Raw genomic sequence first — 137,832 nt, forward strand, 5'->3', positions numbered from 1 at the left:
CCATGAAGACACCAGCTCCGCACTGTCAATCTCGTCAGCTTCGAAACCCCAACACCTGAATCCCACAAAATTTACCTCAGCGGTCGGACATTCTCTCCTCAGACGCTCGATTTTGCCATCCCCATCCACCTTGTAGAACTTGAGCACAGCCAACTTGGTCTTCTTGCGCTTGTGCTTGATCTTCTTGGGAGTGGTGTACACCTTCTTCTTGCGCTTCTTGGCACCACCACGTAGACGTAGGACGAGATGGAGAGTCGACTCTTTTTGGATGTTGTAGTCGGATAGGGTGCGACCGTCCTCGAGCTGCTTGCCGGCGAAGATCAGGCGCTGTTGGTCAGGAGGGATGCCTTCTTTGTCTTTGGAAAAAATTAGCGAGGATCGAGGTGATACAACACTAGAGATTTGAGCGCACCTTGAATTTTCGCCTTGACATTATCGATGGTGTCGGACGATTCAACCTCGAGGGTGATGGTCTTACCCGTAAGGGTCTTGACGAAAATCTGCATGATGGCCTGTGATATTCGTCAGATGGTATGCGAAGCAATGCGAAGCAGGTACAACGAGAACCCGAGAGATCATGCGCAAGCTCACCTCGACAGAATTGTCGTCCTCAACCTTCAGCAGAGATGCTCGATAAAAGAGAAGATGGTTGAAACCCAGCGAAACTGTGTGGGTTCGCTAGGCGGATAAGGCTGCGCTAGCTTACCTTGAGAGCGCCAAGAAATAAAGACCAGCCTCCTGTCCCTTTTGTAGTTAGCGTTCAATGTCAGATTTGCGCCCTGACAACCGGCTCGGCCTCTTTTTTGTAAACAGTTGCTCGACTTGCAGCAACCTACTCCCAAATTCCTTCTCACTCCACAAGCTGGCTTGCTCTACATCTACAAACCAAAAAACACATCATAATTGATCTCAAAGATACCAAATCTACTATTCGAGAAGAAAACTCCGACAACACACCAGGAGCATCCGTCACAGCACCTGCCAAAGAGCAATTCTTCGGAAAAACCCCCCATCTAATCTCCAACTGCGATAATACATACCGGCATTCGTCTGGGTAAAACTCAAAGCAAACGAGTCTAGCCCGGCCGACCGGCTTGCGCTGCACGAGGTACGCAGTCGAAAACCTGAGTTAGGTGGCATGGCGGTGGCATGGCCAGCGCTGACACAAGATTGACAGTCTCGAACCACGAAGGACAACTATTGCGCTCTTCGACAACAGCCCTTTTCGAACTCATCTTGCATCTTCATGCTGTCTCATCAGACTTCGAATCTTCTCCCAGGACGACACCAACGACAAAATTCGACGCCCACGATATTCAACACTCCAAAGACCCTTCTTCCTGCAACACAACGACAACATGAGCCACATCGACGAGGTCTAAGCATAGATCAGTCAATGTCTAGCACCCAAATACACGACGAACTTTTCCAGCAGGATGAATTATTGACCGAGGATGAATATCATAACCGACAGCAACTAATCCAAGCACTAATGCGAGAAGTGCAGCAGCAGCACTCAACGGCTCGACCGGGCCATGAACAATCGAAAACACTAACGCGATCAATCCATCGACATCAGTCTCTAACGAACATCCAGCAGGCGCCATGTCAGGAACATGGTACTGGATTCTTTATGGATGACCAACCAAATACCCCAATGACAGCTTGGGAGAACAGCAGCGGTCAACCACACTCGCTACAGGACGCATACAACAGTAATACTATGGACATTTTTCAATCTTTCGACTCGACCACCTCCGCTGGATACCTCGACGGCTTCGGAACAGGACACGACGAATATACAGAAAACATCCTACCTAATGAAACAACAAAAACAAAAGCTATGCCACACGGCCTGCCATCCCAAGAAGACTCGCAGAGACCTACCGCTAGAGATGGAACTCAGCGACCGTGCACACCTCTAAGTCAAATGAGAACGGGTCAGTGACAATTCTGACCATGGGTCGCGACAGCGAATGTTAACATTCATGCAGATTACTTTCCAATAACTCCGGCCACAACTCCGTTCTCACAGAATGCGCACACTAACAAGGCTCTGCAGAGTCGTACTGCAGAATCTTCCCCTACTCGAAGAGACCCAAATTTGACCATCAAAGCCTCTCATGCGATGCAACGCGGAACTTCTTGTCAAGACAACTTCGCTGCGATGAGGCAACATGCTATGAGCCCGGATGTTCCATCTCCTCCCAACACGGCACCGCCGCAAGGACGGCAGCGAGGCTCGGTCGACCTGGCAGCTTTCCCTCAGCCGAACTTCATGAACATGTCGAATTTGAAAATGGACATCCCTGGCAGCATTGGTGGGTACAATGCTTCGAACTATTCACCCATGTCCAACGCTGTTTCATCCGCCGTTACATCATTCCAATCTTCACCAGAGATGGCGCACATGACATTGTTCGAAGACCTCAATGTTGGTGTCAATGGCCCACTCGTTGCGACCAAGCTATCAGGGCTGCCTAGTTCACAAAGTGCGGATGACCTTGCGGTCTATCCTTCTCCCATGAAAGAGGATCCATATCCAAGGTCCCATTCGATGTCAGAGAATGACACAGAAGATTGGATTGACACGGGTGTAACCTGTAATGATATCGCCTCGTTCATTGGATTACCAGAGGACGACAACAGATGGAAATGCTTGTACCCGCATTGCGACAAGAAGTTTGGCAGGAAGGAGAACATCAAGTCTCACGTGCAAACCCATCTTGGCGACCGCCAATTTCAATGCAAGGATTGCCTCAAGTGCTTTGTTCGCCAGCACGACCTAAAGCGGCACGCCAACATCCACAGCGGTGTTAAGTCATATTCGTGTCCTTGTGGCAAGGGGTTCGCACGACACGATGCCCTTACTCGACACCGACAACGTGGCATGTGTATCGGTGCATTTGATGGTACGCCGAAGAAAGTCATCAAGCGTGGGAGGCCTAAGAAGCCGAGACCCGATACTGAGGAGAGACTCGAGAAGTCGGCAAAGACTCGTCAGAGAGTGCTTGAAAAGAGATGCCTTGGAGAGTATGCTTCCTCGGCGTCTGGCTCATCAGCCTCCTCATACCCTAGCCCAGAGCAACTCTTCGACGACATGGACTTTACCACATCGAGTCCTTCTCATGGTCATGAGTCTTTGCAACAGATCTCGGGCGACATTTCGGGAGACTTCTGTGGAGACCTCTTTTCATACACTCCACCCACTTCGCCAAGCTACAGCACTGGAAACTGCTTTTCGTCGCAGCATTCCCAGCATTCGCACACCCCAAAGGCCGTCAGCATGAGCCCTTCGCCAAAGCTTGCTGGAACTTCCGAAGAGCAACATGAGTTTCCGAAGAGCAACTCCGGATCCCGGAAGAGTTCCACAAGCTATTTCGGCACTCCTCCGGAGCTGGACCTCTCTTCATCATCACCAGCAGCGTCCAAATTCTTCGACTTTGAAGGCAGCTCTGACGCCAACTCTTCCCAGTCAATACCTGTGCTTTTTGACGACAACCTAGATTTTTTCAAGAAAGACTTCGACTTGTCATCTACATTGAACAAAGCAGAACATACGAAGGAGGCGAACACAGAATTTCACGATTTCTTCAACGCAGAGCTCGAGATGACAGGCTTTGGTGGTGGGTCGGTGCCAGATAGCGGATACGAGGATGCCTGCAACTCCAATGACCCCTTTTCCACCGACTTCTTCGGCAGCTAGAATTTGAGATCAACTACATCATTTCGCCGATGAACAACGTTCCAAACCCGCATGATCTTAGCGTTGGCGTTGGACGGCGAGATACAGTGAGGGACGTGTTGAAATGTAGAATGAGAAGGCGCTTGGGGGGACTGCCTCTGCGGGAGGTCCCTGCAGTGAGGATGACAGTTGATCACTTTCAACTGATTTCTTCCATGTTTGAGATACAGCAGACACTCCTTAGGCCCAATTTTTCGCAATTGTTGCAGGCTTCAAAGTCACAGACAGACAATTCAATGTACCATTAGCGGTAGATAGGAAGCAGATAAGCAGAATGCACATTGCGTTACATGATTTTGCCTACGGTGGTTATGGACCTGGGGTGCAACTCGACCAGGACGTTGTTGTAGATTGGTCTGCCATTATGGTACCTGGTTGTGTATGCACATTGCATGTATCGTACAAGTTGCGAAAAGTAGTGATAGGTGAAATGTCTGCTGTTCGATAGGTCGCGTGATTGCTTACATCTAGGTATCTAAGAAGGAGGGGGTGAAGGGGGTATTTTCGGAAATTCACATGTTGCCAAGAGATGCACAACATAAGGCTGAAGTTGCGCGTTTCATTCATCATTTCGGTGAGGCTCAGATAGACATGACGATCGCTTTCTCGCTCGCTTCGTTCGTGCCACAATAATGCTGATTTTTCGTACAAAGGACGTCACAATAGGGGAGACCGCTTCCAGATACAAGTAGGATGATGAGGGAAGAGATATGCGAAGTCAAGTGTTTGTGTTGAAGGATCGAGGGAATTTGGCGCTGACCGCTGACTAAAGTACTGACTAGATGACATGGATATACTGATTGTGAAGCTTTGAAGCCGACCGTGCCGCTGAAATTACTTTGCAGCTGGCTTTCAATAAAATACCTAATTAATTATTGATTTATTAAATCACGCATCCCCGAAGGATTTCCTCTGACTCTGACTCTGACTCTGACTCTGACTTCTGCTCTTTCTTTTCAAAGTCAAAACACAATCCACATTCTACTTTCTCTTCTTTTACAAGAAAAAGAAAAGAATAAACAAATGAACAAATGAACAACCGGAACATTCCCCGCAAAGTCTTGGCCGTCAAGACGTTTTCGGCTTTTTGCGAACCGAATGTCCGCGATTTAACTTAGTTACTTGTAGATCATCCGACTCCAAAACTCCAAATCTTTTGCTCCTACCAAAAGCACAACTCCATCCCTCCCTTCTGTCCACCCACTCACTCCAATCTCTTCACCTCTTCTCCATCTTCTCACACCCTACATTTCACTGATTAATTCTTCCTCCGCGAAAAAAAGAGAAGAAGAAAAGTTCAGAGGCCGTCGCGCTGTAGCAAAAGGAAGGGGCCCAACCGCCTCTCCGGCTGTGCTTCGGCAGGCCTCCGGAACATGAGGAAGTCCACTTTTCCTTCGCGGAATGACTTCAAAAAGACCTACTCGAAGATCCTGCTACCCTTCTCCTGGGCACCTTCGATACCCACCATAATACCCCATCGCATACGAAGGAAATTGCGGTCAAAAGTGCGAAGCCGACAATCGCCTTCAACATCCCTCGGCAACCTGGAGACCTCTTACTCGCCTGCCGACACTATAGAATCGCTACGCGTACATCGGTGGTCATTTTATGATGGCCAATACCTTATACTCATCGTACTCGGAATATTCTCCCTATGCATCATACCATCGCCCGGTCCATTGATCAAGACTGCGCTTGCGACCCTAATAATCGCTGCCCTCATACTGCCCGTCACTCGCCAATTTCTCCTCCCTTCTCTGGCTATATGGTCATGGCTGGTTTTCTTCTATGCTTGCGGGTAAGAACTTTTCTTCTTGTGTTTGCGCCTTTCCATCTCCACCGACCGGGTGCCTCCCCGCATTGTTGCGGAGCGCAAAGCACGGGCTTATCTTTTGAACCACAGGCTAACTTACACTCCCCAAGGTTCATACCGAGCACTTGGCGGCCTCCAATTTGGGTCCGGGTCCTCCCAGCGCTCGAGAATATATTCTACGGGGCCAACTTGAGCAATATCCTCTCGGCACACACGAGCACCTTCCTCAGCATCATGGCATGGCTACCTTATGGCATAATACATTTTGGAGCGCCAGCTGTATGCTCAATTATCATGTTCGTGTTTGCAGCCCCAGGCACGGTGCCCATGTTTGCAAAAAGCTTTGGCTGGATGAACCTCATTGGGGTGGCGATACAACTAACATTCCCATGCTCTCCGCCGTGGTATGAGAACATGTATGGACTCGCGCCCGCCAACTATTCAATACATGGCTCACCAGCAGGATTGGCGGCTATCGATAAGCTGTTTGGGATCGCACTGTACACTCCTGGCTTTACCGGATCGCCCATGGTCTTTGGCGCTTTCCCTTCTTTACATGCTGGAAGCGCTGTGATGGAAGCACTGTTCATGAGTCATGTTTTCCCCCGACTTACTCCACTCTTCGCGTTGTATACGCTCTGGTTGTGGTGGGCGACCATGTACCTTTCACATCATTACGCAGTAGATCTGGTGGGAGGCAGTCTACGTGAGTTGGCTTGCCCATTGTTTCATACTCTTGCTTACGGACTTTAGTCTCTGGAGTCATCTTCCATGTTGTCAAGTCCAAGTTTCTGCCACGTCAACAGCCAAACAAATTCCTTCGCTGGGATTACGATTTCGTAGAGGTTGGGGACGACCCAGCAGAGAAAGGCTATATAAGTCTTGATTCGGGGACAGAGGACGCTGACGACTGGACCGTTGGTTCATCGTCGTCGGTGTCGTCTGATTCGAGGAGCCCGATCGACGAGAGCGATTCCTGGGAAGGCGCGACTCTGGCTTCTCACTCAGATTCTGAAGCTCAGCGATGAAATTCTTCCGTCATACAACAAGATATCTCTCGGCGCCGTCATACCGCCGAGTTTACGGCTAACGATCACGCATCATTGAACGGGCGAGCGAGCGGATGTATCTTTGTAGACAAACGACAAAGGCTTCCCAACACGTACATACACTGGCCCACTTCTTGGATACGACCGGGCTTCTCTTTATATAATTTTTAATCCGTTGCACTAACTGGGCCGCGCCCATAACGCTGCAACCCAGCCTCGCATAGAACAATCCGTTCGTCAGCTAGACATCCGCCTCCATATTCAGAGAACATTCGCTTCTACATACTTCCTGTTCGCTTCAGTAAATAAGGTTCGGGTCATTTCACATAGAGGCCACCGCATTCGCTTGGCAATTGTGCATACGGGATTACATTGGAGCAGTCGTGATAGAGCTGCTCCGGTCTGGGCATTTCGAGACTCGTGGCGAATATACAGGCGATTTCCGATGCTTTCCAAGCATGATGTCATGAAAGGGTGTAAAGAAAGAGAAGAGGCTTCGAACGTGAAGCTCTGGCATGCAACAGAGATGTCTGATTTGATGTGTACATAGCCTAATAGGTAGTCATAATCAAGGCATCGAACTCCTGACTATTCACCGCTGCGATAAGTCAGACTTTCATAATAAGCAGCAATGTGGCGGTCTTGAGCCCCAGTAGTATATGATTGAACAAGCTCAAGTAGAATGTTTCTGGTCTGCAAACAAGGGTCAAGTTATCTGACGTGCAAACCCCTGTGCTTTTTGCATGAGCCAAGCAGACCAAGTCCTGAGTCTGCCAGTTTCAGCGTAGTAAGCGAACCAACTTTTGTCGCTCAATCAAGGAAATTCACCTTCTTTCAATATAATGTTTATATTTTAGTTTAAGTCCAGATTATTCATGGAGGGGAACGCGGTAACGAATTCACTCCTTGCCTTTTACCAGAAGTGACCGTGCCGATGTCCCAATTCTCCGATAATCAATCTTTGGAAAACACACTGCTTTATGCAGAAAAATTTGTTTTGGTTTTTTAGCTTTATTTTTATTTTTGTTTCTTTGTTGCAATTTACACGGCTCCATTTCAAAGTCGATATGTAGACTTGGACAATAGGTACTCAGTGGTTGACTTTGGAAAAAAGCTCTCGCTTAACATGAAAGAAACGCCACTCCGCTTCTACCTCCCTCTCATTACTTTCTCCTTGTCCTCATCACTAAACCCTTTCGAACCCTGTTTCAGCGCCTGGATCAACACCGGCACAGATTCCTCGCTAAAATCGGGGGCATTCCGCAGTTTGTCGATGTCGTCTGCGAATTCCGCCGTGACCCGTTTGATGTAGTACGATTCGAAATCCTCTTTGGGCGGTGGTGAGGCCTGCGATTCGGTCAGAAATCTTTATTCTCGCTTGACGGAGGGGACTTTCTAGAGGATATACCTCCGCTGTGGGGTCTTCTGCTGGACTAACAGGCTCCTCTGACTCCGTGATTGCCCGTGAGGATGTTGCTGGACTCGGGCTCTTGGGCTCTGGCTTCGGTTTCTTCGATTTTCCCTTGGGGAGTATGGTGAGCTAACATTGCAAATTTCTTAAACACTTGTGTGTCTCTCACCATGGCTGGAATATTTTCTCTACGGGTTTTGGAACTCTGGCACAAGAGTGATAGTACTCTAAAGGCAAGGTGTAAAATTATTTACCAAGCTCTCCATAGGGCTGAACAAGATGCTTTACAACCTGCCTTCAAAAACTCCCGGCATCAATGATGTGTTCGATCGATGATTTCAGGAAGAAGACGTTTCAGCCGTTGTGATGCTGCAAATCATAAAGTACATTGCCATGACTAGATCTCCTGAGCTAGCTATTCCTTCATTCATTCTTCCACTCTTGTTCGTACAGAGGTGTCAGCTTGTCCATGCCAAGGCTACCACCTCAGTGAACCCCAACCCATTTCACCTCATAGGCCGCCAATAGACCCATCTCGATTGCCTCTAGCGGATGACTCCGTCATCGTACGGAAGAGCAGGTCCGTCGACTTCTAGGTTACTGGGGTGAGTGATTCCCGCCTTCAAGCTTGCCACTGGAGCCGTCCCTGCCTCTCCCTTCAATTTATGCTGTCGTCGCTTCTCCCTCTCGACCAAAGTGACTGTCATGCACACAACCTGGTCCAGTACTGTTTGGTTGCTGGCATACTGCTCATCGACCTGGAGCTCCCCTAGCACGGTGCCAAACTTGATAACCTTATCGGAGAAGTTATGATCGTTCGAGTAGACGAAGCGAGCGATGAGCTCGTTCGATGGAGCCACTATTTCTACCAGCAAGTTGTCCACTTGCGATGGCTGCCACCAGCCCCATGGCATCCCATCAATGATTCCGATAGTGCGTTGGGTTTGGTGGTCCTCTAGCCGAAGCTCTTCTACCTTCTTCAAGTCGCGATACTTAATCTTGGAGACGGGATTGTGTTTCTCAAAGTTTCCTTCTGCGACCTTCTGAGAGACGTTGTTGTGCTCGCGGGAGATGGCAAGATCAGGCTTGTGTCCTAGGAAAGAGGTGCTGGTTGTTTCGATACTGTAGGTTGGATGGGCTGGGTGCGGCTGGTCGAAGGTAAGAATTTGGGCTTTTGAGGATATTTGTTTCAGATGGAGGGATTGGTAGGTCTTCATAGGCGGATAAGAAGCCTGAGGCGGGTTGGAGCTCGCTTCAGGAGAGCCTCCGTGGAGAGGGTAATTCACGGATGGGAAACTGCCTTCCATAATGACCACTGGGAGGAGATGTGCTTGAGCTTGTTTGTCTGCTTGGTCTTGCTTGCACGGTCATGTAGCTAGTTATGAAATGTTTTATGTCTTTTGGTAGGAGATGATTATGAGAAGAGAGAAATCAGAACGCTCTTATATATGCCACTCTCCTGGTACCGTCTTGACTCGTACAGAGCTTGCTGAGGCATTTTCCTCGCTGTCGAAGCCAATAATAGCATCCACGCTCGATCTGCTAGCCCCATAGTGCGGACAAAGCACAGTTGGAGGCGGAGTCACTTGGGTTGTAGGCGATCGACCACGAGGTGGGCTCGTTGGACCCTGCATGCGGGGCAGCCCTGCACTTATTATTCTAGAGTACTCGTCGCTATTTTCGTCTCGGTAAGCATCGACACCAATAATGTAATCTTACATTATGTACCTTCTTCCCTATCCAAAATCTCAGAAATTCCTCAGCCATGTATCAAAGGCTTACTCACTTGGCATCTTGCAGCTTTGTTGACCAGCGAGGACTGCTCCGCAACTCTAGATGGCGCAGCATTAGCCCTAATCATGTTCAGGCATCTATATCGTGTCATCGGAGAAAAATCGCAGCTCCTTGACATCTGGAGCTTCTCATCGCTCGCATATGTCTAATCACCCAATGCGATTCGGCGTATACCTCGTCAATCTTCAATGGCCAAACCAATTCAGGCAGGATCGCTAGCATCAGTCATAGAACTTGCAGATAATCCACCAGACCAGCCCCTACACAGCTTGACGGGCGACTTGCAACAGCCGCTTGTGCTCTACATCGCACGAGTGCCTGGATCGCACGGTATTTGCTTCTCGGTACCCGATGCTAGAAACATGGAGCTAATGGAGACGCCAGATGTTTTCCTTACTACCATGAAGCCTCAACAAAAGGTCGTTACCGCCCAAGACGTGCAGAGCTCGCTTTACTACATGCATGTGGACAAGCTAGAAGACTATGAGCTTCTCACCTCCTCTGAGGACTCCGAACATCATTCTGACGAGGAGGATGGTCCTGGAAAGCCTGTAAACCCCACCAGTACAGGTGGTGTCCGGAGGAAACCGCTGCCACCAAGCTCGAGGCTTGGCTTAGGTGATCGTCTTGAACCTCCGCCAGAAGCCAATTCCTATTTCCAAACTTATTCCAATAGCGCAACAGGCAGTCCGCAAGCTGAACAAAAACCTTCGAGCCAGGACAACGTGGCCGAGCATCGACGCTTGGATGTAAGCCCACCGCTGCCAGATCGAAAGCTTCTTGGGCCGCGTCCCATGCATCAACACTTTCTTTCCGTTGACAATCCACCTCTCCAGGATGTTCCCGAGAAGCAAAATATTGATCTGAGGAGGTGGTCAGAGCAGCCTGCCGGGACACCTCCGAAGTTGCCTCCTCGGCCATTCTCTGGAGGCAACAACAGCGTCCCAATGGCTCCTCCTCGACCTCTTGCAGCGAGCTTGAAAGACTCCCTCGTTGCAAACAGTGTTCGCTCTAGATTTTTACACCGCAAACCAATAGCACACTCTGTTTCGCAGGGCTCGAAGAGGGTAACGAAGGATGGGTCAAATGCTAAGGATTTACAGGACGCCACGCTGTCATTGATCAGACGCTATAACAACGAGCAATGGACTGTTGGCAAAATATCGAGCAAGGACACAAAGCCTACAGTCAGTGGATTTGGCGAATCCAGCCATGGAATATCTATTCACATTATGACGCACGGATACTTGAGATTCGTTGATCACATCAATTCATTCGCCAAACACGCACGTCCTGATACGGAGAAGTCAAAGGGGACTCGTGACAATCGCACGACCATCACGGCTGCAGAAGAGCAACTTTGTTTTCAACGCCATCTGCAAGTACCCGGACATGCAATGAGTTGGAACCAAAGGCGCAGACCCGAGTCCATTGACTCCACGTTCTTATATCAGGGAACACGACCAAGCGTCGACCTTCCGAGACACAGCCACCAGAGCTTGGATTCTATAGCATCAGATCGTTCTTTTACAAATGGTTTGCCGGAGTTAAAGTCGGAATCTACAAAGGGTTACATATTAAGAAGCCCTTGGGATGGTATCTGTGAGTTCACGACAGGTGTGGCAGGTCGATCTTTCAAATGCAAGCATTCGTATGCCTCTTCGAGTCCAAGATTTGGACCAGGGATGCGTTCAGCGCAGGTCAGTGAATTGCGCTTCAATCTGCCAAGCTCAAAGACACTCGGATCTCCGGCTTCGAAAAGCCTCGTGCCTGGAACCCGAAGAGAGGCCAAACGCTCGTCCTCTTTGTTCCCGCATCAACATCGACAGCGCTCATCCTCTTCCTTTGAAGCCAAGGATAGGCATGAAGCCGGGTATTTTGCGCCCAAGGTCGAGTTTGAAGAGCGTCTAGATTTGTCGCTTGGGCAAGAGCACGCCGGTGGAGGGTTCGGAGGAAAGCAAGCGAAGTTGGGCAAATTGATAATCGAGAAGGAAGGTTTGCAGATGCTAGATCTAATAGTTGCTGCTAATATGGCTTTGTGGTGGCGAGTGTATGAAAGATTTACATTTACGTGATTGTATCTTGTCATAGAAAGATTACTTACTAAGGTACATATCCTACTCCTTGTTGGTTGCTTCACCCGCTTCACCCTATCACTATTATTTTATGCGTTGTCGGTTGAGCTGTGCGCTCCACCCTTTGACCACTCTGGTGATTGGGCACCAGCGCCGAAGAGGCTTGGCATTCGAGTTCCTATTCAAGAAAGCTGCATCAATAGCATTCAGGAACCTGCATGAACAGTGTGGCAATCCCATGTCTCAAATTCAATAGCATGAATGCGCTCCACGCTTCACTTTCGGCACATGGTTATGCAAGTTCTCATTGGGCTGGCTTTTCCACAAGCCCACACCGCCTCAACGCATCGACTCTCCCATATCTCTGGAGACCATCACCCTCCTTCCTCCCACCTCGCTCCGAGCATGCCCTCCAAGCAAACGCTTTCACCTCAAAACCACCATTGCCCTTGCCAATCCACAATGCTCTCCCTACACTTCAACACGATGATCTTCCTCTTTACCAACACCCTCACCCTCCCTCTCCTCACAACCTCAATACCAGCACCCAACACAAACCAAACGTCAAAAATCCATCCCCCAGCACTAGCCCATCTCCCAACGTCAATCCTCCCGCACGCCCTGGAAGCCGACACATGTCCCACACCACCCACGGAATTCTTACCCTATGCGCCTCCGCCCGGTTACACACCCGCGCCTGGCTGCCCGCTGGCGAGCGAGGGGACGCAGCCGAGTGAGAACGATCCGCCGGCGGGGGTTTACGGGGGAAGTGGGAGTGGGAGTGGGTCTTCTGGGAGCACGGCGTCTGCGGAGACGAGTCAGGCGGGGAGGTTGAAGGCGATGGGTGCGGCGGGGAGGGTTGTACTGGCGGTTCTGGGGTGGAGGGGGTTGAAGTGGTGTGTGGGTTGGGGTGCTCCGTGAGGTGGAAGCTTGGAGCGAGAGAAAACCGTCGTGGAGCAGCTGCCTTGGTTGCTCGTGCTGGAGAGATGGACGTAGAAGGTTAAGGGTTCGTAGATGAGTTGGCGAAATGACAGGTGTCTTGGATCTCAAGCTACTTTTGGTGAGAAAGCAGTTTTGTAGATGCAGTGGTGTAATGGCAGAGTACAAAAAAGCGGATTTGGTGTATAGAGCGAAGGTCGCCACTACAATAAAAGACAAATCGGAACGGCACACATGAGACCAAGTATACAGAGAACCAAATCTGGTCCCAAGTGCTGCATGGGCGACTAAGCACTGCACAATCACGGTCGGGGAATTTCCTACTTTTCTGTCAAGCTATCTATGCAAGCGTCTATCATTACATACATGCATGTCATGCTCGCTCATGAGAAGAAAGGCAATGTTAGAAGGAACGAGGGGAAACATAGTACACTTCGTAGGCTATGGAACCTGTCGTCGACCAAATGACTGGTCGTAGGGCCATAGGAACTGTCATAGGCTCAATCACCTCGAGCTCGTATCGTACAATCCTCCCCCTAACTCAGTAAAGCCTTACCTATTCAGGTATCTAGCTACTCGTGGCGAGAAAAGGATATCCCGTCGACGTAATTATACAGTGGATCGATGCTCCGAGGCAAACGGACGATTGATTCAATAGCGGCTGGGGGTGACCATAAACGAAGACCACCAGTCTCGAGCTGAGAAGGCCATGCAGCTGAAAGTCAAATCTCAATGGTGATACAGTATGTCAAAGCTCGATGGCAGGGCCGACACTGATAGTGGGCGTCTATGTTGAAAAGGGTCTGGCACAGTTTGAAGTCGTTCAAGCCGGAGCAAGTGTAAGCGCAGGCTTCGATGCAAGGACAGCCAGGCTGCTCTCTCTCTGAGCCTTCTCCCTCTCCATTTGCTCTTTGGCCGCTTTGGTAACACGTGGCTTTCGCCCTGGCGCTTTCGCTCCGTCTTTGGGGTTCGCAGCTGCTCTCGTAGCGCCTCTTGCAGCTCCTCCTCGCCCACGTCCAGTACCGCGACCACGTTTTGGTGGGCCATCGGCCCTGCAAAAGGTCAGTACATGGTCCATGGACTGGAAAACGGTGGCACGTACCTCTCAACCTGAGGCTCTTGTCCCGGAGGAACCAAAGGACCACTATACACGAAGAATCCGTCCTTACTAGCAGCAGCTTGCTCCTCCCAAATCATCTCCGTGTCGTCGATGAAGTCATCTTCCTTGTCGTACATGTCTTCCTTCATCGTCCTCTTCCTCGGCTTCTTCACCACACCGCCTTCACCAGTCTCCTCCCCAGATTTCTGGATCCTCTCGCCATCATTCACTCCTCCCATTTCGACATTGCTATTGTCAGCTTCCCCGTCGGAGAGATCGACAGACATTTCGTCGCCCGAGCCGGAGTTACCACCACTCTTATTGGCGTTCTCGAGAGCAGCGCCCGCTGCAGCAACTCGAGCAAGTCGTTCGCGCTGCGCTGCCAGGCGGGGATGCAGCGCGTTGAAGCCGTATCGTTCTTCGGCCAAGCGAGTGAAATTGACGTATTGATTTTCGCCAGTGAGAGGCACATTAAGAACGACTGTTGGCGCAGTCTTCTCTGGTCCGGTACTGTCAATGCCACCGCCGAAGATTGAGCCAGATAGAAGACCGCTGCCTGAGGAGATAGCAACCTGGGTCTCTTTGGGACGAGCCGGTTTGGGTGAATGGGATGAAGATGAGACAGCGGTGTTTGCATTCGGGCTTGGCTTCTTGATGTTGGTGCTGGTCTTGTTGACAGGTGCGCTAGGCTCATCTGTGTCGATGTCCATTACGATGATTGTGTTAGAAGTTGATGTATTCGATATTGCAGGGACAGTATCTCTTGGTGAAGGGCCGGCGGGCTGTTGGGTGGTGACAGGCAAAGGTGGAGATAAGCGCGGTCGCTTTGGCTCAGGCGGCGATGATGCTCTGGTGTCATTTTCGCGTTTTGGTGGCTGAGGGTACGAGTACAAAGGCGGTGTACTTGTTTGCTCGATCATACTATGTATGGAGGGCGAGGCACTCGCGCTGGGAAATTTGTAAGGCCTCTGGGGCGTAGGTGTTGTTACCAATGGAGAGCTTGGGCGAGGCGCTACAGTAGAAGATCTGATTGGATCGTAATTTTGGCCACTCGCTGGTCGTGTAGTGGGCAGGATATTTTGGTGAGAATGAATCTGGGTTGTGGGAATAGCTTCACTATTTCCGTTTTGGTGTGCGGGGTGGATAGCAGGAACACCAATATTTGTTGGCGGGAGCGGGGATCTGGGGGGAAGAGACTCAGTGATTTTGAGTTGGCGGGAGACTTGCAGCGCCTCAGCTTCTCTTGCGCTCTGGTTTTGCTCAAGCTGCTTCTGTTGCCTTCTTTTGAAGTGTTCCGAAGTACCTCTGGCAGCACGAGTTTTTTTGGGTATTTGTTCTTGACCATCAGTGGCAGTGGATGCATTTTCATTGTTGTTGTTGTTGCTGTTGCTGTTGCTGTTGCTGTTGCTGTTATTGTTGTTGCCGCTTGCCGGTTTGCTCTCAGGGTCTCTCTTTTTGCGAGGTTTCCTTAGAGGGGCAACTGCAGTTTTAGCGCCGATGGATTTTGCCGATTTCAATCCTCCTCCATCATTTCCTTCAATCTGAACATTTGGGGGCAACGAGGCAGCATTAATATGAGAGTGTGTTGGTGTTGCCGTTTGCCGTGTTGGCGAATTGGGCGAGGGTGGAGATGACAGACCGGGCGAGGTGCTCTCCCCGCGATTTGCATGAATTTCTCTTGCTGCCGACATCTTGCTCCACAACCACCACAATCACCGAATTTTCTGACGCAAGAAGAGTGAAAAGAAAAGAAAAAGGTCACAGGAGGAAAGTGAGGTGAAGAGTGTAAGCCTGATAATATATCCGAGACGGCTTTGTTATGGTTGGGCCGGTCACGGTGATGACACGTTGTGCACTGTGAACGTCGCAATAGCTTCCAAAAGTGCGATGACAGGCCTTCGGTGGGTTTGAAGGGGAGTGGGCGACGGATCTAAGGCTTGAGTGCAATCTTGAACTCTGTCTACCGAAGCTCTGGATAGATTAGCCGAGCATACACCTCAAAATTGGGGGTTCCGAAGTATGAAGAAGGCGTGTTAAGGGAAGAATCAGGAAGATGGGCGGCGGATGAAGGAGTAAAAAGAAGAGTGAGAAGAGAAAGGATGAGAATGGTAGAAAAATTGGGGGATATGGGGCTTGGTTCAAATTCTTTGGGCGGAAGGAGGCAAGCACTACTAGGTAGGTTTGACACAGCACAGACGACTTAAAAGCATCGGTAGACTGGGGGGAACACATCATCTGAATTTCTGGATTCTGGACTCTGGATTCACCGTGGAGCTAATTAGATGATTTACTGCCCGTGTGGAATTGGCACAGGCTGGCTATCTGCCGGCGGCCTAGGAAGGAAAGGAAGGAAAGGAACAGTGTGTGAAATACGTGAGCACCTCAGTTGGCCGAAGACTAGAAGGGCAAAGCTCTATCCTCATACACCATCAGACCTCTAATAAGACGCAACCTCGTAACCAAGAACCTAGGGACCCAAGGGAGGGGGGGGGGGAGATGGGGGCAAGCCTTTCTTTTGCTGACTCCTTCCAATTTCCAACCAATTACATGGATTTAATCTGTTCGCCAAAGATAGTCCCGGGGTCGTGGAATTTCCTGCAGATCATCATAAGCAGAGCCTCTATCGTCCTTGACGCAAGCATTTCTTGCACCCTTCCAGTTCATCGATCGAGATATCTATCTATATATAGATATCGGTTAATCAATATCAAAGATTCTGATAGTCAAGTCTCTGATTGATGCTGCCTTGGATGAGATATCTTGGGTCGTCGTGAAGTGCTTCCCTTCCCGCCAATATGCAGCGCAGGGATTTACCTTAGAGTACTTAAGTACTTTAAGAGCTTTGTGGTAGCGTGGCGTCGCGTAAAGCGGCTTAATTCTTTAAAAAAAGAAGAATAACGACTTTTAGCTAGCCTTCCCGACAAACTTTATTTTCCGTCTTACAAAACTAAGGTACACCAGTACCTTACTTACTTGTACCTAAGGTACCTTCAGAGTACCTTATTCTTGGAGCTATTCCCTTACCTTTCAATAAGTATATCTACCTTTACTCCTACCAACTCCTGCCACTTCATCAGAAGCTTAGGTTGTGATTATACTACATTAACCAGAAATGCTCATCTCATCCCTCCTTGTATCTAAACCTCCTCATCCATCATAGATCGGCGCACGAGATGACACGACTTTGAATGGGAAGACGCATAAGGTATCCTTATAGTTGCCAACGCAAAAATTTCCTCCAACGGAATCAAGCATAATTAGGAGATGCTCGGGATTGCCTACTACTCCTATTACCATGTCGATAGATAGATACTCTTTCAAATGTCGTAATTGATACTCTGACGATTGTCCTCGGTTTGAATCCTATTGAATGGTTCGCTCCACATCTGTCCGCTGCAGTAGATTGGGATCAAGTCTGGACTGACAAATTTCGCTCCTCTTTGAACGATGAAGCACTCTCTCAATTTTTGTGCAGAGGTCTAACAATCCGTGAAATCATTCTTGCTGCTGCATCACATAGACGCTGAGGCCTCTAAATTCAGAACTTTCCCGCTCATATAAATCACTCTCGTGCCATACGGGTGCGACAGATCGGCGTCATTTGATCATCTGCCTTGCACACAACTGGAGCGTCACTGACAGCTAAATAAAGCTACCTTAGTGAGATTCCCTGTGTGAAGCCAGCACGGCGAGTCACGAAACCTTCACTATATGTTACATGTCAACAATACTTGTATATGTACGCCACCAGGCATCTCCTTCTCCATTCAACTGTCTATAGCATCTGGTACAAACCCGTGGTTGCGCAAACGCATGAGAACAGCCATGTCTCAAACCCCAGAGAGGATGTACGAGGACAACATGCTTTCAGATCGAAGATCCTTAGATAATGCATATCGACCGCATGGCCCAAGATGACGAGCATAGGCAATCATTCTCTTTTGTCCCAAGACGACACATGTGGACAGGAGTCTCTCCAGCTCCAAGTTCGCAAACTATGCACATGGACAGCCGACACTCTTCTCCTGGAGATGGTTACAGCCATGTCATTTAAAGGAGTCGTCGATATGGACAGCTCACCACTCCGGGGGTAGTACGCATGAACAGCCTGCAATGTCGAACACCACCATCTGAGTTCCATTCAGGTCATCATACGGACAACATCTCGCTTCAACTCCCGCTGCCTAAACCTCTGAAGATACTGTTCACGGACAGGCTCAGCTTTCGAAACCGCCGATTGGCTCTATAGAGGTCATCATATGGATGGCACCTCATTTCGACTCCCGCCGTCTGCGCTTCTGGAAGGAACACAGATGGACAGCTTACCTATTCTGTTGACTCATTTTGGTTGTGGGAGAATGACAGAAGTGAACATCTTACCCCTGCGAACATCGCTATTGTCAATTGTTAGCACATTGAAGATGGACAGCTTCGCTCACTGCTAATATTCCAGCGTGCGTTGCTCATAGGAGTGTCTCAATCCGCACAGTAACATCAAGAACCCGAATAGGCTTGGGACCACCGGAATGCCAAAGGAAAAGCGTTTTCGTCAGAATGAGAAGCGGCTCGCTAAAGCCTACGGCAAAAGATTGCAAAATTGCAATCCTCGGAGAGAAGTCAAGCAGCTCAGTATCACCAACGTCATGAGAGACAGAGTTTGCGCTGTTATTAGGTCCGCCCGCCACGAGCATGAGGAGTACCATGAAGCGGAGGCTCGAGCGTACCACCCATCCATCAAGCACCACCCGAAAAAGTATCCTCGTAGAGCCAGTGGCGGCACAACTAGGTATATATGAACTATGCGTCACGCGAGGATGTTAAGCAAGTCGTCAGAGCGGCGGTCGGGCGTGACCGACGAGCAGCATCTACGTCTCTTCAGCGAAACCCCTTGTATCTCAATCCGAGCCACGAGGAGAGGAAGCCAGTCGAGTGCAACCCGCTGATCATATCCAACAATAGACTACGAGAGACGCCTGGGACAAGCACCCAACTAATGGCGATGGTTGTCACTGTGCTGTCATGGATCTCATGAGGAGCCCCTGCATCAAAGGGTGGGACGAGGTGGGATAATCATAGCCCTCATCCAAAGAAGACAAGAAGGAAGGCTGGGTCGACCATTCAGAAGATGAGGAGAGAGGCTCAAGGGGTGAATCGTAATCGGCGGCCGATTCCAAGGTTATGGGCAAGAACCAGACCAAGGTCAAGAAACCCAGGATCAAAAAAACAAAAGAGGATGACTTAGACTCCACACCCAAGAAGGACGTCACCAAGTAGAGGAAAGTCAAATTCATGCCGGGAGGGCGCTTTGCTTTCAAGGATCTCATGATCGACGGTGAGAACAACGAGTCGGACGCCAATGCCAAAGAGGAGGCATTTGGAGACGAAGGGGCTTTTAATGTTCTAGATGACACGGATTGTCGTCATGCTAATGAAGCAAACGGATTTACCGTGATTCAGGCGAAGACAAGATGCGATACCAAAAGCTGACGTGACATACCTGCAGTATTCGATGTTCATACGACACGACTTGCTTACCAGTTTTACGAGGAGATTGCTTTTGACTTTTTGCGGAGACAGAACCTGTCAACGCAGTCTATTTCGTCGTACCTAGCAAATCTGCGGAGGCACCACCTGTTGGCAAGAACTACTCCAACACAACTGGCATTTCTACAGAAACGTGACGTGCAGCTTTGCTACCACTTGGCTTGAAATCTAACGCAACGGAGCAAGGACTTGAAAGACGTTTCTGCGTCCTCGGATATAGTTCTTATTCCAGTAAATAGTATCATTTCAAAAGCATCTATAATTCTCAGCCGACGAGTGCCCTCCTGATGACACCCTACACGATGATGCCTTTCCAACTGGTAATACCCATGACTCTCACTTCGTCATCGACGCATACCTCGTACGTCCCCCCCGACACGTTGCCTCGACGTTGTTGATGACCGCTGAAACTATGGCAGCTGTCCATTCAGACGTTTGCACAAATGTCGTCATTGGTGACAGAAACAGGGGACAGGCCACGAGCCAACGGAGGCGAGCTAGCAAGAGAAGACACCGCAGATAGTCGGGAGGGCGAGTGAGGCCTGAATGCGAGTCCATATGGCTGCGGGGTTTGGGATAGGCTAGAGGCAGAGTATGGCCTGAAGCCAGGTCTACCTGGCTGCAAAGCCTTCGGATGGACGGGCTCTTGATTAGCAAGGTCAGATGACGGAAGCTCGTGGCACGACTGGGGTAGGTCCGAACTTGCGAGTTCGGGGAGCGCGGGGTGGTTTGGAGGAAGCTCTTGCGGTGCCTTGTCCTCTTCGTGATCTTCTTGAGCGCCACTTGTTGCAGAACAGCTCTCCAGTGGTATTTTATTCTCTATGCAAGGAGCGAAATTTGTTGATCGAGGGGCCCGGATTGGCACTCTGGCCTCTTCACGAGGATTGGCTATTGTTGGGAATTCATGGGATGCTTCGTTCTCTTGGCGAGAAGCTTTTGATACCGTCGGGCTTCCAGGTACTAGTACAGTGGCTGTGAGATGTAAATTACCGGAACTAGCCGCAATTGTCAGGCTGTTCAGTAAAATACCTTTGATGCTTCCCTTCCCATTTGTTCCAGTTGAATCTGACCCTTTGTACGCTTGAGACTTTAGGCGGCGATATAAAAGTAGCACTCCGATGAAGATGACCCCCACAGCTAAGACGGCGCCGACGACGTCTCCAACTACTCTTCTTGTCGAATCCTTCTGAATGGGCGATGGATTGGTAATGGCAGAATGAGCGGCTCCTGTAGTCCGGACTGGAGTCGACGATGCAGCCGTCGAAGTAGAAGATGATGTCGTCGAAGAAGCCGCAGCAGGAGCGTGGGGGATTGCTGAATACAGCGGGTTGTCCGTTTGGTTTAGGGAGAAAATCGCATCCGTCAGGTCACTAGGTGGACAGCCACCAAGGCAAGGGTTGGACAAGCAACAGCCTAGGAATGGCGGTGATACATTGGCACAAGACCACCAATCACCCCTCGTACATGCTGCCCTAGTAACGTAGTCGTAGTACACCTTTTCGAAACTTGCTGGTAGGAGATCCTCTTGAGGGCACCCGTTGGTGCAGGTACTGGCAGGGCTGCCATTTTCGCAACAGCCAAGGAATCTCTCCCCGAAATCACACGCATAAAACGTGACATTGAAAGGACATGAAGCGGCGATGCGTGACTTTGCATTCATGATGCAGGGTCGAAGGTTGCAGCTGAACGGTGCAGAAAAGGTAATGACAGCTTGCAGAATCTAAAGTCAATCCCAATGCTGCAGTTGCACTGCGCTATTGACTGTCGGACAGCTGTAAAAGCCAAATGGCGGAAAAAGAAAAAATGGAGTGGTTGACGAGAAGAGACATGCTGTACTCTGCCTGATAAAGTCAGCATGAGACATGGACTATCTGTTCTTTGTGCCTTTTTCCGCGGCTTAGACATTGATCTTGATTTGCAATTATGGACGGGCCTGAGGTTGACCGACAAGAGCTCATCTCCCTGACACCCTCACACAAGCCAGCACTGGAGGGAAGTTGTGCGGATGGCTGCATTGATAGTCGGTTTGTGCAGAAACGCAACTCGATAAGGAAACAACAAGTATGGAGTTCAAGGATAAAGCCCCGAAAAGCCATAGTCTTGAGGATGAGCATCAAATCTGCTGAGCTCGCCGTTGTCGTCATTGGTCTGCGTCACGCTTGTGTGTGTGTCCACAATCACAAGCGGGCAAGCAAGAACAGGATGGAGCAAAAGAGGAGAGAAAACGAGTAAGAGATATCAATGACCGAAGCGCCAATCCGCAGCTTGCGTTCCCTAGCTACTGCATACTCCGCGCTACAATTCGACCTAGCAAGACGGGGATTCGAAGACGCCACCGACAGAGTGATTAGCGATATAGGAGAAAGGTGATGAGGACCAGAAGCTCTTTGTATGTCGGTTCTTTGCTCTATTCTCTTGATCTGGTAAAAGTTAATGGTCCATGATGACTGCTTGCTTGCAAGACCACTGCCCCTAAAGCGAGACTGTTTAGTAATAGCCAGCAAATAACCGAGGGACGGTTTGGTAAGAACAAGGTGAAGCTATATGTCAATTGGTCGTATATGGTGAATAGTACCTTTGATAGCAGATAATTAGGGCATGGCGAAAGGATTAGGAGAGTTTGATTTTAAAGGGCTCAAGGGTAAGGTAAGGTACCTTAGGCCTGCAGCGCTAACGTTACGCTAAGCCGCTTTAGGCCGCCAAGCTAGAATCCTGAACAGCATTGACGTCTGACTTATAACGCACTCGAACATTCGCGATATACAGTACTATCAAGGACGCTGGTGCGGTATAACCACTCTGATCCTCTATACCGAGTCTACCATGGCGGTGCGCGGTCAACGCTTCCATATTACTTTGGACTCAGACGAGGAGTCTGATGGAGTCAACTCCTCCGCACCAGCGCAGGTACCTGGCTTCAATTTTGGCCTTGTAGGAGATATCAAAGAGCGAACGGCCTCGTCAAATGCCAAACCCCCAGCACCACCCAGAAACAAGGGTTCCGAGGCCGGTTTCCCAGCACACAAGATCAGGACTGCTCCCTCGAAGTTCAGGCAGAGGAGAGAGAACCAGGCCAAAGAGGTCAGCCAGCCAAAAAGACATGCCGGCCCCACCATCACATCACCATACCTCGCACAGCTAGGGAGCAGTAATGGGAATGGATCTACAGCGAGTCGGCAACAAATAGATGTGACGGACAGATCGAAGGATCCTTCAATTGACCAAGAGAATAAGCAGCGGCTCGCGCAGATGTCCGACGAGGAGATCGAAGAAACCAGAAAAGAACTCATGGAAGGACTGAGCTCATCACTCATTGAGAGACTGCTCAAAAAGGCGAATACTGACGAGGGACGAAATGATTCAAAGGGTGAAATGAACCCAAATCAGAACGAGGCACCTTTACCGTCGAAAATGTCATCGAAGGAAGTTACATTTGAAGAGACAGAAGTAGAAGATGACCCAATCCCTACAATCCAACCAGCGAGACCATATCCCCCACTGTCCTCAGATCCAGACGCTCCACCCCTGCATCCACCTCCAGACCTACAGCCTGCCTCCCAAACTCATCTACCACCAGCAGCAGCACCAGAAATGCATTTCCCCCAACCACCCAAGCCGCCAGATCTCGACCCTTCAGATCCCAACTTCCTCTCCGCCCTCCACTCAAATTATTTCCCCTCTCTGCCATCCGACCCCTCCACCATGGCCTGGATGACTCCCATCGACCCTAAAGTAGAGAGGGGATCTGTGTACTCTGCAACCCAGGAATCTTTTACACCGTCCTCTCTCCGCTTCGATTTTCGCGGCCACCTGCTCCCACCCCGCCTCTCCGCCCAGATCCCTCCAACAAAAGGTCTCCACCATCACGCCCATGCTCCGTCCTCCGCTGGCTATACAATTCCTGAGCTCGCACATCTTGCGCGCAGTGCTTACCCCGCTCAGCGGTGTATTGCGTACCAGACGCTCGGCCGGGTACTGTATAGACTCGGCAGAGGCGATTTTGGGCGGGAAGGGGAGGATTTGTGTGAGGGGCTTTGGGAGCTGATGGATCAGGGGAGGGTCGTTGAGGGGATGGTGGCGGCGGCTGCAAAGGGCGAGGAGGGAGGAAATAGGAGCGTTTGGGTCACGGCTACGGAGGCCAGTTGGTTGTGGCGGAAGGGGGGTGGAAGGAAGTGGAAGGGCAGGTGACGACGCGAGAGGACCACGAATTACGAAGCAATGATTACGACTTCATGAAAGAGAATAATATCAGAAAGTCTTGTGTGTTAGGGCATCCTAGCGATGGCTTTGTAGAATTACCATGGTGGGTCATCACCCATAGCTTTGCTGATAACCCTGACTTGTCTCCTGCCCGAGTGGCATGATTGTCCGACTTATTGATAATATGAAAAAACAGCCCTGCTTTACCCCATGGGTGGGGAGCATCCGTCCATACACGAGCTCACCAGGGATGGGAACGACGAACTGAGGCTGGGGCTCATCTTCTTGGGCAAAAGTTTTCCGCGACATAGAGATAGAGAGTCAGCCACACCGTACAAGTGCGAAAACTGATGAATCGGCGTCAATTAGCTGCGAATAGTAGTCACAAGATGCCTTCCGCGCCGACGTATATACGACTTCGGAGAGCCTCCTTTGCCCAAGCGAACCAGTGTTAGAGATCATCAAGCTTGCAAAGGACACCGTAGAAAAGCAACGCCGACCGCTTCGGTGCGCCGCCGCCGCAAGAACCTCTCCCTCGACGTAATTATTCAATCTCCGTACGCTCGTGTACAGAAAGAACAATCCGATGCAAATTTTGGGTTCTCAGCGTGCCAGAGCCCTCACGCTGAGCAAATTAGCCCGGGCTGTCTCCCAAGATCCCCCAATACTTCTCCGCTCTGGTCAGAAGTCAGTACGCGAAGCGGCTCATGACATTGCCAAGAACACTGACCCAAAAGTATCCGCCGAATCGGACTTCCATAGATCATTGTACGAATTGTACATGACCAGATTTGAGCCGCCACCAAAAGCCGCTTTCAAGCTGGCAATGGCCGCAGCTTGATTTTCCGGACTCGGTATAGCTTTGTTGTTTGGGTCTCCTTGATGAGGCCACCCTGACTCTGTAACGATGGTCGTCTTCCCTCCTGCAGCTTCTGAAATTTGCTTGACCCAATTTTGTACAAATTGTCCCGCGTCCTCGGGCAAGGTATTGCCGTCGAAGAATGCGTGACAATTGATGGCACAGAAGTCAGAAGCGGTGCAAAGTTCAATGTTGTTTTTCATGGCCACTAGACGATTTCAAGTCAGTATTTCGTCCTCGATATGAAATTCGGACTAGAAAGACTTGATTCTAGACTTTGATAAGAACGTTCTCCTGCGATATCTCGGACGAATCGAAGTGCGGTCCCAAATGAGACGGAGAGCCTCGAAAAGCATGCTTACTCATAGTATCAACTGTAGCAATTGGCCCGTTATAGCCAGCAGCCTTGAGGGCAGCCTTAGCAGTGCCCTGGAATGTGATTTTGGAGTCAGTATTGCTTGTTTGATCGGTGATATCGAGCTTTGAAACATCTTTTGAGAGTAAAACCTCCCAAGACATGTCTCAAGACTCAGGATTTGGTCCAAAAAGAGGACATGGACTCCGAGAACACGTACAAGGGCGGCAACGACTTGCGATGCAGATGCCTGACCCGTGTTCACCAGCTGTGCAGATTTCGGAGTCAGCATTGCTTATACGAGGTAGGGAATGAAAGACAGATCTTGGGAGTAGAAGGTTCTCTTGCTCCCGAAACATGTCTTGCCACTCAACTTCAATACAAAAATAGGAAGAATCGGCTCCGAAATACACGTACCTCGTTGCCAACACTAACGCTGTTCACGAGCGACCAGTCCCCGTTGACGGCCTGTCGGTCATGCCGGAGTCAGCATTTCTCCACAAAACACATATTGAATTACGAGACAGGTCTTGTAAGCAGTATCGAAGACGAAGCACATGTCTTCAACTCGAAGTATGTCCTGCGACTAAGAAAATTATACATATTAGTCCAAAACAATACGGAAATAACCTATACCGAGGATATAATTTGAACTTCGCTTTGTAAGGAATTGATATCGAAGATGCCGAGAAGAAGTTTGACGCTACTGTGCGTAGCAGCGATTACATTGCTAATTTGATTGCAGTCTGTTCCATACAACCGTACTACCTCATAGCCGCTGATTTTTTGAAAGTCAGCCGCCACTTGGGAAGCGCTTTTGCAGGATTGATCGGCGTTGTATGCTTGATGATTCCGGAGTCAGCATCACTCTTTCGGGAGGAATCTGAGTCGCGAGAGATGTCTTAGGAGCGAAGAACTCTTTAGACATGCCTGACAACTCATGAGACAGCATGAATGGGGAAGAATTGCCTCGGAAATTATAACGTACGCGTGTAAGCAACGGCGGAGCTGAACCCTGGACCACTTGAACCAGATTCTTCGGGGCTTGGGTTTTGGCTTGGATTAGGTGAAGGCGCTGGGGCCATTGCTTCCGTGGGTTGAGACACCGGCGATGGGGCTGGAGCTGGAGTCGACGGCTTCGGCTTGGGAGCTACCAAGGGCGAAGAGGGCGATTTCGAAGGAGGTGCTGGAGGGGTCGAAGGCGATTCTGGGGGAGGAGCTGGAGTGTTAGAAGGCGACTCGGCGGGAGGCGCTGGAGGGTTAGAAGGTGTTGGCGCCGGGGTGTGCGGCACAAGTCCCTTGTACACTGTGGTTGTAGACACGGGTTGATTTGCGTCGTTAACGTACACGATTACGTCTTCAGAATCATAGGTGACATATTTTATGTCAGTGACAACGTCGGTGACAACATCTGAACAGACATCCTGTCGTTTTGCGTGGTGATGTTTTAGATGGTCTGATCATGGCAAGTCAGCACCTTGTCCCGGATGCGGAATTGGCCAATTCCATACCATGAAGTTGCGCCGTAGATAGCCGTAGCAATGCTACGCAACCGATTATGAGAAGTCCAGCCCTCATGGTGTTCGAACGCTCCTGCTCGCGGAAAACGTGTATGAGGCCTCAAGTGTCCAGGCTTGGGTGGGATGTGCAGACGTTGTCAGCGTTAGCGATGCAGGGACGCATTGAAATGGTCCGGAGTATTAAGTGAATAGGGACAGCCACCGTCTTTGTTCTGTAGCAGAAAGGAATGGGCTTCGGCTTAAAGAGAGATATGTTTTGATAAAATTAGTTCGACGAAAGATTGAGAGGAAGCGCGTCAACGCGACGGTTTGCTTGCCCAGAGAGGCTTGGGTGCAGGGAGGGGTGGTGGATAGTGAGGAGGCAGTCAATGGCCTCAAGGGGTAGCTGGTGTCGACCGTGCTAATCAAACGAAGGTGGATTGCGTATCGCGCTCACCTCATACGCATGACGAAGTGACGATTCGCAGTTGAATATATCAGACGTGGTAAATAAGTAGGCAAATGATGGAAGGAAATTGAGAAGAGGTGTGAGTAAGGTAAGGTAGGTTACAATAATAGGGTCGCAAACCTCCTTCGTCCTTTGCGACTTGCGACATCGTTGGCGCCGCCCCCTCCCCCAACCCGTCCCTCTTTCGCGCTTGTTCCAAATCACGATATGAATACCTAAGTAATGCGAGCATAATGGCAAAGCTTTCCGTATTTCTATGCCTGACAATTGGAACTATCAGATGTATCCTTCGTGGCCTTGGGGACAGCACTCCGCTCTCCTGCAAACGATTTATCTCAATCAATTCCGTCTCCAACTTCCCGACGCGGTCCTAAACAAGACGTGCCCTTTCGCATATTAGCGATCCTATCCTACTGAATGATTGATCGCATGAAAGCCCCAAAGTAATTTGGCAAGCCTAGGCCTGTTGGATGGTGACGGGCAGGAAGAAAGGGTGCGTACTGGACAGAGTGATGGTAAAATTCTAAAATTGTTAGTCCTGAAAAACGGCGGCACGGCGCGCTTGCGAGCCAAAGATGAGATCCAGGAACCAGGCCATCCTGATAGGCTAATAAAGTAAAGTAGGCTGGCTGACTGGCTCACTCGCCAACATCAAAAGGAAACCACCTTGGCCTTCAAAGGCCAGGGAAAAGGATTACCTACGTTATTACCAGAATTGCTTTGCAAAGGGCCACGAGAACATCGAATCAAATCACACATGATGATGATACAGTATATAAAATATTAGACATATGATCCAATCGTCTCCGAGAATGCATATTAATAACAAGAAGCCACCAGATGATGGCCCCTATTGCCTTTTCTCCCCTTCCTTTCCTTTCCTTCCTTTTATCGCCGCTTATTGACAATTTTAGTGACTGCGTGTCTAATGGTAATCCCAGCCCGCTCAATCTCCTTTTTCGAGAGTCCAGACGTAACGCAGACCTTCAGTGCCGGCTGAAGCTCCCATCCGATGTCCTTGGTCGTTGCATTGATTGCTCGCGGCATACTCTTTAGCCTCGTTATCAGTACCCCGTTTGCCAACGTCTAAGAAGCTGATCAGTAATGCTCTTTGCCCTTTGCGCAATCCTGCATTTGACGTACTTCATCGACAACTTCCTGCAAGAGCTGCTCCTGATCTGCTATCCTCAGTTTCTTGCTGGCAATCAAGTCCGCCTTCAACGTCAGGACTATGATTGGATTCTCAGCAGAGCTTGTACAATGTACCCAATCACTCCTAGGATCCAGCTGCGCCCACATGGTCTTGATGTTCTCCCTGACTGTAGTCAACATCTCCGGGTTCGTCTGCAGCATTGACAAGACTTCGCTTGCAGTGGTAGCAAGCATTGCTGGGAGGGCAGCCGAGAACGTGTACGCAGATGCTGAGATCCGCTGATGCTCCACGATAGCATCTGAGCCTGCGCAGAAGCCGCCACCAGCACATAATGGTCCCGCCAAAGAGCCAACGATCATGTCAACTTCCGCAGCGTCGACGTTTTGGTGCTCGGTGATGCCTCGACCAGTCCTACCCAAAACGCCGAAAGACCAGGTCTCGTCCAGAATGAGTCGGAACTTGTACTGGCGGCCAAGCTCGATCTGCCACGTCCGGATAAGCAGGGAAACAAGAAGCAAGTATATAGGACCCACGTACGATCTTGGGCAAGTCAATCATATCTCCTATATTTTCGAAAAGCCCCTCCGTAATAATGAATCGCCGGGTCAGCGGCTTCTTCGCCTGCTCAGTCACAACATTTTCCAGCACTCGCTGCAGGTCATGCATATCATTGTGTTCATACCACCGAATTGTGCTCCGCGATATCTGAATACCCTTTCGAATGGCATAATTGACGGCTCTGTCCGCGACGATGATATCGCCTCGTTTCGAAAATGCTGATATGACGCTCGAGATTGTGGAGAAGGCCTGGGCGTAGACTATGCATGCTGGTGTGCCCAAATGTGCTGCTATATCTGCTTCGGTCTTGATATGTACATCTTGTGTGCCGTAAAATCCTGGAGGGCTGCAAGGACCAACTCCGTAGGTGCGAAGGACTTGAATGGCTTTCTCTTTCAAGGTCTCATTGCTGATGAGATTGTAAAAGTTGTAGGAAGCAAGATTTGTGACCGTACGGCCATTTGAAAGTTTTGATTTCGGACCTGTGGGTCTTGATACCTGTCAGTTCTACCAAAGATTTCATGACTTGTAGATGTCCAGGTTGCATTTTACCCAACAATCACAGGCCTCTTTTCATTCTCTGCTTCTTCGAATAAGGTAAGAGGTGCTACAAGAGGTTCCGGGGTCCATTCGTCAATTAGCTCGTCAACCTCCTTTAAAGATGTCAGCAATTGGCCGATGTCGGAATGAAGACGACAAGCCTCTTCTGACAGCGTCACGAATGATTTCTTCTGCGTTGAGTAGGCAGGCGCAGCGAGGTATCTGATAGCGAATAGGACAAGGAAGAGCTCGACAGCAGACCTCACGGGGTCGTTCTGGTAACTTGACTTGACATATCGTAGGAATATCGCGGAGCCGGGGACTTTATGAAAATGGATGGACACTTCCATCAAGATATCATTGAGCCAGCTTTGTACGTCTTGCAAGTCCATTGTGCCATGGAGAATGCCAATTGAGGGGGAAGGGGAAGAACGGATGTGGACTTCTATACCTGACTTTACTTGTAGACATCGACCAAGCAATCAAGCTTAGCGCTCAGCCCTACAAGCGTTGGCGTCAGCAAAACAAAGCCTTAAATCTCCCAAGCTAGTGAGGGTCAGAGTACGAGTAGGTACATATCTGACATAGAATCTGTCGATTTGCATGGGCAGATGCGAAAGCATGGGCTCTAGTTGTGCTAAGCGTCTACCCCATTTATCCATTAAATTACACGAATGGATTCCCTGAAATGCATTGCAATGCTAGCCATTCGAGGCAAAGCACGTCCATTACCAACTAGTAAAGCTAATCTTCCGCTGCCGCAACGTGTAGAAATGCAAGGTTGCTGGAAGAGTACAATCATGTGCAGAGAGCACCAAACGAGTGACATCATCTATCCCATGCGCCCAGGTCCCCCAGCCAGGAGACAGACAACACTCCGATTGATATGCTGTCATTAGTCTGCCGGATACGGAGACAAGCCTCAGGCCGAGACAAGTATTTGTACAATTTTTTAATGAATCGTCAATCTTGTTGCTTTCAAGCAATTGCCACGGTCATTACGAGGATGACGAAGATGTTGCCGCTGCACTTGCACTCGCACTCGCCGCGGCACCCAGCCCGTTGAGGGCAGAGCCCGTCACTCGGTTACTGGTGTCATTGTTGTTGAGGCCAGTGGGTTGCATGAGTTGCAGGGGAATACTCAGGTTGCCGAGGTACTTCCCAGCGACGATTGGTCCGACGATCAAAGCCATGAATATGATGAACATGAAGAAGTAGAGCATGGCGAAGCGGATGACTCTACGCTTGCGTAGCTTCGATTGCTTTAGTGAGTAGATTGGAGGTCGGATTTGACGACTGGAGAAATATTAACATTTCGCAGCTCCAAATTCGAACTCTGGAAAGACTTACCTTGGTCGAAGCCAGAAAAGCATGACGGAGTGGATTTTGTCGATGTACGGCAATGCAATGACCGGAAGCATTATGAAGAGGAGTAGGTGCCCAAGGATAAAGTCTGCTGCAAAGAGGCCGAGTTCGGTGATCTTGCAGAGAAATTCTCTCCCAGGCTGAGAGAGCGAGTGCCATCCCATATTGTACCATTTCCCAGTCCACCAAGCAATGTTCGAAGAATCGGACTTGAACTCACGAGTAAGAGCAAGGGCAATTATTAGCTTCAGGATGAATCTCTGGAGCGCAACGACTGCAATCATGCCAAGCAGCGCCTTCGCGAATACAAATCCCTCGAGGAAGAACATGACTTCAAAGAAAGCGAGAAGCACGATGACGGCTATACCATGAGCAATGGCAGCGAGGACTGATCCAAACTTTTTGCAGCACATGCTGAGGAGGGGTCCCATGCAGCAAGCCATTCCAAAAAGACCTGCCAAGACTCCAGCGTTTATTGCGATTGGCGCAAACGCAACAGCGGCGACCCGAATCAGGGAATTGGTGGCCGTAGCGTCTTTAACGCCAGTTTGTGCGTTAATGAAAAGGTAAGGAACCAGCGTTGAGCCCACAAGTAGCAATGGACTGATGATTTCACTGAAGAAAATGTTGGTGAAATGAGCACGTGGTGCGTCGCCAGAGAGCTTCGATGATGGTTCTCCGAGTGCTTTTCGCTTGTAACCAGTGAGACGAGTTCGCGATAGGCGGCAGAAGGCAATCCACGAGGATGCATGAGATCTGGAATTGCCGCGAGACAGCCATCTTAGGAAGTCACGGTAGTCAATGAAGAAGTCGTTCCACGAAAACTGGTGAGGGTTGAAGAGGAAGGGACAGATGCAGAAGGCGAGTAAGGACACCCAGAAGTATATCAGCTCAATTCCCCAGATGGTCAAGGTGGCGAATAGCAACATCATTAAGAGTCGCGAACCTAAGTAGATTGAGGGACCAGCGAATCTCGAGTATAGGACGCCGAAGGGAATGCGAGCGGTTGCAAATCCACGGCCGGTTCCTATGTAGCGCGCACCGCCGTAAGAAAGGTCCTGACTGAGGGAGCTGGCGTAGATCTGGCAAACAAACACTTCGAACAGAGGCGAGAAGGATGAGAAGTGTTTGGATAACCGAGTAGCTGCACGCCAAAATCCTCGTTCTGTAAGCTCCTGTACAATGAGAGGTATGAACGAGATGAAAAACACGATGAAAATGGAGACAACGCAGCGGTACACCCAGTCGAGGATGGGAACAAGGTTGGCGCATCCGGTGGGCTTCAAAGGATCAGTGATAGGCTTATTCCTGTCGTACCTGCAAATGATGGTTTCGTGGCGGAGAGCTCCGATGTTAATCAAACAGATCATGAACATCTGAAGCGATGAGATGATGAACAGATTGTTGATGTGGAAACCAGGATGGGCGTAGTAGAACGAGAGGAATCGGTCCAGCGGAAGCTGAGTGCCAAGGTAATAGTACTCCCTGGAGAGCATTTGCTCGCCCATACCAGTACCGATCTTTGTTGTGAAGTTCAAGATGGATCCAAACCCAAGATCACGACCCTTTCCACATTGGTAATATTCACAGTGCTTTATGCGCCCACCCCGAAGCAGAGCATTCATACCAGCGTAAATATCTTCGTTTAGGTGCAGGCCTTTTTGCGCCTTGGAGACACCACCCCGAGTACTCATAAAGATACCATTGAGGAAATCGGGGTGACCGTAATGCAATTTTCCACCAATCTGGGCCAGAGTTCGCGAGAAAAGAGTACCGAAAGTCTGTTCCTTTCCGGCAGCGACATCTCCTAAGATACCAATGTTCTCGGAAAAGATGTATTCACGAGCACCAAGGATAGCAACAGGGGCGACATCGCTAGCTGGCACACCGGGGGAGTATGGGGAGACGTTGTCAGTGGTCATCTCTTCGAACTCAGCAAGCACACTACGGATCTTCAAACATTCTTCGAGATAGTTGTCTTGGTTAGCGTCGATCAACTGAATGTATTCTCCGCGATAAAATATTAGTGAATGATTTTGGTTGTCCGATTTGCCGTCTCCCAGGATTGGGTTGCCAGACAGCTGTATCCGAAACTTGGGACGACGCATGCCATTGTCCATGAGCTCAGAGTGGCCGTCAATCAAAGCCGAGTAGAGACGCGGCTCTTCACCTTCATTGACAGGAGGTTCCTCGTCAAGATACGCAAGTTGCAGGTCAGGGTAGGCTCTGAGGAGGAACTCCGTGTTCTCGCGCTCTTCCTTGTTGAACTTGGCATATCGCTGCATAGAAACAACGATCTTGAACTTTCGGCGAGCCATGCGCTCCAATTCGCGCTCTAGTTTTTCCGAATTGCCTCCAAACATTTGCACGACCTCGGGATTTTCGACACGGTAAAGTAGTTTGATTGCACGGCTGTAGTTCATGAATCCAGAGATTGTACGGTAAAGCGTTTGAGAGCGCAATGAAGCCCAGATCCGGGTCCGCAGGGTATACTCCGGAGCAGCCGATTTGAAACCGATGCAGTAGAACGGAAGATCGTCAATCTTGCTCTTAGCAGTATCCTTCTCGGATTTCTCATAGTCTCCGTTGAATTGAGATGTCTCATCAGCTAGAATCTTGGTGTCCTTGACGAAACAGTCCCATTCGTGGGGATGCAACTGCTTGAGGTATTCGAGTAGAGTCACTCTTGAGTAGGGCTCGTCTTCGCGGATAATTTCCCGCAGAGAAAGAAGGATCTTCTCACCGTAGTGGGGAATCAGCACGGTGAAAGTTGGCATGTTATCAACGGGCAACGGCTCCGGGATGGGCGTGGACAGTGATTGGGCAAAGAATGAGATGCGGCGTTCGGCCTCGCTCTGTGTTGGAAAGAATTCCGTCTTGAATGAATGGTCCTCTTGAGACACAAAGAATGTCGGTGCACGTAAGGTCCTCTTGCCTTCCTGTTCCGAAGGCACCTGGTGGTAAAGCAGCTTTTGGACATGATCGATGGCCAGGAGGTGCTCTCGATACATGGAGATCACTATGGCGTTCCAGATCTGAGATATCAGCACCTTAGGCTTGTATTTGATTTCCATGTCGGTCGTTGCAAGGATCTTAGAGTAGACTCGTTTTGGCAGGCGAGAAAAGATGTTTCTCCAAGGAGTCCAGATGGAAACACCGAGGTAAAAAGACCGAGCCACGGAGAATACACAATTGAAGACGATGTACCAAAGATATGTGTCGAGGAAGAACAGACAGATGTCAGTGACAAACATAAGACCGAGTGTGATCCTTGGTTGCTGTTTGCACAGAACGTCGCCGATGATTTTATCACCCACGCATCTGCTGATCTTCATCTCGGACAGAATGCGAATAGGGTCACGGAACGACAATGTCAGGAAGAAGTAGGACTCAGAGAGTTTGGCTGTGAACACCAGAACCCAGAGACCATAAGACATCCACATGTCATTGCCCTTTAGGTGAGGAAAGCTTGCCGTGAAGGTCTGACTCGCCACGTATTGCCGGGAGTTTTTCTTCATGTAGCTACCAAACAGGCCACCAAGTGGCATGAAGGCGAAGAAGATGAACGTTGCAAGGGCGACGAAGAACTGAATAACACCGAGGATATGGGCGATCTTAGTTGAGTCGCTGACGCCGAAGATGTAAACACTGGGCGCGATGTTAATGACGAAGATGCCGATGAGGAAAAACAGACGCTTTGTCAGATGCTGCGCGCCAGCCCATCGACGCGGAACGTACATCCATTCAGCGACGGTAGCAAGGATCATGATTAAAGAAGCAAGGGTACCTCCGAGTGCAACAGCGGACCAATTAGCTGCAGGCTTCGGTGGATTGTTTAGTTGCTGTTGGTAGTGCTTGGTATAAAATGTTGGCGAGTTGTGGGATGTGTAGAACCAGAAAGCGGTCAGATGGATGACCCAGATGCGATTGAAATTGACGAGTAAGTGGAACCAAGATCTTGTTTCCTTGTAAGTCTTGAAGAACACCTTCTTCCACGTCACCTGGCTGAGCTTGAGATAGCGCTCCCCGGCTGGGAAATCCACTAGTCTGGTCTTGTCTTCCATAACGATCCTTTCAATGCCTTCAGGATACCAGAAAAGTTGGTTGATGTCATCGTAACCGATGACGCTGCTGTGATCTTTCTCCCGTCGGACATACTTGCCATCCAGAATCTCGTACCCTTGATCTCGGCAGTACTGGTACAATGGGGTGATAACAGTATTAAGGTAGGTGAACTCCTCAATTGGCTCCACTCGATTTTGACATTCGGGAGTCGCAAGATAGTCGAGGGCACACTTGTAGATAAAGCACAGACATTCGGGCATAAAGCGGACCTGATTGGCTTCACCCCAGCAAAGCAGATATAAAGCCACTTGCCGGACACGATCGTGCTGTGACATACGGTTCATGCGTGTCTTCCATCGGTACTCTGCAGCCTCCAGGCTGTTATCGCCCTCGAGGCTCTCGAGCGTCTGGTCCTCATTCTCAGGTTCCTTCGAGGCTGCTTTTTTCGCTGCCTTCCGTGCTTTGCGAGTCCGTCGGTTAGCCTTGCCAAGTTTCATGTTTGCGAATCCAACTGCATCGTCCAGATCTAGATGTGCCGCAAAGTACCAACGCCGGTAATTGGCATTGTCGCCACCAATGTAGTCGGCGTGGAGAGACAGCAAAGCTTGGTTTGGCGTCATACGAGACGCACGAGAATCAAGTAGAGTCATGAAATGATCATACATGTTCCTCATGCTGTCACGCTGGAAACCGAATTTGGCAGTCAAGTCCATGAATATGTCTTCAACTTCCTCCTTTGAGACAGGGATTTGAGCGTCCGAAGTCCAAGCAGGATATGGCTCGCGAGATCTTTGACCGGCAGGCAGCGCATTGCCGTAGTCCATTCCATAAATAGGAGTTGACGCTCCAGACGAGCGGTTGCCTCCATACGAGATCTGTGATGAAGCCGGTCGATACGTACGCCCTCCACCTTGACCCTCATTGTAGCTGTTGTAACGCTCATCGCCACGACCATAGTAGTCCATTTCAGCAGCTCGAGCCATGTCGGACCTCATGGTGAAGTCGCTGAAGGTCTCCGAGTCTTCTTCTGAATCGTGACCACGACGCTTTGGTTTGGCTCTGCAGATTGTAAGTAGAAATCTCAAAGAAGATAGAAGAAGCACAAACCCATAGCCGCCCTGACCATACTGGGGTTGCTGCCCTGCAGCTGGCGTTCCTTGGTCGTAGTATTGATCGTTGTAGTACTCGTCTTGGTAGCCTTGCTGATGACCTTCGTAGTAGCCGCCGTCCTGTTGGTATTGGTTGGTGGCATCGGCATTGTAGTATCCCCTGTCGCTCGTGAGCAAAAAGTGTGCCAATGTTTGAAGTGCAAACTCACGACTCGTCATAGTAGCCACCATTCCCATTCCCATTTCCTTGCTGCTGGTGTCCATAGTCTTGCGGCGGCTCGCCATGCTGCGGATATTCCTGCTGGTCGTAATAGCCTTGATTGTGCTCGTCCTGATAATATGAATCTGTGGCTTGATGTTCATGGCCATAGCCATCGTCGTAGTGGTCTTGAGGATGGCCCGACATGATTGAGGATGACCGAAAACTCTGAGAATGTGCCTGCATACCGTTAGACGACGACTAGAAAGACGGGTGGTAGTGAAGACAATGAGAAGGGATTGGTAAGACAAGGAATGTGGATGCAACCAGAGACCTATGGACGCGGAGAAACTTACCTCAAAAGCTACCCATTGAACACAAGAATGGAATGAGATTATAAAACGGTAGGCTGGTGATGGGTTGATTGAATATGACGATCAATCTGTCGCGTGCAGTTTTGTTTTGCCAACCTGAAACTTGGGTACAAGAAGCGAATGAAAAGTCTGATCCACCCCACAACTATTCTTGATTATTATGGCGACGATGTCAGATTGCTTCTATCGAGTGCTGAAATGATCGAGGATGGATGACGTTGCTGATGGACTGGTGTGGTGTTGATAACGAACGTGGAGGAAGGACCAGGCAAGTTGTTTGACTGCGCAGTTGCTCCGCGCTACCAAATTTTGCGCTGTGCCTTCCAACAGGTCCAGTGAACGATACTGCTGACCTTTTCTGCCAGTAACAACCCCGAGCGAGCGACAGATATCGCCAGCAGCAATGACAGGCAGATCGATTGAGGTGCGGAAGTAAAGAGAGACGGTGTGAGGGTAGGAGAAGAATAGGAGGGGGCTTGGTGAGAAAAGGGAGAAACAAAGCACGGCGATACCCACCAGGATTTTCCGCTAAGCTCAGGTGGATTATCACACCCTACAGAAGCTGTTGTGATTGGCTGACGCTTGTACTGATGTAATTTGTTGACATGTGTACCTTACAATATTACATACCCCAAACCTGCTGCCTGTACGGAGTAACAGCGCCCACCAGAGCACACACAAAGTACGGACTTAGTCGGTTCCCACAATGCCAAGGTCCTTCTACATTATTGACTTACTGTTCATGTCGATTCCGACACACATTAGGGCGACAACTCTTCTCCAACCGAAATACTCAATAACTTTGTCAGGAAGGCGGAATGTAGAGTTTGCGAGGTCCCGATATACATGGTAATTGATCCCGCCAGTTTCGACGGCCACAAGCTATAAGACATCACGGCTTCCTCGATGCACGGATTCTACGACTAGCTAGAAGAAGCCATTATGATGCCCTCCTTCTCTCTTACCAAGTTTTCTAATCGGTATCCCTCTTTCTGTTTTGTGAGCAAATCGAATGAAGAAAATGGTTGGACCGGTTGATAGGGCAGCGAAATCGAAAAGGGGATAAAAATAGTTGTTGGTGGCAAGTCCTTGCTGGGATCATCGCGAAGATCATGGATAAAGGGGCACCCACCCCCAGTCTCACGGCCTATCTGCTGCCATGAATAGATTGGAAATTTACAGCCGCTGCATTACAGTACATGTATGGTATCTCGATAAAATACGGTTTTCAATACTGCTGACTTGCTCAACCCCATGAAGGTTTATAGGGGGCTCAGAAAGCTTATGCTCCGGTTGCCGAGACAGAGAGAGCGATGCTGCCTGCAAGGCCACGTCCGCACCGGCTTGTACGCCATACACGCTGGCTCTTGATATTTATGCCCTAGACTTACCATCCACCGGTCACCGTAGCAGCAGTAACCACTTGGCAACGGTTGCTGGTCCTACCCGTATGAGCTTGTGCACGTGACCTGTGTCTATCTTTGCCCTTTTATTAGCGTGAAGGCTTGCGTGGCTCGCTCAGGAGGAGGCAAATTGGACCAACCTAACTACATAGGTAGGTAGAGTAACTCACCAATGACCTACGGAGTACCTACCTTACCTATTTCGACTTAGCTCAAAGACGAAGTACGTGCCGTGTTTTAGAGGCTTAGACGCCGACTTCTGCGGCAATGGCATAGGTGTTTCGAAGTCAACACTACTTTACTTAGTACTTACCTTACTTTACAGTTTACTATTCAAAATTCCTGTCAAACCCTCTCTTCTCCTCATTACTCACTATCATTCTCTCACCACTTCCCATCTCTCATTCATACCCTCGTTTGTCTACTTGGTCTCAGAGCGACACTTCATTGAGGCATTGGGGCGGGGCCGAGTCTCTCGTTCACCTGCACCTTCCCACTTCATTGTTAAGTGTTTCTTAATTCCCTTTCGGGCGCAGGACAACAGGACACGCTCGACTCTTGCATTGACATCATCAACAACAAATTCATTCAATCATCATCCACATCTCCTTCTTCATCGCTACACCCATCACTAGTAGTCATGAAGGGCCTGGGAATTGCGTCGGCGGGTATCGCTGCCGCCACATGGTTCGCTGCGTCAGCGGTCGCTCAACTTGACCCGATCGTGATCAAAGTATGCTCTTTCCACTGGCTTTCCTCTTCCAGCTTCTCTCTGATAACCTTATGAATCGTTCAGGGCTCCAAGTTTTTCTACAAGACAAACGGCACTGAATTGTAGGCAGCCCCGTGGCAGTACAAAAGGAGCGTGCTCACCACTTTGCCCACAGTTTCATCAGAGGCGTGGCCTACCAACGTAAGCTCGCCGAAACCACCGTCCACGCAAATCAGCTCTGACTTGCATTAGAGGATTTTTCTGGCAACGGGTCTACAACGACGACCACTGGAGGCACTGGATACACAGACCCGTTAGCAAATGCTACGAATTGTGCCCGCGATATTCCTTTGCTACAAGGACTCCAGACGAATACCATCCGTGTCTATGCTGTTGACCCAACACAAGATCACTCCGAGTGTATGCAGATGCTCACAAAGGCTGGGATCTATGTCATATCCGACCTTAGCGAGCCTGCCGTATCTATCAACCGAGATACGCCTGAATGGAACGAAGCAATTTTTGACCGATACGCCAGTGTTATCGATGCTTTTTCGAACTACACCAACACCATTGGCTTCTTCGCCGGCAATGAAGTGTCGAACGCTCCCAACAACACCGCTGCAAGCGCTTTTGTCAAGGCCGCCGTTCGAGACATGAAAGCTTACATTGTTAGTAAAAACTATCGAGCCATGGGCGTTGGATATGCGTCGGACGATGATGATACTCGGATAGAGCTTGCAGATTACTTCAATTGCGGCACTGCCGCGGAAAGCATCGATTTCTGGGGTTACAACATCTACTCCTGGTGCGGGCAATCTTCCTACAGTGCCTCTTCGTATGAGGCTCGGACCCAGGAGTTCTCATCCTACAACGTTCCTGCGTTCTTTGCTGAATACGGTTGCAACAAGGTTGAGCCGCGACCGTTTGATGAAGTGGGCACACTTTTCGGCTCTGATATGACTCCCGTTTGGTCTGGCGGGATTGTTTACATGTACTTCCAGGAAGCTAACGATTATGGTAAGCTCTGTGCTTCGTGCTTTTGTCAACGGTGCTGATTAAAGCAGGGCTCGTGACAATCGGCAGCGACAACAAGGCTACGACGTTGTCCGACTACGACAATCTCTCCACTGCGATGGCCAAAGTGTCACCAAGTGGCGTCAACTCAGCCTCTTACACGCCTTCCAACTCTCCCCAAGCTTGTCCTACAACCAGTACCTGGCAAGCTGCAACCAACTTACCTCCAACTCCCAACGACGCCATTTGCCAATGTATGGTCCAGAATCTTACTTGTGTTGCCAAATCTGGCCTCAGTGAAGATAGTATAACAACTCAGTTCAACTACATCTGTGATCCCGCACAGGGCAACAATTGCGGTGGTATCCTTGCCAACGGCACTACCGGTGTGTACGGCGCATTCTCTGGGTGCAGCGACAGCGAAAGACTCTCTTATGCCTTCAACCAATACTACCTGAACCAGACCGCCACAAACACCCAAAACACAAGCCCTTGCGAGTTCTCTGGGACTGCTCAGAAGGTCACCCCTAAGCTTGCCTCCAGTTGCAAGGCCGTTGTAAGCCAGGCGGGCTCGGCAGGGACTGGCTCTATTACGAGCACGCCTACCGGTGGTAGTAGCACTGGCAGTGGCTCTAGCTCTGGCACCACTTCTACCAGCAAAGCCGCCGCAATTATACTCAGTGTGCCTACCTTCGACTTCGGGATTCTCAAGCTTGCTGCCTATGTCACAAGTGCAATGTTTGTTGGTGCTGGAATGGTCCTACTGTAATTTATCGTACATCAAGATATCTGTTGGGGGGAAACGTGCTTTAGCCGCCTTAGAGCAGGCCGTTGGACCTCCAAACGCTTAGATGAGGATGCGCTCAAGAATCGAAGTGCTTTAACAGTGACTGTGTCACAATGGTTTTCTTTATTCACGTTAGAAACGAAGGTCATTATGGGTGTATGCATGCCTCAAGAGGCAATACAATGATAAACACAAATGATAAACACAGAAAATGTACTGGCATCCTTTGCAAATTAGTAATCGGAACTGCTGAAGCAATTTGGCGGAAGTGTCGCCCCAGGAAACGGAAAGTAAACACAACTTCTCCCTGCCGACTGGAATACCAGTGACTGAATCTGTAGCTGAATTTGAGCAAGGCTACAACATGGCTAGACTTAATGATCCGTTAGACAGTGACGATGAACTTCCGGAGCTTTCTACCATACTGAGGCCTCAGACAGACGCCATCATTAGAATTCTGGCCAAGACTCCGAAGCAAGAGCACCGCAAGATGCCATCCCAAACAAAAGCAACCAAGACCTTAGCAAACGAGGATTTACTAACAGAAAGGCATATAATTGCTCCGAGCACCTTCACTAAAGTCTCTTCGACCGAGCCGCAGTCCAAGAAGCAACGGCCTCTAGGGCATCTAAAGCAAGCTCACGTAAACTCCCTGCTTCTCCCTATTTCCGACGCAATAATCAGTAATGCCAGGAGCGAAGATTGTCGGAGCATAGAGGCAGGGGATACCGTATCAAATCGAGCCAGTCCATGGAGATTAGCCAAGGCTACTGCGGACTATAGCAAGCTTGCTCAAGCGTCGGCCAATACAAGCATACTGAATCATCATCATGACGATTCCTCCACCGATCTTTCTGGTTTCATAGTGCCTGATTCTGCTAGTGATGGGGAATCACTGTTACCAAGGTCGCTGAAGATGAAGAAGAAGAAGAAGAGCCGAACCCCGAAGAAGATTTCTACAGCAAACCCTCAAGAACCCGGCTTTCGAGAATCTAGACGGCCTCAATCAAACACACTGCAGCCCTCTGGAACGACTGCTTTGATCTCACCTGAAGAGAAGAACAGTAGTGGAGTATGCCTGGAGTCTCCACCAAGTAATGGGCCTTTCGGATCCGAGCTGCTTGAGGCAAATCCAAACCAAGATGGCCATCTCACATCGTAGGTTCTTTGTTCAAATTCGCCATTGCAACAGCTAAGTACTGTGAAGCTCCCCTACTGAGTTCAGATCGCCATATGAGTCCGAAGACAAACATCATCCATTCACGCCTCCATCGAGTCCATCGAAATCGAAATTGAAGTCGCCCTCCAAACGGCCTTGCATGCCACCGTCACCATACCGGCCGAGTATAGACGCGTTCTGGAGCCAAGATCTTGTCAACGACTGGACCGAGCAGTACTCGCCTAGGAAAATAGTCGAGTCTCCACATAAGTTTCGACTTCCTTCTATGGATAAAGACGAAGAGTTATCGCCTGCTGAATGTCCCCACAAGGTTCCAATGAAAAGCCCAGCAAAGAAAGATAAGAAAGTTATCGAACAACGGAAGCTGTTCGATGAGAAAAAACATGAGCTTGGCACCGTTTTCCTGGCCGAGCTTGATCAGACAATTACTAATGGACAGATTGCTTCAATGGCACAATCAACCGGAGGTGTTCATATCATTTGGAGTAAGAAGCTTTCATCCACTGCGGGTAGGGCGAGTTGGAGACGGGAGGCCATAGGCTCAAAGAATGATGATGGATATGTATCGAACACCACCCATCGTCATCACGCATCCATCGAGCTCGCCGAGAAAGTCATTGACGATGAAGGTGAAATCAGTCCCAATCACCCCATCATGAAACAAGCTGACAAGATCTAAGACCGTCTCATCAACGTAATAGCACATGAATACTGCCACTTGGCCAACTTCATGATTAGTGGCGTAAAGGATAGTCCACATGGCAAAGACTTCAAAGAATGGTAATTCTCCTCCCTGCCGCTCTCACTTCCCCTTCAAGAAGTGAGTACTGAGACGTCCTCTTCGATTTCTAGGGCACGCAAGTGCACCAACGCTTTCTCCCATCGCGCCATCAACGTCACAACAAAACACAGCTACACCATTGCATACAAGTACATCTGGACTTGCATGTCTCCCACATGCGGATTAGAGTATAAAAGACATAGCAAGTCGATTGACCCGTCGAAACATTCATGCGGCAATTGCAAGGGAAAATTAGTGCAGGTGCAGCCAGCGCCGAGGAAGGGGGTAGGGGCAGGTAAACGAAGTGGGTATCAGGACTTTGTCAAACAAGAAAACGAGCGGGTACGACTCGAGAACCCGAAGGCAGGCTTCGGGGAAGTAATGTCCATCCTAGGTAAGGAATTCAAGGAGCGGAAGAGGAATGAGGCTGAGAGAGCGAGCGGTGTTAGAAAACATAGCGCTTTGGAGAAGACTAGTTCAAGTGAGCTCGATTGTCTGGATTTTGTGGTCAGGAAGTTGGATTTTCTGAATCTAGAAACCTGAGCACGTCTCTGTATAGTGCATTGTGGGCGTTGTACCGTGCATATCGGCACTCTCTAGGCACCATGGTCATTCATACTCCGCTCTCCCTCGCCCTGAATATTTAACAAGGGTGGCAATTACCGTATCGTCCATCTAAGATACTTTCAGCCTTATGTTCTCAACTTACTCGCCGCTGAACAGTCCCCAGTCTTTGATCGCGAAGCTCGTCACAATCTGGTGGTACATATTTCCTACTTCCTGTTCGGTCTCCCCGTGTAGTGTCCCGGTTTCTGTCTCATTTGGTATCTGGCCCTCGGTCTCACTAGCGAGATGGGGTGTGTTCAACGTGATGACTATATCCGTGCTCTGCTCTACCAGCCGGATGAGAGTGAAATAGATGTCGGTATGAGTAGGGGTGAGAGAATTTGCAGCTACGGTCGAAGCAGGAGGTTTGGTGATTGCTGTGAGAGCAAGAACGGGTGTGGGAGGTCTGTGGGGGAACAAGCGGGGTCAGGAAAGTTCCAAGTAAGATGAATGAACAGGAGCATCATCAGGTATATTCTATGTATTCATGATAGAAGAAAATTCCACGCATACCAGAAAGTGGAAGAAGACGAAAGCTTACGGGAAGTTAGGCAGCTCTGCGTTTTCAACAATGGACCTCATGCTCTTAGTATCTTTTTCCGCAACGATATCAGCGAAGTGGTATTCCAGAGCTTCTTTGTCAGTTGAAAGGTGAGAGACTCGTTCAGTGATATCGAAAGTCAGGGATATGAAGCCGTTTTTGTCGAGGTAGGCTTCTTGATTGTCTGGAACTTGGCGAACATTGCTGTCAGAAAAATGAGGGTTAGCTGATGCAAACAGTGAAGAAATTGGCCGAAGCATCAATGGTGGTTCTTGTACTGTGAGATAGGAATTGCAGAAATCTCTACGTAAGTAGCTGCTCATCGGACCGGCAAGAAAGAGACTTGGGAAAGAGATAACCATGAATGGGTTTGACGACCGTGAGATTCTCCAAGGTGAAGGCAGTGAGATGACATAGTGATCTGTCTTACCTGACATCGGCAAAGTTGGAGGGTATATTAGCTGTGATGGCTCCGCCAAAGAGTTCTGTGTGTTCGAAAGCCGTTGTCATGATATACAACTTTGTTGAGAGCGAGGCTCGATGAAAGGCGGGCAGTCGTTGTCCGTTGACTCTACGTAGAGGCTGACGGATATATGAGAGGAAGGGGAGTAATTATGATTGGGAGGGCTGGGACTCATGGGTTCATATATTGCGAGATGGACGAGCCGATTCCACCGGAGTTTCAGGCAGAGTAGGCAGCAAGTCCAACTCAGGCTGCCGTTAGGTAGACTTTCTCGAGTTGTCGATACCATTGTTAGAGTAGTGGACCTCATCCTCATCACCTCAAAAGGTGGCAACTGTATCTTGACAAGTAATTTTCTAGATGATGGCTAACATCGCCTTGACTTTGGCATGTCAATTATGAGAATCACCAGAACGAGACAAAATTCGTGTGCCTCGTGCCATCATGCCTTCCCCGCACGACCTCCAGTCCCTTCTCAAGTCCCTTGCCAACCAATTTCAGTCTTCAAAGCTCCTGCTCTCTTCTACACCACTCAAAGCTATTCATATATCGCTTACAGTCTTCGCCGCTTCTAAAATGGCCCAAGGTCCACGTTGGGTAAGGTAGGTGACAATTAGCCTAGCCTGCCTTTCCTTCGGGACTCCAACGCGCCCAAGAGCTACCCCCCAGTCGTACCGGATTAAAACGTCTTCGTCTTCGTACGTACCTCTTTCATGATCCTTCACAGGTTAATGAGGCCATTGGGCTTGTGAGACACGACGTTTCAAGAAAAACCTTTCCACTTCTTTGGACCACCACAATTCATATCCTGAGAGACGTATGCTAATACTGAGAACGTGATTCAAGGACTATGAAGGACCCTTTCCGGAAGTCTGCTTACAACAGTGATATCCTTCAACCTTCAATGATCCCGATTTTTCACACCCTGAAACCCGCAACTCCCTTTAATTCCACACGGCGGATCAGCATAAGATGTACTGAAAGGCGCTACTCATGGGCGATGATGCAGTCGCAGAGAAGATACTAGTAGGGTCAGGACCTGCTGAGGCGAAGGCGTTGAGTAGGGAGATGAGTAACTTTGATCAGGAGGTGTGGGATGCGAACTGCAACGGAGTTGTGGAGGAAGGGAATCTTTTGAAGTTTCAGCGAAATGAAAACTTGAAGGACGTGCTACTGGCACCACCAGGACTGGGCATGTGTGGAAACGAGTCCGACTAACAAGGTATGGGCAATTGGCTTCAACACAGAGGACGCAGTAAAGTGTGAGAGCGACTGGGGGGGAGAATAAGCTTGGAAAGGCATCGATGAAAGTCAGGGAGCAGTTGGCTGCTCATTGACTGCTCAGAAACCTTCTTATACTAGGTACCATTTCCTTCGACAAGATATTTCAAGTTTTAGCGTATCCAAAATCCATAGACATTCCCCCTCCCCTAAGTTGCCAAGCATTGCCATGGATTTTGAATACGCTAAATCCGGGCGGAGAACGCGGTCCACCTCGCGTGATTCCACTAGCCAGCCGAGCCAGATTGATTCTCTCCTCCTATCGATCCAAGACCTTACACAATGACAATGGATGGCTCGAACTGCGCAACTGCCGCAGAAATTGATACGCTGGCAAAAAGTCTGCGCTTGCAACTGAAAGAATGGGAGCAATCTTTCGCAATGGCGCATCAAGGTCGCAAAGCTGGACGCGAAGACATCAAGCAGCACCCCGATATAGGTCAGAAGCTCTCAATTTGTTATCTTTCGCAACCATCTGCTGATGCAACCAAGCATACAAGTACAAGCAGTATGATAGACTGCGAAGATCTTCTTCAAAACAAGCCACCCCTCACAACACCACTCCCTCGAGAAAGCGGCCTACTACCAACCCATACCCTGTGCCCTCAGCCCGCTCTCCATACAAGCGTCCGAAGCACGCTCACTATACCCACCCCTTAACAAGTCGCTCCAGTGACCCACCGTCTCCTACGCACGTGTCTCCTAGGATCCACCGCACGTCGATCGGGCCTACACCTCAGAAGGATGGCCAAGTCCTCGGGCTCTTCGATCAACTTTCCACATCCTCAAACTTGCAGACACCTTCCAAACGAAAAGCGCTTCGCTCGGTAGGAGGCAACATGCTAGCTACACCCTCCAAGCGTCCCCAACCGAAGGATCGAAAGGACACAGATAGAATGCACCAAAATTCTCCCATAAGCGGCACCAAGAGCGAGCTTCTCAACGATCTTTTTACCCCTTCTACCCGCCGCACAACGGATTGTTCCACTCCAGCTTCGCGGAGTGGAGTATCGAAACTTCGCTCCGACGACACACCTGCCTTTCTAAGGCGAGATAGCCAGCGCGCTGACGTGGAAAAGGAGAATGTCTTAAGAGATGAAACGGGAGTCTCATGGAGTCCAGTAGCCATCCGCAGACTGCCCAAGGCTGCTGGCCGAGGTCTGAGCGCACTCGTGAGAGGATTGCGGCAGATGGAGGATGAAGGGTTGGATGAAGAGTTGGATATGCTAAGAGAGATGGAAAGCGAGATTACTCCCAGAAACCACTTGGATCAGCCCAAGGTCTTTGTCAACGATAGCCAGAGGCCGGATATGCCTCTTGGGCCCGACGGCGGCCTTGAAAGCGATGAAGATGGCGTGGAATATGCGAACGAAGGAAAAGGAAGGAACGGCAAGCCATTGAAGGTGTGGAAGAAGAAGGGGCAAAAGCGGACGACGAGAAGGGTGCTCATGAAGCCGAATACCGCAAAATGGAAGCCCGAACCGGCTTGGAAAGTTGGCCAAGCTAATAGAGATGAAGAAGATGGTATTGCTGAGACACAGACCGTGAGTGCTGATCGGTCGATAGACTGGAAAGAACGTGGCTGCGACAGCGACGAATACAAAGACATAGAAGGTAGTCAAGGAGCAACGAGGGCTGAAAACGGTAAGAGGGATGCGGTTGACAAGTTGGGAAAGAAAGAAGGATTAGCAAAGAAAGTAAAGAAGAAGATCAGCGCAACAGCGCATGCCAACTTCAGAGCGCTTAAGATCAAGAACAAGCAGTCGAAGGGGAAGAAGGGTGGTAAATTCGGTCGGAAACGGTGATTGAAACTCAGAATGCAAAGCGGGTGTCTACCTCAATAAATTGACCCCTCAGTTCATCTCTTCTTTATTGTAGTGCTCGGGCCTGCGCTGGGCGACATCTCACGTTCAAGAAGCTCCACCTCACCTCCTGGCGGCCGTGCTAAGTCGTTGACTGGAAAGCCTCACATGATGGTGCCCGAACGCTCCTTGGGTGTTTGAATTTGGATATTGATCATGCTCAGCCGGGACCGGAGGGGTACTGGCTGCTGTATCTTGGGAGATGACCGCGATACGGGACATAGCGGTCACTGCGTCCGTACGAGGTTCTCCGAGCCGGGGCCTTTGAATGCATTGAGTCGATCCTATGTTGCGGTTGTTCCATGCTCCTTCGGCTCTGACCATGTGGAGATGTCTGGGCTTTGTATTCAGGCCTCGTGATAGGAATATCGTATTGCACGTGGCGATCCCAGTCTTCCAATGACGTGTATGGACTTCGGAGCCACGCTTTGAGCTCATGAAGAAACAAACGAGTATTGTCTCTCCCTAGGAATTCCTGCAGCATGTCTTCCGCCTGACTGCCTTTCACGTCCACAGTTTTCAAGATTGCAACAATGTACTCGAGCAGAAATTCCGCATTGTTTGCTCTTCTGGTGACGCCCTCTTCCCAAATGCCGTCTGGGTTCAAAAATTGAAATACCTGCAATTCCCTTCGTATCCATTTCTTTGCACGCGAGACTAGCTCTTGATGTTGAACAAACAGCTGAGGTGTCAGGTCTCGAAATCTTGATAACCGATTCGAGCCAACATGAAGTGAGTAGAGCCGGAGGCTGTAAATGTCCTTGCGATGCAGTAAAGCGGTGTCTAGGTTCACTGGGACTCGAATCCGGGGTCTTCGCGGTCTCCAGCTGGAAATCCGCCGCTGATCATGGCCGTTATTGAAATGAGAGGGTCTCGAAGGGACAACGCTTGATGATTTCTCTCTTGTGTTCGATGTAACTTTGTAGACTTTGAAGTCCTCTGGCGAATTCCAGTCGTATTCCACTGAGTGCACTTCAGTGTTACCTGCGGCTCCTGTTAGCCAGAGCATCTCTCGCCAGAGGGTTCTCAACACAAACACAAGGGACAGGCAGAGCGTTCTTGAAGCCAGCTCACAAGGCACAGGAAGTCAAAGCTGTAATGGCGACATGGGGAGGCCACAGCTCTCTCAGAGACCGTGTCAAGGCATATAACGCAAGGGTCGATATGAGTGCCTGTTCCCTCTGTAGTCGCCTTGATCTCGTCGAGGGTACCCTCTAGCACCCTTATTTTAGTAACGTTGATACTCTTATCCTCCTCCCCCTCCATCATGCGCAGCTCCTAAATTGTCAAGCAGACGAAACAAATGGCCCTGGGCGCGGGGTTCTTTGATTTGCGCCACAGGCCCCAGCTTGGCGCGCTAAAAGCGGTAACGGCGGAACTTCGGAGGCAAGGATGCAGCGATTCGTTGATATTACATATATGTACCCTTAGAGTTCTTCTATTGGAACAGACACTGGAACAACCTTCAAGCAAGCGTCAGGTCTCGTCTTCTCCATAAAATACATTCTTGACAAGTGGATAGATATGAACGACTAATGGCCCAAGCATGACGTATGTTTATAATAAGGTTGTGCCTTGAGAAGATGACTGCATCCTTTACCAATGGGCCAGGGCCAATGAACCAGCGCAAGGTGGTTTCCCATACTCTCACAGGCCTGAAAAGATGGTCATGCCACAGCCGAGAGCTGCCTCGTAGGCTACATCTCCTGTCTCCCGCTCCTGCTCTGTGTAATTCACTAAATCAGAAACAGCTGTCGACCAAGTGAAAGCTCTCCATGTCTACGACTTTGATAATACCTGTATGAGCTTCCAAACTCTGCCAAATCACCTCCAGAGTAGGACTTACCCATCTCAGTGTTTATGAGTCCGTTGCCAAACCAGAAGCTATGGAACGGACAAACTGTAGGCTTCTTACAGACACAAGAATGCTTCGTCAATGGGGGTTGGTGGCATGACCAGCGTATTCTGGAGGCCACCGGTCAAGGGATTGAGAAGGAGGAGCCAAAGGCGTGGGAGGGCTGGTGGAACGAACAAATTGTACGCTTGAAGGATGATCGGGAACGGCCAATGCTGACGAAGCGAAGGTCGACCTCGTGGGACTCAGTATCAAACAGAACGACACGCTGACAATTCTATTGACGGGACGAAGCGAGCATAACTTCGCTGACCTGATCAAACGCATCGTTGCCAGCAAAGATCTTTCTTTCGATATGATTTGCTTGAAGCCACAGGCTGGTCCGAACAGTGAGCGATTCCGCTCAACTATGATGTACAAACAAGCTATCCTAGAGGATTTGGTACATACCTATAAGGATGCGGACGAGATACGGATCTACGAAGATAGACCAAAACAGTACGCGGTTTTCTAATCGACCTCCTATGCAATACTAAAATCTTGTTAGCACCAAAGGTTTTCGTGACTTCTTTGAGAGCTTCAACGCCAACCTCCTTTCCCCAGCAGCGCAAACTCCTCGGAAACCCATAGTAGCTGAGGTGATTCAAGTCGCAGATCAAGTGAAAACACTCGATCCAGTCGTCGAGACCTCAGAAGTCCAGCGTATGATCAACAGCCACAACTCTCAAAATAAAGCCGGCCGGAATCTCGAGATCAAGCGCACGGTCTTCTACACCGGTTACCTGATAGCACCCATGGACACCGCCAAGCTCCTGACCCTCGTCAAGCCTCATCCCAACATGCCTGAGACCGATGTCAAATTCCTTGCAAATAATATTCTTATCACATTTGGGCCCGCCCAGTCACCTCTTCTCAACAAAGTTGGGGGTATTGGTTTCAAGCAGACTTGGCAAGTCACTGGCTTTGCTTCTCTGGACTCTAAGGTTTGGGCTGCGCGCGTCTCTCCTGTTCCACCTATATCGATATTTCACACAGACAATCATGTACCCTTCGTCCTTTTGGCTCACCACAAAACCGCGCGGCCTGGTGACGCAAATCGAATCCAAAATTGGCAGCCAGTCAGTGCAGATAAGCAATACGTGTTTCAGACCACGGTCGGCGAGAAAGTGCAGCTCCGAGTGGAGCCTGAGACCGAAGGCGAAAGTGAGTATGATAGTCTTTTCGACCGGAGAAATCTCAAGAGACGGCATAGTCCGCCGCCTGGACCTCAGCAAATCCATAGGAACGGCCATGGTAATGACGAGAATCGAAGACTCAATGGCGGGAACGGAAATAGAGGCGGCACCCAGAATCGAGGTCGTGGCGGAGGTGGTGGACGAAGTGGAGGTAATAATAATAATAGAGGTGGCAGAGGGGTGGGTCCTGGTCGAGGCGGAGGTGGTCACAACAGAGGAAGGGGAGGTGGGCAAAGAGGAGCCTATAAATCGCTTGACGACGTGGGCTCCGGTGGTGGTCGCTACAATGCGCAGAGAGGCGAGCCAAATTACGATGATTACGTACCGGGTGGGGACAACTACAATGCGGCGTTTCCTGCCCTGGGCGGCGGAGGCTTACCTTACGGCAAATAAGTCTGTATGACATCTTCTCGCTAAGGTTCCGGTATGCGCTACATTAATATTGAGGACACTGGACGAGAGGAGCATCACAATGGGAGCTCTAACAGGCTACAGGTAGGCTGTTATAATGAGACCCCCCCGGCTTCCACTTGTCCTATTGCTTGTTCATACTCTATACGCATTTGTATATATTCCGTTTTCTTGCATTATGTATAATGATAATGATGCCTGTCTCTACATCCATGGCCCGTTGCCAGGATTGTGGCAAGAGTGGTTTGGAAGAACACATCGCTCTCTGATGTTGGTTGGTATTTGCTCGCTCCAGACCCCTGAAAATGCAACTCTGATCGACCGAGGAGATGATTTAGATGCGCTGTACAGTCGGCATAAAGGTGAGGAAGGGTATATGTGAGCCGTCGGTCTTTTCCACCATGATCAACCCAAGTAATGCTCGCTGAAAAACGTCAAAACAGGTTACTTCTCATCTTCAATTTCCTTGCTTTGCGTCTACTGTTCCAATCGCAATTCGCAATCGCCCGATCGATCATTCGTCTGTCAATTGATCCAAAATCCTGATACTCAAGATCATGACCAACAAACCAATCGTGACGATGATCAATAGCGCAAATCCAAACCATCCCAGAATCATGGCGGCGGTCCCCACTCCACTTTTAACGCTACCATTGCCTAAGTCCTGGGCGATCGTACTTGCTCCCACGGACGCCGTGTGTTGCCATAGGACGGAAACTAGTACAAAGACGGAGGCGACGAAGATGAGGGCGAGGGCGACTTGAGAGACCGGGCGTGAGGGAAATGGTTTAACTTCTCGGTCGGAGCCGTTGTCATCGTGCTCTTCGTGCCAACCGGGAAAAGTGGCGAGGAGGAGGAAGCAGACGAACGCAAGGACAATGGCGACGATTCTGAAAAGGGGCGTCAGCAAACCCTTCGCGGAAAGGACAAATTGGGAGAGACACTCACATTAAGTACGGAAACACAATACTGTCCTTGAAAGTATTTGCCACCCATATAAGATTCAGCGGATCCTGGTCCACGGAAACCTGCGTCGCCAAACTCGACGCATTGTTACTGCACAAAAATGATCCACCGTCGGGGTTGATGCATATACCGAAATAGCCAACACGGACTTCGAGTTGCGCTTGTCCAACGATGTTGGCAATTGCCGTTGTGACACCAGGGTCGACCTGTGAGGGATCGAAGCTCGGCGGGTAGGACTTATAATAGAGGGATATCAAGAATATGCTGGGAATCAGAGGCGAGGAGGAAGAGCAGCCTGCTAGGAGGAGTGCTAGTTCGGAGTCAGTCAAGAGCAGCCTCGGAGGGGATTCCCAGGGAGGCCCACAGAGCAGAATGATCGCTATAGCAATGAGGATCATGAGAACATGGTGATAGCCCAAGAATGGTAAGACCCCTGAAGTGAGATGTTAGTGACGATCGCTCTAAAGGCAAATCTTTGGAAGCAGGACGTACTCCGAAAGCTCATGACGAATCTCATGTTCGCCATCTCGATGGTCCTTGGGCTTCACCGCCGGCCTCACTGAACTGTCTTCCCAATTGCCCTGTGCGCACCTGTCCTTCGAAAAGGACAATACCTTTGTGTCCGCTCAGTCCTTGGACAGCTTGATGTTTTTCCGTGGAATATTTATGGTAGCGCAAATGTGGAATGTGGAGGAGCTAGATCTGTTGAAAGAGAATATGGAAGAAATGGTAGAATTTGGTCTCGTAGGTTCGTCAGAAGGTATCTCTGGATAGTAGTAGTGGTATCGATGTAAAGGTAATGTGTTGATATCGAGGAGAAATGTCTTGATATCCAGCTTAGGTTCCCCAGGGTGCGCAGCGACTAGGATATGCAAGCAGCATGGCGGGCTTCAATAATGTGGCAGGTGTTTACTTTTACTTGCGGGTTGCTATGGGACAAGCGCAGAAATGGGATAAGCGCAGAAATAAGGTTTTTGGTAGTCAAAGCCCAACTCAACTCACTGTACATATGCCATGACTAGGTATTCACCGAGTACAGCTTGATGAGGAACCACCAAACCACGTAGTCATACAATGTCATCTGTCACAACATTGAGATTCGGTTGAGCGTCCCTATTTCTAGAATACTTCACCTCTGTGAAGACTACGAGTACTCCGTAGAGTACTCCGTTACGGCAATGTCAAATTCAACGGTTGCCGCGATTACAGAGTCCCGCTACGCTCCAAGCCCAATCCCTCACAAATGCTGGCATATGGCTCGAGAACTCCATGCGCACACTAGAGGAAGCTTCTTCATCTCAGGCTTTTCTCTTCTTTGGCGCCTTCTATGACATCTGTGGCGTATGTACATAATGAAGCAATGCGCCAACTAAATGCGACAGCGGGTCACTGATCGTCAATGACATGCAGGTATTTCTTCTCTTCTCTCTTTTCCCGCTCTGTAGCTGGTGGGAGATCGTAGAAAGCCGAGCTCCTATACCCTTGCTGATAATTTCGCAGTCGGGTCAGTCTATCACTTCCCATATCTTGGGCACCTCCGGGGAACTGACCAGATAATGAAACGTGAAATTCTTCAGTTCAGCCGGCTCCATGCCCAAGTCCTTGAAGGTCTTAGCCTTCGGGTCGATCTCTTGATCAATGTACTCTCTTTCAACCTCATCCGCAGATGTGGTCTTCCACCACAGGAATCTATTAAGATATTTCGCCGCCGGCTTCAGCAGAGGTTTGGGAAGATTCAAATGCCGACGTTTCTTGTAGATTTCTTTGTCAACCAGTTCTGCTATTTCAGCCATGGAGTAGTTGGTGGGGCCATAGAGCTCAAAGGTCTCGGATGCTGTATTGTCGTCTTCTAACATAAGTGATAGAGCAGTGCCCACATCGATGGCCTGAAGGAGCATCAGAGTTTGCCATAGACGCTTAAGTAGATGAGAGAAGACGCTCACATGTACAGGCCAGAATCTTTCCTGCATGTGGTTCGACGTGAACAGATTCGTTACGCCCGCAAGTTTGTGCAGCAAGCGATCCTCGAAACCAAAGAGAGGGGCCGGTCTGACAATTGTTGTCTCGGGAAAGATATTGCGTACTACTTCCTCTCCACGAGCCTTTCAACTTCTCAGCAGGCTTTACTGTTTTCAGCTCACTTCAAAATACCTTTGTACGGAAAAATTCTGATGGTGAATTCTTATTCGCATTATAGGACGAGACATGAATGAAGCGGTCAACATCGTATTTGGCAACGGCTTCGGCTATCCGTTCTGCGCCTTCGACATGGACGTCTTCAAGATCGAAGTTCCTACGGACTATCAGTACAGGTCTTTCTGATTATTCGAATACGCCATACTTGGTAGGATAGTCCCGTCCAACAAGATTGTAAACGACATCCGAATGTCGAACGCTTTCTTCTAGGGACGCCGTATTTCGAAGGTCGTATTCCCGCAAAGACTATCAGCCTCTAGGGAAAGGAAAAGGCCACCGAAAGACTCACCATGAACACGACTCTGCCCAGATCGCCTGTAACCTTCAAATGCCGTTTTGCCATCTCTTCGCGAAAAGGTATGACAACGGTACATCCTCGTGAGGCTATCCTCCGTCAGCTGATGCCGTAAGAGTCAACTCTCCCCATTTTCATACCTAGCCTGTGAACGATGTAGCGCCCCAAGAAGCCTGTAGCCCCGAAGACTGTTGCGGTATGTCCTGATACTGATCAACGTAGTCCTACGGCGGGCATTGCGAAGGCATACCTCCAAGTGAGGACCTAAGGGTAATTTATGAGTACGTCTCAGGCGATATTAAACTTGCAAAATGGCGCTCGAGCTTACCTGCCACCCTGTATCCTAATGATTGGCTTTCCCGTCCTCGAGATAGCTACATCCCGTAATGTTCTCCGAAAGACAAGGGCCGCGTTGAGTGGTCTTCGGGAATTGATTGCAGAACGCAAGCTATTGGAACCCTGTTGGGCCCAACACTTCTGCATGATTGTGTGCTGGACCATCAGACCATCTTCTACCGGGGAGAAAGAGCGCAGATTGAGTTGTTGCGACGCCGGACGGGGATAAGAAACTCCGCACTAACGCGCTTCTCGCAGCCGCGCGAGCTTGAAGGCTTCATGAAATTTAGGTGGGCAGGATCTTTCCAACAGGCACCTTCGAAATCTGGACCTAGCTAAACCAAGACTGAAGGGTTCCAACTCGAACGAGAGTCAGCTATGGATCCGGAGGTTATCTCCAACTTCCTCTCCGAACAGCGAGAGGCTGCGCCAGAAGACCTACAGCAGAGCTTCTTGACGATCGAGGACTACTGGGACCGAAAGCTGTGGCATCAGCTCACCGATGTACTTGTCGAATATTTCAATACCATTGCCAGCGCCCCGCAAAGACTGGCCCTGTTCCGCAAATTCATTCTGAGTTTCGCTGAGAAGATAAATCAGCTCAAATTTGTGTCGTTGGGATTCCTAGCAGCTTCGCAATGTCAAGGTTCGTATTGTAGTTTGCCCAGGAAGTTAATACATAATCCCTAACTATGGTAAAGATGACAATGAGCGTCTCAGCTTCCTTACAGATCTCACTAAGAAGGTCAACAAACCGTCGTCTCAAGATGCCTACGTCTACGCCTTGGTAGCTGCGGCGGAGGTCAAGTTACAATTGCATGACTTGAGCGGTGCTCGTAAAGACCTCGATACGGCAGATTTAATACTTGATACGTTCGACTCCGTTGAAACCGAGGTCCATGCGACGTTCTACCGCATTAATGCCAGCTACTACCAAGTAAGCCTCATATCTCATCTGAACAACATCCTTTGCTGACCATGACAGGCCAACGAAGACTTCGGCGCCTATTACAAGAATGCTCTCCTCTACCTCGCCTGCATCGACCTCTCTACACTTACTCAGACAGACGCCCAATCCCGCGCTTACGACCTTAGCATAGCGGCTTTAGTCTCTGATGCCATTTACAATTTCGGGGAACTCCTGCTGCATCCCGTTCTTGAGACTCTTGCGTCGACTGCCCACGCTTGGCTCAGAGATCTCCTGTATGCGTTCAACCGCGGCGATCTGGCCGCTTACAGTGTCCTTGAAGCGAATTTGTCCAAGGCCCCGCAGCTTGAGCAACATAAAGAGTTCTTGTACCAGAAGATCTCCCTGTCCGCACTTACGGAAGCAGTATTTCGCCGTCCTCCACACGACCGGGCCATGACATTCCATACGATCTCGAGAGAGACGAACGTGGCGCCGGCGGAGATCGAGATATTGATCATGAAGGCCTTGAGTTTGGGGCTTTTGAGGGGCAGTATCGATCAAGTTGCGGAGATTGCACGGGTTAACTGGGTACAGCCAAAGGTGTTGGATCCTGGGCAAATCGATGGGATGAGGGTACGACTGAGAGAGTGGGATAGCAGTGTCAATCAGTTGGGGAATTGGATCGAGGGGGTAGGGAAAGACGTCTGGGTGAGTTAGCTTTTCAAATCCATGTCTTCCTGATTCGTATTGCGTTTTGAGTTCCGAGGCTTGTCAAAGGAATGAAAGCAATCCTCCAATCTGGTCCCACAAGAGACAGCCTGACTCTAATATCCTATAGGCTGCTTGAATCAGAATGGGAGGACGGCCGAAGAGACCACCAGCATTTCTCGGAGCTTTTAAGCGTTCGTGATTTGAAAGCGTACGGCACAATGCAATAGACCCGAAACAAACTCTGAAATTCTGTGTCCTAAGAAGTTATATGAGCACAAGGAACCAGCATTTGGCTCCAGATTGGCCGGTACTTTCTGCAAATATGGAATCAATCAATGCATACAAGTTCCGCCGTGCAAATTAATAGATGAATGAGTCTCCGTCATATCTTCCAAATTCTTTATCATTGTATAAACTTTTCTATCCTAATTAACGAGAACACCTCCAATCATCCAAGCGGGCCACCAAACACACCAGACAACAACTTGGGTCCACAGCCCATTGACCTTCCAGCCAAACGCTGCCTCTGCCAATGTCTCACCTAAGTCAGCACCCCATATATAGCATACAGCCCATACCACTACTGGTGGGGACAGAAGCTGCAATACGAGGGTCGAGATGTATTTACGAGCATTGGAAGGAAAGACATCCTTGGCATCAACGGAGGATGAAAAAGGGTTCCCCGTGAAAGTCAAAGGCGTCGACAGGAGCCCAATGAACAGTGAAAGCGAGAAGTTCAAGGTGGCAAGCGTGGCAAGAGACATGCCTAGGACAAGTAGTGAGATTGACTGGAGAAGTAAATGATGTTGTGGTGTTAACGGCGTGTGACGGTGGATGGAGGTCGCCAGGACAGTTGGTAGGATAAGATTGAGAAAGGTGAAGAGGAGGAAGCAAGAGGGGAGAGTCTGGGATGAAGATCAGCCTGTGCTGCAAGACAGGAAGGCGATTCAGGACTTACATTGCGAGACGAGTTGATGAATACATAGAGGGGTATCACGCCGAGGAAGTGGAGCGACACTACCAGGGCTACAGGCAAGAATAGTTGGCGTTCGAGTATGGTCAGATTCTCCTTGGGTGTGATTGCTGTCATGCCATCCTTTTGGACTATCTCCATTTCGGTTTTCTCTTTTTCGGGCATAGTACTTGCGACCTTTGGCGCTGGCGGTCGGCCGCTGCGAATCCACAACGCGATCGCCATGATGGTAAAATTGACTGCCACCAACATAGCACTTGGAAGATAAGTTCCAATACTGACGAAGCGGTCTGCCTGCATGAGCAAGTAGAAGAAGAAGCTCTGGTGGAAGTGCTCGAGAAGATTGTTGAGGCTTCGAAATATGCTCTCTACGCATCTGCCCATTGCCATTTCGTCTTGCCAGCCGTCGCCAACGGCCTGCAACGTGATGGCGTCGACATGGTAAGGAATGAAACTGCTGTGTGGCCCAGAGGAGTGGCCCAATCCTTGGCTGACCATGCCTCGTAGCATTGTCTGTAGACGTTCTTGATAGCTGTCATTGTGCTTCCACATGCGCTGGAGGGAAACTCCAATACCCAACTGCCCGCTGGCAATGGAGACTGCAGTGTTGAATAGATCAAGGTTTGGCAACTGACCGTTGATCCCGTCGTAAACAATGTGCAAAGACTCGAAACGATGGTCGAGGGCATTATCGATAACCACGACGCCTTGCAATGCGCCACTTTTCAGCGGTAAAGGGGCAACAAAGAAAGACGTGTGCTCATCGTGATACGCATCAACCCAGGCTTGAGGTCCAGCTCTACTATCGCCAGTGATCAGGATAATTATGTCCTTCGACCAGAGAGACCATCGCTTGAAATATCTTGCCAATGCCAATGCAAGAGCCACTCCGCTCTGGTTCAAGTCCCCATCCATGTTCGTCCAGGCAGCAACGAGCACAATAGCTTCCGTAGCATCTCCCCGTGGTGCATGAAGTATAGCATAGACATTCTCTCCGCTGTAGGTAGTGCCTGCAGCGTGGTATTCGTATTTCTGCCTCGCAGGTCTCAAGTTGGCTGATTCGAAAATGTCACTGAGCTTTTCATAGATCCTGATCGCAGTCGGCTATTAGAAAATATGTACTCTAGCAGAACTCCTGCATACGCACGCTTCCTGATCCTTGCCAACCAGAGCTTGGATCTCGTACTTGTAGGCATTGAAAACATTCTGTTCGCTCCCTCCGAAATACGTGTGCACCTGGCCTGGGAGGAGAGCATTCTCAGAAATGTACGTGTGTCTTGAATATTCGTTAAGAGGGAGCAGGCAGAGCCAGACTACCCCTATGAAGATGCATAGAGCTGAGAGGTACGGGGGAAGCTTCAGGAGGCGCGGGTCTCGTCGCAATGCCAAGATGGTCGGAGCTTCTATGGCCATTAGTACATACAGTATGCGCGGGAGCTACTTATCTCTTTTAAGGACTTACATATAAAAGCCATGGTGGAGCATCACGGTTGACGGTTAAAAGTCCGGTGTCAAGAATCCAAATTTATACGAACATGAAAAGTTGCCGTGCCGAGGAAGGCCCAATTCTTGACAAACATGGTCAAAGTGAAACCCTTGTGAAATCTGTTTTGTATATGATTCCAACGACTGCCACAATTTTGAACAATTTTGATGTCTTCTGGCCTCGCTATCCCACAACGCATCTGGCGGCGTCCCTGTTGCTCCGCATATTTTGCCAGCTACTGCGGTGAGGACTCCACTTTCTCGGACGAACATTCTACTTTTCTATTGGTATATGATGGGGGATCAATTCACGAGGGTATTTGGATGATCAATCGTACATGTTAGAGCACGCATTATTCAGACGACGGAGAGGCTGACAAATAGAATGGCGGGCTGCTGCTCGTCCTGCGATAGCATTAGACCGTGGCAGACAGCAGTGAAATATAACTATTAGACCTTCATCAGCATGCTAAGGACAGACGAGAATCTCTAAAATCCTTCCAATCCATGCCAAAAGTTCGATGCAGCTTTCCCCTCCGAAATCCACTCTTGAGATGTCAGAGCAGGCATTTGAGCTCGTCGAGCTCAGAAACGGTGTATTTCGCAACGATATCCTGACAGGCCATGCACGCTTGGGGCCGGAAGGTGGATTCTTTACAGTAAAGGTGAAGGCAGTCGAATGCAAAAGAGTCCACAAGCGCTTCAAAGACTCAAAGTTTCAAGGCTGCCAAGATACCACGATTGATAAAGAAAAGCGTTGCCTACAAGCCCACCATTAGACCTCGGGTATGTCTCATTGATGTTGGTCAATATGAACGGCAGGAAAGCTTGAAAGTCATGGTTTGGTACATTTAGATAGATTGTACGTCGCAACCTGCTTCACTCAAACTGGACGACAGGTTCCTCGAAATTAATAGCGATGATACTTTCTTATTTCGACAATGCCATTCGATGGCTAGAGTGAGATACTATGGCCCTAGTCTTTCCGTGGATCCGATGTATGAGCCCTCATTTACGCCGTCCACGCTAGGCGCGTTCGTAGTCGGCAGCACGCCATACCTTCCATATGTTTTCTGGTCTATAGAGACATAATGCGGAAGGCGACCGAGGAGGTTTAATTTGCCCTCGATCCAACGAAGAATCTTTTCAGGAGGTGCAAGGATCTTGAGGTAACCTAGGCCATCTGGTGTACGTGGAATTGTCAGTATATTCATGTGAGTGACGTGGCACTTCACACGGAAAGCGATTCAAGAAGGAATTGCACAGAGAGACCACTGACAGATATAGCCGATGCCGACGCTGCAAAGATGGCCAAGAAAGGATGTATTTGGTACGAGTGCGGTGACGAAGACAAGTGCCAGGAGCGGAGTGGTCCACGTCGGTATGCGACTTGTGCCAATACTTGCGTATGCATGTCAGCTGAAGCAAGGGTAGAGAAGGGTGTAAGTGGGCGCACGCAAAGTACGGATTCGCCCTGAATGCTTTGATGCCCTCTGCGCCGAGAAGTACAAAAACCCAGACACTGTGGATGGTGTTAGCATTATCAATAGTCCCTCCAGCTCTTCAAATGGCTTTTTTTTTCGCACCTTGCGCCCATGACCGCTGTATTTCCCCTCAAAAGCCCACGTTCGATCAAAAGATAAGCAGCCGCGGGGAGAGTGGATAATGCTAGCGACAATTGGTTAATTAATGGGGAACTCGTTTGACCTTCGGATGTATACGTACGCCCAACAAACATCGCTGCGGTTAAGAGTGTGCCATGGTCGGCTTCAAATCTTTCTAAGAGTGGAGCAAGCGCCACGGTATTGAGAAGGGCATGAAGGAAGCCTAAATGGATCAAAGGATATGTATTCAGCCGGTACACTAAAGAAGGGTGTCAGGTCAGCTTGATTGTTTACGAATACTTTATATCTTCTAGTCCATCACCATTTGTGGGACGCTTCCTAGGTGCTAGCACTTGTAGACATACTTGTGCCTAAGTTGACTTCCAAAGGCACTAACGCCCCCCATTGTGCAATGTCCCACGCGGTCTGAAACTCTAGGATCCAGAACAGTATGATAAGAAGTAAAATGATGCGTGTAAAGAGTGGAATACGGAAGACATAGGACCGCAGCCTAGCAGGATTGAACTGAGGAAGAGTAGGTGCCATGTTGAGAGGCTCGCGTGGGGATCGCTCAGCCAAATTCCGCTATCTTTGCATCGACAATTTAGCTGGTATTTGCGCTTTTCTGTCGTTCTGGTTGCTTAGAACACAGCCCATCGTAAATTATTCGTATGCTGTAGCTCAATCAAAAATGAAGTGGACTTCTGGCTTCTGCTGCTGGCAGTAGCACGCGAGCCTCGGGCCCTCGGTGAGCCACGCCGACGTCGCCGAGGAGCCACCCTCGATTGCCTTACCCGCAACTCTAAATAGCCGCTGTACTTACTCCAAGAATCCAACCCTTCATTTTCAACAAAGGGCGAAAATCAGGATTTCTCGAAGCTCTGTTAGAGTACTCTGTTCCACGCCGTCTGTTACGGGAAATTGGTCTATTGGGTCCAACAGTTCGAAGTCCTTTCTTCGCGACAATCGGACGAGGAGACTGCGGTGGCCCTTCCTTACCATGAGCGGAACTGAACAAGATGATGACGAGCAATTGTGAGATCCTCTCCAACGTGATAGTGGACAGACGTTTCTAGTGCCAACCTGCCTCCATTCTTTGCAAGGCTTATGACTGATGTAATAGTAAATGAAGTTCGTTTATTAATAGTAGCTAGGGAGCTTCACGGTGATACTCTTGCGGCATTGCACGAGTTCTACTCGGAAAGGGAATTGAAAGAAAAGCGCTTTCAAGACCTGAAAAGCAGTATTGAGCAAAAGAGCTCTCCGGCCCAATTGAGCATGGACATGTTTTCAGAAGATTGGAATGCAAGTCAATTCTGGGTATGCCTCAGATATCTTGAAATCCTTTCTGGAGTCTAACGTGCTCAGTACAGCGACGAAACAGCGAGTGTCCTTGCAAAACAACTTCTCCAGGGTTCCACTGCTGCTACAACCAATATTTGTATCGTACGTACATCTTGGAGCCGATCCTTCCTGTTCGGTATTGAAATTGAGTCACACGACGACTTTCCGGAGCAAAGGGACCTTTCTACTTCCAAAACCTGTCTTGCAACTCCACTTTTCTGCCTCGAAGAAACAATACTGACTCCAAGAGCTGCGTAGATCTCTGCGCCGAGTGTGTTCGTGCAGCTCAAAAACTTGATTGTCAAATAACATTCCGCAGTTCCCATATCTTGTTCATCTCTGGCTAAACGATGTCAGGCTTCAGACAAGTACCAGGTCTCGAGTATCTGCCTTCTCGAATTCGACCATCGATTTGACGTTTTCCGAGAATTCATCCATTATGACTTTGAACATCCATTAGCGCTTCCTGGTCGGTCGACAACCTTGTCCGTTCGTTAGTAGTCGTCAACATCTAACAGCGCTTATCAGGTGACATGAAGGGCAAGTATGACTGCATCCTCTGCGATCCCCCATTCCTGAGTCCTGATTGTCAGACGAAAGGTAAAGCTCGTGACAAAAGCGCAACAGGACAATCGGCTGACTGCTTGTATGACAGCCGCCATGACGATTCGCTGGCTCTCGAAACCTGCCTTACCAGACGCAGATATACCTAGCCCAAGGATCATCGTCTGCACCGGCGAGAGGATGGAGGTACGAATATTCTGAGTCTTAATTGCCTATTTCATCCCAAACCTTGCGCCTTGAGACACGTCTAGGCAGTTGCTCACGACTCGAAAACCCTTCCCGAGTAGAGAATGCTGACTCCGAAATCATCAAAAGGAGCTCGTGCTCAGGCTGTACCCTGGAATCACAACGACCACCTATGCTCCTCAGCATGCTCAGAATCGACTCAGCAATGATTTCAGTTTGTACGCAAATTTTGAAAGCGAGGCATGGTCATGGCGACGAGGAGCATAGACTGTGTCCGAGCTCTCTCTCTTACCGCGTAGTATGTGTGCAGGTGAATTACTTCATCCGGTAAAGCGTGCCGCATCTGGCTAGCCTGCCCCTCGCCGCCCTCCGCTTTCTGCTGCTCTCCCCTCGCTTTTTGGCTGCTATCACAACTCTTGGATGCTCTCTCCCTATCAGTGTGAAGAATACACCTCCATATCCTACTCTCCGCGGTAGTGGCAGTAGACTTAAGGTTTTCATCTAGCGCCCGACGCCGCGCTTACACAATGGTTTGAATTTCGGTGATCTAGGAGTTTCACATTTGCAACTCGTAAATCAGTCGGGCATTTATTTTTAACACGCCTTTTGGCGTCTACTCTTCAATCGAGTATCACCACTTAAATAGACAAGGACCGAATGTCTTTGTACATGCTTTCCTCATACCTACTTTATTATTACGCAGATCCCTAAAGTCGCCTGTTTGACACGAATTTGGCGTTACCTAATGTTGTGGGCGGGCAATGTTGGAATTAGGCTGTTGGGCTGTTGGACAAGAAACCATCAAAAAGCCCCACCTCGCTCGCTCGTATCAATGAATTGGCATCAATAAGCTTCGCCTCGCTCGTAATTCATGGAAATGAGGTTGGTGCCCTCGGTGCTAGAGGCTACAAAGCCATCTCCATCCTCCATCTTTTGACGGTTTTCTTTTAAACAACTCTACATCTCCTCCCTTTTTCGCTTCCTGCTTTTCATTCTTTCACTACCAATCTTTACTTCTTAGATCATACGGCCTGATCTTCAAGATGCAGGCACTCACCTTTCTTTTCCTCCTCTTCGATGCACTGTACTTTGCACATGCTGCGGCGGTGCCTCATTATGTTGATCTGGCGCCTCGTAACATTACTCCCCTTGCTGAGGCGGCTCTCATCAAAGCTACTGCGTCCACAGTGAGAAAAGTTCTCCGGGTACCGCCAATCTCTTATCTAACGAGTTATAGACGAATTTTGCACCCCCTCCTGGTACCGATCTCGAGGTGTATCCCACCAGCTACACCCCTGGGGGCCCTATTCCCACGGGAGGTCTCACTGTCGTCTTTTCAATTACGACCTCAGCGCAGCTCAGGACCGCATACCAAGCACATTGCGAACCCCAAGGACTCGACTACTCGGATTGCAGTAATGCGTTGGCCCAGATTGTCGGAAGCCAGCAATCTATTCAGAAGAGATTTACGCCGTCACCGGCCGGAGTCGTGCTCGGATTAATCGCATTTATCTTTATAGGTGTTGCGAGTTTTCTTTCGTCATCAGCGGCAATAGGCAATCAGGGCGCAAACACGCCAATCACCGTATCTATTCCGCCGAGTGCCCTAAGCACGATCCCGACAGCGAGGTTCGTCGGAACATGATCAGACCTTCGCTCTCTGTCTATAAGCAGCTGATATAAGGCAGCGCACCAACAACCAACCAAGTAGACGTGACCTGCTGGCCGCAAAAGGACTGTTCGGGCTCCGCGCTCTGGTCCTACAACACCACAAACGTCGCGGCTACACCAGGGCAAACCCCAACTTGCTACACTCAAACAAACTGCCAATGTATAACCTATGCCTCGACCGATGTCGCTATCCAGGTCTGGAATGGCCACGAATGTACCGGGAGCAATTCATTCGCGTACGCACCGTCAGCTTGCCATGTGCAGGCGAATGGAAAGGTGGAAACGGCCGGGACGAATTCTTTGCAGTTTATTCCCATTTGTTAAATGGTAGGAGGAAGTTGAAACAGGCTGTGCAGGGTGCTCTGTATATGGAACAACGTGCTGGGATACTTAAATCACTGCAATGAATCTAGCTCCATCTTTCCTCTTCCGTCGCTACCCGACTCGCTTTGATTTCAGTTCTCCAGCTCTGTCTTTGTTCGGTGGATCTCCAGCTATGGGACCTGATCTCCTTCAGCATAGAGCATTATCTTGATAAGTACATTGCCGTGGTAGCTAGAGACTCTCCGAGCCAAGGAAAGATGGTCTAGCCGAGCCAGGGAGTGGATTAAACAATGTGCAGCAGCCCCACCACGGATCAATTTGCGAGTGGAGTACTCGTAAGCGGTAGTAGCAGACTCCCCGCTTGTACCGAGCGTCTTTACTGATCGCACCCATGAGTCAATGATATGCAATATCGAAAGAGTGCTGTAATCATCCATACCAACCCATCCTTTCCCTTCCCTTCCCTTTGGCTAGAGCCTTCAAGGTCATGAGCCATTGTTGGAGATTTTTGCGCCAGAGCGTCATCATACTCGACCATTCACTCCAAAAAAATCAAATCTGCCATTACGTTCGAGAGGAGCCTGGCTCCCTGTATGACTACTTGCGACTCAAGACTCGTGTGAGGGACGTATGAGCTTGGTTTGTCATATTGGGCCTGTGGTAGGTGTGGATAGGGGAAGCAGCATGGAGGAGTGGTATAGATGGGTGGACTGAATAATGCTGGGAAGGGCACGCTGAGTACGGATATAGAGGACTGCGGACCAGAGAGTACGGCGTAAGCATGCTGGTGTAAGTGATCCGTTAAGTAGTAAATCTTCGTGCTTAAGGGCTATACGGCAAAGTTGCTTGATACCATCAGATGCCATTTCATGGTACCGGAGCCGAGGATTAGGAAGAGAGACTTGGCCAAGATTGAGATAATTTCTGCACCAGGGAGATTTTGTCGCCAATTGAAATTTGTAACTGACAAAGTGCTTCGAGCTACACAGTCTTTCTTGTCTATCAAATAACTAAATACCCCGTACAAGAGGACGACTTTTTATCAGCAGAATCAGCATAAATAGCAACATTGTGCTCGATCAAGGCGACGATCAGTACCCTCGCCCACCACAGCCGGCCATCACAGCAGCTATCTAGAAGAATGTCGTGGAAGTTGAATACATCTGTTTAGAAATTCAAAAATCAACAAATTTTGCTCTAGCTGTTTTCGTCACGTTAACCTTGCAATACCACACCATGGCTTTATTGAGCGCCTGTCGAACTTCCTTTGTCGGCATCCACGCTGTTCCCATCATCATCTCCCCCCTGAGAACGAGACGATCGGTTAATCACCTGTACTCTATGAGTCTGCTGGCCCAGGCTTTGAAACAGCCTAATCATTTATACTCATGCTACTGTGCTTATGCTGGTGTTTTGACGTTTCATTGTTTCATTGTGCTAGCACTAACCGGAAACTATGAATAAGGGTAAAATCTCCGTCTTAAACGTTTTGGCATATTGCAGCACTTTTGCCAGCTCATTAAATTGAGGTCAAGGGTTTAGTCGGTCGAGGTCGGTATAGGCTGCCATAGGTACGGCAGGCCGAGGGGGGTTTCTGGCGTATTTAGAAACATTTGGATATTAATACATAGATGACAATAACGAGGCTCAAAGCTGTGAAAATTCTCCATCGCAATATTTGTTTCCGTTTAATAAAAGTAGAAATCAGGTAACAGCTCAGCCGTGCTGAAATTGAGGGACATTTTACAATATAGAAGGTCCCCAGAATTTGGCTATCTACTTGTAAGTACTCCGTAGCCATCAAATCGTTCTGAAAATTACTCATCAATACCGTTACTATAGGTAAATTGCACACAAACTATTACGCGTCTAGCTGCTCCGCCATAAGTTAGCTCATCTGCCCTACAGCGCGAATGATGGACCTACGCTGTGATCTAGTAACCGGAATAACAGGATATTTATCGTTATTTAAGGCTGTGAAGGAGCGTAAATGATTTAGAAGCTTGGCAAAGGAAACGCATAAATCACTGGTGCTGCTGGTGCAAAGAGGGGTTGCCGTGCTTCTGCGGTTCCTTTTGGTCTCCTTCGGCAAGGCATTAATAAAGGCCGGCGGCCGGCGGAGATAAGGTAAGCAGTGAGTCAAGCATCGAGGCTTGCCGCAAGAGTGGCGGATTATGAGAACCTTACCCACAGACCGCTGAAATACATACTTACTTAATCATGACTGCGTTTGCGAAGAAAAGTACGGATCGTTGCGGCGCCGGGCAAGTTGTGAGATGGAAAGCGTAAGAAGGTGGGCAGGGTGTGGAAGCCGAAGATTCCGAGACTTGCAGCTGATACTGCTGTCATGTTGTTGGCGACTAATTACATGTACCATGACTAGCACATATGTCATCTGCCCAAGAAAGATAAGCAATCGGTGAATCAATCAAAAGATGCTCGATGCAACACACGGGCTTCCTTCTCTCACCATACTTATCCTGTGAGACGTCGGACAAGGCGAGACAAAGGGCTTTATGCTCGGATGTACTCAGTGTTAGCCTCTAACATTTAAATAAGTTGACAGCATTCCGTTTTGATTGGAGAGCAGATTCCGAACTTTTCCAGCCTTTTCCAAGACCGACTTCTCTACAACTCGCATCCTTACATCAATTACATCACAAGGTAAACTGAGAAAGAAAGGCTTCCGACCGTGGCCGCCGGGGATGTCGCTGACATATCCGAGTCAGCTGGCAATGTCATCACGTTGGCATTCAGCACTCTTAATAAATTCCTCACTCCTCCTACAGCCTGAATGTAACTTGACCTTAGCTTCACTCAAGCCCCTGTTCATTTATCTGATCTTTTGCACTCTACCTAATCATCCCTTCAACTTCACATTCACACAAGCACTACCGCTCACTCTACAAATAGCAGTGGAACAAGGAAGAAACAATCATATCAAGAAGTTGAGGGAAAAGATTACCTAATGGTACATACATCAAGTCTCAGACTCATTGGCGCGATCTTGCTGCTAGCGACAACATCTGTGGTTCTCGCGCATGGTCATGATGACCATGCTGGCAAAACGGCAAATATAGGGTCTGCGCCAAGTTCCATGTCAGCTGCAAGCATGAACTCGTCGAGCGCTTCGCTGCAGAGCTACTTTACCTACCCAGCTTTAGGCGGCTTGATGTTGGGGCATATCGTCGTCATGACCGCTGCATGGCTCTTCGTCCTGCCCATTGGCAAGCACACGTCTGAATGGCAACATCTTTTCTTCTGCTAATCATTGTGTTCTAGGCGTAATGCTAAGTGTTGCGCGGTCTCGGCTTGCTCTCCCTGCTCAGTTATCTTTCTTAGGGTTGCACTCAGTTGGTCTGTTGCTTGGGACTGCCTACAGCTCCAAAACGCCCGACCTATATCAGAACAACGCTCACACTAAGATTGGGTGGATTGTCACTTGGATCGTCGTAGCGCAGTGCATTATCGGACTTGTCAAGTTGGCTGTCAGTTTCAAGAAACCTCTGGATGTTGATGATGAAGAGCCAGCTGCGTTTTTGCCCATATCCATCGAAGCTCTGGCGCAACACCACCAGGCAATTTACTCCCCAGACGAGTATCGCTATTCGCGTGATAGTGGTCATTTTACAGCATCAGAAGCCTCTCGCAGCCAGTCTATCTCGTCAACACAGGACCACGAAAACGAAGAGCACGAAAAGTTCCTCGAGTATCAGAACCATGATGCAGATACGGAGCCAGAGTACCTAGAGAAGCAGGGCTTTTTGAGTAACACGAAAGCGCAGCGCCTCGCATCCCGCATAGCCGCTATGGTGTCTCAGCGAACAATGAGAGCTCTAAATGTTACCTATAACGCCATCGATTGCGTGAGCCTGGTACTTGGGTTCGCTGCTATCGTATCTGGTGCAGTGGTCTACGGAGGCGTATTCGTAAGTTATGATCAGTACTCTCACCCAAGGCACCGTCAGAGCTGACTTTCACATAGCGCGGCAACAACGTGTTCAATGGTCTTGCGCATACCGTCAAAGGCGGAGTATTCTTTTGGTATGGACTTCTCACCCTGGGACGTTGGATGGGCTGCTTCAGCGAGATGGGCTGGGCATGGAACGTCCGGCCGCCTGTCGGAGTTGTCAGCCGTCGGATGGCTACGATGCCCTCCGCGGAATTTGTCGAGTCTTTCGTTATCTTCCTCTACGGCGCATCCAACGTTTTCCTGGAACATCTTGCTGCATGGGGACATGCATGGAGTGCGCAAGACTTGGAGCATGTATCGATTACGATCATGTTCTTTGGTGGTGGCCTATGCGGTATGATTATCGAGTCGACGCGGGTTCGTGACCTGCTTAACACGGCAATTTTAATTTCCCCGGCCGCGAAAGCTGACAAGAAGCTTTCGAGTGCGCCAAAGACGTACTCATTTTCCATGAATCCATTCCCAGGCCTGATCATTCTTCTTCTAGGTCTAATGATGAGCTCCCATCACCAAGCGTCCATGATATCCACTATGATCCACAAGCAGTGGGGCACCCTGTTTGTCGGATTTGCAATGGCACGTGCGGTCACCTACGTCCTACAATATGTGGCCCCACCATCGTCATGTCTGCCATCACGTCCACCTTCGGAGATCATTAGCTCTTTCTGCCTCATATCGGGCGGTCTGATATTCATGGCCAGCAACAAGGACACCGTTGCGGCTATGGAGCATTACAACCTGCATGCTATGTTTCCTTTCACTGTAACAATGGGATTAACGTCCTTACTCATGGCTTGGGCCATCTTTGTCCTTGCGTTCAAAGGGTGGGCGGTGAGAAGCAGGCAGGCGCTCCCGATGTCCGGCTTCTCTACCGTTGATGCCTAAGAGCATGCGATCAAGACTACAAGGACTTCTTTTCGGATTCCTGAAGCGATTTAGCGGAACGAAATTATGCATTCCTCTCAATTGAATCAGGCGTGTCGGTGCAGCAGGGTTGTTTTATGATACCACGTTGACGCTGTCGACGAAGTTTGAGCGATTCGTGTCTGCCTCAATGGCGGTCAACATGTCTATAGAGCTCTTTAGAAGATAGGCGAGACTACTTGAAAGCTACCAATTAGCTCCTCAATTTTTGCCTCAATCGCGTAATGCCCACTCCAATGAATTTGCCCTACGTTCAGAAGATGATTTAAATTCCGAGGAAAAAATGCATCCATTATACACCAACTATTTAACCCCTATTCAGTCGCCTTGCAAAAGTCTTGCTGCTCGAGAAGTAGAGTAATGAGAGGTCCCTCGCTATGATGCTCTATCGTGCATTGATAAAGACCCACCACATGACGTCCCGCAAAAAGATCACGGCCATCACCAAGGCCGCCAAGAAGTGCAATTGTGCTGTGTATTTAAAGTCTGGAGTGCACCCACCGGGCGTGATGGTTGGGGAGTGCGGTGGAGAGTACGTTATACTTTCGGAGGCAATTCTTTCCCGGTCATGCTGTCTTATGAGTCGTCAGACATGTCTACAGAGTTCTCTGTTCCTAGGACATGTCTCACAACTCTGAATTCCTCCCGAAAGAGTAATGCTGACTCTGAAATCATCAAGACAAGGAGAACTAGACTTAAAGGAGTGGGTGGGGAGTGTCAAGGTAGCAAATTTCCTGCTTCTAATGTTACATCCGCTCCTCTGCTTGATAGAACATACGTCCCTAGATCAGTCAAGAGAATTCGCTGTTGCTGGCATTCCGCTGACGTGAGAATCCTACGGAAATAGCGACTGAGGTATAAAGATTACAAGCTTCTATGCTCGGAAACTGTGGAGCAAGGCCGGTTGCTGGTCAAGAGTGGTGATGTGAAGGAGTTCCACTCGATGAAAGCATTGGCCCATGATTTGGGCGAGTGCGAGATCTTGGATTGGTGGAGCTTTCATATGGGATTTACGAAAGGCGACGGTTAAACAATTTGCCTACTGTCCTACTGTGTTACCTAAGACCTGGCTTCGGACTATGAGAGACGTATATCTGAGGCAGAACACAAACTGTCAACCCTACAAAGGTCAGACCCTTTTTCATGCCTCCATGTCATCTTTACCAAGATGTCTAGACTGGACGTGTGCATTCCAGGTCACTACTCGGAGAAAGTAGTCAACCTATCACGCGGGCCTCTTTACCATGGCAATGAGCCATCTTTGTTTGTGAACGTCCCATGTTCTCCATCCTTCCCTGCCTTTGCCAACCCGCAAGCGTTCAAAGCACCAACGCTAGGATGAGCTACGCACATCTCCGAGTCAGTATTGCTTATTCAAGGCAAGGAACCTCCATTGATGAGATAGGTCTCAAGAGTAGGAGCAGGGTTCTGCTCCCGGACTATGTCTTGTGGCTCGAAATTTGGTGCAAAATAAGGAAGAATAAATTCAAAATGTGCGTACCTCCCATACCTCCACTCGGTCCTGTGGCATTCAGCCCAGGACAGCACACATTGACCTTGAAGCCTTCTCCCTTGAGCTTCACCGCATTCGTAGCCATGATCATGTTCAAAGCTGCCTTCGAAGCCTTGTACTCTGGGGAGTCGAGACCACTTGATGATTTCGGAGTCAGCATTGCTGTTTTGGGTGGATTTCTGAGTCGCGAAACTTGTCTTAAGAGCAGATAATTCTCTGACGACTCATAATGCGGAAGCATTGCCTACTAGTACTGGGAGGCCGGGTTCAGAGTATCGCCTATACTACCTAGCTCCGAGCTCATAAAGATAATGCGTGGCTGCGGGGATTTACAGAGGAGAGGAATGAAAGTCTCGGGGAGACAGGCTGCACTGATAGCGTTGGTGTCCATAATCTGTGCGTAACGTTGGCGGGTCGTCAGGCCTTCGGGTAAAGCTCGTTGTGAAATACCCGCATTGTTTATGAGGACATCCAGATGGCCAAACTTCCCTTCTACGGTGGCGAAGGCTTTGGAGATGGAAGAATCAGAGCTGATGTCAAGCTCAAGTGCTTCGATGGCAAGGTTGGAGAAGGAAGATGCCGCGGCTTCGGCCTTTGGAGAAGGAACGGCATCCCATATGGACATGGTAAGAAGGGTTTCGGTGGCGAGCTTTTCGGAGATCCCACAGCCGATACCTTGATTGGCGCCACTGATAAGCACAATCGTCTTAGAAGAGGCCATAGTCTTGATGGCTGCTTCTGTAGCAGTCGACGAATACTAGAGTAAATGTGGAGATGCAATACTGTAGTAAATTAACCCTATATACGGACAAAATACTTTGTAGGGGACTATGAGATGAGGAGATGGAGTGAGCGGAAAGAATGGGTAATGTCAGATACAAGGGAGAGCGTGGTTGGTCTTCCTGAACGCAGAGTTTGAGATTTCTTAGGGAAGTCAAGTTATGTTAATGGCGGATCTTGCCTCGGCGTCAACGAAAGAGCTTCGGACATAGAGATTGATGTTGTTGGTCGATCAGGTTCAAGCGCATCTACTCTACCGAGGTCAATTTTGATCCGCGGAAGTATCTCCGCCGACTGGGTTAGTCTATGGGCCAAAATGTAAACAAGAGAAGCCGCGTACCTTGCCACGACATAATAAGAATGCCTGTCTCTTGAGCCAACTGACTTCTCATCTGCCCCTCTGATCAAACGCTGCACTTGCAAATATGGACGCCCATCACCGCAAAATCGATCTCCAGTCGCCTTCAGATCTCACTTACCTCTTCAATAACATCAAGGCTGCTGCTCGACAGAAAATGGATCTTGCGATACCTCCGTCAGCTGCGCCCGAAGGTGAAGACGCGTACAGATCTAAAGTAGAGGAGCTCGTACAAGAAGTAATTTTCTCTTATGCTCTTCTCAGTTTGTTGCAAGTTTTCGCCTAAGTACGTCCGTCTGATCATGCATCTGTCCCTAGTATATAGTTCAGACGCTCACTCGTGCCCTTCCATCCCTGACACTCAATGGTCTTGACCCCTCACCTACCCTTCTACGCCCCAATGCTGCCCCTGAAGCCAACACACCAGATGACAACAGCAACTACGAACCCTACGACCCTCGCCTCGCCGAGAGATTGCGTACCCTATATGCGGAATTTGACACTCAATCGACACGTATTGCGGAACTGAGAAGGGATGCGCCTGGGGCAGCAGCGAGAGGATACGTCGAACGATTGGAAGCCGAGCTCAAGAGGGAGAAAGAAATGGAGAAGGAGAGAGAATGGCAGGGTTTACACATGGAGGCGGAAAATCTCGATTTGGGAATAGTGAAGCGAAAAGACGACATGGAGAGGATGTGGGGAAGAGGGACAGAGCGACTGGTGGAGCTAGGAAAGATTCCAGGCGTATTGGCCAAGCTAGAACGAGCGGAGAAGGCAGTAGAGGTCGTGAAGGAAGGATCTTGCAATGTTTAAGTGCAGACACGGCGAATTGGCGTCTAGGTTACATAGTCTAAAAGAAAGACAAGCCTTGGGTGTGCTCTTTTTCGACTAGGTACGAGTCAACGAGGAAAAAGAAATGATTGGGAGCTCTATAATGCATTACAGGTCTAATTAGGGTATGACAACTGCGTGACAGCAATGCCTGCAAGCTGTCCTCGGTCTTGTCCTTCGCTTTCAATTCCAACAAGGTCTTAGTATCAGGCTTGAAAGTCACACGCTGCCTTGACACTTTTTCAATACCTAATGACCCACTGGTGCTTTTTCGGCGCCTTTGATTACCCTGCCAGCTCCCATACACCTTAGGCAGTCTGAGGCTGCACAGCAGATGTAGTGCTGGTTGGTTTACTCGCCTTTGATTCTCCTTCTGTCCGCGCCCCTTTTGGTGCTTTGGTCCACTCGGAGTCTTGCCTGTAATAACGACGCCAGTCAACAACAACCGGACAAAGTTTACTTGAAGATGCACTCACCAAGGACCCTCGTCGCTCAGGGCGCAGCCGCCTTCGCACGCGCAAGTTCCGCCGAAAAGCTTTGGCAAGTTCTGCTTTGGTACTTGTCCAAGCAACTCGGTTTGATAACCACTACCCAGAACGTGGATCTTCTGAACAGTCACAGGGTCAAGAAAGCCTTTTACCACGCTGAAGACAGAGGAGAAGCCCCAAGGGGCATTTATAAGATAGAGCTTCCCCAGCCGCTCAGGATAGTAATTCTGGGAGATTGCCGAAGCCTGTTTGACATAGCCATACACGGAGCTCACTTTGGAGATACCGACCCCTTTGAGATCCATGATGGTGCAACAGGTTTCGAGCAACTGTCCAGACTTGCGTGAACAGGCAGGCAGGCGGGGATCAGCGAGCTTCTCGTACTCGACCACAAGGTTTTGCAACATTCGTTCAGCGGTGGTGATCTTGTACATGGCGGCAAGGTCGATTTTGCCCAATTGCTCGATGTAGACTGGTCGCCCCTCCTTTCAGAACATCAATTCGGTATGCCTCCTATTAGGGTCGCGTTGGAATTACCTTGTCCGTTCTATGATAGTACTGTGGGTAGTACTCGAAGACCTTCGGCTTCTCTATGTAATCAAATGTCCGTACGAGCTCGTCAACACCAAAGTCTTTCCTCCATTTCTCGCAATCTATGAACCTGATATTTTCTCTCAGATCACAGCCATAGATCTGAACGGTAAGTACTTACATTTGCTTTGCATGGTCGACGTTGAACTTTCGTGCGCGTAGGAACCTAAGCTATTGAGTGTCAAAGATGCACTGGGCCGAAACACCACATCCACGATGCTGACCATGCATAAAGTGTCTAATCGCTCCGTGTAGCCTGCTTGCTCTAATTGTGTGCGCAGCTGGAAGACCTGAGCATCTTGCTCTGGCGTTGTATGCCCTGGATGGCCACTCTGAACATTAGGGCTTGTGGTGGGGTATTCATAGTCGTCGTACTTAGGATCGGTCTTCAGCTCAGAGGCCATGATGACGGGGGTAAATAAAGGGATTGCGAAGTGGGTGGTACCGAGTCAATCGTACGTATGGAGAATACTTTATAGATTCCGTTGTTGACAGCAGCGCAAGAATGTCGAATGATTGGCGGGGTCCTGCGCCATTCATTTAAGCGAACAACAGGTTCCAAATGGACTTTACTTAGTTCACCTTTCGACGATAGAGTACTTGGGCATGAAAGTCTCCTAACTTGTTCAATCGAAGGTGTTAAATTGAACGGACTTCATTTTGGGTCCTTTCCCATACACAAGACGCCTTTTGCCGCAACGCCGGGCCTGATAAACTATGATCCTCGCCCACGAGGGCCAGGCCTTGTAAAATTAGGATTACCTCCTCGACTACCTCTCCCAGCACCGAACCCTCCTCTTCCTCCTCCCCTAGCACCCCCTCGTCCTCGATCACCAAAACCTCCTCGACCTCTTGGCGCACCTCTGGAGGCGCCTCGGCCTCCACGTATAGGACCACCTCTTGAAGCACCACCTGTACGCTTTGGTTTCAATGCACCTGGGGGTGGTTTGGGTTTTGGTAGAAATCTTGAAAATAGTCAGCGCATGCTCCTTAAAATCAACTGAAGACGTCCGCACTTCTCCAGTGGTAGAAGTTTATCTCCTCCGATGTAGAATTTATCTCCAGCCTTGAATGATGTTGCAACGATACCCTCTTGCGGCTTAATGGTAAAGAAAACCTGGTTTATTGGGCCCAGAACTTCGTCGACTTTGCCAATTGAGGTCTAAAGAGTCCTTAGTTCCCATGATGTGAGGTGGTGTCCTAAGCACTGACCTTGTTCTCTAGGTAGATTGGGGCGTTAAAGTATGGCAGCTTTGGGTTGACAGATTCGCAGACCATCTCGCCTTCGCATGCATGGACGAAGGATCCCATCTCTAGGTGCGGTCAGTTAGTAGGTGCCACACTTCTCAAGGAGATCAGCGGACCTAACACAACTGCTGGTGGTCCATATGACTGCTGAAAACCGCCGCGACCTGTTCGCACATGGAATCAGCGGTCAAGTCGCATTGCGCAGCTTGGACCGAAGTCTGACATACCGCCTCGCGCTCCGGCTCCACCTCGACTTCCACCGAAGCTACCTCCTCGTCCTCGGGGTGCACCTCGGAAAGACATATTGATATTGACGATGCTTCCGGGCGAAGGATTTGTTGGCTTCCTCTGTGTTCCTGGTAATGCCAAGCCGCTAGTATTTTTCGGCAATACCCTCGCTTGATCGTACTCCACGCCGAATGTGACTCAACGCGCCATGGAGCAGTCAGCAATGGAAACTCGAGCGAACGGAGAAGCTGCTGGATCTTATGAGTCACGCAATGATCTGGCACTCCGTTCAGCAGCGAGTGACCCTGCCGCAGAACCGCGATCCAATCCCCCAAATGCTCGAGGCCCCGCATCTCCACATGCCCAACAGTATTCGAAGAGTGAATTAGAAGCTGCACAACCACTGCCGGAGCCCAATGCTCAGAGTCCCAAATCTAAGCATTCCAGGAAAACCTCCAGGAACGGCCCCAAAGCTGGACATTTACAGCCTCAGGACGCTCCAAATTCCCATATCTCTTCTAAAGAAAACGGATCACCTTCAAGAAGTGCGGCGAATCAAGCCATGGCTTCCTCGCTCCCAGATATTATTCTACGACGCAACGAGTTGTTTGACAAGCTCAAGCGCCGACGTCATGCGGAGATCCTGGAGAAGGAGAAAGCAGAGATCAACGTTGTCCTGGAATTTGGACCAGACAAGCAGGGCAAACCAAGAGCGGCAATGCCCGTCGCCGCAAAGGCATGGGAGTCTACTCCAGGGTCATTTCTTAAGCATGTGGATAAGGATGTTTGTAGCGATGTTGTCATTGCAAAAGTGGACGGGAAGGAGCTCTGGGATCTTGATAGGCCATTGGAGTATGGGTGTCGGGTCAGCTATGTTCCTTTCTCCACTGCCGAAGGTCAAAAGGTCTTCTGGCATTCCAGCGCCCATGTTTTAGGGGAAGCTTGCGAGTGCCAATTCAACTGCCTGCTGTCACATGGTCCGCCCGTCAGACAAGGGTTCTTTTACGATATGGCTATAGCCGAAGGGTAGGCTAGCCACTCGATGACGAGTAAAAAATAACGCGCTGACGAGTCTCAGACAAGTGGTAAAGGAGGCAGACTGGGCACCCCTGGAAAAAAAAGCGACACAATTCTTCAAAGAGAAGCAACCCTTTGAGAGACTGCACGTGTCGATTCCGGACTTGAAAGAAATGTTTGGTTACAGCAAATACAAAATGTACTACATTGAAAATCTACTACCTCCCGAAGGAAGCACTGTATACAAGTGTGGAACCTTGGTGGATCTATGTCTTGGGCCTCACATCCAAAATACCGGAAAAATTAAGGCATTCCAGATCATGAAGGTTGGTGAAAATGATCGTGAATGAGACACACTGCTGACAGATGACTTACTCAGAATTCATCATGCTATTTTCGAGGCGATAAGGACGACGATTCGCTGCAACGGATATACGGCGTTGCTTTCCCGGATAAGAAGCACATGACAGATCACAAAAAGTTCCTCGAAGAGGCATCTAAGCGAGATCACCGTAAGATCGGTGCCGAGCAAGAACTGTTCTTCTTTGATGAAGTCTCTCCCGGCAATGTTTTCCTTCTGCCGCATGGGACTATCATCTTCAACGCTCTCCAGAAATTACTGCGCTCCGAATACCATAAACGTGGATATCAGGAAGTGCAATCTCCTAATATGTATGACGTTGACTTATGGAAAAGGTCTGGCCACTGGCAGCATTATCAAGACGATATGTTCAGCCTCGAAATCGAGAAGAAAAAATGGGCTCTGAAGCCAATGAACTGTCCGGGACACTGTGTCATATTCAGTCATAGGGAACGGAGTTACCGTGAATTACCGTTGAGAATGGCCGACTTCGGTGTTTTGCATAGAAACGAAGCGTCTGGTGCCCTCAATGGCATGACCAGAGTTAGAAAATTCCAGCAAGACGACAGCCATATCTTCTGTACTCAAGACCAGGTAAGCAACTTGGCAATATTTTCTTATACGCACGAAGTGACTTTCTGATAGATAACGCAAGAAATTGAGGGACTGTTCGATTTCCTCAAATGTATCTACGGGCTCTTTGGGTTCCCGTTCAAGCTTGAGCTTTCAACGCGGCCCGAGAAGTACCTCGGAGATCTGGAGACCTGGGATGTTGCAGAGTCTAAGCTTAAAGAAGCTCTAGACGAGTTCACAGCGTCCGGCGGTGGGCAATGGGAGCTCAATGAGGGAGATGGTGCCTTTTATGGACCCAAGATTGATATTGGAATATCCGACGCCTTGATGCGAGATTTTCAGTGCGCTACCATCCAGCTCGACTTCCAGCTTCCACAAAACTTCGAATTAGAATACATGACCGCGGAGACGGGCTCGAAGCCCAAAGCCAACGAGTCAGTGGACGCGCAGCCAGACGGTTCTGCTGGCTCCTCGAGCAAACCAAAAGCGCCTGGCCCTGGACGTGCTCGTCCCGTCATGATCCACCGTGCGATTGTTGGAAGTTTTGAACGGTTCATGGCCGTCATAACCGAGCATTTTGCGGGGAAATGGCCTTTTTGGTTAAGTCCGCGACAGGTCCTGGTCATTCCAGTCATGCCAACAGTCAATGATTATGCCGAGGAGGTGCAGCAGTTACTCAGAGCTCAGAAGATGCACGCGGACATTGACATCAGCGGGAATACGATGAAGAAGAAGATCGTTATTGGGCAATTGGCACAATATAATTTCATCTTTGGTAAGTTCGAAAAGGCTCTTGATAGCAGTGATTCAGCTGATATGAACTAGTGGTGGGAGCCCAAGAAAGGGAATCGCGCTCTGTGAATATTCGCAACCGTGATGACCAGGAAACGCAATCGAAAGGGGAATTGATACCATTGGCCGAAGCCATCCGGAAGTTGAAGGCTCTCAGGAAGGAACGGCGCCTCACCAACTCCATCTAATATGGGATATTGGTTTGAGCACCGGCTGTCTCGGTGAAAAGAGAAAACTGGCAGAATAGACGCTTTGATCCAACGGTCGCAACATTACTGTGAGAAATAAAACAGACAATCTTCCCAAATCCTCAAACCAAGTATTGACATGCAGTGTCTTACCCAATTATTGTAATATTACAATAGTAGAAGCCGGGGTTGTTGGAAGAAGGCATTTGAGGCTGCTACTGTATTAGGGGCTATCAAAGTTACTTCTACTTATGATAAGTAGAAATGCAATAAGCTACTAGTTCTTTGACAGCACCTCATCTATTTCGACTTATAAATAATAAACATTTCTTCAATCTTCCGAACCATGTAACTCGCCACTTGCTGAATTCCTTACGAGGGAACTCTACTGTGTAATTACCTACTTTATCCTATATCACACGTATAGAATAACCCTAATCAAGTAAGATCCGACAGAATTCTAGTAAGCCTTCGTCCCCTTTTAAGACTTCCTCCCTATACCGATAGACATCCACTCCACTCCCTTTCTTACGATTACCTCGTTTCTTAGCAGCTTATTTTAAATACGTCTCGAACTAAGGCTTTGGGCCAGGCTTCTTTCATCCAGTATTATTCTCTTTATTCTCGTTAAAACGTATTTGAGAGGCAAATGCGAGTGCTTGAAGTCCTTGATTTCTATAATTCTCAACAACAAGAGCCTCTTTAGCCATATTCTTCTCATTCTAAATCTCATCCCATAAGAAAATCAATTTCCCTTTGCCGTTGATTTTGCCTTATAACCACTCCCCTTCCTCGTTAATTATACTTTTACTATAAGCGATCTTGCCAGAAATCATATATATAGCTTTATCATCCTCTTGATTAGTTCGTCCTATTAATTTCGAGCTTATTTCCTCTCCCGAGGCACGTTAAATAGCTCGATAATCATACTCGATACGCTTAGCTTTGGCTTCGTCTGTAGATACGACATTATTTACCCAATCCCAATATAAATAAGCCCTTATAAAGGCCATTCGAAGCTCCCGATATTCATCCGTCAATTCAGATTTTCAATAATAGAATTTCTTACCATAATTATAATCATATATAATTTACTTAAAGCGTGACTCCGAGAGAAGCTTTTGATTACCGTCTGTATCGCGCTTAGTGCCGAGAAGATTTAGCTCTTTTATATGCTGTAAAGTATCCTTTTTCCGATTTTCCAGCGTACTAACAATATACTTAAAAATCCTCTCTTGCTCCGCTTCTAATGGATATAATAAACGGCCGAAGCGAAGGCGATCTTGATGACAAATCTCATGAAGAATATTGATGTTCCAATCTTCGGCTATTTTCAAGGCCTTACGATAGTAATAACTAATCGTTGATTTGGGAGTATCGGTGTGATTGTCTTGAATTTCTCGTAGAGAATACTCTGCTTTAACTAGGGCTACATTGCTTATTCTTTAATCAATTCTCCACTCCCATCTATCGATTAATGGCTCCCGAGGTTTTTAGCCCTTATAGTTATACTTCTTACGAGGCATAATTAAACGAATTAGATATTATAATAGTGTGTGTAGCTCACAATAATTGTTTATTTAGATTGTTTGTTTACTGGACTTAAGCCGAGGCAAGTCCGAAATTATGAGGCTACCTAGAATAGGATAAGTGTTCAAAGATTAAAAACCGCCCTGAGTAGTCTCGTAGTAATAATACCGTGTTAACTACATTCGATATAGGGCCTTGACGGATAGAAACGGCCGGAGAACGCCTCCCAGAGTCTCAACAGTGGCCCATGGCCATATAAAACACCTCCCAAAGCCATTGCAACGACAATAATACCTCAGCGCAGTCATCATGACTTCTGTCTGCATCACGGGATCCGTCTCTAAATCAGACGAGCTGGAATCGCTGCTGTTTAAAGCCTTACTTACCTTCTTGATAAGTAGATAGCTGATGCAGACGAAGTAGATAGCTGATGCAGACGTCTATCAGGGCGCGTTTAGGCTTCTTTCTGGCTATAACGCCTGTAGGATTAGGCTTGGCTATGATAGCGTGTTATATGTGTAGAAGGCTACTCTAGAGCGTGTAATAGAATACGAAATAAGTAGCTTATGGAGTGTTGTTGCTCGAGCAACTCAGAAGTCGTTTTTTTCTACTTATCATAGGGCTGATATAGGGCTGAGGGGTAAATAAGTGACTTATTTCATAAGTAGAAGTAACTTTGATAGCCCCTATTGTACAACGTTAAAGTAGGTACCCATGTATTGCGTGTGTTGAGGGATGACGTTCGCCGGAACCTTTTTTGAACCTAGTCAACAAAGGTGGTAGGCTCGTAGGGTACTAGTACTTCACCATGAGGCGTATTTAATGTTATACTCCATTAATAGTAGGGGCTATCAAAGTTACTTCTACTTATGATAAGTAGAAATGCAATAAGCTACTAGTTCTTTGACAGCACCTCATCTATTTCGACTTATGAATAATAACTATTTCTTCTTCTTCTTAAATAGTCTCGTAGTAATGATACCGTGTTAACTACATTCGATATAGGGCCTTGGCGGATAGAAACGGCCGGAGAACACCTCTCAACAGTGGCCCATGGCCACATAAAACACCTCCCAAAGCCATTGCAACGACAATAATACCTCAGCGCAGTCATCATGACTTCTGTCTGCATCACGGGATCCGTCTCTGAGTCAGACGGGCTGGAATCGCTGCTGTTTAAAGCCTTGGTTACCTCCTTGGTAAGTAGATAGCTGATGCAGACGAAGTAGATAGCTGATGCAGACGTCTATCAGGGCGCGTTTAGGCTTCTTTCTGGCTATGACGCCTGTAGGATTAGGCTTGGCCATGATAGCGTGTTATATGTGTAGAAGGCTACTCTAGAGCGTGTAATAGAATACGAAATAAGTAGCTTATGGAGTGTTGTTGCTCCTCCAGAGGAGCAACTCAGAAGTCGTTTTTTTTCTACTTATCATAGGGCTGATATAGGGCTGGAGGGGTAAATAAGTGACTTATTTCATAAGTAGAAGTAACTTTGATAGCCCCTATTGTACAACGTTAAAGTAGGTACCCATGTATTGCGTGTGTTGAGGGATGACGTTCGCCGGAACCTTTTTTCACCTAGTCAACAAAGGTGGGTAGGCTCGGAGGGTACTAGTACTTCACCATGAGGACGATATTACTTAATGTTCTATTCCATTAAAAGTATCACGATTCACTCTTTGCAGCATTTTTCCTAAAACTGCCTTGCTCCTTATTCCTTACTCAGGGAGGGATCCTAGTAGCTGGAGTAGCAACATTCACCAATTCTTCCAGTAAGCCGGGGCATCCGTAAATCTACAATTCGATTCCTATTGTGCCCAATTCAACGAAGTGGCTCTCCGAAGCAGCCACCGCTAAGCCTCGTCCGTCATTAATGAAATCGTACAAGCTGCTTCGACCAGCCTTGCAACAAAGTGCTTGTCCAAAAAGAGCTACTCGATCCTCATATCCTTACGCCCTTCTCATTCTCTCTACTAGCCGTCAGCTACAGCTAGACAATTACCCGGCGCCATAAACAGAGCCTGTTGACTCGCTCTTATCCTTTCGCAATATTTTACCCTTCCACAGTCATCTTTGCGTCTGGTATGTACGTTCTGGAGCAAGAATTTCCTGAATCAAGGCCGCAATCTGGGTCGCATGACATGTTTCGGGAGCAGTGCCGAGGGGTTTTCCCCCCAATCGGTGCCCCCTAGAAAGTCTTATGAGCTGGCATGGACTGACGACGAAACCTTCATAGTGGAATGGCTCAGCGGCAGGTCGGAGCAACAGAATTCGCCCAAGGTGGATCCGATCCCCTTGCACACTCGAACTTGCATAACCAGTCTGTTCACCGTGACGGAAATGCCATGGTCGGTCACCCAGGGTCCTCTACAGCTGGGGACAGCGACACTCACAACATTACTTCCACCATGTCCCAGTCACATACTTTGACGCCCTCGCGCGGGGGCACCCTTAAAAAGCGACAGTCGCTCAGTAGAAAGAATAGCTTGAAGCGAAGCGGAAGCAGGAAGGACAGTCGCCCAGCGAGCGTGAAAAGCTTGACTTTCGCAGACGATGTGGGTGGATACGGATCGGAGATGACGAGCGCCTTCTTCACCCCTGTACCCACGACTGGAAGCCCCACAGAGATCTTAGCGAACAGGTTCCAAGGTAGGTTTCGTTTTGCAGATCGTATGGAGCAGCTCCAAAAAGGACATGTGCTGATACGTCTAATCGTCAGTTTGGCGGAAGGTGCTCAAAGATCTGATCACCTACTTTCGGGACATCCAAAAATCCTACGACGCCCGCTCCAAATCTCTCTATACAATTTCAAATGTCATTACGAACATCCCTACTCCTCCCCACTTCGTATCAGAAGGAGGAATCAGTGACGCTATATATGTTTTAAGAGACTTCCATAAGCAATCGATAACGGAGGGCAATAAGGCCAAGTCCATTGAGGAAGAGGTAATCGTGCAGCTCACAGGCCTTCGGAGTGATCTGGGCCAGAAGATCAAGGAGATAAAAGGCCTTTCTGGTGACTTTAAAAACGGCGTAGACAAGGAGACTGAGGGTACTAGGAGAGCAGTACGGGACTTGCAGGACGCTTTAGGTGCTGCAAATACGGACGCGAAGAACGACCCCTATTTAATCAGACTTGGAGTTGACCGACAATTGGGGAGACAAATCGAAGAAGAGAACTATCTGCATAGGGTATGTTAATGCGAAGCTTTCATGCAGAGCTCATGCTGACTGTTCAGGCGTTCTTGAATCTGGAAAGCTCTGGTCGAGAGCTCGAGTCGATTGTCATGGGAGAGATCCAGAAAGCATACAGCGCGTATGCTGGAATCATCAAAAGAGAAGCAGATGAGGCGTATGAGACCGTTGAAAGACTCCGAAGCGGTCCTTTGGCTATCCCGAAAGACTTCGAATGGAACGCTTTTGTTGACAACAATGAGCATTTCGTAGATCCCAGGCTCCCAGTACGCAGAGTGGAGAACATTACGTATCCGGGTAAAGATGATGCGGCTGCTTCAGAAGTCAAGGCGGGAATGCTTGAGCGTAAGAGTAAGTACTTGAAAAGTTATACGCCTGGATGGTAGGGATCTTCTTGAACTCCTATTTGAAATGCTTTCATTGACCTCGCATAGGTATGTGCTATCTACCACGCATATTCATGAGTTCAAATCTCCAGACCGGATATCTAGCCAAGCGCCAGTCATGTCTCTGCCACTCGCAGACCAGAAACTCGGCTCACATTCGAACGCTGACTCCACCTCCCACAAATTTATGCTCAAAGGACGTCAGAGTGGCGGTATGCATCGAGGACACGCATGGGTATTCAGAGCCGAGTCATTTGATACTATGCTCGCCTGGTTTTCCGACATCAAAAGTCTAACTGAAAAGACTGGCGCGGAACGCAAAGAATTCATTCGAAGGTCCCATGCACGGAGTGTAAGTGCAGGCAGCCACAAAGCAGGCTCTATCAGCAGCGATGGCGGTATGGATGAGGATGAAGCAGACGAAGTCCCATATTCTGCAACCGCTTCTCAAGCCGAAATACCACCCCAAGTGGAAAAGCTCCCACAGCGCCCTAATCCAGGTGGGCGTTTTCCGAGTGCTTTGAAGATCAATCGAGACTCACAAGTGCCCGTTTCCCCTTCTAGTCCGTCGAGCTCCACAGGTGACCGAGAAATAGTTGCTGCTGCCAGCGCACTCCCGGAATCTGGTGTTCCTTTTGGTAGCTCGGGGCAGCAGATGCAGGTTGGTTATGATGAGACGAACCCCGCGAGAGGAGAGCTAGACGGTGCATCTGCAGCGCCACTGGCAATGGATTCATACTCTCCAATGGCAACTAAGCAGGGCCTTAAAGGCCTACCATTGCAGAAGGGATCGAACTGGGCCACAATAGCTGGCGTTAAGGACCATAATTCACCTGAACAAGCTCAGAGTATCGGTTCATCGGATGATCCAGGTTCTGTCACCTATCATCATCAACAGGTTGAACCTACACCACGATCATTGCCCTTCAATGTGGAAAGACATGATAGCAAGTACGGCGACTGGCTGGCCGGAGCAGGGGGTGCAGCAGTTGGTGCTGCTGGGATCGAAGCCTACCGACACGTTGGTAAAGAAATAGAGCCAGCTGCTCACGAAGACCAGCCCGGCCTACAGACTACTCCTGCTGCCACTCAAGTTTCCGCTCCGGTACCTCAGGAGTCAGGACAGCCGCCTGTCCAAGGAGCCATTTTTGCCGCTTTCCCGTTCGCCTCTAGTAGCACGAATGACACTGCCAATCAAAGCATTTCGCCAAATATAGGCGACCCGACCTCACATGCCTCTGATCCAGCGTCACCAATTAAAGACCTGGCAAGTAGACCTTCGCTGGGAAGCCGTGTAGCTACAATTAGCGAGTTGCACGTGCCTGGGGAGTTTCCCAAGGGCAACCTCCCAATGAATTCATCGTGAAGGAAGCGAAAGGCGATGATTCTTTCAGGATTCGTGCGTTCTTGTAGCGTCTGGGGGCGTCTCAAGTTAGCCTGTCGCCGAGCGGTCATATTTCTCCGTCATGAATCAACTGCTGCCGAAGAAAGGGGTCTGTGTACCAGTTTGAAAGAACTGTGGACATCAAGTCTTGACTTAAGCAATCTCAGATTGCACTATCATTTGGGGCAAGTCCGCCAAAGCATGTCCGTTTTCATGGCTACTTTATCTTCAATACTCATACCTTGCACAGCCAACTGTGCGAGCGCTATCACTTCTTTTCGAAATCTGAGCGACTATGACCTAAAGAGTAGATGAAGAACAGAACTCCCTCAAATGCAGGAGCTTTCAGTGGAGTACAATTTGAGCGACTTGTGCAAAGGTAGCATTATATGTAGGGAACGAGAAAGTGAAAGGTGATAATCAGGTCAACGAAGTTTGCATTTTGTTTTTCTGGGTATATAATAAGCCACTTTCTGGGTAATGATGGCATAATGCAGAGCCGTCCCTGTGAATCCCGACTTTCTGTACTCTTTATGTAGTTTGTCTAAGCTGTTGAATTCCACCCTATTTGCTGAATGCAACCTTCTGACATTGCAGGCCTTCCCCCAACAATCTCAAATGCAACCTTCGAAAAGAAACCCTCACGACTTTGATTCCTGACCATGATCATGACCTCTTTGATTGATAACGTCGCTCATGCATATCTCCGGCTGTTGCAGGAGCTTCCGATAGCTTTCTTCCAGCGGGTCTGTAACCCCGTAGCCGTGTGGATCCCTCGTTCTCAGGAAACTTTGTAACCTCTCATCTCTATTTCCGAATCCTTGGGACTCTGTCCTCCGCTGTCGAACTGCTTTGCTGGCATCATCATGAACCTTTTCAACTTGCCTTTGGAACATATTCTCTCCAACTCGGATAGATTGCCCGAAGCCACCGAGAAAGACGGCCGCGAGCACAAGCATCAAGAATCCACCATTAGAGAAATAGACAGGCTCTTGCTTGGCTTTGCCCCTCTGATACCACTTTTCCCAATCCTCCCAAGTTGCATTCCTGAATGGGGAATCATTCGTGTCAAAGCCGGACCATCTTTTATCATTGTTTTCCCCCCAGTGGTACTTCGGGGCTCCATGATCTGGCTGGCCATTCCAACCGGCTCCAAATTTGTCGTAAGCGCTCCGTTTAACAGGATCTGAAAGGATCTCGTGGGCAGTGACTACCAGACGGTAGCGCTCCATCCTTATTGACCCAGGTAGATCACTTGTATCGGAGGACCCGGACTCGTGGTCATTCTTATCCGGATGATAGACTTTGACGAGTTCGTAAAACCTGCGCTTCGAGTATGGCGAGTCTTTCTTCAGTCTGAAGATCTGATACGGAGTCGGCACTGCATTGGGCAAAGGTAGATCAGGCCAAAATGGGTCTTGAGGTGAACCCGTATGGTGAATGTCCGAGCGAACAGTTGCAAAGCATCGGAACGCTAGTTTCCTCGGATGAGAGTACCTTAGTCGTTGCGACTTCGGAGATGATGTTGATGTATGGACGGGAGTTGATTGAGAGCAGTAAAGACAGTGCAAATTGCTGTAATTTGGGAGCAGTAGGCTTGGCTTCTTCAACATGATACCAAGTCAAGTCCAAGAGCTCTGTCACTCGTCATCTCTGACGTGGAAGAAAGGAGGTATGTACAAAGTCTCTGTTGAGAATAAGGAATCGAAGGACCATGACGTTCCGCGGGAAGAGCATAGAGGACGATCTGGGTTTAGTGTAGCATACGGTATACGGTATCTTATCTTAGCGCACTTTATCGAAAATGAACAGTCGCGCGTCTTTTTGGCGAGATTCTGACATGTCCAGCCAGGATGTCCGATACAGTAGGGACTTTCAGACTAGGAGTTTTCAAGTTCTACATACACTGTCTTAACTGTCTTACGCTAAGAAGATACTTTCGGGCCTCTAGATCGCCGTTAGTGTTATTTAGTAATTCAGCTTTTAGCACGCTTAGACAGCTAATTCAGCTTTTAGCACGCTCAGACACACTCGAGGGCTTATATTAGCAATTCAGTCTAGACACACTAAAGTCGGATTACGCTAATAACGAAATCTACGAATATATATAATAACTTTATACATATTTATTGAATTAAAAAATTTTATATATAAAATTTATTCTTTATATAATTCTTTATAACTTTTATATATATATCTTTTTCTAATTATTATTATTTATTTATTTATAAGGGATTGAAAGTTTTGGTGTGTGTGTTAGTGTGTCTTAACAGACTAAGATATATCGTTATTCTGAGGGACACTAAAATCTCGGAAATTACGATCCAAAGACCCGAAAGTAAAATTCTTAGCGTAAGACAGTCAAGACAGTGTATACACAGCTTAAAAACTCCTAGTCTGAAACCCCCTACAGTAATGCACGCGCTTTGCTACTTATTGAGTTGTTCAATGTCTTAGATTTTAACCGCTACTTTGTCTCGAAGCGCGCCTGTCACGTGCTATAGCTTCGCCGCGTGTTTGCTCTGCGGAAACATGGTGTCTTGATCTTCTGCCATCCTTTGGAGGGATTAGTCCCCCGAATTACGATTACGGAAGCATGAAGAAGGGGCTCATGAGAACTGGTGTCTTCATTGCACCCAACAGCTACCATGGCTCAAACCATAGAACCATCAATGGGACCATCAAACATGACGAGTCCGGCCAAGTCTTCACCGAGGTTTCATGTCCAGGAGGACCTATGACCTTAGACTGGGTATGGAAAACTCAGGGTAGCTCCAGGGAAGCGGCATGCTTCAGATCATCAGGTCCTGGATGTTCATCACTCGCCAACATGGCCATTCGAAGCGCCCTTAGTCATTCATTCAATATCACTGCCGAGAGTCTTGAGGGGCTACCTTGGGAGGTTGCAAGTCTGCTTTGGGAAAGACTCGTCGCTTCGTATGCTCAATTTTGACTCCTGACTGGCACAAAACAAGGCTAACAAGAGGACTTGCACAGACAACTAGTCAGCGTGAAGGTCTGGAAGGCTTTTGCTGTTGCGTATCCGAATGAAGGCATCGATGCCCTGAAACGAAAGCATCACGTCATAGCAAGACCCAACATGAAACTCGGCGATTATGTCGCCTCTCTTATCTCACCCTTATATCATTGGGTGACCTTCCTGTCGCTGAGCAACGTCACCTGCGTACGTATTTCCGGAATCCATCTTTCCTATTTCGGATGAACAGTTGGGTCTTGGGACATGCCATGGGATTGTCTACTTTGTAGACATGTTCCAAGGCTCAATGCACCCCTTCAAAGGCACTACTGACTCCAAAGTTGTAAGCCAGTCCCGCACCGATCTTGTCCAGATTTCCCAGCTTACTAACCTCGGAGTCTTGACTATCGGACGGAAATTTACCACTCCAGACATTGGGCTCGACGACAGTACGTCTTCATTTCGGCGCGATCTCTTTGTAATCTCTACCCTAACCTGAGTTCTGATACACGTGTCGAGAGTATCGTACTCATTGGCCTTGTTTTGTGAATCCTTTTCCACAGCAAAGAAGCAGTACTGATTCGCGAAACTTGAAGGCATCATCAGAGGCTGGGGACGAAGTGCTTCATCAACAGATGCCTTTAGATTACTCCGAGTCCTCAATTGCCGTTCGCAAAAGGACATCACTGCCAACGTCTTCGCCCATCTCAACCAATTTCCGGCGCTATCGGTATTCAATGTCGAGGACTGCAATCTTGGTCCCAAACACAGACAAGCGGCACAAAACCATAAATGGAATTACAAAACGGGAAAAGACCTCAGCGAATGGCTCGTAAAAGGCGGTGCGACTAGCGCTGGATGGGATTCGATAGTTCACGCGAGCTTTCAACTTGGCGGAGCATTTAGCAAGACGACATTGACGGCTGAAGGTGTGGAGGCCATTGATGCAATCCCAGTACTGCACATGTCCATAGGAGCCAATCAACCAGACGCGCTGGTCGACGTAACAGGAGATCAAAGCTTGAGGTCATTCTACCGTGAGTGGGTTGACACCTTTAAGTTCCCAAATAAGAGACCGTTGAGTCAGAACATTGCACCAAGCATCAAGATGTCTTACCAAAAGCGAACCTTACGAGCATCAAAGCAGCAAAAACTGGAAGATGTTTTGACAGGGTTTGGGCGCTGAAGCTGCGAGCTATCCCGAAGCCGAGGCTAAAGCGACCTCGAATGAACTAGATTGTAACTTACTTTATTTATGCCATTCTGCGCAGTTGTTTTGCCAACTCTCTTTCGGTGCCCAACCAAATTGATGTCGATGGCGACTCAATTGCCTCAGATACCAGAGGTTCAACGAATCAGCCCTTTGATTATCAGGATCCTAGGAGGCAACGCTGGCCAATTCACTTTGCAGGGTCAGATATTCGCGGGCATCATTTTAGCAAGTGCTGATTTTGCGAAGGAACGAACACCTATCTTGTGGGTAGGGGCCCATCCCGTCTCTTGCTCGACACTGGCGAAGGCAAATCTTCCTGGTCTCACTGCCTCTCCTCGATTCTCATATCGGAATCCACCACGATATCTCAAGCTATCATTACACATTGGCATCCTGACCACGTTGGCGGCGTGAAAGACCTCCTCTCCTTTTGTCCTAACGCAACAATTTATAAGCATGATCCGGCAAGCGGACAGAAACCGATTTATGACTGCCAAATCTTTGAGACAGAAGGAGCTAAGTTGCGAGCATTCCATTGCCCTGGCCACACTGCGGACCATATGGCTTTCGTATTGGAAGAGGAGAACGCAATGTTCACAGGCGACAATGTCCTGGGACATGGAACAGCAGTGTTTGAGGATTTAGCCGTGTATCTTGACAGCCTATCACGCATGCGGGAGCAATTCCACGGCAGAGCCTACCCGGGTCATGTAAGTCCATTTCAGAGTGTTTTGTTGCTCTCTGGGCCCGAATACCGAGTCACAGTAGATGTTTGGGGAGAAGAAAGCTATTCTAGTCTTTAGGCATTTTGCCTTGAAGAGGCAACACGCTGACTCCAACATGTGCGCAGGGTGCAGTAATAGAAGATGGACGGACTCGGATTGAGGAATACATCGCACACAGAAAGCAGAGAGAAGAGGAGATCTTGCAGGCACTCAGGGATATCGGGAAAGAGGCGACGTCAATGGAATTGGTGAAAGCCGTGTATAAAGATGTGCCAAGCAATCTGCATGTGCCAGCCGCTAACGGTGTAGTGCAAGTCTTGCGGAAGCTGGAGGGTGAGGGAAAAGTTGCACAATGTCAACATGAGAGTTGGCAGATAGCTGATAAAGCGACTCTCTGACCGGCAAGCAAGGGAACTCCTCAGTTCTACGGGAAGCTAGTACTGGATCGTGACCCAGGTTTCCAGCGGGTCAGTCCCCTGGCTAAGGCTTGCACGATCCTAAACATGGTCAGGAGTAGCAAATCCCGAACATTCTGGCAAACTAGCGGTGAGCGCCATGACATGTTGCTAAGCCCTGGCGTTCACCCATCGCTCGACGTTAAGCATGTTTGGGATGCATGGAGTTCTCCCTTTCTATGACAGCAGAGAAAGGCGTGTCCAAAAAATGACGGGATCGCACGAAGTAAAAGGATATAGGTATGTATTCGAATCTAGACTCTATGATGGACCCCACATAAAATCCGCTGCACTTGCGCCTAAACCATTCCCATCCCAACACGCCAAAAATGCGGCACAAGTTCATAAGACGCGACCATGCACGCACAAATCCGAGTCCCAGGGAACAACGTCTCTCGAAGCCGTCATCCATTATGCACCAGTAACATCACTGTCTCGCAGGCCATAATCTTCGGCCTGCAGTCCCTGGAGAGCTTTCTTTCCGTCTTCAGTCAGATCAGGCTTCCCATTAGCAGTAACAGCGTCAGTAAAGAACCTTGGCTTCCACTCCTCGTTCTTCTCTTTCCTTTGGGTGGCTTTGTCGCGTTGCCGTTCTTCGATCTCTTGCTTAAGCTTGGTCGCTTCCGTGTATTGTTTGCTCTTTATCGCACTTGTGACGCCAGCCCAGAAACGCTGGGATTCATTTGGAAGTTGTTGATCGACAGGGGGAATGATTTTGGCGGTCGGGAAAAGGGGCCTGAGGTCCAATAAGACCGAAGAATCCTAGCATAAAGATAGATGATTAGACTTTTGTTGCCAGAAGATCCGAAAGAAGCGGAACTTTACCTTCGAGCCTTGTAGTGTGTAGAATATTTGGTCGTGCCAACAGCCATCAAGTCGTGCCAAAACATCCTTTTCCGGGACGTCTTTGATGCGCGTCTTATTGTCATTCTCGGGATCGTAGGTATATACTACGCCGTTGACCTTGTTCTGTGTCTTGCCCAGCCAATTCTCCTCAAGGTAGTGGAGGATGACTTTCATTTTGGTTTTGCGGCACGTCAAGAAGCAGCTATCCGCGACCGTAATGGACAAAGAGCCTCGAAGCATACCTCCAAGATGTGCGATTGGATGAGTCAGCTGATACTCTTCATCGTCTCGGTGTTTCAAGTTGATGAATATACCCAGATTATGTGCTCCCGGTGTGACTCGGATACTGGTGCCTGTGAATTTGGCGCTTAGCTGATCGAAACCGCGGGCGCTGACACCTTTCACAGGGCAATCGACAAAAAATGCGGATACAGGAGGATGATGCGAAGTTTGCTCAGTGATATATGATACTCTGATTTGCTTGTTCTTGGTGTCGACATGTTGTGTAGCAGATTCTTTGTGCGTCTCGCCGAGTATTGGTGGGGCGTTATCTTCGACTTCCCAGTTACACTGGTGACCAGGTCATTGGGTGGTGCAGTATAGGCTTGAGACGCTTCACATACCCGAAAGAACTCTCCCAGTGTAGAATTGTAGGGCTTGCACGGCTTGCCTTTGACGTATTTCTATGCACTCCGTGAGCTTCTTGCTCTTGGACGATCTGTAGCAGCGAACACGCACCAAATCTTTGGTGAACCAGAAGCGGAGCACCTCGAGCATTCGGCCAAGACCATCGTTAGAATCGCCGATGCTGCATGGGGGCGTCAGCAGGTACTGAAAGCACCACGGAGGCAGCAGCATACGCTACAAATGTCTCTGGCCGGTCCAAGTAGTTCCAGTATTCTGGAGAATACATTAGTAGACGTCGCCACAAGTGACCCATGGCGAGGTCGGTGAATTACAGCGGTCTTCGTACCAAGATTTGGTGTGGGTTCGAGAAGTTGGGCCGGTAAAGAGAATCTGACTGAGGCGATATCTGACACGCCAATGAACCTAAGAGGAACCGTGAGCAGCTCTAAGGTAATCTAGAGACCTCACTCTGTCATGGAGGATGGAGAACGGGCCATAGGTCAAGCCCAGACCCTTTTCTCTAAACTCACTTTCGCAGTATGCTCAGAAGAATCCTCAATTTTGAGCTGTCATCAGATTTTTCGGACACATATGCATCGGGTCTTGAGGTCGTAGTAGTATCTGCCGTGGATGCGATGGAAGTCGCAGGAGACGGTGCCGGCGCGGGCGATGCTTTGGCTTTGTTCGAGGAAGATTCCCCGGAAGAGGGCGAAGTCATGTTGACGGGCCTGGTGTTGGGGGGGGGTTGTCCCCGTCTGTGGGTAGAGAAGAGGGCCGCGTCGCTGTTCAGTATTGCGGGGTGGAGAGTCTGGGGAGCTGTAGGAGACGATCGTCACCAATATCTTGAATGACGATTAATCTATCTAAATCGAGTAAAGTAAGTAGATGGCACCTCGGCCCCAATCTAAGTGGTAGGTAGGTACTTTACCTAGTAAATGGTAAAGCGCGAGCCGCGCTAACAGCAACTTTCTTGCGCTCTCTTTGGCCCTGCTTTACTATGGTGTCTTGGGTGATTTTTTATCTTATTCTTACCGATTAATCTTAGGTATTCGCACATCGAATTGTGATTTGACCTCGAACCCTCAGTGCATTTGGTATCGACAAACTACTGTATAGCCAGCGAGGTTATTAATACTATGAATTAGTCAGGTGGACCTTCCTGCTGCACTGTTGTCTGTTGTGGGTTGAATGACCCGTGGAGCCATTATTCTCGCGTTGGATTGGATAGCAACACGATGCGTCTCTACAGTCTACATTTGCTACTACTACTTCCCAATTCCTTTAATTATTCTCTCTCTCTCTCCGAAAACTACTAACCTATCGCTCTTTTTTATAATCAACTCAGTATTTCGCCACAACTAGTCAGGAATACATTTGAGTACTTAGCAAGTACTCCAGTGCAGATTGAACCCCACAATGGCATCTGATGGTAGACCAGCCGAAAAGATCGAACCACGATTGCGCAGCTTGTGATTTTGAGCGTAAATATAACTGTAGAGAATTCAAGTCCGATCTCGTTGCATCCCGAAGAGCCAAAGCCTCAAGGTAAAGAGTCAAGCTCGACATTCGATGCTCCTACGGTAACTTATCCCATTTCGTTTTTGGAGTAGGACGTCATTGACAGATTCGCGAGGCTTGAGGCTCACGATTAATTCGTCTTTTGGAGCGGTTTCATTGCAAAGCTTGCTTTCTCAATGCTCGAGACTTGAAATCCCAAATGGCTTCTACGCTAAGAAGCTAGTGACCAATCAGATCCTCGGATTTCACGATTTCTAGTCTAAAACACACCTTATTTCTTCATTTTCGTTCTAAACACGGGTACGTCCAAAAGAGGAAGCACCATAAGGCTGAACCTCGAACATCAACTTTATTAATTTATTCTATTTAATTCCTTTAACGTTACGTAATAAATGATAATACAATAAATTTATAGAGTTATAGAGTTAATTATACGCTATTAAATAATGTAGCGAAAACGAAATTTGATAAAGTATTCGTAAAGATATACTAAAAATTAAGATTTTTATTTAAATTATCGAGCTTGCGAGAAGAGCCCCTCCGGCAGGAGCCCTCGGAGAGCCCTCGGAGAGCCCCCGGAGGGTCAGGGGGGTTTCAGGGGGTCTCCCCCTGAGTATATCAACTATCTCTCTCGATTCTCAGGGTTAGACCCCTTAAAATCCCTTAAACCCTTCGGAGCTCTTTAAGGGCTCTCCGAGGGCTTCTATCGGAGGGGCTGTCAAAGCAAGCTCGAAATCAATCAAATATCACTAAAATAATCAAATTTCGAGCTTGCTTTGACAGCCCCTCCGATAGAAGCCCTCGGAGAGCCCTTAAAGAGCCCCCGAAGGGTCCGAGGGGTTTTAGGGGGTCTCCCTGAGAATTAAACAGTCAAAAACCAGTACTCGGCAAGCTTTTCACTACTGGGAAGCCCGCGCCCCAGCACATATTATTTCCTTCTTCTACTTGCTACCTAGCTAGCAACACACGACTATTTGCGAAGGTACCTCAGCTTTGTTTCTGTCACCCCAACGCTTTGAGCCTTTGAGTGTTTGTGCTCTCTTCCATCCCACACATAATTTCTTCACCTGGCATCAATCAAGCAGATACCGCTATTTCGTGAACGGAAATTCACATGTCTTGTCGTCCGATATTATGCATGACTCCTCGCAGGTTATAAAACGCTTTCACTATTCCCTCCAGAATGTGATTCATTGGCCCCGGAAGGAAAGACCCCAGGACTATACGGTGATAACTCTTATACTTGAAAGATATGGGGAACCACTTTGCATTGTCTCTGTGGGGACTGCTGAGGCAGCGATCATTGGAGGTTCGCGACCTTCACGGCCAGGTATGGCTCATGATCTCCCTACTGATCGTCTGTGGATATTATTATTACATCTACTGTTGTTTCTTTTAAGGTGATCGTCTTTGCTCTAGATTCTGTAAACGATTAAAGAGTACTGTGGCTGTGCAAATATTTTCCCGATCTTTTCTCCAATCGGAGAAACGACGCGGAGTGTGGCTGAGATCGCTTCCCCAAGGGCTTTCCCGCGAAAAGACAGCACGATCGGCGTTTGGAGCTTCCTTTTGATGTAGCTTGGCAACGATGTTCTCAGAGTTCCATGACGCGAACGCAAGACCGCAAGAGTAAAGCCGTACCGATACTGGATCGTTGGACCCCCCGGCTACATCTATGTGATGCAAAAACAACCCGGGATTCAGCTATCTGCAGCTTCAGGGGTGCTTGGGGGGGGTGGGACCTCCGTTATTCCATTGGCCCATGCTCTCTGTATGCGCCGACACTGTCATGGAACCCAATTTTATGTCGGTGCCCTATTTGCCATGCAGGAGGGTATGGGAATGTTCGGGTGAAACAACAATATACAGGTCAAATAATAGTAATATGTCGTAGATGGGGTTGTGCACGCATTCGGATCACCTCATCTCGGTTAGAGGTTGGTGAAGGGGGGGCCAATCCCCTGAAATGGTTCAAAGGACTGCATTATTATTGTTATTATTATTATGATTATTATTGTTATGAAAGTGTCTCGGCTTCGCGAACCTATGGGCGCTTGGCAAATTTCGAGAGCCAAATACTGCCGGTACTATCATCGGACACGCGGCTACAGCAGAGAGGGACTAATCGCTTCACCTGTGACCTCCGAGTACTGCCACATCACCACTCTCAAGCGCCTCGTCTCAGGGTCCAGAGCGGGAGAGAAGTGTGGCTGAGGATGAGGGATTTGCAGAGAAGCGCCACATGAACGATGAGGCACGTCGTCACCGACACACGGTCGCAATGCTTTAGCGAGAGAAGGAGTTGCCAGAGAAGGGAAAGATGAACGGTTTTCTGCTGCAGGGGGGGATGGGAGAAAGCCACAGGAGAGACGGAAGCAGCGAGGAAAATTCCTTGGCCCAAAAGTCAAAAGAAGCCCCACTACCACAAGGAAGCTAGAGATGCTGCGATCTACATTGAGAACCTCCTTTAGCGCTGAATGAGAGTGGCTCCGGTGTATCCCCTTGTGGCGCAACTCCCTGCAAGTTTGCTAGTTTGCTTCTTCTTTTCTGACACTAATCCTCATCCTAGAGCCACACCATCTTCCTGTAAGGTAAGGTAAGGTAAAGGTAGTCGTACTCTAATAAAACCTTTGACGCTCGGGAGTTCACCATGCCCACGCCCATGCCCATGCCCATGCTTATGCTCCAGGTCAAGCCTCCAGGCACTCGTTTCCATCGAGCATGCATTACAATTAGCTCTCGTCGCTTCCACGTGACGCTACGGTATAATCCCTTTTACGAGTCCATTACAACGCACGCTCTTGAAGGCATACTACGCTTCACTACCTGGGCCTATCAAACTCTCCCGGGTTCGCACTTCCTTCTAAATACCTTGTCCTTACCCAATTCCCCTTGTCCCTGTCATAACTCCATTATTTTACCCTACCTTCTCCGACGCCCTTCTACTGGATGTGACCTGCATACATCTAAAAGCGTCCAGCACAGCCACTTCTTCTTCATCTTCTTCCTCTTCTTCTGCTTCTTCTTCTATATGAGTCTCTTATAAGAGCCTCTTGAGGAACCAAGTCACCTCATGCCATGTTTCGCAATCGGTATGTACCCTGACTGCTCGCTCATCTTCAAACCTTCAATGTCATTCGTCGCCTATCTTCATGATACTGACTCTCTCTACCCTTGGTAGCAAGAATTCGCAGAAGCCTGCCAACGAGCTCTATGCTGCCTTCAAACAAAGCTTCCCTCATGTAGGGCCCGCCGCAACAACACCGTCCTGGGCAGTATCCTCAAACTCTACGCTAGAGACCTCAACCTCACTCACGAGCACATCAATGGACCAAACAATGGATCAGAGGTGCGACGATTAATCTCATTCGGTCATCTCATGGAATGTTTTGAGCCTCGTGTCATTGTTCTTTCTTACCGTTGGGCCCGCTCTTTCCGCTACACTATGGACCAGTCGACTAACAACCTGCTTATTACCTTTGTCGCAGACAATTCGGCGATCAAGACACAAGCAAAGACCAAGACTCAGGTTTTGGCGAGCCCGACGATTGGAGGTTTACTCCATCCATCCTTGATACCAATTCCTTCGCCTTTGCTTCCTTCGCAAACCACCAATCCAGCGATTTCGGTTCGACTCCTGGAGGCACGAACACTGTCTTCCACAACAATCAGGCAGGTGACTTGCACACTCCAGGTATGGGATTCCAGTTGGGGACACCTCTCTCAGTCCCTAATTCCGCAGGCCAAAGTGATGCAACAGCCGCAATAGACATGCACGGTTTCCATACCCACCTACTCCACTCGCAGCCGTTTCAAAACCCCAGCCGGTTCACACCGCAACAATCATACGCGCCTAGTTCTTTCATACACCAAGACTCGGGGTATGACACGATGGAACACCCTAACCACGCTATGCCTGCTCAAAGATCAGGCATTGACGAAGAGCTACCGAGGCAGTCAACATTTATGGGATTTCCAGCAAGACAGTCGGACAGCGTGCAAGCGCATCCTGTGCCAGCAATGGAAAGGTAAGCGACTTGATTCCCATTCCATCATGCATCGACTAACGTTTAAACCGTTTTCAGTTTCCGTTATCGTGTCACTCTCAACGCGCCTACAGCGATGATCAAAGACTCGGACGAGATTCCTGTCACCTACCTCAACAAAGGCCAAGCATATGCGGTGTCCATAAGCGATAGTATGGGTCTCGGCCCTGCAGCTGGCCCGATTAAATATCGAACCGTCATCCGTATATCATTTGAAGATGAACAGCAAAGACAGCGGCCTTCGGCTTGCTGGCAATTGTGGAAGGAAGGACGAGGTTTGGCCGAATCTCATCTGAGGGGTGGAAAGCTTCAAGCAGTGGAGTATGTTGATCCAAATCAAGGGGGCGACGAAGAGACCAAACGACCGCGTGTCGAGCTGGAGGCGGCCTCTTTCGACTGCTTTTCCGTGACCTGGACTCCTTCAGCAGGCTCAAGCAGCGCAGACTGCTCGGTAGCCGTTCGTTTCAATTTCTTGTCGACCGACTTCAGCCACTCCAAAGGTGTCAAAGGCATTCCCGTTCGCCTATGTGCAAAGACCGAAATCATCTCTTCTGGTACTCCAGATTCCCCCCCTGCCCCGACTGCGGAAGTCTGCTTCTGCAAAGTCAAGCTGTTCCGAGATCACGGCGCAGAACGAAAGCTTTCGAATGATGTTGCGCATATCAAGAAGACTATCGACAAGTTGAATCAGCAGATCACTCAGGCTGAGAATGGGCTGAAAGACCTTGGAAAGCGTAAAAGGAGTGGCGCCGACAAAGGTGGCAGTCATCGAGCTGGCAAAGTTCAAAAGCACAAAAGGACCTGGTCTGTCTCATCTCAGGGATCTAATGGTCGGCCCCCTGTCGAGGAAGACCTTCACATGAAGCTTGCGACGATGCAAGACATGTTCACTTCGACTCGTCCGGTCAGCGTACTCTATCTGAAAGGGTATGAGCAAGATGATCCAGACGTCTTCCCAGTGTCCTTACCGGGGGAGCCCATAGACTTGACCAAAGTCGGCCAATCTGACCGCAAGGCTCTCAGCGAGTCGACACCCACCAACTCTTACATAGCCTCGCCTTCGCCAAGTTCACGGTCTATGCCATCCGATTCACGGCCTTGTGAGCCATCAAGCTTTCAAAAGCCTGCGCCCTTCAATTCAAACCAGCAGCTGCCGAATGAGTGGGAACAACAACTTGTTCGACATCAATTCACAAGCACGAACTTCTCAGGATTTCCATCTTCGAACACGGCAATCAAGGTGCCAAAAGGGCACACTGACGAGTCGATGTCGAATTGGATTGAAGCGTTTGAAGTTGACCCCTCCTACAAAGCCCCGGCTGAAAAGCCGATCAAGCCTATCGCTTGCTTTTATGTTCTCATCAAAGTGATCGGTGATACCGCCGGAGAGGACTACTACAGGGCAGTCTACCTCATGGAAAGGACAGTCAAAGACCTTATTACGAGCATTGCCATGAAGTGCGGAGTCGACCCTCGACATGTCACACGAACATTGAGAGTCAATTCAAGAGGACTCAAGATTATGGTCGACGATGAGGTCGTTGGAGAACTCCCAGAAGGCCAGGACATGATTGTCGAATTTGCCCAAGTGAACGCCAGCACCGCCTTCAAGCAGGAAGCAGGCTCCGGTGCGAGTACTCCCAAAGCGACTCAAACACCTACCAAGAGCACCAGCAGTGCGGCTCTGGAAATGAGACTTCTATTCTAGGATACACAATCTGCGCCTCGACCTCATTTTGAATGATACCCCAATTCGCATTACGACGTCTACGATAAATCGCCTTAGCCTACGGCTCAACGCTGGTTCCCAAAAATTTGTGCTGTCAGCATACTCTGCTGAAGAAATGCCAGATGAAAGCATCGACTCATTGCTGTACAACCCTGTGTCTAACAGTTCCTGGAGCGGTGTGCTACTAGCCGCTACTACTTGCCCTAGATTGGTATCCATTACGCGAGCATTCTTTTTTCAATCCCCCCGACAGTTCAGCGCAAGACGATACACGAGTCCTTGTGTTGATGATTATGATGAACATGCGGGAAGCTACTCTTCGTGCTACCATTGCCATTGGTATAATCCTTGACGCACACAATGTATTTATTCATCTTGACGTGTTCCTCGACTGTTTTAAAGATACCCAAAGTTAGCCGCTCGAATATCGACGCAGGCACTATACAAATTCATTGCCTCTCAGACCCAAGTTCAGTCGAAGATTAATTTGCAACATGACCAGTGCCGTCCAGTACTCTAGACCAAGTGATCAGGCGAAACCACGGTTCTATTACGGATTGGATCACAAGGATAGCTTCGATCTGCAAAGCGCAAAAGTCAATCGCACCGCTCTACTCCTAGACGGGGAGAAGGAGAAAGGAGGAAAGCGCGCATACCAGGGCACAACGGCTTGACCGAAGTGCTCGGCTGATGCTGGCATGATGAACAGCGCTGAGAAGTGATACCATGTGCACCCATGCATTGCACGCAGTCTTTCGACAGCATCTCCGGAAAGCCTCGACTCTATGAGTACTCGTACTATAGAGTACAAGCGCTGGACCCGCAGGGACCCCTTAGCTGTGGCGTTCATTCTCTTGCCCCCGGTCATGAGGTCCTCGTGGAGAGTGTGGCTTAGACCGCCGATCATTATCCTCTGGAACGTGTCGAGACTTCCAGGGTCCCCTCGGCGCGTCGGAGATACTACGGTAGTACTTGATTATTTTCAACTCCTCTGCTGGCTGTGGCTGTGTGGCTCGGCTTTCCGGCGGACGGATTTAAATCATACGCTTCATGATATTATTGGTCCAAAGTTCAACACACTCATAGCATGCCGATCGCGGTTATATCTCCCGGGCCAGACTTGTGGATTGACATGATGACTTGGGTACCATTGCAGCACAGTATAGCTATAGCTGGCCTGAGTACAACGGGAGATTCTAGCCCCATGGCAGAGCGTCTTCGGTTGATCGGCGGATGGTCTTCCGCTTCCTTCATCGGCAGGACAAATCAGATCCTCTCAAAAGAAGCTACTTTGTGGTCCCTTCGAACCCGTCAACGCTGATGAAAAGGCCATGACGGAGTAGCCATATCCGTGAAGGAATGTCAAACATCCTATCCAGGTCACCCGTGGGGTCAACGCAATCGTCAAGGACCGAGCGCTTGGGTATCAAATTACTTCATTATTCTATAAGCGTTCAAGCTTCGCTGTCTAAATCCTGTCACTCCATGCTATGTTTTCATCGTGCCTCCTCTGGGCCCCGTCACCAGCTGTCTTTCGTAGCAGAAGCGACATCTTCATGCTTCGTACGCTCAGCCATAGATACCCTTGGTTTTCGACTCCAAGAGCCCTCACCTTGGCTGGCAAATGCTATTATTATTATGGTTTTCTCAACTTCTGACCTCGTGCCCAGTGGTCAACAGAAAGAGACCCACGCAATGCGTCCATATTTGCCTTTGAAGGGTCGATTGAAGACAATGAAAGAGGCCGAAGCGAAACATGCTGTGCAGATTCTCGCCAATGCTTATGGTCGGATTACTACCGAGTGATGATGAGCGAAAAACCGTCCACCCATTGACCGCACGAGCCGGATACACCTGCGATGCAGTATCCTCGAGGTGGTATTAGGGTGTGCCTGTTCACGGATCAATCAACAGGCGTGCTCGGATATAGACATAGTGCGGGCAGACGAGACATACCCAGATCCACCGTTTGGATTACCAAAAATACCTGATCGTCTGCCTAGGCTTGTCAGTATTTCAATGCCGTCGATCCAGAGTCCAGCTCGCAGATAAAAACCCAGCAAGATTTCGCCTCGTCGTGTATCTAAGACTGATAAGAACTTTTGGTTGCAACAAGTCGGTGTGCGCTTTGAACGTACCAAACATGAATTCGCTGCCGCCCGGCTGGCCTCCTCTTTTTCCAAACAGTTGGCTTGTTGAATCTTCGTACAAGAACTCCAAGCCATCTAATGCAAAGCCGTGATATACTTTGATCGATGTGAGTAGCTTGTTTTGTAAATGAGCTGTTTCGAGTATGACCTGCTCAGGTTGACTGCCTTCCTGCCCAGACTCCCCTAACTTGCAACCCTTGAATCCCAATTGCCCATTTGGTAGCTTCACCACGTGGTTTTTTGACCTCAAGAGCGTATTAAAATCGACAACTTCATGGCTTCCTTGCCCGGCAGAATAGATCTTGATCCTTAATTTCTTGCTGTTCTTCCTGTCCTCTGGCAACCGAGCTTTTAGATCATTTTCGGTAAGCACGATCTGTCGCGGCGGACCGACTGACTGAACATCGCCACTACTGTACTCGAGCCAAGCACGACAAGTCTCGTCACCCTCAGTAAAGATTTCGACAAAAGAGACACCGGTGGGGGCCGTGATGAGAGCTTTCCCATTATCAGCAGGCCATACTTGGATGCTCTCGTCGGGATTGAGCGGCCCGTCTGTTGGTAATCGAAAGCATGGATGGTACTTGAAGCGTAGTGCATCAAGCCTGTGCCAACCGCACTCGTCTTTTGGCAGACACAGTCGTACACCCGGTGATTTCGTTCGAGTCGAATATGGTTCTCTGCACAGGAAAGTTCGATTTAGGCGCACGTAATCCCGCAGCATGATGCCAGACTCTTGATGAGGGCAGCCGAACAAGTGACCGGTCTCGTGAAGGTGAGCACCTATTCCTATGTTTGCGGCCTCCCAATTGCTCCCTGATTCGTTGCAATCGTTCGCAACAAAGTTGGTATTTGTTCTAGTGCAGTCAGAGAAAGCAGGGACTACCTCCTCAATGCTTGCAGGATAGCTCTGAAGAGCTTGAGAGCCGAAGATTGCGAGCTGCACCTCGCCAGTGCCTCCACCAAGAGCTGCATGACCGGTGATGGTCTTTGCTTTCGTATCCCAGTGCGCATCAAGCAACAATAGCGAGATGAACTGCATTTGCCCTTTGACGGGGTTGAAATGCTCTTTGACTGCTTCCATCGCAATGCTGTAGAGCTCACCCTTGTGAGTTGCATTGTCATACTGTTGTGCAAGATCTAAATCCCGAAGCTCTTTCACCGTCTTTTCTGTTCTCACGACATGCACCTTTGCTTCATTCCTCATCTGTCCCATCTCTTTGTCTCGAAAGGTCAAGGATCCAGTCTGCCATTCTTCCTCAAATCGAAAGCATCTCCTTCCGAAGCCGTTGCGGTACATCTGTTCTCCAGTGAACGCTTGCCATAAGTATGCCGCCATACGGAACTTCCGGACCGCTATGTCCAAATCATTCCCTTCTCTCTGCTTTCGCTCCGGCACGGCGTCGAAAGTGGCTGGAGAGTCCTTTCCTAGCAGTATAACAAGTTGGAGCGGTGGTGAATTGATCAACGGAAGGAAGTTGACGTTGATCCAAGACGAATGTGCGGGTAGAGAGGAGTTGTTGGAAGCTACTTTTGGAGACATAAAGTCAAAACGTAATCGATTGGGACCAGGGGATAAATGGACCAAAGCTTTGAAGTGGGAATCGCTAACGGGCCACATCGTTGCCGGGAAACTATCTTGATGATGGCACACCGTCAAAGTACCGTCGAGCGTCTTTTCCGAAGGGTCACCTATTTGACCATACACGAGGAGCACTTTTTGGTGTACCTGTCCAAGCATTTTTAGCGAAGCTCACAGACTGTGCTCAGTCTTGCTAGCAGAGTGCACCCACCCAGGAGTTGTCGGAAACGGATAATATCCGGGGCGCAAAGCTTGAAACTGGCATCTTGAGTGTAGTGGTTCCATTGATGGATGGAGTGCTCAGTCCCTATGCAACGGACACGTCAGCACCACTCTTCGGCTTCTCTCGAATCGTCCAACATCTGAGTGAAATATTTGTTGCCGAACGGAAGCAGGCGTACCATGAAACTGCTTCTGTTGCTCACTGAGCTTAAGGGCATTGGCCTTTGAGGCAATGGTGTCATTGCGCCGGTGGACTTGCTCGTGACAAGGGTTGGAGTGGATTGGTGTGGTTGTATTGAAGAAGGGGGTGTGGAGGAGGCATAGACGGAGTTTATAGTGGAGGAGGATTTGGTGGTTGGAACGGTGCCATTGGTGCCATTGGAACCGTTTGATTCGTTGGAGCTGTTTGGGGATATGTCTGTCTTAGAGGTTGTCTTCTTGCGCCGAAATTCCTTGAAGAAAGGCATTCTAGGCTGTAAATATGTCGCGTACTATCCAAAGAGGATGTGTGTCTCTATTTGCCTCCAGATAACGAGCGGGTTCATGGAGAAGAGTGTATAGTGGAATTGGTGAATGTGGAGCTCATGCCGAGAGATGCTAGGCGTTCTTGAAACGAGTGATTTGAGTGTGCCAATGAAACCCAAGATTGAAGCTCAACGACAAGGAAGGCTTGAAGAAGAAGCAGAGGAAGAGGAAGAGGAAGAGGAAGAAATGCTGCCAAGAGCCAAAATGGAAAGACTGTGAGGTAAACCTTCCAAGGAAAATAAGGCAAGAACGATGGATGTACTCTACTCTCAGTCTCTCTCTATACCAGTCAGGTAGGCTGTAGCAGACTAGCAGTAGCACTAAGGTAAGGTAAGGTATGGTAAGGCAGCTAAGGTAAGGTAGTTACCTAGCTAGCCTTGCCGCCGGAGCCATGGCCTAAATCATCATTCATCAATGCCGATGATGAACTCTCAACTCTCTCACTATCTACCACTAGCCCTATCCTGTCATTCCCTTCCAAATTTAGGGAGATACAATGCAGCAATGCAGCAAGGCAGCCTATACCCATAGATATATCTATTGATTGTTCCCTTCTTCTACGCAGGATGCATCTTCAACCGTGTCACTCGTCAGTACTTTACTGTAATGTACATACCTATCTTGATATACCGGCACGGCTAAATGTAGGTACTTTCTTACATATCAAGTCATCATGAATTTGACTGGCCGAGGCATAGCCGGGAATTTTCTTAACTTCAAGCAATTTCACTGGTCAATTCTCTTCGAGGCGCGTGTCGCTTTTATGAAATGCATTAATTTATGTCCACGCCCAATGCCAACCTCCTCCTGGTCTTAGAGTATGTACCTACATAATTTACCAAGTAGGCTTACCCCGTATTAAATTACATTGAATACAGAACAGCAACTCACCGTCAATCCTTCCCATCTTCACTTCAAACTCCTACCTCTGCTTTCTTTCTCTTCCTCAGACCAGAAAAGTGACCGCGGCTGCATCTTTCCAGAGTGTCGAGTGCCGGGTGCTGATTCCAGAACGGCCGGCCTGATTCCTTCGACTAGATACCCGCCCTCGACTTTCTACTTTCTTCCATAACTTCTTACTCCATTGCCTATCACACAACACTTCACACTTGTCATTCCCACCTCTCAGCCTTGCTCTCACTTCCACAATCACAATGTCGGCAACTTTTCGGCAAACTCCTCCCACAGAGGTCGTATCCAAGGTTCTGAGGAGGGCAGAGGTAGCAAAGGTAGAGCCGCAGTCTCTTACAATCATCTCCATACCTGATAGCCAGAACATGTGGCTAAATCCACCTACACTAGATCGCTAGAAAGTTACAGGATCGTCTTGCTCTGGCCAGCTACAAAGCCCAGCACGGCCAAGAGAGTCTCAGCTTCAACGACGTTGAAGCCCGCCTTGAACAGACTGTGAAGCGGAAGAGACCCGGCTCGAGTATTGAAACGTCCTCGAATTCTTCCTCGAGCTCCTCAGACCATCAAATCTTCTCTAGTGGTCTTGCTTCGTCACCCCTGACCGGCCCCATGTTTTCGGACGATATCCGTAGCTCCGGACACAGCAAAACATCTCGAAAGAGGAACATCTATCAGTCTACGGCCATTGACCTTGCAATGAAACCTCAGAAACGGATGAGATCGCTTTCTATGGCACCGCCCCAGTTCGAGACATCTCGGTCATCTTGGAAAAGCTCTCATGATCTGCCAGAGTCGTCCCCAGTCTATCATCGCCGAGACTCTTACCACCACTTTTCGAGCTCTCATGGCCCGAGCCTATCATTTACATCCAAGGTGTCCACTGTTCCCGGCTCGCCTCCTTTCGGCCACGTCTCTGAGGAAGAGGACGCTGATCTGCCAACACGTTCACATCGGACAAGTTCATCGGCCTATCGTTCTTCACCTCCTCGCACACCTCCTCCCACCAGAAGCCGCGCTGCGCGCCAGCGCAAGGGTAATGCGGCCGGCGAGGAAGGGGCGGACTTACTCCTATACCTTGCCACATCACCCTCGCCTGCGAATCCAGGTGCTAAATCGTCTCGAGTATTCGCTCCCTCAACGCCACCCTCTAAAAATCAAGCACTTCCTTCGTCCATGATGTCTACGCCAGGTATGGGTGACTTCAATACCCCTGGCCAGCAGTTCAACTTCGCAGACTTCGTCAACGTCACTCCAAGTCCAGCCCAGGGCGCTTTTCTTGGAAGTCGCACCCCTGGCTTGCCCAAGACACCTCTGGCAGCGATAGAAGCCAGGCGAAGACTGAATTTCGACAGCCTGGTGCCCCCAGGCGGAAGTCCGAATCTCAGCAACATTGGGCGAGGATCTATTAACAAAGAAAACGGCCTTGGTATGGAACTGGGTGGAGAGCTGGTCTCTTAAAAAGTACATCTTGAAAAGTACATCCTGATCAAAAGGCAAGGCACAGGGGTGGTGAAAGCTCCTGTAATGAAATCGTGGGTCAAGTCGACGGAATGGTGCAAGGGTGTTCTTGCGATGGACAACGAAGAGGTACACTGCAGGACTCGTTGCCATTTCGGAAATGGGATTTGCTACTTTATGTGGCTTACTTTCACGCTCACGAGATCAAGTCCGTATTCGTAAAAGTTCTGTAGCGGTGAAGCTACTGATAGCCATGGCTCAGTGGGAAATCAAACCGAGTATCGATAATTCTTCCAGTTCACTGGAAGGAGTGGAAGCACGCGTCCATCACGCCAGAACACGAAAAAGCACGCGAACTCTCGTTCTTGAGCCCTTCCCCGCTTTCGGCATATGCCAAGCAAAGCGGCACTGATCCCTCGTTCACTCTGCTTTCTGACACCACATCTACAACAATGGCCGCCTGTATCTTCTGCAAGATCATCAAAGGTCTCCTGTCTTCCATATCACCTCTATCACCCTCTGAAGGAATCTGACTGACAGGCCGAAAGGCGACATCCCCTCATTCACGCTCTTTGAAAGCGAGCGAGTGTTCGCCTTCCTTGATATCCAACCATTGAGCCAAGGCCATGCTGTTCGTCTACACTTTGCTATGCTCCCGGGATCGCTTATGCAGGTTGAGCTGATGTCGGCCGTGTGTGCAGCTTGTCGTGCCGAAAGCCCATGGTTCGAAGCTTACGGATATTCCAGACGATCAGTTGGAAGAGATCTTAGTATGGGACCCCCCTTCCCCCCCCCCCGAAAGCCTTTCCTTCGAGCCTTGGGTGCAGCGACGTGAGACATGCGAACGCTGACCTGGTGTACAGCCCGTAGCTAAAAAGCTGGCGAAGGCGACGGGCTCCGAGAACTACAATATCCTACAGAATAATGGGCGATTGGCGCATCAAGAGGTTGACCACGTAATATGTTTCCATCACTATGCTCCTTGCGTTAACTTCCAGTCGATGTACTGACTTTTCGTCATTGGAGGTTCACTTCCACATGGTATGCAGACGAGTCCTGGTGGCAGATTCCACCGTGAATACGTCTAACGAAGATCAGATACCCAAACCGAACCAGCAGGAAGGGTTGGGTATTGGCTGGCCAGCATCAGAAACAAACATGGAAATGCTAAAGACGTATTTCAAAGAGGTCCAGGCGAAAATGTAGAATACTGATTAAAGATTGGAACGTGTAGTATGTACAGCATGAGAGGTCGGGCATGACGGTGACCGTGACCGTATTGAATCATGGCTTCGTACAACATCGGATCTCACTCCATAGCCACCCGTTACTTCTAGGGCATACAGAAATCCCCTCGACCATACTAGTCCAGCTCATCCGCTCGGTGTTCTGGAGGAAGTGGGCCGTTCTGAATCGAATGATGGCCAGCATTTGAACCAGTAGCGCTGTTGGGAGACCCGTAGTACTGGATCTGCCCACCCTCTCTGATTATACCAGTACGATCGTACAAAGTCCTTGCCCTCAGATACGGATCGAGCTCCCAGTAACCAGTTCGTAATCGTTTGGTCAGCTCGGATCTTCTCTGTTGCAGCGCATGCGTCGAATTAGGATCACGGATCCATTGCTGCGTTGTGGCCTCGTAGTCCTTGACCACTGCAGCTCGCTCGTCCAGCAGACGCTGTCTTGTTACACCGTCTGACTGTAGCTTGTTTTCTCCAGCGACTGGCTCAACATATTGGTAGGTCCACGGGTCGTCTCCTCCTAGTTCCCTGATAATATGGCTTCGCTCGACAAACTCTGCTAGCTCCTCGACGTTCTTGGTGAAATGGACTTTGCCCGCTACCACTGGGTCTAGCCAGCCCCTGATCAATTTCCAAACGCCTGCACAATTAGCATGTTGCGTCGTCCCTTGGCTGGTCTTGATGACAGCTTACCCTGGAACATCCAAGGCGACTTATGCACCAGAACAACTCCTAGACTTTCTGGGTAGTTCGCCTCAAAAACCTTGATCATGAACTTCACGGGGCCGTAATCCTGATGGCTAAGTCAACACAAGAAACGGCTACTTCGAAAGGGACCAACATACCAGATTCGCCATGGAAAAATCCGTCATGTCAAAGATGATGGCCTAGCACTAATGTTCAGAACTCGGCCAACAATTCGATATTGAGATACTCACTGCAGTGTCCACGTTAGGAGAAAGGAGCAATCTAGCAGTCTCAATCGTGTACACCGTAAACCTCTCGAGGCTAGCTTCACTCTGCTCTCCTTGTTTGTGCAACTTCACCCTCACAAAGGTGAGTGGCCTTCCCTCTTTGTCTGTGCCATGCAAAAAACTCTTTCCCAGCCTCATTTGCGTCAGAAAATCATGGCCTTCTTTCTTGGTTGGGCTGTTTGAGTTAATGCTATCGTCCAAGGCGCCGGCCTCTCCCCTTCTTACTATGTCGTCGTCTACATGCATTTCTTGCATTCGCCAGTGCATTGTAGAAATTAACATTATCAGAGCGTTTTGCACATTCCATTTGCGCGCCCGAAGAAACCTCAGCAGCAAGCCATCAGGATCATCATGCTTGACCATACTCCAGAAAGCCGTACGTATAGCTTCTGGAGACTGACTTTCGAGAACTTTGTGGAATTCCTTTGCCTGACCATATTTGTCGTTTGCATCTGTAGCAGACACACTTTTAGCGTCCTCGGTACCAACGTCATCATGTTGTTTCCTGCTGAACAAGTTCACGCGCTTCTTCTTCTTCTTTTCTGAGCCAACCGTCCCGGCCTGCTCAGCAGTTTCGGACCCCGTTATTGATACGGCATCACCGTTGGTACCATCGTTGAAGCCAGACACGCCGAAGACTTTCAATGTCGCAGTCCACATCTCCTGTAATCTGAGTTCCTGTTCCTTCGTGAGGTTGCCGGGTCTCCCCGGGAGTGCAGCGCCAGGCATGATTGCGTATTCCTCCGTCTCTTTGTAGTCCTCTGTACCCTCGAAAGAGTCTTCGTGCTCTGGGGGTTTTGTAGGCTGGTATAGGTAGACAAATCCGCCGACTAGACTTGCTAGAAGAAGGATAACGGTCGTTGGGCCGGAGAGGCCGCTTTGCACGATGCGCCAACGGCACTCGAGAAGAGTGTGATACGGTTGTCTCCAGGCGGTATGCGGCGAAGCGGAAATCCTAGAGACAGATCGAGACCGCGAAATAGCGGGATGGTGTTGGAGTCTTATAGAGAGAGGACGCAGGATGCTGCGAGAGTACATATACACAGTCCTAATGAGTGGACTGTCATTGGCGTGTCAGGCTGTGTCATAGGTCTCTAAGGATGATGATGAGGATGAGAATGAATGATTTTATAAGCCGTGCTCTAGAACATCTGAAGCTGTCCAACTCGTGGAGACCATTACTGTATTATTACTGTACGAGTAAAGGCCTATGAATTAAATTCATAATAAGTAATTAATTTATACTTTAATTGAAGATTTACTTAGAAGTATAAAATCGAAATTTATAAATTTTAAATTATTTAAAAGCGTAAGTTATATTCTATAATTTGTAAAAAAAAAAAAAAAAAAAAAAAGAGAAATTATATTAATAATAAGTTTATAGAGAGTTACGCGAATAATAGAAAAGCCTAAATACTAACTAAATGAAGATTACGATTTTTCTCTATTAAATTTCTATATGTAAATATCATAATTCTTCATTAATAGTCTATTCTTCGTTTATTACTATCTAGAATAGTCTATAATCTTTTTAAATATATTAATTATATACTTATTTATTAACTAAAAGAGAAAAATTTAAGTATTAAATTATATATGAAACGACTCTTAATCTTCTAGCTTAATTTAGATTAATATTTAGACTTTTTATAAGAGTAATATGAAAATATAGATATAAGAGTAATATATAATAAAGATAATTATTCTTCTACTAAGAAGTAACTACTTATTATACTAAGCTAAGGTTCTTACTAAGATACCTCCTTAGTAGATACGAAGATAAATAAAACTATATATCTATATAGTTACGATAGCTTATTATAATAATATATTATTAATAAAAAAGCTTATAGCGATCTCGATATATATATAAGTAAGAAGTATATAAGTAAAGAAGTTATTATTAAGTAGTAAATATAGGTAGTAAGCTCTTATATAGTTAATTTCTTTCTTCTCGATATTATAATCGCAATAGCCGTAGTAGACTTCGAAGATTCGATTATAAAAGGCTTCTATAATAATAGTAAAGGTAGTAATAATATAATAGCGGAAGGCTTTTATAAGATCGTTAATAGCGAAGATAATAATGATAGCGGAGGTAATAGCGAAGATAGAGATATATCGATCTCGTAGTCTCTCGATATAGCGGTCTCATAGTCTCTTATTAATTTCGAAGTATCGTCTAGATACTTAATATTATACTATTAATCGTACTTAGAGCTATATTCTTTCTAATATATTAGATATTTAATTAACTAACTCTTATTATAACGTCTAATACGCTTATTAAGTAAGAATTATAGCTTATATAACTTATAATTCTTAATATCGCCTTTTACGTAAATAGAATTAAACTTCTTTAATAGTAATTTATAAAAAGAATTAATATTAGCGGGCTACATCTGCAATCTAAAGTTTCTACAAAATTTAAATTGCTGATCGCGCGTTTGTCGCGGAAATTACAAATCCGCCGAATTAGTAAATCTATTAGAATCTATCTAATTCCGCCGATTATAACTATTTTAATCTTTTGCTGTTCTACTAATTTAGTAGTATATATATAAAAAAGAGTTTATAATCGACGTTCGACGTAGGTTCTCGATAATAAATATTATATTAACTTAAATTTAACTACGAAATTAGTATTTAATAAAATTAGTCGCGTGATATCTCTAATATAGCGTATAATAATACGTTATTAATAATATATATATTAATATCTTATATATGAATGTACTTAGGTATATTGGTTTACGAAATTTTTAAGTTATTAAAATTTTTAAGTTACTAACTAATAGAACTATAAAAGATTAGATATAAGTAAAGTCTTTAATAGACTATTTACTAATGTGTTTATATAGACTCAATTTATAATTTATTTTATTTGATATATAATTCTAGCTATACTATCGAGAATATAGAATAAACTTTTTAATAACTAGATATATCGAGATAATAAGCTTACTTATCTATCTTAATAATAACTTTAAAAAAATCGATATAATATTAATTAATCTTATTTATTTTAGTAATATTAATAGATTATAGAATAAAGTAGTTTTTATATAAGCGTAAGAGTATCTTATCTCTCTTTCTAAAGTATATAAGCTAATACTTATAATTATAGTAGAATTTCTAAGATATTTAGATAAAGCTTATTATATCGATAGCTTTAATCTTAATAATAATATATATCTACTATAGTAGTTCGAATAATATAATAAAATTAAAAGTTTTATTAAGAGAGAACTTATAAGAGAGCTTATTCGATAACTTAATTATAGTAGTCGATTATATATTATTAAGAAGTACTTATATATATAAAAGAATAATAAGTTATATTAAAGGCTTCTTTAAGATATATAGATAGAAATATAAAGTAATTTTAGTCGTCTAATTAATGCGTTTATTACTATTATCTATTTAGAGATAATAAGTCGTAGAATATAGTAGTTTAACTTCTAATCTATTAAATATAGCTTTTTATAACTCTAATAAAAATTTGAGATCTCTATTAAATAGTAAGATCTTTAATATTCTCTAATTATCTATAATTCTATATCGAGATAATCTAGTAAAATAATAACTTACTCTTTAATACTTTAAATAGATTTTTTAGAGATATAAGTAGTTCGCTTTATAAACTTATCTATAATAATTATCATATAATTAAATTTCTTATTAAATAATAATATAGTAAAAATAAATTTAAGTATTAAAATGTAAAAAGATAAAGTAAAACTCTTTATAGATTATAGATAATTATAAGACTTATAGCGATAAGTCTATAATATTAAATACTTAGAATAATATTTAATATAGCTATAAAGGTACTTAGATAATTTTTATATATATTATAATTTAGAGATTATATCGAAAGATCTTTCGAAATCTAAGTAATCGTTCTTATAGATAATTTTAAGAATATCTTTAATTAGTAATTAGAATATATATAATTATTTAAGATCGATAAATTTATTCTTATAAAAAATAAGATTAAGATTTATAATATTATAAATAAAAGAAAGCTTAACGCTCTCGCTCTTAGCTATTAATCTTATATTAATATTAATAATATTAATAATTCTTATCTAATATAGATCTATATTATATCTAATAAGAAGCCTACTATAAAAAACTTCGTTTATCTCTACTACGATAGTAGAGTAACTATAAATACTACTATAATTTATTACTTATATAGTATAAATATATAAAATATTAAGCTTTAAGTAGTCTTTAGATAATATTAATTTATCGATATTTATAAGATATAAAAAAGTATCTAATATAATATATTTCTTATTAGACTTATATCTTATATTAAAACGAAATTAGCGAAGAAATTAAAAAGTATATATAAGCTATATATTTAATCTTATTATAAATATTATAAAAATAATAGAAGATTACTTTATAATATCGAGAATAGTTAAATAATTAATTTAAATAATAATAAATCGCTTAAACGACTTTATAAGATATTAAATCTTTTTAATAATCTATATAAATTCTATTATCTCGAGTTCTATAGACTAATAATTCTTCTTAATAAAAATTAATATTCTTAATAAGTATATAATTAACTTTATAATAATTTTAGATAATTACTTAATATTAGATATAATAATATATTTCTTTTTAATATAAAATATCTATATATTAAAACTTTATTCTCTAGAGATATTTAAATCTATTTATAAATCTCTATTTAAATTAAAATATATAAGTAATAAGAGTTTACTTAAAGCTTTCTATAGGCTTTTAAAGCTTTATTTCTTTTATAAAATAGTCTTTAATAGATAAAGCTTAAAGAAGTAAATATAATATAAATTATTTTTAATTAATATCTCTTTAAATAAGCGAGTCTTTAATACTTATAGAGGATTAATAAGCTATATATAGTAGTAAATTAAACTTTTTAAATAATCTATTAATTTGAGATAGTATTTAAAATCACCGAGTGTATTGAAATAAGCGATCTTATTAATAACTTTTAGCTTATTTTTAACTATTATTATATTAAAAGAATTAACTTAATAACTTAATAGATTAATATTAAAATATTTTAAAAAGATTTTTATAATTATAATAATAATATTATATTTAATTAAGATTTAAAATAACTTTTATAGATATATAATATACTTCTTTAAGATTTTAAAGCTTAATATAATATTATTAATATATACTTAAATAAAGTCTTTAATAAGTTATAGAATTTTATTAATCTATTATTATATATAAGTTATAAAATTTATATATTCTATAATTAATATATTAAAAATCTTTTAATCTTAATAAGAAACTATAATAAATATATAGTAATTATCGTAGTAAATAAATTATTAATAGAAGAAAGATATTATATCGAATATAGATAAATAAGTATATTTTAATAGTTTTACTATAATATCTAATTATAATAATATAAGATATATATCTAAAATAATAAGATTATTTAAGCCTCTAATATTTATTATAACTCTTCTCTTTCGCTTATTATTTAATAATATTTTCTAGATTATAAATATAAGATAGCTAAATAAAATAGACTTAATAATATATTCGAGCTTATTTTATTATTATAAATCGTTAAATATATTATTAATTATTTCTTTATTACTAATATCTAGAAGATAGATCTTTATATAATTAAACTTTAATAGTCTACTTTACTAGTTATCGCGTAGTATAATCTTTATTTAATTATCTTTAAATATCTTAATAAAGTCTTTATCTCTTTATAAGATAAAAAATTTATCGACTAAATCTATTAAAATCTAAGTATTATACTTATTATCGTAAACTATAATATCGTTTAATAGTTTAGTCTTTCTAATAAGATTTAATTAAGATATAATAGCGTTATAGACGAGCTATAAGAGGCTATTAGCTATATTTATTAATATTATTATAATAAGAGTAACTACTCTCTTAATCTAATTATTTATAATAAATCTATCTATAAAAGACTTCGATAAAGACTTTATAAAGAAGATATTTTTATAATTAACTTTATATAGTATATCTAGATAAAGTTTCTTATAAATTTAAATAACTTAATTAGTTTTATTTTTAATTAAAACTTTAATAATATATAAATCTATAAGATAAGCGTATATAATTAAGTTTCGCTATACTATTAATTTGAAAATATAATCTCTCTTAAATAATTCTTCGAGAGAGTTAATAGATATTATAATATCTATATAAGATATTATAATTAAAGTCTTATAAGTATAAATAATATATCTCTAATATAGACTACGTTATTAATTAATAATATTAATAATAATAATATAACTACTAATATATACTTTAACTTAAATAATATTAAATATAATCTTTTTAAGATCTATAATATTATTTTCTAATAATATATAGACTTTTAAATTATTAATAAAATAAATTTCCCTTTAAATATAATAGAGAATCTTATTATCGTTTATCTTATTAATAGAGATATATATTAGAATTAGTATATACTTATTAATATTATATATAATTAAATCTAAGTCTTTAATATAGAAAGATAAAATTATTTTTTAAATCTTTATATAAGATAGTAATATTAATAATTATAGTTTATTCGCTAGAATAACTCTATAATCGATATTAATATAAATCTTTTTATCGATTATATTAGACTATAAACGTATAAAGATATAAGTATAATTCTACTCTTAAAAGATAAATTTTATATCTAGATTAGACTTCTTAATAAAGTTAAAGTTAATAATTTTAATAGAATATAAATCTTAATAATAAAAGACTTTTAATTAATAAATAAAAGGCTTTACTTAATTATAAAAAGCTCTTATAAATAACTCTTTTATAAATATTTATAAAGTTTTATTTTAAATACGAATAATATATTATAGTTTTAATAAATTATATAAATATCGATAAAGTTAATATAGATCTCTTTATATAACTATTCTTTATAATTATTAGCGAAGCTTTTCTTAGATAATTCGCCTTAATAAGCTTTTTATATTTTATTATACTTTTAAAAGATATTAGATTAATTCTTATTAATATAATTAGCTTAATTATAAATTATTTAATTATTATAATTAGCTTAATAAGTAGTAATCTAACTATAATAGATACCTTATAACTATTATAGCTACTTATCTCTATTACTTTAATAACCGCGGTTATCTTATTTTAGAAATCTTCTATTTTAAGAAGAATTTAATTACTTAAATTAATTCGAGAATATTAAATCTAACGTATTTAGAGAACTAGCGATTTAAAGGCGTAGCGATATAATAAGCGAATAATTACTTTTCGAAGTATAATACTAATTTAATTAATAATCGTATTATTAATTATTATAAGCGTATTATTCTCTATTATAAGATCTATTCTAATAATTAAAAGATTATCGCGAATAAAATTAAAACTAAAAAAAGTTAGATAATTAATTTCCGTAATTCTACTAACTTTAACGATTAATATTTAATTAATCTTATTGAAGATCTTATTAAAAAATTCGATTATTACGTTATTACTATAATAATTAATTTTATTAAAGCCTTTAATAAAATAGCTTAGATATTTTAAATTATATATTTTTCTTTAATTTAAATACTTAAATAAATAAAGAAATCGATATTATAGTAGATAATAAATTTATAAAAATATATAAGTTTATTATAATATCTTAATAAATAAAAATTAATTAATTTTTAATATTATCTATATTAATAGACTTAGTATAATAAATAACTACTTATATATAGTCTAAAGACTCTCTTCTATTATATATATTTATTAGAGTATACTTCTTAATAATAAAATAAGCGAGTATTATTCTAATCGATTTCTTAAATCGTCTTAATAGTATTTTATATTATTTCTTAATATCATTATTTATCTATAGATTAAGCTTTTTAAAATTTAATAATCTAATAATATATTATAATAACGCTATATCTCTTAATATAATATTAAAATTAACTTTAATTATAGAGAAATCTTTTATAATAGCTATATCCCGTAGTTATTTAATAAAAAGAATAATACTATAAAAGTAGATATCTTTATTAATTATAATAATCTCATTTTCTTCATAAAATTTATCGAGATAAAGATTAAAGTAATTAAAATTTAATAAATTTTATTAATTAAAAGCGCTTAACGAGGTAGATAACTTTTTAAATAAATCTTATAACTTTAATTATTCTATAAAATTTATAAAGCTAGATAATATTTATAGATTTTATAATACTTAGATTATAACTCTTTAAATAATATTATTAATATTTTACTAAAGCTATTAATAATTAAAAAAAGAATTTAAAATTATAATATTATTATTACGTTCCCGATATAGCGTAAGAACTTAATATATCGCTTTCTTTTCTTTCTTCGAGAAATCTTACTAGCGTGACTTAGTATATCGCTTTCTTTTCTTTCTTCGAGAACGTTTATAGCTTTAGCTTATTAATTAATCAATCATAATTAGAACTAAGAAATACCTTTTCCTTCTTTATAAAACTCCTTTTTAGAAGTATATATATACTTCTTATATAGTATTTCTAATAATTAATAATAATACTTAACTTTCCTATATTCTTTAACTATTATCCTTATTATTTTCTATATTAAAGACACTATTCTTATATTAAAAAGTTTTACTTCTATTACTTTCTTAAAAAAGAATTTTTTTCTAAAAGAAAGAATCGCTATAAGAGCTACTTAATTCCCCTCATCTTTTTAAATAACTTTCCTTCTCTTAAAGAAAACTTATCTCTTATCTTTAATACTTTTCTTTCTTTTCGATAGAGCTTTCTTTTTATTTCTTTCTATATCTTTCTTTATAATAAAATATAACTATTTATAATCGACGAAGTTAGAAAGCCTATTCTATTAGACTTAACGATTTCACTTATCTTTTAATTTTAAGCTTTCTTAATAAAAAATCCTAAACTCTATAAGTAGATTCTTAACGAGAATTATTATTAAATTATTAAATTAATTATATAGACTTACGATTTACTTATCGATATTCTTTATAATTAAGATCTATATATTTAATGAAATCGATCTTAGAGTATTAACTCGATTTCTTCTTCGAAGATTACTTAATTAGAGAAACCTCTTATCTATCCTCTTTCTTAGAATTATAATTTTAGATTTATAAATACTCTAATAGAAGTAATTATTATCTTTATATAAGAAGTTTATTATTATATAAATAGTAATTACTTTCTTATTTAGTAAGTTAGAATAACTCGCCTCATCTGCAAATCTGAAAAGTTCCTTTCCGTACGATTTTCGTCGAGTCCGCATCATAAGCATAATTTAGCACGATTTAGTCTATTAAGTAGACTTTATCTATATCTAACTCTTTTTATTAATTTAATAATTAAATATAATAAACTTCGCGTTTAGTAAATTAAGATAGTATTTATTCGAGTTAACTAGATTTTAAAGCGATTATAAGCTATTAATTTAATAGTATATATCTAAAAATTCGAGAAACTATACGTAAGATAGGTTTTCTAGATTATTCGAGTTAAATAATATTATTAATAATAATAATATCTATTAAAAGTTTAATTCGATTAATTAAATATATATTAGAGAGGTTTTTAAGACTATTCGAGCTAAATAGTATTATTAATTATAATAATATTTATAAAAATTCTAGATTAGCTAGTCTCGCTAGTAATATTAATATTTATAGCGTATTCGAATTAAACGATATCGTTAGTTATAATAACGTCTCTAGAGTATTCGATTCGAATTAAATTCGATACCTCTAGATATCTAGTAAAAGTTATCGATTTAAGATTTACCGCGATATCTTATTATAATATTAATAATATTTATAATCTCTAAGATATAAATTCTTAAATAATTAGAATTTTAAGCGCTATAGCGATATTTAATCCTTTATTAATTCTTATTTAATTTATCTAATAGATAAAGAGACTAACTCTTTCTATTCTATTTACTATATTATATATTCTTTATATTTTTCCTTCTTATCTAGTATAACTTTATTAATCTATAAATACTTATTCTCTTTATAGACTATTTTTTCTCTTATTCGCTATAATAGAGCTATAGACGATATATTAAAGTTTAGCCTTTTTTACTTATCTTCCCTACCTATTAAGACGCGGAGTATTTATACTTCGGGCTTAGAGAGATTCGAGTTCTAATTATTATTTATTAAACCGGTTTTTTTCTATTTAGTTATTTTATATATCGATTATTTCTTAATAGCTTATAAGATCTTCTCGTTATCTTCGAGTAAATTTAAATTTAACCTCTTAAATAATTTAATATTAGCGAATCTTAATATAACTTCTTTTAAGGCGCTTACGAAGCTCGATTCCTCGATAATATTATTTAGCGAATTCTTATATAAGTTATTTAATTTAAAGAGTCTTTATATCTTTCTTATTAATCTAAGATATATCTTTAGAATACGCTATCGTAATATATAGTATATAATAAGTCTTTTCTATTATTCTATATCTCTTTAAAATTTCTTAATATACTTATATATTTCTAAGAAGTATTATAATTATATAAGTAGTAAAATAATAGTAAAGAGCTTATCTTCGATTTTCTTATTATCTTATCTTTTAATATAAAAATATCTAGAACTATAATTCTTTAGATTATAATGAAAGGTAATTATTATAAGAATTATAATATTGCCGAGTAAGAGTAATTAAAGATACTTACTTCTTTATCTAAATTCGAGAGATACTCTCTTACTATAGAAGAAAATTTTATATAACGATGTAACTATATCTGCAAATCTGAAAAGTTCCTTTCCGCACGATTTCCGCCGGGTCCGCATCATAAGCACGATTTAGCTTATTTAGTAGACTTTACCTATATCTAACTCTTTCCACCAGTTCAGTAACTATCTTAACTCTTTTCGTCAGTTCTATTAATTTAGCAACTTCAAAAATTTTCAGCAACTTTAAAAATTTTATATAATGCACTCTAATACACTCTAAGTACTATTCTATATATATATGATATTAATATATATTATTATTAATATATATATTATTATACGCTATATTAGAGTATTACTTACGCGACTAATTTTATTAAATCGTCTAATTCTATAGTCAAATTTGAGTTAACGTTAATACTTATTATCGTAGAACCTTATCGTTATAATATCGATTATTAGAACTTTTCTTTTTTTATACGTATTACTACTAAACTAGTAGAACTAATAGAAAAGATTAAGATAGTTATTAAACTGGCGGAATTTAGATAGATTCTAATTAGATTTACTAAATCGATAGAATTTGAGTAGATTCTAATTAGATTTACTAATCCGGCGGAATTTTATAATTTCCGCGATAAACGCGCGATTAGCAATTTCAAATTTTATAGAAACTTTTTAGATTTGCAGATATATCAATTGGGATAAGAAGCGTCCCTTATTCTAGAGACTATTAGCTGAAGAAACCGGTCGACCTAAGTTCCGTGAAATATATTATATTCTATCTATTTTATGGATCTCGGATATATAAATTGAAGATCGACTAATAAGTCGCTAACTACCGCCTTTATATCTTCGAACAACGATATTATATAAACCTTAAAGATAAGATTAAACGATATTCCGAATTTTCTTTATTAAGGTTAAACGAAAATCGTCTATATAGTCGAAAAGCTATATTCTTATTAGAAAGAGCTCGAAGTATTAATAATAATAATTAGTTAAGAGTATTAATATCTTTCTTATCTTAAAACTTATAGATTAATTATTAATACTTCGTATAAATCGAGTATTCTTATAGAGTTATTATTTTTAATTTTTTTATATTTTAATTATTACTTAACTAAGCGCGTTAATATAATACTTTAATTAGAGACTTAGCTCTTAAAGATTTAGATATTTAAAATCTTCGTTAATTATAATTATTATAAATAAGATAACTCTTATCGTCTTAAATATATTAAGATACTCTTTCTTAATATTATAATCACGCTCTTTTTATTATATTAAATTATTCTAAAGCGCGATCTAACGATTATCTTTATTTAAGCTATCTTATAAAGTATAATCTATATATCTTTCTTTATTTTAATCTATTAACGATATATAATCTAGTATTATTAGAGATATTAATAAAGCTTTAAATTCTCTTATTTTATTTAATAGGCGTATCGGCGAGGAATTTAAACGAGTTATATATTAATAATACGACTTCGATATAATAGCGTTTAATAACTCTATTTAATATAATACTTTTTAATATTAAATTACTTATAATAATTTAGTTATTATTCTATTATATTTAGAATATATATTTATTCTTATATCGAAGTTTTATATAAAGTATTCTAGCTTTATTATTATAAAGGCGATTTCTCTTAATAAGTTATTTTCTATCTCGACTTAGTATATATTTATTAACTTAAATATTTAATTATATAGTATATTCTTACTTCGCCTTATTAATTCTAATTCTTTATTACTAATAAGAATTATTCTAAATTCTATAATTTATATTAGCTAGTTTATATTAATATTACTTAATTTTAAAACTAATTAATTAATAATTAATATTATTACTCTTTATTCTAAATTTAGTAATCTTAATACTCGATTAAGATTCGAATAAGAGTTTTTCTATCGCTTTCTATTAAGATATTAACTCGATAAAAAATATAGATTAAATAAGAATATATCGAGTTTATAACCTTCGCCTTTATTTTTAACTTTAAAAGAGAAATCTTTTCTAATATTTATAATAGTATATAAAACTAAGAGAGTGCTATTAATATTAGAGAAAGCTTTATTATATATAATAATTATAATTATTAATAATTTCTTTATCTTCTATAAACTAATAAGATTATTTAAAAATTTATTATCGTTATAATTAGATATTATATATATATTCTTTTTAGATTTATATATTCTACGATGTTTAAGCGATTTAGAATCTATCTATCTATATTCTTTAACGCGTCTTTTTCTCTTATTAATCTTTTTTATTTTACTCGCTTTCTATTAATATATAATTAATAATATCTTCGCGAATAAATAGATTATAATTTATATTTTCTATCTTCTTAACTTTCTTCTTTCTTCTAATATTTTTAACTCTCTTTATCGCTATTCTCTTTTTTATATTTTACTTTAAAATTTCTATAATCTCTATAATTTGAATATAGTAAGCTTATTTAATAGAATATAAAGTATTATAAATCTTCTATTATTATTAAAAGTTAGAATAAAATTAATATTAAATATTAAAGATAATAATAGATAAAATATAAAAGTAAATATATTTAAATAGGTGGAAAAATAAAAGAATAGAGGAAAGTTATTAATTTGAAAAGAGGGGTTATTAATTAACGCGTTTTTAACTTATTTAAATTAAAGCGCGTTAAATTTTTATTTAAATTCGACTACTTATTTAACTTAGATACTCTATTTAAACTAAATAATATTTTTACTAATAATTTCTATTCGAATTAGATAAATTTTTTATTAATAATTAATATTAAGTTAATTATTATCTATTATTAAATATTATTACTCTAATTATACTTCTCTATTTACTTTTCTATTCTTAAGTATTTTTTTATAAATAATATCTATTTTAATATATATAATTATAGATTTTTTAATATAAATATTTATCGATAATAATTATTTTAATATATTAATAATATATTTTATTTTTTAAATAGCGCTATATATAAAGTTATAATTTATATAATTATCGATAATAATACTATTATAAACTTTATAACTATTAAAAATAACGTATAATTCTTTTTAATAATTCGAAGCTATTTTATATATAATAGTATATTTCTATTATAATTAATATCGCCTTTTTATAATCTCTATTAATAAGATATAGAGATTAAATATTAGCTTTAACGCCTTTTATATTACCTCTCTCTATTTAATAAAGATTACATATTTTTTTTAATCGAAGTTTACTAAGATATAGCCTATAAAGAAAACTTATATTAATAGATTTTTTAGAAGTTATTTAAGTTTAATATTATTAAATAATATAAGGCGTTAGCTATATTAAAGATAAAAATCTTATATTATATAAAGCGTAAGAAGATATTTAGAGAAAGTAGAGATTATAGATTATTTTAATAAGATAGATCTTTTATATTATAGAATTTCTCGAAATTAATTAAGCTTTAAAAAATATAACGATTATAATATAAATATCTAACTATTTCTTATATATATATATATTACAACTTCGAATCCTTTCGCTAATAGCGAGAATAATTAATTTAAACTATTATATCGCTTTATATATTCCTCTTAATATCTTTATTATCTTTTTCTTTTCTTAAAATAGATAATCTCTTCGCGTATTAATAATAGTAGATATATATAAAAAATAAATACTTATTTATCTAATATTCTTTAATTATAAAGAATATAGAATTCTAGTCTTACTTATATATCGATAATATAATTATCTTAAACTTTCGAAAATAATTAATCTTAATATCTTTATTATTAATATAATATATAATTTAATCTATTATAGCGTTATATACTTTATCTTCTTTTAATACATTTATAAATATATCGAAATCGATATTATTTATTATAACGCGAATTAATATCTAGATCTTAATAATATTAAGAGATAATATTAGCGTATTAATTATAATTCTTCTTAAATATATATAGAAACTAGCTCGATTAAAGATATATAATTATAATATAAAGTCGATATTATTAATAAAGATAAATCGTTTATTTAACTATCTACGTTTATAAGTCTATATATATATATAATTAATTTTTATAGCTATACTTAATTCGTAATTACTTAATTATTTTCTTAAAATATTAAATATAAAGACTCTCGAGAAAGTATTCTTTAGTTATTTAAAGATCTCGTCGAGCTTTATTTAATTATAAAAAATATTAAGCGCGCTCTTAATTAGATATCTCTTTTTTATCTCTTACTTTAAAAAGAAGCGAATCTTTTTATAATTAAACTCTTTTATTATTAAGCCGCGTAAGATAATTAATATCGTCTAGATTCTTAAATTAATATTAATATAGAACAATTTAGATAAAATAGATAAAGATAATATAACGCTAACTTATAAAGATCTATATTCTATATCTAAAATTAATTAAATTATAGAATTCTAAAAGAAGTAGAATAATTCTAGAGAAGAATATATTAGGAAAAATATTATAGAATTAATAGAGATTCTAATTTAGAAATAAGCCTTACGAGTCGACCTTTATTTAATAAATCTTATTATATTATTTATTTTATCTATTTAGAGAATTAATTAACGATTAAATTAAATAATCGAAGTCGAATAATATAATACGAAGTTAGATTATACTATATATTATTTAGATATTTAAAATATCTATTTAAAAATAATATATATCTTTCTTAATTCCTCTATCTACCGCATATCTAAATCACCTTATCTTTTACTTCTTTACTCGTATTATTATTCTTATATCTATCGTAAATATTAACCCTCAAATTAAGTATCTTTTATTCGATCTTTTTATTTAAAACCTTCTTATTTAAATCTTATAAGTTATTTAATATTAAATTATAATTATATATTAAAATAGTATAGAAGCTTTAAGATAATCGAGTATACTTATAAATAGTATATTTAAAAAGACGATATAGTATTATTATATATTTAAAAACGAATTATCTCTCTTTATATATTTCTATTTAAAATCTTATTATCGAGATTCTTTAGATTATCTAATACTAAGTAATAGTTATATATCTTTTTATTTTTCTATAATAGTTATACTACTCTCTTATCTACTTAAATATTCTATTATTTCTTTTAATTAATATCTAAATTAATAAAGCGAAAGACTCTTATTAGCGTTATATCTATATCTATAAAATACTTAATTAAAATAAAAAAGTAGAATTTATCGTTATTTTTAAAAGATTATATTATTAAATTATCGCGATTCTTAAGTTAAATAGCTAAAGAGTATTAAAGAATTTTATTATTTAAATACTTTTACTTAAGCTATTATAAGTCTATTAATATTATTTAAATTTAATAAAATAAAAAAGAAAATTATATTAAAGCGATAATTAGATTAATTATAAGGGAACTTATAAATATTATTAACTTTTTAAAATATCTATAAATATCTTTATTAAAAATATCGATTAGCTATTTTAATACGATAAGTTTAAAAATATCTTTTATTAAGTTATATAGATAGTAATTATATATACTATCTTATAAATATTATAACTAATTCTTCTTTATATTATCTAACTTAAAAGACTAATCGCTATTATCTAAGTCTATAATAATTCTTATTATTATAATACTTAATATCGATTAGCTTTAATTAATATATCTTAAAGAATTTAAGAATACTAGAAATAATAGTTATAGCGCGTAGTTTATAAATCTTATTAAAGTATAATTTATATATAGATTTAGATAAATTATACTTTTAGCTCTAGATTTTATTATATTATATAAAATACTTAATTTTAATTTAATCTTAAATAATCTAATTAATATTTTAAAGAATTTTTCTCTAATTATCGCTTAATAGATAGATAATCTTTTTTATCTTATAAGATAGAAGCTTTATAAGTAAAGCGTCGCTATTAATAATTCTTAATTTTACTATCTATTTAATTATTAGCTTATCTAGAATTATCTATATTTTATTAATATTTCTCTTTAACTTCTTATTCGATAAAGCGTATAGGCGAGATTTTATATTCTTTATACGCTTTCTAATATTATAATATTTCTTTTCTATTATCTTAAATAAAATAATATTTATCTTTTATTACGATTACTTAATTAATAAAATTATTATTATTATATTAATAAAGAATATAATTTATAATATAATTAAATATTTATAAACGAATAGTAAATAATACTTAAACTCCTTCGCTATTCTATTATAATATACTTATTTCTTCTTATTCGAGTTTTATATATAAGCGAGATCTTTAATAATAATTCTAGATTACTTTATCTTATAGATAATAATTAATATAGATATTAAGAAGATATTTAACTTTATATTATAATATTCGTCGATATAAATTTACTTAATAGCGAAATTATATATAAATAAATCCTTTATCTTAACTTAGATATAATTCTTATAAAATTTAAATATTATTAAGATTAAAAACCTCTTTTATCTAGATTAAGCTTTATTATTAACTATATATTTAAATAATTTAATATTTATAAAGATTAAAGACTTCGAGTTAATACTATAATATTAAATTAATTTATATATATAAAAGACGCGAAGTTATATTATATTACGATCTTTAAGATTTATTAACTTAATAATTTTAATAAGCTAGTTCGCGAAAATTTTAATTAGAACGATTATTAAGAAGAATCTTAATTTAAGTATTATTTAGGCTATGTAATTAACTTTATCTTTATATAAATATATAATATTAAGTATCTCGATTAAAGAGTATTAGAATTATCGATTCTTTCGAATAAATCTTAATACGAGATATTTATTTATAAAGAAAGATTTTTTAAAGACTTCGACGATAGTAATATTTTAATATTCTTTAAGAATATTAAATTATAGAGTAAGTTATTATTTAAATATCGAACTTATTAATAGTATTAAAGTCTAAAGAAATATTTATATTAAGCGAGTTAAATAAAAGAATTAAATATATTTATCTTATTGAAATTAGATTTATTTATATTAATTACTCTACTATAGAAATTCATCTAAAGATATTTTTATATTAAATTATATAGCTAATAAATTTTTAAAATAATAGATATTAGAGTTTTTTATAGACTTAAGATATACTCTAAATCTCTAAAAGTATAAATATTTTTAGTACTTTTATTACTATAATTAAGTTATAGAATTTACTCTATAATTTTCTAAGTCTAATCTAATTACTATAATCTCTCTTTCTTATTAAATTTAATCTTTTTATTAGATTAATTAATATAAAGAGTAAATAATTAATAATATTTAAATATATATTCTAATACTAGATCTTTATTATTAACTTTTATATTATTTTATATCTTTCTTTAATTTATAATCTTATTAATTTTAATATTCTAAAAATTAGTTAATTAAAAGACGTAATTTTATTTAATTAAGAACTTTATTAATATAGTATCTTCTACTATTAAACACTTTCTTTTCTATAATAAAAGCGTATTATTATTCTTATAAGTTTTAAATATAATAATATTATCTATTAAATTATTAACGAACTTCTTTTATAAAGAATAATAACGATAAACTTATAATTAAGGGTTACTTTTATTTAAACTAATATTAATAAATCGAGAATCTATCTTATTTTCTTTATAGATATTAAATAAATTAAATAATAAGATTAAAGGCGAAGCGATAGCAAAATAGAGAGAAAGTGGAGTTTTAGTAAATTTAGATTAAGATAGAATATTAATAAGTCTAGAAGAGGTTAAGAACTTCGAGACTTTCTAAGAATTATCTTATATGAAGTATAGTAAAAAAAAAATATAAAAAAGAAGAATATTAAGAATTAGAATTAGGGTTAGAGTACTTTAATAGATAACTTAATCTTCTTTATAGATAGAAATTTATTTAATAATTTACTTTAATAGTAAATAAAGTTTAAAAGAAGAATATAATATATTATTAATAATTTATTTAAATTGAAAGCTAGTCTTAGAAATTGAGATAAAAGATTTATATTAGATAGAATTCGATATTAAAATTAAAAGTAGCTTCGATAAAGATTTTATTAAATATTATTTATAATATAAAGTTTATAAAATAAATATTAAATAGTAAATTATAAAGGGAAAATAGTAGAATATAATATTATAAGCGCTAATAACTAGCGCGATAATTAACTATTTAACTTTAATTCGATAATTTATCAACTATTTAAATCGTCTATTTGACTCAAATATTTAATTATAATTTATATTATTTAGAAGCTAGATTAGAGATTATATTAATAATTAAAAATTATAATTAAAAGAATTATAGATATTTAATAAAAGTTAAATATTAAATCTATTATTACTATTAATTAACTCGAATATATTATTTATTTAATTCGAATACTAAATATAATAGTAATATCGAAATTAAATAAGCGATATCTAAGCTATCTATATATTCGCGTTATTTATATTTCTAATACTATTATTCTTATCTCTAATATTATTATATATCTAAGATTAAATTATCTCTCTTTATATATTTCGATTTAATATCTTATTATCTAAGCTATTTAAGTTATTTAATACTAAATAATAATTATAAATCTTTTTATTTTTCTATAATAGTCGTATTATTCTATTATTTATTTAAATATTTTATTATTTCTCTTAATTTATATCTAGATTTATAGAGTAAAAGAATCTTATTAAGATTATATTTATATTTATAAAACGTTTAATAGAAATTAGAAAGCGAGATTCGTTATTATTCTTAAAAGATCGTATTATTATATTATTACGATTTTTAAAGAAAATCGTTAAGAAGTATTAGAGAGTTTCGTAATTCGAATACTCTTATTTAAGCTATTACGAGCTTATTAATATTATTTAAAATTAATTAAATAAAAAAAAAATATACTAAATTAATAATAAGATTTATAATAAGAGAATTTATAAAAATAATCAATTTTTTAGTATATTCATATATATCTTTCTTAAGAGTATTAATTAATTATTTTAAGATAATAAGTTTAAAAATATCTTATATTAGCTTATCTAGATAATAATTATAAATATTATATTCTAGATATTAAAGCTAGTTATCTTTCTTATTATCTAGCTTTATAAAATTTAATTATTATTATCTTATTTTATAATAATTCTTATTATTTTAATACTTAGAATTAATTAATTTTAGTTAATATTATTTAAAGAAATTAAGAATATTCGAAATTATTATTATTATTTAAAGCTTATAAACTTTATTAAAGTATAAGTTATAAATAAAATTAGAGATATTATAATTTTAAATTATAATCTTCTTATATTATATAAGATACTTTACTTTAATCTAATTCTAAATAATTTAATTAATATTCTATAATATTTTCCTCTAATTCTTATTTAATATATAGATAATCTTTCTTATCTTATATAATAAAAGTTTAATAAGTAAAGTATTGCTATTAATAGTTCTTATCTTCGCTATTTATTTAATTATTAGCTTATTTAAAATTATTTATATTTATCGATATTTCTCTTTAACTCCTCGTTCGATAAAGTATATAAACGAGATTTTATATTCTCTATCCGCTTTTTAATTTTATAATATACTTTCTCTATTATTATCGATATAATAGAATATATTCTTTATTATAACTACTCTATTAAGAGAATTATTATTATTATATCTATAAAGAATTTAATTTATAATATAGCTAAATATTTATATATAAATAGTAAATAGTATTTATACTTCTTCGCTAGTCTATTATAATATACTTATCTCTTTTTATATAGTTTTTATATACTTATAAAATTATTAATTATAATTCTAGATTACTTTATTTTATAGATATTAATTAATATAAAAGTTAAAGCGATATCTAATTTTATATTATAAAATTTATTAATATAAATCTAATCGATAGCGAAGTTATATTTAAATTTTCCTTTATCTTTAATTATAGCTTTTATATAATTCTTATATAACTTAAAAATTATTAAAATTAAAAATCTCTCTTATTTAGATTAAGCTTAATCGTTAATTATATATTTAAATAATTTAATATTTATAGAGATTAAGAACTTAGCGCTAACTCTATAATATCGAGTTAATTTATATATATAAAATACGCGAAGTTATATAATATTATAGTTATCGAGATTTATAAGCTTAGTAATTTTCGTAAATTAGTTTATTAAAGTCTTTATTAAAACGATAATAAGAAAGAATTTTATTTTAGATATTATTTAGACTACGTAGTTCGCTTCGTTTTTATATAAATAAGTAATATTAAATATCTCGATTAAAGAATATTAAGATTATTAATTCTTTCGAATAAATTATAATATAAGATATTTACTCGCGAAGGAAGATTTCTTAAAAGCTTTAATAATAGTAATATCTTAATATTCTTTAAGAATATTAAATCGTAGAAGTAAGTTATTATTTAAATATTTAACTTATTAATAGTATTAAAATTTAAAGAAATATTTATATTAATAAGTTAAATAAAAGAATTAGATATATTTATTTTATTAAAACTAAGTTTATTTATATTAATAGCTTCTTTATAGATATTTACTTAAAAATATCGCTATATTAAATTATAGAGTTAATAAATCTTTAAAATAATAGAAATTAATATTTCTCGCGAATCTAAGACGTAACTTAAGTCTCTAAATATTCGAGTATTATTAATACTTATATTATTACGATTAAGCTATAAAACTTACTTTATAATTTACTAAATTATATTAAATTATTAAGACCTTTTTTTTTTATCGAGCTTTACTTTTTTATTATATTAATTAATATAAAGAATAAATAATTAATAGTACTCGAATATATACTCTAATATTAGATCTTTATTATCGACCTTTATATTATTCTATATCTTTCTTTAACTTATAATTTTATTAATTTTAATATTATAAGAATTAATTAATTAAAAAATATAATCTTATTTAATTAAGAGCTTTATTAATATAGTATCTTCTATTATTAAATACTTCCCCTTTTATAGCGAAAGCGCGTTATTATTTTTATAAATTTAAGTATAATAGCGTTATCTATTAAATTATTAACGGATTTCTTTTATAAAGAATAGCGATAGATTTATAATTAAGAGTTATTCTTATTTAAGCTAATACTAATAAATCGAGAATCTATCTTATTTTCTTTATAGATATTAAGTAAATTAAATAATAAGATTAAAGATTAAGCGATAATAGAATAGAGAGAAAATAGAATTTTAATAGAATTAAGTTAAGATAAAGTATTATAAAGATTAAAAGAGATTAAAAACTTTAAGATTTACTTTAATTTAATAGAAGAAAAGATTAGATACTCGAGTATTTTAGAAAATTATTAAGATTAAGAATATAAGCGTATTAATAAATCTCGCGAAGTTTTAAAGATATTAACTTCGATATCTAATATCTTAATCGAAGTTAGAATTAATATTAATACTTATTATTAATATAAAAAAGCGAGATTAATAAATCTTTAATTACGCGCTATAAGAATATTCGCTATTTAAATATATATACTCGCTTTTAATACTTATACGCCTCTTATAAGTTATTATTATTATCTATAATTAAGCTCGTATTATTTACTCTATAAATTAGATAAGATAATATTATAAGATTTTTATTAATATCGTTTTAGAATCGTTTTAATTAAAGATAGATAATAAGAGTTTTAAGACTAAGTTACTCTTAAAATTAAGAGATTATTATTAGATTATTTATTAACTTCTAAATAAAGACGAGTTTATACTCGTTTAGATTATTAATAATAATAAGTTAAAGAGAGTTAATACTAGAGAGGTTTTCGATTAATAGTCTATTAGATTAATAAAGATTTACTAATCTCTTAATCGTTAAAAGCTTCTAAATCTTTATATATTTATTTTTTTATTTTTTTATTAATTCCCTTTTAAATAATCGCTTCTCTTATTTTATAGATATTTTATTAATTAATAAGATTAATTTATATAAGAATTTAAGAAGAAAATTAGAGTCTTATATAATTATATAATTAAAAATAAATAGTAATTAAATAATCTCGCTTACAATAGTATTAATCTTTCTCTTCTACTATCTTATAAGCTTTTTTTTAAAAGTCTTTATATCTTAATTAACGCGAGAACTTCTCTTTTATCGCTTTAAATATAGACTCTAAAAATTAAAGTTCTTTATAAATATTATCTTAATTCGCGAGAACGTTTAATTTAGCGATATCGATTTTAAGATAGAAATTAATTTCGATAAGTGCTATTATTATAAGTATATCGTTTAGAGAAAGTATAGATATTAATATAATAATATATATAATATAATAATAAGAAAATACGTATTAGATTAAATAAGATATAAGATAAAAGAAATTTAAATAAGACTATAGAGTTTAAATCGAATATCTAATATTATTTTTTAAAATATATATTATATCTTTAATTAACTTTAATTAATTATAAGTAAACTTTAATTAATGTTAATTTTATTAATAATTATCTTAATAGCCTTAATTAAATATTAATATATTATATCTTTAACTAACTTTAACTAATTATTAATAAGAAACTTCGATAGAAATTTTAATTAGCGTTAAAATTATTAATATATATATTAATAATAAAAATATAAATTTCGCTACTATATCTATTAAGAATATAAATTTATTTAATAATAATATAAATTTTCTAAGATTTATTCTCTATTAATAATTTTAAAATTAATAATCTTTAATAGAGTTTAAGCGATAATAATTACTTCGATAATTAGTATTTTAAAAATTAATACTTATTTTAACTCTTTAATATAAGAGATAATAGTAAGATATAGTAGTTAATAAATACTATATCTATATAATTTTTATTTACTCTTTAATCGATTAATAGATAATCGAGTTTCTTTTTTAATAGATATACTAATCTTCTTTCTTCTTTATATCTATAAAAATCGATTAATTAGATTATCTTCTCTTCGAATATATACGATTCTTAATAATTTATTCGACTTCGATTATTTATATTTAAAAGACTTTTATTTTAATATAAAGATATATTAACTAGTTAAATATAATAAAATAACTATATATTATAAATAACGATAAATAGACTTAATATATTTCTTTTATAATATTTATTTTTAGAGATATTACTATCTAAATTAAACGGTTTAAATTAAAGTAAAATTAGTTTCTTTTATATAAAATATATATTCTTAAATTATATACTCTATAGACAATTTTACTATTTTAAAGTAAATATATAAATATAATTTTATATATATAAAAGCGCTTTAACTATATATATATTAAATATAGAGAAACGTTTAAAAGTAATAAAAGTATTTCTTCTCTAAATAGCTCGTTATAGACTCTTTCTTTTTATAAATACTTATTAATATAAGATATTTTTTATATATAAATTTATAAATATCTTTTATATAATTATAAAGAATATAAAGTTAAAATTAAATTTCGCGATAAGTAAGGCTAGAGTAGTAATATATATTCGCTAAGACGTTAATACATTACTAATTACTAAAGAACGTATATCTTATAATTAATTAATAATAGATAAAGAGAATATATATTAAGTATATTGCTTCTATAAAAAATAATATAAAAATAGTAATAAACTTATTAGATATCTATAAGATTATAAAAAGCGAAAACTAATTCTTTTATATACGTTTTTCGATATTACGAACTATAATATAATTAATAATATTAATAATCTAATAGCTCTAATTATTATAAAAGAAGGAGATATATATTTACTCGAAGATAATATAACTACGAATTTAATATTATAATAATAATTAGATAAGTAAAAGATAGAGAAAAAGAGAATAAATATAATATAAATAATAAACCTAGATAATAAGATAATAGTACTTCTTATCTCTATAATAGATTTAAATTATAATATTATAATTTTATCTTTAATAGTTAATTCTATAGAATTATATTTAAAAAAGCGAGACGCTAAGAGATTAATGAAATTATAATTTAAATCGAAGTCTCTTAATTAAATAAAATTAATATTTAATTATTAAATTAAGTCGAACGTCGAGTCGATATTTAATATAAATAATTTTTAGAATCTATTTAAATCCCGAAAAGATTATACGCTAGCGCTATAATTTTTTAAGTTAAGACTCTTTAATAGTAATATTAATAAGTTCTTTCGCGATATTTATTTATAATAATTTTAAGATGACTATAGCTTTAATAACGCGAAATTATTAAGATATAAGATATAGAATATATATAGATAATAATATCGACGACGGCTAAATTAGCTAAGTCTTTTAAAATTTATAACTTTAAACTTAAATTAGAGTTAAAGATATATTATATTATTTACTTCGATATTATAAGTATTATTAAAATATTTCTAATATATAAATCTTTTAATATAAGTTTATATTATTAATCTATACGTTAAAAAAACGCTAATAAAGCGAGAGTTTATAGTAAGATATATATCGCGAATTAATAGTAAAAAATATAAAATAAGCTATCTAATAGCTTTATCGTTATTTCTATTATTTTAATATTAGATAAAACTTATCTCTTTTAGATATATAAGAACTAATATACTTAATTAATTTATATTATAATTAGAAATCTTTAATAAAACGCGTAACGCGCGTATAGTAGATCGAATATAGCGATTCTAGAAATAATATTAATTATTATAAAAAAAGAAGTTAAGATCTAGATCTATTATTATATCTTAAATTTAATAATTAAAAATAACTTCTTATACTCTCGCGATATACTATTTATTAATAAAGTATATTTAATAATTAAAGAATACTTCGAATATAGTATTAATATATAATATATAAATAATTTAACTCGAAGATATTATTTAATACTAGCTATTATAATATTAAACTATAAAAAATAAATAATAATTACTTTAATCTTAAGTAATAAATATTATTCTATATATATAATTTCATCTATAAAGAGAGAGCGATTATACTCTCTAATCTTATATTCTAAATAAATATCTAAGCGTATAGCTGAGTAGCTAAGACTATAAAAGAGATATATTAAAAAGATATCAAAATACTTACGGGATATAGTACTTTACGATTACTATTCTTTTATTAATAACTACTTTACTATTAATATATATTAATTATAATACTTCGATATTCTATACTTCTTAATAATTAAAAGATTTATAAACTATCTATTTAAATAATAAGTTAAATATATTAAAGCTATAAAGATAGAGAACGAGATAAATAAGCTTTTTAATACCCGCTTTTAGGCGATTTCTAGCTATATTAATTTAAGACGTATTAAGTCTTTAAGTAAGAAGATATAGTAAATAGAAGAGAATAATCGAACTCTATAGAGGACGATAATAATTATCTTTATATCGATCTTAATTAAATTAAATTTAAATACGCTATATATAGATTACGCTATTCTTAATCTTATTATATTAGCGAGATATTATTCTTATAATAATAATATTATTCGATATCTACTCGCGGCCCTAGCTCGAATTAATCTATTAAAAGAGATTTTTTAAATATATAGATCTCTAGATAAAACGATAGATAAAGATTACTTTAACTTTTTAAAGTTTTATAGTATTAATTACTTACTTAAAATAATATAATTATTTAATCTATTCGATAGATTAACTACTTAAATAAGAGAAAAGATATATATTAAATTTTTTAAAAAGTATTATAAACTAACGAATAAGTATAATAACTATATTAAATAGATTATATATTATAATATTATATATTAGAAGATAATTATAATACGTAATCTTATTAAGTACTAAGATATAAAAGTATTATTATCTATAATTAAGAGATTATAAAAGAAAGAGAAGAAGATCGAGGTAAGAATTTCTTTAGATCTTTATATCTAAAATTAATAGGCGAATAATAAGAAGCGTAATATTATAAGATAGATTTATTATTATAATAATCGTTATTAATAATTAATAAAGACTATTATTAAATAATTAAAGTTAAATACTTTCCTCGAAGCTTTAACCGCCTTTATTTAAATAGATTAAATAAAATTAAAAGAATATTATCTATTTAAGAGAGATAATAATATTAATATACATAAGACGAATTATAAATAAGTATATCGATATCCGATTCGCATTTATTTTAATATTCGATATTAAAAGGCTCTTAAAGAGGATTCTCTAAATATAGCTCGTCTATTTAAAGATATTATCGTCTATAGACTTATTAATTAACTCTTTTAAAAAAGGTAGTATAGAAACTACGCTTAAGTTTATAAATATAATTAGTAAACCTTCGATATTAATAAAGTTCTTTTAAGAAAATTAATAGGGGAAATACTAGTCGTAATAAAAGTAATAAATCTAGTTTATAAAGATTTTAAATAAAGATTAATTTATCTATAAAGTATTTTTATAAAGATATTTAAATATCGATATAATAAATAAGTTTAGAAATATTATAATATAATGGAAAGTAGAAAAAGCGCAGCTATTAATAGCGTAGAATTTAAAAACTCTTAAAAAATAACGATTTTATAGCCTTATAAGTATCGAGAGAAATATATATATCGTACTCGCGTTAGTAAAAGATAAGGAATTTTATTATATTAATAGCTTTATCGACTTTAATTAATATAATAATATTTATAATCTAAATTTTCTAAATAAGAGTTATAAAGTAATAAAGGAGATTAATATATACTATACTATAAGATAATAGAGATATTAAAAATCTAAATCTTAGAATATTAAAAATAGAACTAAATATATAATAAGTAAAATTAATTCTAATTATTCTTCTCGACTTAAATATCTTTCTTAATTCGAATATCTTTCTTAACTTAAATATCCTTCTCAACTTAAATAACTTTTAAATTATCTTTAGAGTTCGCTAAGCGAAGAGAAGTTTTATAATTATAGAATATATATGTAAATATTATAATTAGAAAGAGAAGAAAGAGCGAGCTTTTCTCTAATTAGAGAGATATTAACACACTTTAAAAAGTATCTAATTAAATATTCCGACGTCGAAAACTACTATTAAATCAATTCGCGATTTCTTATAACTTAAAAAACGTTATCGTCTATAATAAAGGCTATTATTTAAAGTTCCCTTAAGTCGTTAATAGTCTATATAATAATATTAGAACCAAGGCATATTATCTTAAAAATATAATAAACTAGAAGAAAGTTCTAACGTAAGCTATTATAGGGGGTATAAGATAATAAAAGTTATTAATAGTCTATACGATAATATTAGAATCGAGATATATTATTTTAAAAATATAATAAATTAAAAGAAAGCTTTAATATAAGCTATTATAGAGGGTATAAGATAGCGAGAGTTATTAATAATCTATATAATAATACTAAAATCGAGATATATTATCTTAAAAATATAATAAACTAAAAGAAAGTCTTAACGTAAGATATTATAGAGGGAAATTTATATATACTACTACTCGCTATACCCTTATATATATAATTATTTAAAAGCTAAAACTTCTAACTTAAGAAAGTTAATTTCGATTTTATAAAAAAGATATCTAATATTTTAACGAGTACTAATATATATAAATTCTAAAGAAATTTAAATATTAAGAGAAGAGATTAATAGAGCTAAGATCGGGTAATAGAGATATAAATATATATTATTAGCCTTTATATATATTATATTAATTTTAACGCGATTATAGCGATAGAGGAGTATACTAATAACGATTTTTCCTTTCTTAGATAATTAATATTTATAAGATATATTATAAATAATAATACTTTTACTTTTAGTAGAGAAGGTAGATTACTTAATATAGTAATATAAACTTATATATATAGACTTAATATCTAGCGATAATATTATTAAGTTAAATTGAATCGAGCTTATAGCATAACTAAGTTAAGTCGAATTCGGCTTATAGAGTTAAGTCGATATTGCGAATTATAAAAATAATAAAATATTAGTATAAGGCGATTATTATTTCTAGAAAAATTATTCGAATAATATATAGTAATTATTAAACTAGCGGATATTATTCGAATAATATATAGTAATTACTAAATTAACGAATATTATTCGAATAGTATATAATGATTACTAAATCGACGAATAGTATTTTAATAGTAAATAGTAATTATTAAACCGATGGATAGCGTATGAAAAGCAGACCATAGTTACTAATTGGGCGGAATTTAGACGGATTTTAATTAGATTTACTAATTCGGCGGATTTTATAATTTCCGCGATCAACGCGCGATTAGCAATTTCAAATTTTGTAGAAACTTTTCAGATTTGCAGATGCTTAAGTCTAAAAATATCTTTATTTTTAAGAATCTAAGCCTCGATTTAAGAGGTTATATAAACGTCTTTCTAGAGTTATTATCTTCTTCTTTTCTTAAGATAACTCGATCTTCTCGCTTTAAGAATAAAACTCCTCTTTTTAAGCTCGATAAAGATAAAGAAAGAAAACTTATTAATCTTTTCTTATTATTATCTATAACTCTTATATAAAAATCTTAATCTCTTTATTAATCTCGATCTTTATCTTTCTTCTTATTACTTTCGAATTTTATATTAAAAGTAAACCTAGCTCTAAAAAAGTTAAGTATATTAAATTCTTAAGATCTTTATATAGCTATAAACTTAATAAATAGAATTCTCTTTTTATTAAATTAAGTTATATTTAATAAGATATTAAGAAATAATAATAAAGAATATTAAAAAAAATTAAATATAAGATTTTTTAATAATAAATTTAATAGATTAATTTTTAGTTAGTTAGAATCTTTTAATTTAAAAAATATTACTTTAAAATCTAATTTTAGCGGAAATTAGCTTTTATAAAATTAAGAGAGTCTTTAATAAATACCGCCTTCGTCTATAAAAATAGATTTAATAATATAATAAATTATATTATAAATTATATAAGTAATTATAAAGAACTTATAATTTATATCTAATACTATAAATTTAATAAATTTATAGAGTCTATTAGAATCTTCTAAATAAGCTATTTCGAAGGAATCTAATAGTAATTTCTATATCTTTAATCTAGAATTCTTTTATTTAGATTTTAAAGAATTATATAATATTAATAATATTATTTTTAATAATAAAGAAATTATATATTAGAAAGTATATTCTTTCTATTAATATATAAAAGATTATATTATAATTAAAGAAGAGGATATTATATATATAAATCTCTTAATTTATTTTTAAGAAGTTACCTTATTCTAATAGCTAAATACTTTATTCTAAGATAAGAAAAATATAATAATATAACTTTAAATAGAATTAAGAAGAACGCTCACTCGACTATAAAATCGTTTTAAGATATTTATATCCTTAACTCTAAATTAACTTATAAGATAAGTTTATACTCTTAATAATATTAATAATAAATATAATCTCGTAAGCTATATATAGAGCGTTTTTAAGTATATTATATAAATAGAAATCTTTAAGAAGTATACTTAAGTTACTTAAGCGTGAAATTACTTAAAAATCGAGTTATAAATTATTATACCGCCTCTAACTTCTTAAATTACGCTTTATAAATTTATAAAAAAATTTAATAATAAAAAGAAACTATAATATTATTTTAATTAGTAAAAAAAATTATAGTA

At 42.5% G+C, this 137,832-nt stretch overlaps 44 protein-coding genes across 44 annotated transcripts; 23 read left to right on the forward strand and 21 right to left on the reverse strand.

The window, feature by feature from the left end:
• Positions 1–1,396: 1,396 nt before the first annotated feature.
• On the forward strand, positions 1,397–3,706 carry HO173_001017 (uncharacterized protein; the record flags this gene model as incomplete). The annotated part of the gene is made up of 2 exons (XM_037302963.1): positions 1,397–1,940; positions 1,995–3,706. The coding sequence occupies 2 exons, from the start codon at positions 1,397–1,399 to the stop codon at positions 3,704–3,706; spliced, it is 2,256 nt and encodes a 751-aa protein (XP_037170470.1).
• A 1,412-nt stretch (positions 3,707–5,118) lies between these two features.
• Positions 5,119–6,586, forward strand: HO173_001018 (uncharacterized protein; the record flags this gene model as incomplete). Its single annotated transcript, XM_037302964.1, has 3 exons — positions 5,119–5,543; positions 5,669–6,264; positions 6,312–6,586. The coding sequence occupies 3 exons, from the start codon at positions 5,119–5,121 to the stop codon at positions 6,584–6,586; spliced, it is 1,296 nt and encodes a 431-aa protein (XP_037170471.1).
• A 1,170-nt stretch (positions 6,587–7,756) lies between these two features.
• HO173_001019 (uncharacterized protein) lies at positions 7,757–8,190 on the reverse strand (the record flags this gene model as incomplete). Its single annotated transcript, XM_037302965.1, has 3 exons — positions 7,757–7,954; positions 8,016–8,129; positions 8,188–8,190. The coding sequence occupies 3 exons, from the start codon at positions 8,188–8,190 to the stop codon at positions 7,757–7,759; spliced, it is 315 nt and encodes a 104-aa protein (XP_037170472.1).
• A 373-nt stretch (positions 8,191–8,563) lies between these two features.
• On the reverse strand, positions 8,564–9,325 carry HO173_001020 (uncharacterized protein; the record flags this gene model as incomplete). Its single annotated transcript, XM_037302966.1, has 1 exon — positions 8,564–9,325. The coding sequence occupies one exon, from the start codon at positions 9,323–9,325 to the stop codon at positions 8,564–8,566; it is 762 nt and encodes a 253-aa protein (XP_037170473.1).
• Positions 9,326–10,000: 675 nt separating this feature from the next.
• Positions 10,001–11,887, forward strand: HO173_001021 (uncharacterized protein; the record flags this gene model as incomplete). Its single annotated transcript, XM_037302967.1, has 1 exon — positions 10,001–11,887. One exon carries the CDS (start codon positions 10,001–10,003, stop codon positions 11,885–11,887), a length of 1,887 nt encoding a protein of 628 aa, XP_037170474.1.
• A 288-nt stretch (positions 11,888–12,175) lies between these two features.
• On the forward strand, positions 12,176–12,808 carry HO173_001022 (uncharacterized protein; the record flags this gene model as incomplete). Its single annotated transcript, XM_037302968.1, has 1 exon — positions 12,176–12,808. The coding sequence occupies one exon, from the start codon at positions 12,176–12,178 to the stop codon at positions 12,806–12,808; it is 633 nt and encodes a 210-aa protein (XP_037170475.1).
• An 841-nt stretch (positions 12,809–13,649) lies between these two features.
• Positions 13,650–15,616, reverse strand: HO173_001023 (uncharacterized protein; the record flags this gene model as incomplete). Its single annotated transcript, XM_037302969.1, has 2 exons — positions 13,650–13,878; positions 13,929–15,616. 2 exons carry the CDS (start codon positions 15,614–15,616, stop codon positions 13,650–13,652), a joined length of 1,917 nt encoding a protein of 638 aa, XP_037170476.1.
• Positions 15,617–19,214: 3,598 nt separating this feature from the next.
• HO173_001024 (uncharacterized protein) lies at positions 19,215–19,412 on the forward strand (the record flags this gene model as incomplete). The annotated part of the gene is made up of 1 exon (XM_037302970.1): positions 19,215–19,412. One exon carries the CDS (start codon positions 19,215–19,217, stop codon positions 19,410–19,412), a length of 198 nt encoding a protein of 65 aa, XP_037170477.1.
• A 484-nt stretch (positions 19,413–19,896) lies between these two features.
• Positions 19,897–21,129, reverse strand: HO173_001025 (uncharacterized protein; the record flags this gene model as incomplete). The annotated part of the gene is made up of 1 exon (XM_037302971.1): positions 19,897–21,129. The coding sequence occupies one exon, from the start codon at positions 21,127–21,129 to the stop codon at positions 19,897–19,899; it is 1,233 nt and encodes a 410-aa protein (XP_037170478.1).
• Positions 21,130–22,292: 1,163 nt separating this feature from the next.
• On the forward strand, positions 22,293–23,657 carry HO173_001026 (uncharacterized protein; the record flags this gene model as incomplete). Its single annotated transcript, XM_037302972.1, has 1 exon — positions 22,293–23,657. One exon carries the CDS (start codon positions 22,293–22,295, stop codon positions 23,655–23,657), a length of 1,365 nt encoding a protein of 454 aa, XP_037170479.1.
• Positions 23,658–24,303: 646 nt separating this feature from the next.
• On the reverse strand, positions 24,304–26,461 carry HO173_001027 (uncharacterized protein; the record flags this gene model as incomplete). The annotated part of the gene is made up of 8 exons (XM_037302973.1): positions 24,304–24,346; positions 24,400–24,736; positions 24,891–24,957; positions 25,104–25,151; positions 25,301–25,351; positions 25,520–25,725; positions 25,872–26,339; positions 26,395–26,461. 8 exons carry the CDS (start codon positions 26,459–26,461, stop codon positions 24,304–24,306), a joined length of 1,287 nt encoding a protein of 428 aa, XP_037170480.1.
• A 1,278-nt stretch (positions 26,462–27,739) lies between these two features.
• HO173_001028 (uncharacterized protein) lies at positions 27,740–29,494 on the reverse strand (the record flags this gene model as incomplete). Its single annotated transcript, XM_037302974.1, has 4 exons — positions 27,740–27,937; positions 27,995–28,486; positions 28,542–29,052; positions 29,115–29,494. The coding sequence occupies 4 exons, from the start codon at positions 29,492–29,494 to the stop codon at positions 27,740–27,742; spliced, it is 1,581 nt and encodes a 526-aa protein (XP_037170481.1).
• A 606-nt stretch (positions 29,495–30,100) lies between these two features.
• HO173_001029 (uncharacterized protein) lies at positions 30,101–36,047 on the reverse strand (the record flags this gene model as incomplete). Its single annotated transcript, XM_037302975.1, has 4 exons — positions 30,101–30,398; positions 30,453–35,591; positions 35,640–35,801; positions 35,851–36,047. 4 exons carry the CDS (start codon positions 36,045–36,047, stop codon positions 30,101–30,103), a joined length of 5,796 nt encoding a protein of 1,931 aa, XP_037170482.1.
• Positions 36,048–38,257: 2,210 nt separating this feature from the next.
• On the forward strand, positions 38,258–40,115 carry HO173_001030 (uncharacterized protein; the record flags this gene model as incomplete). Its single annotated transcript, XM_037302976.1, has 5 exons — positions 38,258–38,350; positions 38,414–38,451; positions 38,505–38,530; positions 38,582–39,349; positions 39,397–40,115. The coding sequence occupies 5 exons, from the start codon at positions 38,258–38,260 to the stop codon at positions 40,113–40,115; spliced, it is 1,644 nt and encodes a 547-aa protein (XP_037170483.1).
• A 168-nt stretch (positions 40,116–40,283) lies between these two features.
• On the forward strand, positions 40,284–42,637 carry HO173_001031 (uncharacterized protein; the record flags this gene model as incomplete). The annotated part of the gene is made up of 5 exons (XM_037302977.1): positions 40,284–40,289; positions 40,414–41,291; positions 41,341–41,942; positions 41,994–42,093; positions 42,166–42,637. 5 exons carry the CDS (start codon positions 40,284–40,286, stop codon positions 42,635–42,637), a joined length of 2,058 nt encoding a protein of 685 aa, XP_037170484.1.
• A 162-nt stretch (positions 42,638–42,799) lies between these two features.
• Positions 42,800–43,751, reverse strand: HO173_001032 (uncharacterized protein; the record flags this gene model as incomplete). Its single annotated transcript, XM_037302978.1, has 3 exons — positions 42,800–43,106; positions 43,242–43,445; positions 43,672–43,751. 3 exons carry the CDS (start codon positions 43,749–43,751, stop codon positions 42,800–42,802), a joined length of 591 nt encoding a protein of 196 aa, XP_037170485.1.
• Positions 43,752–44,148: 397 nt separating this feature from the next.
• On the forward strand, positions 44,149–44,922 carry HO173_001033 (uncharacterized protein; the record flags this gene model as incomplete). Its single annotated transcript, XM_037302979.1, has 3 exons — positions 44,149–44,306; positions 44,551–44,588; positions 44,714–44,922. 3 exons carry the CDS (start codon positions 44,149–44,151, stop codon positions 44,920–44,922), a joined length of 405 nt encoding a protein of 134 aa, XP_037170486.1.
• Positions 44,923–45,267: 345 nt separating this feature from the next.
• HO173_001034 (uncharacterized protein) lies at positions 45,268–46,790 on the forward strand (the record flags this gene model as incomplete). The annotated part of the gene is made up of 2 exons (XM_037302980.1): positions 45,268–45,424; positions 45,478–46,790. 2 exons carry the CDS (start codon positions 45,268–45,270, stop codon positions 46,788–46,790), a joined length of 1,470 nt encoding a protein of 489 aa, XP_037170487.1.
• Positions 46,791–47,007: 217 nt separating this feature from the next.
• On the reverse strand, positions 47,008–48,116 carry HO173_001035 (uncharacterized protein; the record flags this gene model as incomplete). The annotated part of the gene is made up of 2 exons (XM_037302981.1): positions 47,008–47,831; positions 47,885–48,116. 2 exons carry the CDS (start codon positions 48,114–48,116, stop codon positions 47,008–47,010), a joined length of 1,056 nt encoding a protein of 351 aa, XP_037170488.1.
• Positions 48,117–48,430: 314 nt separating this feature from the next.
• HO173_001036 (uncharacterized protein) lies at positions 48,431–50,330 on the forward strand (the record flags this gene model as incomplete). The annotated part of the gene is made up of 5 exons (XM_037302982.1): positions 48,431–48,539; positions 48,599–48,646; positions 48,703–48,884; positions 48,932–49,200; positions 49,250–50,330. The coding sequence occupies 5 exons, from the start codon at positions 48,431–48,433 to the stop codon at positions 50,328–50,330; spliced, it is 1,689 nt and encodes a 562-aa protein (XP_037170489.1).
• Positions 50,331–50,862: 532 nt separating this feature from the next.
• Positions 50,863–51,840, reverse strand: HO173_001037 (uncharacterized protein; the record flags this gene model as incomplete). Its single annotated transcript, XM_037302983.1, has 4 exons — positions 50,863–51,238; positions 51,297–51,624; positions 51,679–51,747; positions 51,807–51,840. The coding sequence occupies 4 exons, from the start codon at positions 51,838–51,840 to the stop codon at positions 50,863–50,865; spliced, it is 807 nt and encodes a 268-aa protein (XP_037170490.1).
• Positions 51,841–52,700: 860 nt separating this feature from the next.
• On the reverse strand, positions 52,701–54,288 carry HO173_001038 (uncharacterized protein; the record flags this gene model as incomplete). The annotated part of the gene is made up of 9 exons (XM_037302984.1): positions 52,701–52,799; positions 52,865–53,200; positions 53,258–53,416; positions 53,466–53,607; positions 53,656–53,756; positions 53,800–53,894; positions 53,946–54,008; positions 54,056–54,069; positions 54,134–54,288. 9 exons carry the CDS (start codon positions 54,286–54,288, stop codon positions 52,701–52,703), a joined length of 1,164 nt encoding a protein of 387 aa, XP_037170491.1.
• A 231-nt stretch (positions 54,289–54,519) lies between these two features.
• HO173_001039 (uncharacterized protein) lies at positions 54,520–55,898 on the forward strand (the record flags this gene model as incomplete). Its single annotated transcript, XM_037302985.1, has 4 exons — positions 54,520–54,787; positions 54,843–55,078; positions 55,127–55,759; positions 55,890–55,898. The coding sequence occupies 4 exons, from the start codon at positions 54,520–54,522 to the stop codon at positions 55,896–55,898; spliced, it is 1,146 nt and encodes a 381-aa protein (XP_037170492.1).
• Positions 55,899–56,187: 289 nt separating this feature from the next.
• HO173_001040 (uncharacterized protein) lies at positions 56,188–58,210 on the reverse strand (the record flags this gene model as incomplete). The annotated part of the gene is made up of 4 exons (XM_037302986.1): positions 56,188–56,667; positions 56,721–57,825; positions 57,883–58,135; positions 58,198–58,210. 4 exons carry the CDS (start codon positions 58,208–58,210, stop codon positions 56,188–56,190), a joined length of 1,851 nt encoding a protein of 616 aa, XP_037170493.1.
• Positions 58,211–59,188: 978 nt separating this feature from the next.
• Positions 59,189–60,370, reverse strand: HO173_001041 (uncharacterized protein; the record flags this gene model as incomplete). Its single annotated transcript, XM_037302987.1, has 6 exons — positions 59,189–59,403; positions 59,500–59,621; positions 59,677–59,742; positions 59,807–59,888; positions 59,946–60,083; positions 60,190–60,370. 6 exons carry the CDS (start codon positions 60,368–60,370, stop codon positions 59,189–59,191), a joined length of 804 nt encoding a protein of 267 aa, XP_037170494.1.
• A 454-nt stretch (positions 60,371–60,824) lies between these two features.
• Positions 60,825–63,913, forward strand: HO173_001042 (uncharacterized protein; the record flags this gene model as incomplete). The annotated part of the gene is made up of 8 exons (XM_037302988.1): positions 60,825–60,859; positions 60,979–61,144; positions 61,193–61,270; positions 61,526–61,637; positions 61,697–61,768; positions 61,824–61,918; positions 63,156–63,547; positions 63,607–63,913. The coding sequence occupies 8 exons, from the start codon at positions 60,825–60,827 to the stop codon at positions 63,911–63,913; spliced, it is 1,257 nt and encodes a 418-aa protein (XP_037170495.1).
• Positions 63,914–67,025: 3,112 nt separating this feature from the next.
• HO173_001043 (uncharacterized protein) lies at positions 67,026–68,771 on the forward strand (the record flags this gene model as incomplete). The annotated part of the gene is made up of 3 exons (XM_037302989.1): positions 67,026–67,150; positions 67,209–67,842; positions 67,899–68,771. 3 exons carry the CDS (start codon positions 67,026–67,028, stop codon positions 68,769–68,771), a joined length of 1,632 nt encoding a protein of 543 aa, XP_037170496.1.
• Positions 68,772–69,187: 416 nt separating this feature from the next.
• HO173_001044 (uncharacterized protein) lies at positions 69,188–69,840 on the forward strand (the record flags this gene model as incomplete). Its single annotated transcript, XM_037302990.1, has 3 exons — positions 69,188–69,342; positions 69,490–69,532; positions 69,658–69,840. 3 exons carry the CDS (start codon positions 69,188–69,190, stop codon positions 69,838–69,840), a joined length of 381 nt encoding a protein of 126 aa, XP_037170497.1.
• Positions 69,841–70,049: 209 nt separating this feature from the next.
• Positions 70,050–70,483, reverse strand: HO173_001045 (uncharacterized protein; the record flags this gene model as incomplete). The annotated part of the gene is made up of 2 exons (XM_037302991.1): positions 70,050–70,153; positions 70,312–70,483. 2 exons carry the CDS (start codon positions 70,481–70,483, stop codon positions 70,050–70,052), a joined length of 276 nt encoding a protein of 91 aa, XP_037170498.1.
• An 87-nt stretch (positions 70,484–70,570) lies between these two features.
• On the reverse strand, positions 70,571–71,044 carry HO173_001046 (uncharacterized protein; the record flags this gene model as incomplete). The annotated part of the gene is made up of 1 exon (XM_037302992.1): positions 70,571–71,044. The coding sequence occupies one exon, from the start codon at positions 71,042–71,044 to the stop codon at positions 70,571–70,573; it is 474 nt and encodes a 157-aa protein (XP_037170499.1).
• Positions 71,045–71,528: 484 nt separating this feature from the next.
• Positions 71,529–72,274, forward strand: HO173_001047 (uncharacterized protein; the record flags this gene model as incomplete). Its single annotated transcript, XM_037302993.1, has 2 exons — positions 71,529–71,699; positions 71,780–72,274. 2 exons carry the CDS (start codon positions 71,529–71,531, stop codon positions 72,272–72,274), a joined length of 666 nt encoding a protein of 221 aa, XP_037170500.1.
• A 326-nt stretch (positions 72,275–72,600) lies between these two features.
• HO173_001048 (uncharacterized protein) lies at positions 72,601–73,775 on the reverse strand (the record flags this gene model as incomplete). Its single annotated transcript, XM_037302994.1, has 5 exons — positions 72,601–72,709; positions 72,769–73,265; positions 73,318–73,441; positions 73,493–73,542; positions 73,596–73,775. The coding sequence occupies 5 exons, from the start codon at positions 73,773–73,775 to the stop codon at positions 72,601–72,603; spliced, it is 960 nt and encodes a 319-aa protein (XP_037170501.1).
• A 311-nt stretch (positions 73,776–74,086) lies between these two features.
• Positions 74,087–74,922, reverse strand: HO173_001049 (uncharacterized protein; the record flags this gene model as incomplete). Its single annotated transcript, XM_037302995.1, has 5 exons — positions 74,087–74,336; positions 74,388–74,533; positions 74,584–74,684; positions 74,736–74,783; positions 74,847–74,922. 5 exons carry the CDS (start codon positions 74,920–74,922, stop codon positions 74,087–74,089), a joined length of 621 nt encoding a protein of 206 aa, XP_037170502.1.
• Positions 74,923–75,055: 133 nt separating this feature from the next.
• HO173_001050 (uncharacterized protein) lies at positions 75,056–77,778 on the forward strand (the record flags this gene model as incomplete). The annotated part of the gene is made up of 5 exons (XM_037302996.1): positions 75,056–75,873; positions 75,926–76,190; positions 76,244–76,819; positions 76,871–77,573; positions 77,624–77,778. 5 exons carry the CDS (start codon positions 75,056–75,058, stop codon positions 77,776–77,778), a joined length of 2,517 nt encoding a protein of 838 aa, XP_037170503.1.
• Positions 77,779–81,548: 3,770 nt separating this feature from the next.
• On the forward strand, positions 81,549–84,255 carry HO173_001051 (uncharacterized protein; the record flags this gene model as incomplete). Its single annotated transcript, XM_037302997.1, has 4 exons — positions 81,549–81,957; positions 82,028–82,500; positions 82,548–82,885; positions 82,938–84,255. The coding sequence occupies 4 exons, from the start codon at positions 81,549–81,551 to the stop codon at positions 84,253–84,255; spliced, it is 2,538 nt and encodes an 845-aa protein (XP_037170504.1).
• A 659-nt stretch (positions 84,256–84,914) lies between these two features.
• Positions 84,915–85,886, reverse strand: HO173_001052 (uncharacterized protein; the record flags this gene model as incomplete). The annotated part of the gene is made up of 1 exon (XM_037302998.1): positions 84,915–85,886. One exon carries the CDS (start codon positions 85,884–85,886, stop codon positions 84,915–84,917), a length of 972 nt encoding a protein of 323 aa, XP_037170505.1.
• Positions 85,887–86,869: 983 nt separating this feature from the next.
• On the forward strand, positions 86,870–88,436 carry HO173_001053 (uncharacterized protein; the record flags this gene model as incomplete). The annotated part of the gene is made up of 4 exons (XM_037302999.1): positions 86,870–87,210; positions 87,271–87,457; positions 87,603–87,699; positions 87,847–88,436. 4 exons carry the CDS (start codon positions 86,870–86,872, stop codon positions 88,434–88,436), a joined length of 1,215 nt encoding a protein of 404 aa, XP_037170506.1.
• Positions 88,437–88,559: 123 nt separating this feature from the next.
• HO173_001054 (uncharacterized protein) lies at positions 88,560–89,586 on the forward strand (the record flags this gene model as incomplete). Its single annotated transcript, XM_037303000.1, has 3 exons — positions 88,560–88,662; positions 88,710–89,173; positions 89,314–89,586. 3 exons carry the CDS (start codon positions 88,560–88,562, stop codon positions 89,584–89,586), a joined length of 840 nt encoding a protein of 279 aa, XP_037170507.1.
• Positions 89,587–90,054: 468 nt separating this feature from the next.
• On the reverse strand, positions 90,055–91,834 carry HO173_001055 (uncharacterized protein; the record flags this gene model as incomplete). The annotated part of the gene is made up of 7 exons (XM_037303001.1): positions 90,055–90,405; positions 90,469–91,059; positions 91,113–91,172; positions 91,228–91,297; positions 91,350–91,389; positions 91,463–91,539; positions 91,647–91,834. The coding sequence occupies 7 exons, from the start codon at positions 91,832–91,834 to the stop codon at positions 90,055–90,057; spliced, it is 1,377 nt and encodes a 458-aa protein (XP_037170508.1).
• A 3,878-nt stretch (positions 91,835–95,712) lies between these two features.
• HO173_001056 (uncharacterized protein) lies at positions 95,713–98,388 on the forward strand (the record flags this gene model as incomplete). Its single annotated transcript, XM_037303002.1, has 4 exons — positions 95,713–95,726; positions 95,816–95,983; positions 96,123–96,662; positions 96,720–98,388. 4 exons carry the CDS (start codon positions 95,713–95,715, stop codon positions 98,386–98,388), a joined length of 2,391 nt encoding a protein of 796 aa, XP_037170509.1.
• Positions 98,389–100,204: 1,816 nt separating this feature from the next.
• Positions 100,205–102,830, reverse strand: HO173_001057 (uncharacterized protein; the record flags this gene model as incomplete). The annotated part of the gene is made up of 5 exons (XM_037303003.1): positions 100,205–100,301; positions 100,366–100,492; positions 100,548–102,288; positions 102,353–102,448; positions 102,543–102,830. The coding sequence occupies 5 exons, from the start codon at positions 102,828–102,830 to the stop codon at positions 100,205–100,207; spliced, it is 2,349 nt and encodes a 782-aa protein (XP_037170510.1).
• A 1,212-nt stretch (positions 102,831–104,042) lies between these two features.
• Positions 104,043–105,258, forward strand: HO173_001058 (uncharacterized protein; the record flags this gene model as incomplete). Its single annotated transcript, XM_037303004.1, has 2 exons — positions 104,043–104,117; positions 104,191–105,258. The coding sequence occupies 2 exons, from the start codon at positions 104,043–104,045 to the stop codon at positions 105,256–105,258; spliced, it is 1,143 nt and encodes a 380-aa protein (XP_037170511.1).
• A 452-nt stretch (positions 105,259–105,710) lies between these two features.
• On the forward strand, positions 105,711–106,464 carry HO173_001059 (uncharacterized protein; the record flags this gene model as incomplete). Its single annotated transcript, XM_037303005.1, has 6 exons — positions 105,711–105,744; positions 105,807–105,889; positions 105,960–106,028; positions 106,122–106,214; positions 106,285–106,299; positions 106,357–106,464. 6 exons carry the CDS (start codon positions 105,711–105,713, stop codon positions 106,462–106,464), a joined length of 402 nt encoding a protein of 133 aa, XP_037170512.1.
• A 157-nt stretch (positions 106,465–106,621) lies between these two features.
• Positions 106,622–108,511, reverse strand: HO173_001060 (uncharacterized protein; the record flags this gene model as incomplete). The annotated part of the gene is made up of 4 exons (XM_037303006.1): positions 106,622–107,139; positions 107,193–107,292; positions 107,345–107,386; positions 107,438–108,511. The coding sequence occupies 4 exons, from the start codon at positions 108,509–108,511 to the stop codon at positions 106,622–106,624; spliced, it is 1,734 nt and encodes a 577-aa protein (XP_037170513.1).
• Positions 108,512–137,832: the final 29,321 nt, after the last annotated feature.

This window comes from Letharia columbiana, assembly GCF_014066305.1.
Source record: "Letharia columbiana isolate WasteWater2 chromosome Unknown Sc0000001_s0, whole genome shotgun sequence".
NCBI lineage: Eukaryota > Fungi > Ascomycota > Lecanoromycetes > Lecanorales > Parmeliaceae > Letharia > Letharia columbiana.